Source organism: Schistocerca americana, chromosome 6, assembly GCF_021461395.2.
Source record: "Schistocerca americana isolate TAMUIC-IGC-003095 chromosome 6, iqSchAmer2.1, whole genome shotgun sequence".
Classification (NCBI taxonomy): domain Eukaryota; kingdom Metazoa; phylum Arthropoda; class Insecta; order Orthoptera; family Acrididae; genus Schistocerca; species Schistocerca americana.
In genome coordinates, this window is record NC_060124.1 from 574169545 (window position 1) to 574313723 (window position 144179).

A 144179-nucleotide genomic window follows, 5' to 3' on the forward strand; every position below is an offset into this window, starting at 1 on the left:
CGTTTGTGCAAGGATTTAGAGAAGGAACTGCAGTGCGGTCTTCCTCTGTGAAACAGTTTTGGAAAAAGGTGTTTAGTATTTCAGCTTTACGCGTGTCATCCTCTGTTTCAATGCCATCATCATCCCGGAGTGTCTGGATATGCTGTTTCTAGCCACTTACTGATTTAACGTAAGACCAGAACCTCCTAGGATTTTCTATCAAGTCGGTACATAGAATTTTACTTTCGAATTCACTGAACGCTTCACGCATAGCCCTCCTTACGCTAACTTTGACATGGTTTAGCTTCTGTTTGTCTGAGAGGTTTTGGCTGCATTTAAATTTGCAGTGAAGCTCTCTTTGCTTTCGCAGTAGTTTCCTGACTTTGTTGTTGAACCACGGTGGGTTTTTCCCGTCCCTCACAGTTTTACTCGGCACGTACCTGTTAAAACGCATTTTACGATTGCCTTGAACTTTTTCCATAAACACTCAACATTGTCAGTGTTGGAACAGAAATTTTCGTTTTGATCTGTTAGGTAGTCTGAAATCTGCCTTCTATTACTCTTGCTTAACAGATAAACCTTTCTACCTTTTTTTATATTCCTATTAACTTCCATATTCAGGGATTCAGCAACGGCCTTGTGATCACTGATTCCCTGTTCTGCACTTACAGAGTCGAAAAGTTCGAGTCTGTTTGTTATCAGTAGGTCCAAGATGTTATCTCCACGAGTCGGTTCTCTGTTTAATTGCCCGAGATAATTTTCGGATAGTGCACTCAGTATAATGTCACTCGATGCTCTGTCCCTACCACCCGCCCTAAACATTTGAGTGTCCCAGTCTATACCTGGTAAATTGAAATCTCCACTTAGGACTATAACATGCTGAGAAAATTTATGTGAAATGTATTCCAAATTTTCTCTCAGTTGTTCTGCCACTAATGCTGCTGAGTCGGGAGGTCGGTAAAAGGAGCCAACTATTAACCTAGCTCGGTTGTTGAGTGTAACCTCCACCCATAATAATTCTCAGGAACTATCCACTACTACTTCACTACAGGATAAACTACTACTAACAGCGACAAACACGCCACCACCAGTTGCATGCAATCTATCCTATCTAAACACCGTCTGTGCCTTTGTAAAAATTTCGGCAGAATTTATCTCTGGCTTCAGCCAGCTTTCTGTACCTATAACGATTTCAGCATTGGTGCTTTCTATCAGCGCTTGACGTTCCGGTACTTTACCAATGCAGCTTCGACAGTTCACAATTACAATACCGATTGCTGCTTGGTCCCCACATGTCCTGTCTTTGCCCCGCACCCTTTGAGGCTGCTGCCCTTTCTGTACTTGCCCGAGGCCATCTAACCTAAAAAACCGCCCAGTCCACGCCACACAACTCCTGCTACCCGTGTAGCCGCTTGCTGTGTGTAGTGGACTCCTGACCTATCCAGCGGAACCCGAAACCCCACCACCCTATGGCGCAAGTCGAGGAATCTGCAGCCCACACGGTCACAGAACCGTCTCAGCCTCTGATTCAGACCCTCCACTCAGCTCTGTACCAAAGGTCCGCAGTCAGTCCTGTCGACGATGCTACAGATGGTGAGCTCTGCTAGCGAGACTGGCAGTCTTCACCAAATCAGATAGCCGCCGGAAGCCAGAGAGGATTTCCTCCAATCCATAGTGACACGCATCATTGGTGCCGACATGAGCGACCATCTGCAGATGGGTGCACCCTGTACCCTTCATGGCATCCGGAAGGACCCTTTCCACATCTTGAATGACTCCCCTCGGTATGCACACGGAGTGCACATTCGTTTTCTTCCCCTCTCTTGCTGCCATATCCCTAAGGGGCCCCATTACGCGCCTGACGTTGGAGCTCCCAACTACCAGTAAGCCCACCCTCTGCGACCGCCCGGATCTTGCAGACTGAGGGGCAATCTCTGGAACAGGACAAGCAGCCATGTCCAGCTGAAGATCAGTATCAGCCTGAGACAGAGCCTGAAACCGGTTCGTCTGACAAACTGGAGAGGCCTTCCGTTCAGCCCTTCGGAATCCCTTTTGCCCCCTGCCACACCTCAAGACGACCTCCCACTCTACCACAAGTGAGGGATCAGCCGCAATGTGGGCAGTATCCCGGGCAGCCACAGTCGTAGTCCGATCGGGGAATGCGTGGGACGAGCTGGCCGTCCCCGACAAACCCCCATCCGGACCCCCACAGTGATGCCCATTGGCAACAGCCTCAAGCTGTGTGACCGAAGCCAACACTGCCTGAAGCTGGGAGCGAAGGGATGCCAACTCAGCCTGCATCCGAACACAGCAGTTGCAGTCCCTATCCATGCCAAAAACTGTTGTGCAAAGAACAACAGAGAGCACAAACAATTCGACACAAAATTTAAACGGTTATTAAAATACAAGATTGCCTAGTAAATGCAGTAATGCTGCTACTTGCGCACTGCTGACACACTGCTCGGCGGCGGAAGGAGACTACGCGATTTTACACTATTCAGGTACTAAAACGCGATGCTACAACTCTCAAAAACTACAATACGCCCGAAATTTATGAATTAAACAACACGAATACCAAAAACACGCAAAGAAATTAAGAATTAAACTATGTAACAAATAAGTCAGCTAAGAATATACGACTTGCTGCTGCAGCTGCTTATCCAATGGCGGCAGGGAGAACAGTGCCAGCGTTTTTTTCTTAGCCGCCTTTTTTAAAAATATTTTATTAGAGGGAGGAACAGGACTTAGCCGGCCGCGGTGACCGAGCGGTTCTAGGCGCTTCAGTCCGGAACCGCGCGACTGCTACGGTCGCAGGTTCGAATCCTGACTCGGGCATGGATGTGTGTGATGTCCTTAGGTTAGTTAGGTTTGAATAGTTCTAAGTTCTAAGGGACTGATGACCTCAGATGTCCCATAGTGCTCAGAGCCATTTGAACCATCTAAAAAGGACTTCCTTTTTTTCCTTTTTTTTGCAGGCAAGTGCTCTACACGAACTTGAGAAAAAAACTACCATTTTGTTGGTATTACAAAATGATATTAACAATTTCCTTATATATATAGAAGCTGAAAGGATAACTAGAAACCAGACTGACGTAAAATTAACATTGTGATACGTAGTAAGCTTTGGAAAGGTAATCATACATCAGAAATGAAAAACAATCAAATTACGTGAAAAAGAAATACTTTTCTAACCATGAATCAAATTTCAATAAGTATGTTTCACAAATTAAAGCAAATCCTGGTTCACATATTTAAGTGAACTTAAATGTCGGCAACAATCATTGCGTTGTCATACCACAAATAATATTTCTGTATTGCTTGAAAGCTATTATTCTCGCATTACATAAAGAAAGCAACACACATCACAACAAGGGCGAATCGTATTTCCACCAATCCCCCTCTCCCCCCTCCTCCCCCTCCCCCCGCTGTTCTGTCATCCGGGTTTGTCTTCTCGTAAGTATAATGTATCCACCGATTCTTATCTTCCGTTCATTCTTTCTTCTCTTCAATAATTTTACTTCTCCTACCCTGGATGTTCCAGCTATGCGGGGGCTCTTGAAACGCACTCCATAGAAAGTCAGAGAAATACTGTTGGTATTTCGGATTGTTCATGCTCTTGAGATGTCTTCCTGTAAAAAGGTGCAAAAGTCCATTACATTCTTTGGGCCATCTCTGAACAAATAGAGCACCTTCTGGTCTCGAAGCCATGTTACGGCATTCGTTTTGGTACGTGGGTAGTACGTCCAGTTCGGGGAGAATATAATACCTGGTTCAATGTTGTGTTGTCCCATTCGAAGAAAGAAAGCGATCATTTGTGTCGCCAAACGCCACACTACTGCCGAGGCGCTGCATATGAGGCGGTGTTCATTGCTGTCCAGAATTTGGCCCTGAGGGCACAATGGTTAATCTGTCATGTGAATCGCATGGTGTCTGGACCGGATGACATTTTTACCATCAACTGTTAGGTACCACGTTGCACGTGTCTCTCTGTCTAAGGAAACATGGTGAATCGATCGCCATACTACTTGCCAATTGATATGTGGATGCTTCTTCTCAATAGGATTGCTGTGTCTTCTGGTCATTAGTATCCGATATATGTGACGCGCCGTTGGAGGTCTGGTTTCTAGCAGAGCCGTCTGAACGTAGCTGTACTTTAGTGCGTGTATGTTGGAGTGACTGGGAAATGTGCTGGGCCGCCACCGCCGCCATTCGAGAAACTGGTGCTAGGTCTTCTATTAAGATTCATGTCAGACAAGTCTGATGTCGCCTCACAGTTTTAACATTGTGCTGATATATAGTGCCACCGCTCGAACACGAACGTGCGCTGGACCATTTCCACCCCTACTAAGAGGGAGGGTAAGGGCGTCGTATCTTACTTTAAACAGTAGAACTGCACTCACAAAGGAACCGAACGCCGCCAGTATTCGTCGTGCTATCGTCGCCGGCATTGGGAGTACTTGAGAGAAATGCAGAATTCGTGACGCGAGGTAGGTGTTACCACACGTTACTCGCTGGATCATGTCTAATGCCCGTGTGATGTTCCCTCTAACGCCCGTCTGGACTGACTGTAGTAGTGTCTTATAGTTGTACGCTGCTGTGCGACATATGTCGCTGGTAAAAACAATACCTATTTCAAGGTATCCATGAGCCATAAGGGTGCTGCACATTCTTCCGTTAGTCCAACACCAATATTCACCGCTACAGACTGGTCCATATTTATACGGCTGCCAGTGGCTGTTCCATATTTGTGTATCCAATCTAAAGCAACACTCATATCGTTTTCATTCTGTACTATCAGCACCAGGTCATTCACATATGACTTGCATGTAAATGTGTATCCTTACAAAGTCAGTCTTGTCAATCGGTGTCGTAGGCCGCAGAGTAACGGGTCGAGGGCCGGTGCATACAATGTCGTTGGTAAGGGACAGCCTTGTCTGACCAATCTCGCTACGACTAGAGATTTTTTCGTGCGTCCATTGACGATCACTTTGGAGGACGCATTGCTGAGTAGCCACATTACGACAGTGATAAATGGTCGTGGAAATCGCATGTGTGTAAGGACTTCTGCAAGATAGTTGTGGGTAACTCTATCAAAGGCTTGATCAAAATCTGTTGACGCTAGTGCCGGCGGCACGTCTTTGCTAGGGCGATCGAATCGCAATATTCAACAAGCGCCGTCTGGATGTTGTTATCTATTCCGAGGGAAGTTTGATCTAGTGAGATTACTTGGCGCAATACTCTTCGGACGCGTGCTGCTAATAATTTGGTGAATATTTTAAAGTCGCAGTTAAGAAGAAGCGTCAGTGGTCGGTAGTCCCTTTTCCGTGTACCACCCGAGGGTTTGTGTATCGGGACAATCAGCCGCTCCACAAAAGGGCACGTCAGGAGACATTAATTCGCAGCAGATAGTAGTCCATCGTGGTGCAATCACATAGCTTAAGGTCCTGTGGAATTCCAGAGGGAAGCCATCTGGTGCCGGCGATTTGTTCACCGCTCCCCTACCAATGGCTTCCATCACTTCCTCCTCTGTAATCTCCTTCACCAGATGTGTTTCCGCTTTTGGATCAACGGTGCCGAAAATCATATGCGTAACTTCGTTGACGGCCGCCATATCGGTATCTACTGCGGTGTAAAGTTGAGCGTAATATTCTACAAAGGCATTGCCTATTTGTTGTTGCGATGTTAGGTGTCTGCCATCATCCATTTTCGTTGATGATGTGATACATCGATGGGCGTTCTCCTGCAACCCGATCTAGTGTCTGCGCCTGACGACCGTGCCTTCGAGGTGGCGTCGCATGATGGATATAATTTTGGCCTTTGCTCGTTCTACCGCCTCTTGCCGCTCCGGAGAAGGCATTTGTTCGGGCATTCCCGTAGCACCGTGAAATGGAAGTCCATCATCTGACGTCACTACACTGCCTTCCCTCGACCATATGTCTTCATTGCACGGCGCAGCGCCGGTTTGGCGCAATCCATCCACCAGCTTAGGGGTTGGGATACGACCGAAGGCGTCGTTTGCAAGATCTCCAAACATCTTCAGTGACGTCTCGACAAGCTGGGTCACGCAAGTGGGCGACGTTCATTGACCAAGGACCGCGGCCACGCCACACTTGCTGCAGCGGGAGGGAGATTGTACATACTAATGCTATATTGTCAGTATAGGCTGTAGGCCACAGCTTTGCTTCCAGGACGTCAGCGTTAAGATTGCGTGTGACATATATTCGGTAGAGACGGCTAGCGGAATGAGTCGTTGTGTGGGTGTATCCGGGGCGGAAGCCATGGAGATACTCCCAGATGTCAACCAGAGGCATACTCTGCACCAACATTCGTGATTCTGGGCACGGGGTGTATCGAGGAAATTGGTCTTTTGGTGTAAGTACACAATTAAAATCGCCTCCTAGGATTAATCAGTCGTGTCGACCTTGGGAGAGCGGGGAAATTTCGTCTGTGAAGAAGCTGTAATGTCGTCAGTCATACGACAACACCGCCGCCTGAGAGACCGATCAGCCGGATGCGATTCTCTCGATAAACGGAACAGAGGAACGGCTGTGTTAGCCAGAGAGTACACAGCCAGCCGCAGTACTTATGCTCGCCGCGAGGCGCCGCTAGGCCACTTCATGTGCAGCAGGAGAGTTGTTGTTGTTTTTTGGGGGAAGAGACCAAACAGCGAGGTCATCGGTCTCATCGGCTGAGGGAAGAATGGGGAAGGAAGTCGGCCGTGCCCTTTCAAAGGAACCATCCCCGCATTTGCCTGGAGTGATTTAGGGAAATCACGGGAAACCTGAATCAGGATGGCCGGACGCGGGATTGAACCGTCGTCCTCCCGTATGCGAGTCCAGTGTGCTAACCACTGCGCCACCTCACTCGGTAGCAGGAGAGTAGTGCAGTTGTGCCAGTCTACACAGTTCGTAGCCGCGCTCAGTGGTCAGCCAGCGCCGATGTTAGTAGGTCATCGTCTGCAGCTCAGTCATTGCTGCCGTCAAGTCTTTGTAGCTCCGTTCCAAGTTAGTCTTCAAATTCACCGGATTCGACATTCAAGATTACGAGAGATTAACTCGTCACTGCAAGATTTGTGATTTGTAAATTATGTCATTCTACAGACGCTTAGTCTAGTCGCGTCTTCTATAATTGTCGACCAACTGATAATGGACTACAGCAAAGTTAAATAATAAATACTTTCTTATTTTGTACTCCTGCTAATTAATTGTGTTTTCCTGTTGTAGCTACCAAGCAGTCTTGGCATAGTAGAACCCACGTTTTCACCTCCCTGGCTACCTCATATTTGCCACCTCATTATGGTGGAAGATCGAGAGCCATCAGAAGCAGGAACGGTCTCGCCTCCTACCTGTACCGGACGGTGCATAGATGTTGATGAGTCGTACATCAAGTGCTGTCATCGCTAATCCCGGTAGCTACAGTACAACCTCTGCCGTGATGCTTCTTTAAGAAGTATTGCTATGCCGCTGACAGTTTCGGAGACCGTTGCTTACGTGTTTGCGTTTCTGTATCCGAATGTGGGCGAGCGTCTTTGTCACCACTGCAGTGGGACACGAAGGCAGCCATTGGCGGCATTCGACCCGTCCATGACCATTTGCTCCTCTGATCTCTGTACAGGTGGTATCAGTCAGTGCTCCTCGGCGGGGGCCGTCACCATGCTCGTGTCGTCATCCGCTGTCGTCAGCTTTTCGACTGGTCTGTCCAGCTGTTGGGTGCTGTCACTGTTCGGTGGGGAGTCCTTCCGGAACACATTTGCGTATGTGAGAGGGAGAGACGTCGCCACAGGTGTTGCTACAGGTTCACCTGTCGGTATTTGTGCAATTCTTCGTTATAGACACGCTGAGCGAACGTGGCCTTCCTGACCACAACCTGAGCAAGTTTTCGGCTGACCGACGTAAATGACTATCGCTCTGGAGCCTCCAGTCGTGAGATAAGACGCCACATGTTTTCACAGCTCAGTCTGTACTTGTCGCACACCATTAAGTACCAGGTACGTGGTAAATGTTCTCCATTTTTCTGCTATGTGAATAAGTACCAGACCGTAGGGTCGTAGCGCGTTAACCACAATCTGAGCTGGAACCTCAAATCGTAGCTGAAATACTCTTACAGTTCTCAATCCCACATGATCGATAGCTACCGTTCTGACATGGCCATCTGAATGGTTAAATTTAAATCAGTCTTTATGGTCACGTACGATCTTGGCACACTGTGTCGTTGATCTGTTTGGCGTAGACCACCCGGGTTCCCGGGTTCGATTCCCGGCGGGGTCAGGGATTTTCTCTGCCTCGTTATGGCTGGGTGTTGTGTAATGCCCTTAGGTTAGTTAGGTTTAAGTAGTTCTGAGTTCTAGGGGACTGATGACCATAGATGTTAAGTCCCATAGTGCTCAGAGCCATTTGGAGTAGACCACACTGCTTGTGATAGAGAAGTGGATGCCAATCATATCGTGTGATACAATTTTAATTTCTTCACGTATAAATCGTTGTACTTCAAATGCGTTCGGTCGTTCAAATTCGTTATTAAAGCTGATCTTGACAGTAGTTTCGGTACGAATGGGCCATCCTAGTTCGAAGTTGCAAGCACTAGCGAAGGTTAACACGAAGTAAACAACCACATACGCGCGAAGCTCCGCGGCACGGACGTAAACGATTGCGGAAAGCAGACTATCCCTAAGCCACTAAGGACACAGGGATTAGCGCGGCTGCGTGGACTTATCTCAAGCTCGCCCCCTTGCAGACCCACATTCTCAATTTACTCCACACACTATGAAAGTAGTGCTCCCTGCCCATTAATCTCAATGCTCATGGCAAGGCCTATTCCCGCATGAGTTCGAGCGTATGTGTGAATCTGCACAGAAATTATCCTTGGTCTGTGATCACTGTAATTATATGTATATGATGTCTGTTCTTTCAGACATGTCCGAAAGAACAGACCCATTGTGGATCACGACAGCTGTCAAGAATGAAATTTTAGTGAATTATAAATATCAGTTGTGTGTGGGACATTGATAGAAATCAACCTGGAGAGTTGAAATGTGTATCCGACCGGGATTCAAACCCGGGATCTCCTGCTTACTACACAGACTTGAAAGCATCCCTTGGACCAAGTAAAACCATTGGTGCAGTTGTTGTCCAATACGTTTCGTGGCACACGAGTGCTGCCTGTAGAGAACAGTGCCAGCGTTCTATCATACCGTTATGCACCAAATGGTAGCTTGTGGTTTTGTGGTGAACAGTGTTGCAGTGATTGCTAAGCTGGACAAACAGGTCTGATTCAAATTAGCAGCCGCAGTCCATTGTGACGTGTAGTAGGCAACCAAATCGAGAAATCCAGCTTGAAACGATAGCAGATGATAATGTTTCTGCAGAGATGTTATCAACATTCACTGCTTCCAGCCAGCGAGTAAAACGATCTATCCTAGCTACAATATAACACTGTCCATTTTACGGGGTTAACAGACCTACCGTGTCGGCTTGTACATGAGCAAATCACGTAGTTGTGTTAGGAAAGTGCACGTAGCAGGAGATTTTGGTTTGTTGACACTTGACACACTTATATTTTTGGCAATCGTTTTGAAATCTAGGCCAGACAAATGTTGGGCTGATGCTAGGATGACACAAGTTATGCTGACTGTCAACGACGCATTTTCGGAATGTAGTCGGCAAGAATGGACGAGGTTTTCTGGTTGAGAGGTCACAATACAGTTTGACATCTGCACCGGAAACGTCGACTAATCGAAATTTCAAATTCCATGAAATATCCTTGAGGAGGTTCTGGCGTCCTTCGTCAGGCGCTTGTGCCTTAGCAAGTTGAGCGAAATCGATGGCGCTTGAGATGCTGTTGACCACATTGGCCAAACTATGTTTCACGTCCATGCTGAACTGAGCAATAAATACCAGCTGGTTATTTTGGCGAGAAGAGCAATTGTTATTGTTTTGCGGGAATGCGTATGTTTGTGATCTGTAAAATTAGTAAACTCTCTGGCTTTCTATTGCGGGTGAAAGTACTGTTACACTAACAGATAGGAAGAAGTTGTCTGCCAAACACGCTCCTCTTTTGTTGTGAAGAGAGACAGCTTGTGAAAGTAAAAAGCTAGTGGCTGCTAAGTGGCATCATGGAACTATTGTAACACCACACCGATAGCTATTTAGCTTATGTCATTAGTGTGAGAGAGGGATCCAGTTCAGGGTAAGTGAGAAGGGCTCCATCTGTTACGCTTTCTTTTTACTGCTTTGAAGGCAGAGATCATTGCGTCTGTCCACTGAATCGGTGAGTTACCCTCGATTTCGGACCAGCAAATGCTGTGGTCAGTGGTATTTGCAGCTCAACCGAGAATGGCAGATGTCGACGATAGAAACTGAACATGCCAAGGAAGCAGCGCAATTCTCTAGCAGTATTTGGTCAAGCAATTTGTAAAATGGCTTCCACTCTTTCAAATGATAGTAGCAAGCCCTTAGATGAAATATGTTGCCTTAGGAAGTTGACTTGTGACTGACCAAACACGTACATAGTAGTGTTCAGCACTACACCGTATTGTTCTAAGGGCCTAAAAACTTCGATTAAATGGTGTTTGTGCTGCTCTACTGGGGACAAAAAGACAAGATTGTCATCCAAGTATGTGAAACAGAAAGGAAGACCTTTCAGTACCGAATCGATAAATCACTGTCATGATTGTGCAGCATTCCATAAGCCAAATGTAATGAAAAAATCTCTCAAATAATACAAAGGAGGCGACCATGGCTGTCTTTGGTGTATCATTGTCCACCGCTTGGATCTGAGTAAATGCTTTAGCACAACCCAGACACCGAACAGTATGGTTGTACGACCATGTTAATCACAGTGAAGAGCGAAAGAAACTGGTACACCTGCCTAATATCATTAGGGCCCTGGCGAACATACAGAAGTGCCACAATGCGGCGTGGCATGGACTCGACTAATGTCTGAAGTAATGCTGGAGGGAACTGACATCATGAATTCTTCAGAGCTGTCCATAAATCCCTAAGAGTATAAGGGAATGGAGATCTCTTATGAACAGCACGTTGCAAGGCATATGCTCAATAATGTTCATGTCTGGGGAGTCTGGTAGCCGGCGGAAGTGTTTAGACTCAGAAGGTGTTACTGGAGCCACTCTGTAGCAATTCTGGACATGTCGTGTTGTTCTGGAATTGCCCAAGTCCATCAGAATATACAATGGACACGAATGGATGCAGGCGATTAGACAGGATGTTTACGTATCTGTCACCTATCAGAGTCGTATCTAGACATATCAGGGATCCCACATCACTCCAATTGCACACGCCCCACACCATTACAGAGCTTCCACCAGCTTGAACAGTCCCCATCCACACATGCTCATCCGTTTGGTACAGTTTGAAATGAGAAAAATGGTTCCAATGGCTCTGAGCACTATGGGACTCAACTGCTGTGGTCATCAGTCCCCTAGAACTTAGAACTACTTAAACCTAACTAACCTAAGGACATCACACACATCCATGCCCTAGGCAGGATTCGAACCTGCGACCGTAGCAGTCGCACGGTTCCGGACTGCGCGCCTAGAACCGCGAGACCACCGCGGCCGGCTTGAAATGAGACTCGTCTGACCAGGCAACATGTTTCCAGTCATTAGGAGTCCAAAGTCGGTGTTGACGGGCCGATGCAAGGCGTAAAACTTTGTGTTGTGGAGTCATCAAGGGCACATGGGTCGGCCTTTGGCTTCGAAAGCCCATATCGATGATGTTTCGTTGAATGGTTCACATGCTGACACTTGTTGATGGCCCAGCATTGAAATCCGCAGAAATTTTCAGAAGGGTTGCACTTCTGTCACGTTGAACGATTCTCTTCAGTCGTCGTTGGTCCCATTGTTGCAGGATCTTCTTTCAGCCACAGCAATGTCGGAGATTTGATGTTTTACCAGATCCCTGGCATTCAGGGTACACTCATGGAAAGGTCATACAGGAAAATTCCTATTTCATTGCTGCATCGGCGGTGTTGTGTCCCATCGCTCGTGGGCTGACTATGACACCACGTTCAAACTCACTTAAATCTTGATAACCTGGCATTGTAGCAGCAGTAACTGATCTAACAACTGTTCCAGATACTAGTTGTCTTATATAGGCGTTGCCAACCAAAGTGCCGTATTCTGACTGTTTACATATCTCTGTATTTGAATACGCTTGCCTATACCAGTTTCTTTTGCACTTCAGTGTATAATCCTGTAATATAGGTTCTGGGTAAAGCTCTGCTACTGTTTGAGCATTGAATGCATGGTAGACTCCACATAGACGCCAAATGCAATACTTCTGTGGCACAGAGTGAGAGGGAGACGACCATGGGCTACTGGGTGGGTGAACAATTCCTTTCTTAAGCATGGCATTAAATTCTGCCTTCACAATAGCTAAACGGTTGGGAGCTAGACATCTAAGTCTAAGTGAGGCAGGCAGTTCATCAGTGGTTTTAATGTGGTGTACTGGGTTGTGACATTCCTATTTCTGTGAGCATACTGTGCTACATTGCAATGCTGAAGCTGTCAGACTTGTGATGGTATTTATGATGCATGTGTTCACCATGTCAAGCAGTAGGTGATAATACACTAAGAAATCGGCTCCAGTGATGGGCTGAGTCACATCCACAATAGTGAAATGCCATGCAGAGGCATGACCCAGTCCCAGATCTAATTCCATTTGCTGAGTATTGTATGTTTGTACATGAGAGTTGTAAGCTGCAGTAAAGCATCTGCTGGCTGCTGTGTAATAGTGTTCGAGGAAATGTACATAAGTCTGATCCAGTATCCACTAAATATTTCCGGCCTGAGTTCCTTTCACTTCTAAACAGGTGCTGCAATTGTGCTCAGTTATCAGATGATACACTTATGTCCAACTGAAACATTTGCCTGTCTTGGGAGGAGGATTTTTATAGTCTATGCATGTTAACATCATTGCTGATATGCTGGTACACGATGCTGTCAGTGCACTTCTTCAACCAGGCATCATCGCATCAGTTATCTTGTCAGCTAAGTAGGACACTGTATCTGAGGGCATCTCAGATCATGATACTATAATCACCTTTACTTGTGATGATAGGCAACTACGCCAGAATGCATGTAGCAAGTTCTCAGGTATAGTACTGGTGTCACTCCTGCTCCTCAAGTACCTTAGATATTGTGATGGCTTTCAGTCACCCATGTGATCCTGAGTTAAAACCTGCCTAATACACTCTCCTTCAGAGGTAGAGAGTCCATGAATTAATTCCTTCTTCAGCTTTTCATAGGAGTTTGTTGTAGGTGGCACAGCTGTCACAGCTTCAATCTCTGTGGCATACTGATGATCTAGGGGGGCCTCCACTTGTACAAACTACAATGTGGGGTTATTTGGCCAGAAGGGTGGTCTATACATGGTAAGCCTGGACACTGGCTGTTCTGTCAACTCTGGTGTACCAGTCATAGTAGGAAGCTTAGTTAGTTAGTAGCTTGAGTTCTTCCTGTACTGTAGTGGAGGCTTGATCATGACAGGGTCGCCAGTTTGTCAAGCTGTCTGCTTTTATGTGAGCTCTAGCCTGACTGTCATATAAGCTTAAACTCTTGAACAAGGAACAAACAGAAGTTTATGGTACTGTACGGAAACAGGAACTATTAAGTTTAGCAGCTCAGAGAAATTTTACAACTTGTAAAATCTTCTCAGGGGTATAAAAATGAATCTATATCTTATTTAGTCTGTAACCAAGTAACATGGTAGGAGTATATATCAGAAAGCAATGGATCACAAGACTAAGAATATGCATTTTATGAAGGAAAAAAAAATGTTTGATGGCTGTGATGTAAATAATCACATCTGAGGATACAAATTGCTACAGGTCCATCTAGCAGTTGATTTGATTTGATTGGCCGTATCATTAAGAGAGGGCTTCACAAAATAAGAAAAATGCTTGAGCTACTGCAAAAAAATGTCATTTGTCATCCAGCTTATTTCCTGGGCACTCCAGCAGTTCTAAAAGGAGCCCTGTCTGTTTCTTCTTTTTTTCCCTATTTTCTTGTGTAAATCAGCATTGATGGGACAAAGCCAGAGGGACTCATGCAGCACACTAAAGTGACATGACCACCTCTTTCTGTGCTGGTTAATGCACCTGCCTGCTTTCTTCCTGTCTGTGCAAACACTTTCAAAGTTTTCTTGATGCTACTCAAACCAGATTCATCAATACTATGAATGTTACCTGGTGAAATACTTTTACTGTCCATTACTTCTACAAAATTCGAAAATAATTTTTGCCCAACAGGTTGTTAAAACATGTTGCCTTAGCAATAGATGTTGCCTCAAGTTTATGTAGTTAATGTCTAGCTTTTGCTTTAAAACACCGGCAATCTTGTTCCACCTAGCCATCTTCTTTTCTTTATTGAATCTGTACTCAATACATTTTTTCTCAGCTGTGTGAAATGCAAGTTGCCTAACCTCATTCATAGTCATACCAAACATGCATGACTCCTACAGTTTCAGGTGTTATATCAGTTCATGTTCCAATGTGGTGTTGAGAGATGACTGGAATCTATCCAATCCTTTTTGAACACTGTTGAAGATTTTGTTCATATTCCTAGCTTGTTTTCTAAGTGTAGCCTGAGTCTGCAAATGTCGTCAATGCCCATAACCATCCCCTCTTACCTCAGGTTACAGCATCTACAGTCTGCTGCATCTGCACTGCATTCCAAGTCTGTCTTGGTGATTTCTGTCCTTTATTGCCTACCATGGGAGAGGGACTTTAAATACATATATTAGTCCTATATAAATCCATTGCGGTTTTTAACACATTTATCAATTCATTTTTAATGTCTGTTAATTTATTTTATTATAGAGGCATTTCCTGCTATTGTTATAAAATTTAAGAAATACATTAAATAAATATCCTAATTTATATCAAATATTACACAAAATCTGGAATCCACATCAGGGTAAAATGACATACTGAGACATGGTATGTAATTTTAGCCTTAAACACTATCTGTGATTCACTCAAAAAACTTTCCACTACTGCATGCTCTACTTGAATCTCCCACCTCTTAAAATATAGTTAAAAGTGCACTTTACAAGATAAATTTCCTCAGGCATGTAATTACCTACAATGATACTGAATGAATGGTGTTCTAATCAAGTAGTGGTGCTTAAAACATGACTTTAGGAAAGATAAAGTCAAATAGTCTCTTCTAGTCAATTGCATATCTCACCTCCAAGTTGGAGAACCACAGGAACCTGAGTACTTTGTGGAAGAATGAATACCCAACTGTGGTGGGTGACAGGGTCAGGTCAGACAAGAGCGGGAGAAATGATTCTTCAGAATAGGGGGTTAAGCACAGGACCAATTGCAATAAAAAATTATTGTTGCAAGTAATTTAACACAGAAAGCCAGACTGCCCTTATGAAGGCAAAATAAGGTAAGGAACAAGGGTAGAATTGGACTTCTAAATTTGGAACATGGAACATACATACCCTGCTGCAACCAGGAGCAATGAAAAGGGTAGCTGAAGAAGTGTTAAATTAGTTGCCCTCTAAGAAATCAGATGGAAGGGAAAGGAGAGATTTGGAAGCAAAATTTTACATTATCCTACTCTGAGAGGGATGATAAACATGGGATCATGGTGTTGGCTTCATTGTAGCACAAAATATGTGCAAATCTACCCTTTCCTTTACACTATTTAATGACAGAATATACACCTTCACAAGGGAAACTCCTCTTCACACCCCCTTCAGATCTAGTGATAAGAAAGTCCAGTGGACAGCCTGTCAAAAACTAAACACAGATCAAGTGTGAAAACACAAAGAAGGTGTACTGAACTGTGGAAAAAATGCAAAATAGAAGCAGTGAACAGTGCAACCACAAGAAGTGCAACATTAAGCATCAACAAACAACTACAGCAGCATGGTTAAGAGGTCATGGTGTTGGGCTGTAAAGCGGGCAAGTCATGTTTGAAGGTCCCTTATACCTCTGTATTCAAATTTTTGTGTCATGGTGTAAGGTCTGTCTGCAGCAGCAAAATGTAAGGAAGGGATATAATGAAAATTGATTCTGCAAAACTACCCTGTTAACAGCCAAAGGAAGTGGCTTTTGAATGGAAATTGCAAACGTTTGATGACAAGGCAACAAGTCAAGTAGATCTCCACTGGACAACCTGTCTGGTGTGTCATACATGGCATTAGGTACAGTACATGCATCATATGACAGGAATCTCTCATCGACACACCTAATTTGTATGCCTGGTGAGTGAGTGAGATATTCTTCATTGCCCGATTTAGGAATTCATATGAATGTGAAGGTGATCACTTCCAAGAAAATGATGAAAACATAATAGTCTGTCACATTAGCTGCAACAAATGATTTCAACAGTTTCGTAATAATGGTTTGCATTTTTATGTTTCAGAAGTTGTGTTCTGTTTTGGAAGTTTTGATTCTTGACTTTGTTGTAACATAGTTTACCCATTTATTTGTTGTTTTCATTTCTGTGAGACTTCTGTGTGGTATTCCACCTGCTCTCACTATTCATCATATTTTCTTGCAACAGTAATGTATTCTTACCACATGAGACATTTTCTATAACCAGTGTATACTGTAACAACTGCCAAGACTACAGAAACAAAACAAAACATTTCAGTAACTGGATGGACAGTTCATAATGTTATGAAAAAAAGTAAATGGAAAAGGTTTTTTTGAACATTGCTCGCCTGCTTTGTACGTAACACTGTAACCACTCAACCACAACACAATAACTCTTCAGCTTTGCTCAATGTTGTACTTGTTAAGCTTGGACCGTTCACTGTTTCTATTTTGCTTTTTTTCGTACTACATTTCACCTTCTTTCGATTTTCATGCTTGATCTGTGTTCAGTTTTTGACAGGCTGTCCACTGGGCCATCTTACCACTAAATCCAAGGGGCATGTGATGGGGAGTTTTCTTTGCCAGAATAAAAGGAAGATTCCATAATATGACTTTTGAAAATGTATACATTTCAATAGAAGGATCGATGAGGATCTGATGCATACCTTTTACAATAACTGCATGAAGTCCATGAAAGGATACCTGTACATGATGAAAGAATAGTCCTGGGAGATTATAGTGCAAAGCTTGGGAAAGAAGAATCTTACCACGCCATTTGTAAGGAAAGCTTGCATGAGAAAACAGGAAGTAAACACATATAACCCCCCCCCCCCCCCTCACTGCCCCCCCTTCACAAAAGAAGTTATTCGCAGATGGAACTGGAAAATTCCGTGAACAAATGATACAAATCTAATTGACCATATATTGGTATCCAAAAATGGGCATGTGACATTGAAAATATATGCTAATTTCAGGAAGTAATCTCAAATTTGGACCACTACCTTGTAACTGCAAAAATGAGGAAAAGGATTGCTATGGAATATGAAGGGAAAGCTAGGGGAATCCTGAAATGAAATGTAGACAAACTGGAAGATAGAGATAGAGCTTTTGAATATCAGAATAAATTGAAACAAAAACTCAGTGGAGTACAGTGATGAGATAGATAGGGAATGGTAATGTATTAAGAATACTATCATAAATATGGCAAAGGATGTAACAGGAGAATCCAGAAGATCTAGAAATGTGGAGTGGTATGATGATGAATATAGACAGGTGGTGTAGCAGAAGAAAAAAGCAAGACTAAAATGTCTCCAACAAAATACAGGAATTAACAAAGTCAGGACCTAAAAAGAAAGACAGAAGACCTGAAAGAGCATTGTTATGGAAGTGAGAGTAGGATATTTTATAAGTAGCTAAAAGAAGGAACACAACGGTATAGGCCTAAAATAATGGACTTCAAGGATAAAGATGGCAAACTGCTGAGAGAAAAGGGGAAAGTGATCAATAGATGCAAAGAATATTTTAAAGAAATCTTGGAGGGTGCTCACACCAATAGGGAGCAATGGATATACCATTCAGTAGAGCCAGAAATGAAAGAGCATACTCATGCAGAAGTACAGAAGGTGGTGAATTGTCAAAAAAAAAAAAAAAAAAAAAAATCACAGCTCCAGGAAATAAGGGAATAATTGCCAAGCTGTTAAAGAGAGGAGGCATTACTTTACACAAACAGATCTATTTAGTCTGGGGTCAAGCGAGAATTCCATAAGATTGGACTGTAAGTGTACTCCAGCCCATACATATGAAAGGTGACAAGGCATGGTGCTCTAATTACAGAAGGATCACTCTGTTGAATGTGGCATATCCAGAATCTTATACAACAGATTGGTACCATATGTGGAAGATATATGTTGCTTTAGGCCTAATAGATCGTCTCTGTACCAAATATTTGTACTGACACAACTACAGGAAAAAGCATATGAAAATAATACAGAACTTGGGAGTATCTACCTGGACTTCAATCAGGCTTTTGATATCTAGATAGGGAAGAGATATTAGAAGATATAAAACTGCTTGGCATGTCATCCAAATATACAGGGTGAGTCAGGCGAAAAGGTACATGCTTTGAGGCATGATGGTGTTAATGATTCTGAACAAAAAAAGTCATGCAGATGTATGCCCTATTCCGAATGGTTTCCTGGATAGAACTCATTTAATATCACTATTGTATGTTTTTCTTGAATAACTCGATAACTGCACTCTCCAGTGAAAACGTGTCTCAGTATAAAATTAAACTACAGTAAATTTCCTACAAAAAAGATCTTATTCATTTGTTTTTATAGAACTAATGGTTTGTGTGAAGACAGCATGAGAATGTTGAAAAACTTGCTCGACGTGCTGTAACTTACGTAGTTTTTGTAGACTTGATAGATGACAAGTGTCCCATATCAAACTGTTTATCTCAGCTTGCTCTACACTACTGTGGTACACTGTAAACAGTGACAATGTTTGATAGTACAGGAAATAAATAACAATATTAAATGTGTTCTATCTTGGGAACCATTCAGAGTAGGGCATAAGTCCATACGAAGGTTTTTATTCAGTATCACTAGTACTATCACCCTCAAAACATGTACCTTTCCTCCTGACTCATCCTGTATTTTGGTTTTTAAGGCAACCTTGGCAGGCTAAAAGGAAATGGTGAGAGTGAGACATGTCTGCTTGTGTCTGTGTGGATGGATATGTGTGTGTGTGTGAGTGTATACCTGTCCTTTTTTCCCCCTAAGGTAAGTCTTTCCACTCCCGGGATTGGAATGACTCCTTACCCTCTCCCTTAAAACCAACATCCTTTCGTCTTTCCCTCTCCTTCCCTCTTTCCTGACAAAGCAACAGTTTGTTGCGAAACCTTGAATTTCGTGTGTATGTTTGCGTTTGTTTGTGTGTCTATCGACCTGCCAGCACTTTCGTTCGGTAATTCACATCGTCTTTGTTTTTAGATATATTTTTCCCACGTGGAATGTTTCCCTCTATTATATTCGTGACCTTAGAAACAGTTATACAAAAACTGCAAATATCTGGACACATAGATATCAGAACCATACAGTTGGCTGCATATGCTGATTGTGTTACAATTATTATTAGATGCAGGATGTCATTGGAGAGATTAGTGGTGGAACTGAAAGAAGCCACACAGCATAGGGGAACAGAAATTAACAAATTTAAAACTAAATATATGGAATTCCATAAAACAGGGGACAATAACCTGGATAACTTGCCAGCAGGAGGTTTTAATTTTACAAAGAAGGTCTCCTAGTGGAAACTGACAGGAAGGAGATTAAAAGGAAGACCACTTAAATGATGGCTGGATGATTTGGAAGAAAACATCAGAGCACTAGGAATCAGAGGATGGCAAAGGAAAGCAAACAAAAGGGTTGAATGGAAGGAAACTGTAAAGAAGGCAAAGATCCACGCAGGCACAAGGTGCCACAAGAAGAAGACTACTGAATGAATATGTTTTCATTCACAACAAAAAGACAGAAGCCAGTAGTTTGTTGCCATGTATGTAGGAAAAGGATTGCCAGTCTATGTTTCTAAACAGTATGGTGTAAGTGGTACCACTAATTTAGTTTAGTCCAAAATCTTACTATGTCATTTTACCCAAGTATGTCATTATAACCTTACTTCCGCTAGTACTGGCACTAGGAGGATTGTTTCAACATGTATGACAACTGTTATTTGTTTTCATCAATTGACTGTTCTGTTGGTTCTTGGTAGAATATTTTATACATTATGAATTTAAGAATACATGGCACTGGTGTAATATTCTAAAATTATGGAGTATTACACCAGTGTTGTGTGTTTTTGATTCATGATATATTTGTCCACCATAATAACGGTACATTGTTTCTGTTGTAGTTTATGCAGATTAATGCAGCTAAATGACAGGTAACAACTACTTAAGGGAAGAAATAAACTTATGCTTTATTTGCACAACACATATTAATACATTTGGCTACCAAATTATATTACATTGCCTCATCAACAAACACTGAAAATGTAGAGTCTAATGCACTCTGCACATCATATCCTGTGCGCCACTATTCACTCTGGAAAATGCTTGTTCACATATCCCCAACACTCCCCCTTGAACAAATATTTTTCAGATACTCAACGCTATACATCCCAGGTTAAACCATAATGTTTCACCAGCTTCTGAAATTTGTCCTTACTGAGAGGCTTGGTTAGGAGATCAGATAACATTTCTTCCATGCATAGATAACTGAGGATTATATTCCCCTGTTCCACACGATGTCTTATAAAGTGATACCTTATGTCAATATGTTTGGATCTTACACTGGTGACATTATTTTTTGCAAGTTTAATAGCTCCCATGTTGTCACAAAATACCACAGTTGGCTTTAATGTTGGAGTAGATTCCTTTCATCAGTGTACGGATCCAAAGACCTTCTTGGATACTGGAGACGAGGCCATATATTCAGTTTCTACAGTACTCAAAGCAACAGTTCTTTGTCTCTTACAAGACCATGTTATCAATCCTCCCATTAGTCTAAAACAACTTCCAGTGATTGAATGTCTGCTTTCCAACTCATTTCCCCAGTCTGCATCACTGTATCCTTCCAAATTTACATTTCCAGTTTTAGAATATTTTAATTTATAACCAGCAGTTCCATTTAAATATCTGAATATTCTCTTGACTGCCATCCAGTACTTTTCTCTCGGATCACTGCAAAACTTGCCTACTGCATTTGTGGCAAATGCAATGTCTGATTTGGAAGTCTGTGCTAAGTACAGTAGACTTTGTACAGCTTCCAAATAGGGTACACTTTCCTTACATTTCCTGTCATCATCAGTTATTGTCAGTTTTGCGTTGCTTTCCATAGGAATAGAAACAGGTTTACAATTTTCCATATTGAACTTCTCTAAGATCTTCCTTGTGTACAGAGATTGATCAATCCATAATTCTTCTCTGTTGGCACTTCTTAGAATCTTCATGCCTAAATAGTGATTAATTTCCCCTAAATCATGCATGTTAAATTCTGACCATAACTGTTCTTTAAAAAAGTCCATCTGGCTTTCACTATTGGTTAAATATGGCCATGATTGCAATTTCTTCATTGCTCCTTTTATGATATATACTGGGAGCTGTCTTTGACTGTAAGTAACATGCCTAGTTTTATCAAACTTTTATGCAAACATTTATTCCAGTAATGCCACTTTGCTTTAATCCATGTATGCCTTTCTTCAAACGCCAAATCCTCTTTTCCCTTGATAAGGTCGCTTAACTTCATCAGGTGGAATCACGTATATTTCCTCTTCCAGTCTTCCATTCAGGTAGGCTGTTTTCACATGCATTTGATGAAATAATAAGTCTTCATTTACTGCCAGAGCTAAAAGCTATCTTAATGATGAATGCTTCACCACTGGTGAGAAAGTTTCATTGTAATCTATTCCTTCTTTCGGGGAATATCCTTTAACTACCAATCTGGCTTTGAATTTTGGTACTGCACACTCAGGATTTTTAATACTAAACACCCATCTTGTTCTTAGTGGCTTTTTATTTTCAGGCATGTCAACCCATTCATATGTATTATTATCCACAAAAGACTGCAGCTCCTTTTCAATAGCCTTTTTCCAATCTTGAGCATTTGAACTTGCTAAAGCTTCATCAACTGTGATTGGCTCATTGTTGATTGTTTGGGCAGCATACATTTCATAATCTGGATATTCTTTTGGTTTTGCTATATGTGAAGACCACCTTAAACTGACTTCCTCTGTTGAATCTTCTTCCTCAATTTGATTCTCGGGTAGCACATCAGCTTCCACTTTATTCTCGTCTTCTTCAATTTCAGTTTCCATCTCTGTTTCAGTACTATCACACATTGTGCTTGGTTGCATTACTGTATCATTTCGACTACTTTTCTTTATTTTAGGTATATAATCCTCCAAAAATACTACATCTCTACTACTTATTCACAGGATTATAAAATTTGAAGCCTTTTGAATCCTCACAGTAGCCAACAAAAATATATTTTTGAGATTTTGCATCCCACTTTCCTCTTAATGTTTTTGGAATCTGAACCATGGCTTCACATCCAAAGACTTTTAAGTGCTTTAGATCTGGTTTCTTCCCAGTCCATACTTCATAAGGTGTCTTGTGTCTCACAGCTTTGGTGGGTGATCTGCTAATTAAATACACTGCTGTTGACACAGCCTCTGCCCAAAAATACTTAGGTAGCTCAGCATCGGTTAACATACTTCTTGCCTTTTCTACAATGGTTCTGTTGGCTCGTTCTGCAATTCCATTCTGAGAAGGACTGTAGCGAATGGTAGTCTGATGCCTAATACCCATTTAATTCAACTCTTCCTCAAACAGTCTCTTTACATATTCAGATCCATTGTCTGATCTAATAATTTTAATTTTCTTCCCAGTCTGTCTTTCGACCATTTTGCAATAAACATTCACTTGAACCTTGCTGTTTATAAAATAAACGTGCATGTATCTAGAAAAATCATCTATGAATGTCAGGAAATAGAAGCTACCTCCTAAGGATTCATTCTCCATAGGTCCACAGGGATCTGAATGTATGAGCTGCAAGACTTTGGTAGATCTGTCATGACTCAATTTAAATGGCAATCTATCCTGCTTCCTTGCAAACACACCTCACATTGAACATTATTCATTCTATAATTTTCCATCCCAGTTGCCATATTCTTCAGTAAAGTCATACTTTTCCTATTCAAATGTCCAAGTCTCCTATGCCGCAAGACATATTTTGCAGCATAAACAGAGTGATTTCCTGTTTTGGCAGTATTTGGAACTGTATTCACTTTGTAAACACCTCTTATATTACTTGCAGTAGGTACAATATCACAAGAGTAGTTCACACCTTAACTTAGATCCGTCAGCTGTAGAAATTCCAATATCAGTCCTTGACTGAACATCATACAAACCTGACAGAGCTTTGGTAATGTGCACAAATGTTCCTGAATCTAGGAACCATTCTGCATGATCGTCACTCGCTTCATTAAAAGAGTAAAAAACAGAAAATGCCTTACCTTTATCGGTAGCCTTTCTCTCAGGACCACTAGAATTAACATGCTTCTTTTCTTTTATACTTAACTTTTCGTTACACTTTGAAGCAATACCATAACTTGGGGTGAATTGGTACAGAAAGTGAAATTTTTACTGAAAATTAATATCAAAATATTGTACTATAATTTTGAAATTTCGAATACAGCATCTCTAGTCCTTCCTACAGCAATGTGTTACATGAATGAAAATGCTGTACCATAGCCCTGCTTCAAATTTTGATCTGAATTGTGTTCCAAATCACCCCAAGCATTTCACTAAGAAAAATGCATTTATACTACCTCAACTTTGTATTAATTATCCCCAATTAATATTTTTTATATTAACCATTAAATCTCTAAGCTTACAAATACTTTCCTAAGACAATGATGTTACAAAAAACAAACCATATCATTCATTACTTAATACCACACTTTACATTACGTGATGTCATTGCCTTCAAGAGTTTTAAATATCATTCTACCTCGTCGGAAATCAGTTCCTTGCACCTTCATCACAACTTGTGCTTTTGACACCACACACATGCCTACAACTTCAGGAAAAAAAAGTATTCTTGTTTCTCACTAATTTTATTCCTCATGAAATTAACTTGAATGTCGTCTTGCAGCTGCAAAGCCTCAATCCTTCCTACATATAATTTTGAATGGCTAGCCTCTGTAACAGGAAACTTAACCAAGACAAAATCGTTTTTGGCCAGTGTCATTGGAGGTGCCTCAGAAGGTCCAGGTCCATGTTCCTCTTCAGTTGTTGTCTCAGATATTATAGTTTCTTGCTCCAAAACTATGGGATCATCAGCTTCCTTCTCCTTGCTGTCCTCTCCAATATCGTCTGAAATTTCTGTCTGTGACATGACACTTTTCGCAGGGAGAACTTCCAGTTTTCTACCATGAGCTTTTTTGGGTTGGGAATTAACAGATCCATAACGAACATCTTTCAAGTGTTCCACAAAGGCTTCAGACCATACCTGCATTGGGCCACCTGTTTCATTTTCCAAACTACTAACAGGTAAGAGAGAGAGAACTTTTCCTGGATTGAAAAGGTATGATACCAGAAGCACGAAATGTTGCAATAATATTCTCTCGAATTTTCTCACCCATGTAGTGAAATGTCGCCTTCAAAGTCTTAGGTAAGTCGCTTTTGGGAAGAACACCCCTGTTTCCTTTCTTCCACTCAGTCAAAGCTTTTCGGCAAGATATCTTTATTGGGCGAAAGAATGCTGCATCTAGAGGCTGGCAGATGTGTGTTGCATTTGGCGGGAGCAACACTAACTTAATATTCTCCTTCTCACATTGGGAGACTACAAACAAGGAAATGTGGCTTGAGAGATTTTCTCCTATCAGAACTTTGACCCCCTCAAGCCTTCTAAGTTACAGCAAAGCTATTGTCTGGAACCAATCTTCAAATATCCTGAGGTCAAACCATCCACTTTGGTTTCTTTTGCAGGCTGTACCATTCACTCCACCTTCAGTCCAGGTTGGATACAGATGAGTGGCCTTGTGAACTACATAAGGTGGCAGAAAATGTCCATCTCCTGCATCAGTTATCGTTACAGATGTGCTTATTTTGGATGAGTCTATGATTCTATGAGGATGTTTACATCCACTCTTGACCAACACTCTAATAGCACCAGGATCATCGGAGAAATTGGTCTCATCGTAGTTGAGTATGTGGCTAGGTGGAACACCTCTCACAGTCTCCTCCAAATTTTGAAAATAGCTTGCTATGACATCTCTGTTTACTTGAGATCTAGCTCTCTTTACATTTTCACTCAAACGGACAGTAAGATTGTGGTGACATGAAAGCAGATTTTTCACCCACTCATATCCAGGCCTGTTGTCTTCAAACTTCTTTTCCACTCTTCCCCTTCAGTTCAAGTAGCTCTTTACAATACCGTATCCCTTATCTCACTTGTCGTTAATGGCTGACCCCATTCTCCACATTTAAATAATCCATTGACTAATGTCTTCTGTTCTTCTAAACTCAAAACTATTTGTCCACCTATTTTCAAAGGATTTTTGTTATTTAATTTCCTTGAAAGCGTACTAGGTGGTATACCATATTTTTTGGATGCAGTCCTGAGTGATAATTTACATGCCTTGACATCACTGACAGCTTTCTGCAGGCTTTTCTCGCCGTATTTTTGATAGCCAGCTGGCCCAATCTTCCTTTTTTTATACCTGTGGCATGTTCCAATTCACCCTGAAAAAATATGATTTTCTACATTTATGCCTGCAGCTCATGAATAACATAACCAAACCTAACCTAACTTTTCAAACATCATCACTGATAGTTGTCCTCCACATTCCAGTCTCAGAGAACTGTAATACTATCACCAGAGTAGCTGTGCAACAGTTTGTTTCCAGAGTTTTAGAAAAAAGGTAAAGTTTACACTTAAATACATTATTTTTTTAAAAATCACATACCTCTTTGACACATACAATTTTTATATCACTGGAATAACTAATATCTGTGGTGACTCTAGAGCAGGGGTCTCCAAACTACGGCCCGCATTAGCTGGCCGGACATCCCCGGTATTCGGCCCTCCAAATATTTGAATTTCGAGGCCTATCGCGATCAATGCATGGTGACATTGCCGGAGCTCTATCTTTACAAAGCAGAAGGTCATGGTTAAACTTGTGGCTATTCACAATAAACAGACAGACCATTCTCCGTGCGATAGCAGAAAAAAAAAAGGAACGGTTAGCAGACTAGTTTGGTGAAAACATTTTAAGTAAAAAAATTCTTTGCATTTTATTCCACTCACGAGTCTGGTGCAAGTCTTTCAAATGGACGCCACTTCAGCGACTAGCCTTAGAAATCAATCATTATGAAAGATGCTTCTTAAGCAAGGTTTCACTTTCTTTTGATTACGTTGTAAAATACACACAGCAAGTAAATCATATAAGATATTTTTATTTAAAGGCAATTTAAAGAAAATACAATATCTGTTGTACGTAATGATATTGAATATTTTAGTTGTAACTGATGTATAAAAATAACTGTAATTAATTTATATCTTTAAAACTCACAGTGTTAGAGTATTCACGTAAAGAAATTTAACATCTTAGTGATAATTAATGACTTTTATGTAGCTGTAACTTTCCTCTCATAATTACCTCCAGTTGTGGATCAAATTTACTGGTAGAGATAATTATCAGCGACTTCAAATGCTCATCATTTAATTTTGATCTGTAAATACTTTTTGTATGTTTCATTTTGGAGAAAGTTTTTTCACACAAATAAGTAGTGCCAAAAGCGGAAAAAATGCCATGGGCAAATTTATGTAAATTTGGAAACTGTATGGATGGAAGACACTTATAAAATTCCAGTAATGTTGACTTCGAATGTTTTTCTTTAAAAAAGTCGTTACATTGCAAATCAATAATTTCAAACTGAAGTTCTGCGGGTAACACTTCTATATCGACGTCAAAGGGATTTTGAAATATCTTGAAATTGTTTGAATTTGCATCTGTATCTGAAAAATGTAATTCAAAATTAATTTTTAAAGCGCCCAAAGTTACAGGAAACGGAATCCCAGTTTGCTGACTGAATGTTTGGTACGTATTAAAATGCATGAAGCATACTTTGTTCAACTGAGATTGAAACAAAGCAATCTTTTGTCGGAAGGACTTAGCGTGCGTGTATAAATCAAGCAGAAGCTGGTTTTCACCTTGCAGTTTTAAATTAAGGCCGTTCATATGTTTAGTTAAGTCTGTATAAAATGCTAGCTTCCACAACCACTCACCGTTCCGTAACTCAGCCAGAGGGCGATTCCTTTCGTTCAAAAAAATTTCAATTACTGTTCGGAATTTAAAAAAAACGGATCAGAACTTAACCGCAGCTAAGCCAGCGCACTGCAGTATAATATGGCAAGTCACCTTTCCTCAATATCTTCAAGAAACTCGCGGAACTGGAGATGACTAAGTGCATGAGATCTGATACAATTAACAACTGAAATAACTGGCTTTAAAACTTCTGACATATCTAAATGTTTTCCACACAAAGACTGTTGGTGAATAATACAATCCCCTACTAACAGTTTTGAGCCACTGTCATTTTCTACGGCCTTAGAAAGGAGAGAAACAACACCTTTATTTTTCCCACACGTTTTTGCCACCATCAGTTGTAATACATTTTAATTTCTTCCACTGAAGATTATTTTTCTGAACTGCCCTTTCAACTCCTTTTAATAATATCTTCGCCAGTGGTCGTCCCGAGAATACTGTGAACATAAAGGAGCTCTTCATACACTTCATAATTTATGTCAATCCCTCGAATAAAAAGTAGTACTTGAGCAGTATCTGATACATCTGTTGACTCATCCACGGCCAAAGAGAACCAGTCTAAGTATTGATTTTTGTCACGCAGCTTTGCTGATATATTTTGTGCAAAGTCATCTATTCTTCGAGCCACAGTGTTTGCCGACAAACATACGTTTTTAAATAAATTAACTTTTTCTGGACACATTTCTTCTGCTGTTGCAGTAATGCAGTTCTTAATTAATTCACCGTCGGTAAATGGCTTACGCTGTTTCGCTACTAAATGAGCCACACGAAAGCTAGCACGAGTTGCTGCATGTTGTTCAGTAACAGCGACTGCTGAGTTTTTAGCTGGCGTTTCAGAGACTCATACATTTCTAATCGTCCGCTTCCTGTAAACTTGGAGTAATTCTGAGAGGCTTAGTCTCATTATGACGTTTTATATTGTATTCTTTGAAGACTGATATTGCTTCATTGCAAATAATACACATTGGTTTGTTGCTTGACTCCACCACGAAATATTGACATCCCCACTGCTCTTTAAATATTCTACATTCACTGTCAACCTTTCGTTTCTTTTCCATATTTGTACAGAACTTCACAGAAGATTGTAACATGAAAATAAAATTGTGCTATTTAATACTAATAAAACTAGGGAGTAGTCTGCCGAAACAAAATGTAATGAATTTATTTTTAAGGTACCTTAATTACTAAATTAAATACTCACAATTACACTGTAATTCCACTAAAAACTACTGTGATAAAATACTCAAGTCGTGCTATACGTATTTCGATTTTCAGATTTTCCCTGTCTCTTCGAATTCAAACTTTGAATTGTCCCACACTTCGTCGTCTCACCTACTAGTACAGCGCATAAAACACTAAAAAACTCGTGAGACACTCGCAACATAGACACAATCACGCAACAGAACTATCACATATATGCTCTGGCTCTGCTACTCGCTACAAGACTACATAGCTAAACTTATTGTTGCGCCGCTTGAAATAACAATGCGTTGACATACTCTACCACTGTTACGTCTTTCAGCAATAGTGATTTTGAGATTTCGTTAACTTGGCAGGACGCTTTCGTGAAGAATGTGCTACTTTTTTGTCGGTGAAATTCGCCAGGATAAAATAAGCCAGAATTTCGGTCAGGTACGTCCACCAATCAAAATTATGTAATTAAATAAAAATCGTAGTTAGTTTCAGTAGTAGTAGTAGTAGTAGAGGGGTTTTTTGGCGCACGACAGCAAGGTCTTCAGCGCCCGTTCAGTAACATAGGGAGACGGGTGTCAAGAAAAATCTCAGAACAGGAATATAAGTAGTAGTAGTAGAGGGGTTTTGTGGGCGCACGACAACAAGGTCTTCAGCGCCCGTTCAGTATCATAGTGAGACGGTTGTAAAGAAAAAGAAAAAAAACAAAAAAAAAAAAAAAATAAAACGGAACATAAAACACGGGTAACAATCGTTGAAAAATATGTGCTCATCCACACCGAAGCGTGGGATGAAGCAGGGTGTCAACAGTAAAACATGGACAACACAGGAAGAAAATGATAGAGGGAGCTAAAACAATGTAGCAGATGGAAGTGGCTGGCTGACCACAAGGAAAAAAGGGGAGGAGTCAGCCACTCTGCAATACACTAAATCCTCCAGCCTAAAAGTTTAGGCCAGAGTCCAGACACGTCACAAAACTTAAAAAGCCTAGACACACACGTCTCATCATTAGCTAAAACAGAAGGCAGATCCCCATCAACTTGTGCTTCTGCCCGTGCATCACGGTATAAAATGCAGTCTTTTAAAATGTGCCGGGCAGAGATGTGCACACCACAAGCATCACAAAACGGAGGATCCTCCCGCCGTAACAAAAAGCTATGTGTGAGAGGGCAGTGCCCGATCCGAAGAGGTGTGAGGGCCACTTCTTCCCGCCTGAGCAACCGGCAGGAGGAACACCACGGCCGAGTGGTTGACTTTACCAACCGCAGTTTATTGGCCGTCACCGCCAGCCATTCGTCCTCCCACAACTCCATGCACTTCCTGTGGAGTGCAGCAATGACCGACTGCAAGGGGATAGGACACTGGACCACATCCTGCTCTCTGCAGGCCTCCTTGGCAGCCCGATCGGCCTGTTCATTGCCCCATCTGCCGACATGGCCAGGCACCCAGCAGAAGGATACCTCTTTACCCCGCCGTTGGAGCAAGTACAGTTGATCATGTATCAGCTGGACCATCTCCTCAGTTGGGTATAGGTTCTGCAGTGATTGTAAGGCACTAAGAGAATCGGAGCAGAGAAGAAATCGATCGCCCCGAACACGGTGCATCAGCTCCAGTGCCTTCAGGATCGCGTGGAGCTCCGCTGCGAAAACGGTATATTCAACAGGGAGGCGAATCCAGGTAACATGATCGGGGAACACCACAGAACATCCAAGGAAATTCTCCTGTTTGGAGCCATCAGTGTAAACGACAGTGGAACCGTGATGCACATCTAAAATGTTAAAAAACAGTGACTGGAATGTAACATCTGGCGTGGAGTTAGTTTCAGTGCTAGCTAGTCCCACAACCTTAGATTTTTGCGATTTCATCTTTCCTTTAGCCGTACATTATGGTGATCGTGGAGTGCTAGGGTGCTTTAATCCCACTAGGTAGATCTTGGCCCTCATGACTTCGTGGAGGAGTCAATGTGGCCCACGAACTAAAAAGTTTGGAGACCCCTGCTCTAGAGGGTGGTTTCCATTAGTTACACCAAAGTATCGCTCCACCACAAAGATGATTTGTTGAAATGGATACCATGTTCCATTTCACGCCAGTAGTTCCAAATCACCTCAAGTGACGGTATGTCCAATTTTCTGGCATCTAAAACATCTTATTGGCTTCTTCTTCTTGTACTTAAGCGTATAAAGCCGAACCTGTTTCTTTTTCTGAAGCATTAGAATCTGGTTCATTTTTCACGTCCTGTAGAATCTTTACTTTAACACTATCCGCTGTAATGGATATTCCCGAACTTTTCAAACCCATAATCATTGGCGAATATTTCTCTGGCAGTCCAGCTAACAATAAAGTTCCAATCCATTCATCCGCAATTTCAAAACCAATATTACTCAGACGATTGGAGATTGAAATTATTTTATTCACATATTCATCCACGCTTTTACACTTATTCAATCTTGTGGTTATCAGCTCACGAAGTAATCCTGCTTTTCTGGTTAAACCACCATCTTCAAATGCGTTTTTCAGTTTGTCCCATACCTCCTTTGCTGATTTAGTCTTTTCTATGTGAACATAATTCGCTGGATCAATCAAAAGGATTAGTTTTGATTTCGCCTTCCAATTCTTAGTAGCAAAACTTGATTCTGTAGGTGCCAATTTACCGTTTACGACGTCCCATAAGTCATCCAAGTGCAAATACGCTCATCGGCAAATTTCCAGGTCGCGTAATTTTCGCGCCCTACAAGCCGCTCTGTTTGCGGTATCCCCCTGTGTTGTACTCATTTTACAATTTTCTTCTTCCTATAGCGTACACAATCCAAGTTTGTACGAACTTCCACGCACCTTTTGCGCAAATACACGTCACCTTAAAGCTTATCATGTCGCTCTAATCCAGTACCTGGGCCCATGACCTGTTGTAGTTTATGCAGATTAACGCAGCTAAATGACAGGTAACAACTATTTACGGGACAAAATAAACTTATGCTTTATTCGCACAACACATATTAATACATTTGACTACCAAATTATATTACGTTGCCCCATCAACAAACACGGAACATGTATATTCCATAGAGTCTAATGCACTGTGCACATCATATCTTGTGCGCCACCATGCACGCTGGAAAATGTTTGTGCACATATCCCCAACAGTTTCCATCACTACAGGTAATTACTGTGTGCACTTTTATGTCTTTGTAATTCAGCAGTATGCTGAAGCAAGTTGGTTTTCAAGTCAAGCTCATGAACTGTTGTATGAATTTCTGAGTACTGTGAACAGTCTTTTTATAGTCAAACAAGATTTAATTCATATTTTCTTCTTTATTGTCGAAGCAATGTTGCATATCTGTCACATCTCAGTGGGACAAATGTTTCTAACGTTAATATTTCAGACTCAAAATATTTGTAAAAAAAATTAATTATCATGTCTGCTATTGCTATTTTAGCAGGGTTTATATCAATAATGCTGTCATTTATCTGTATATTATTTTGCAACCCTTCTTTTGTTTTTCCTGTAAAGGTCTTTCTTAAGCATAACAAAACTCCTCACAAATCTCAGTACTTCATAGGCAAATGCTGTGATAATTCTTCTTTAGTGAGAATTCGACAGATCGAGAATCCGACATCACAAAATTACCTACTCAAGATTGCCGCCGAGTGAGATCACAGGCATTTTCTTCGTTCGCTGAAAGAACTTATTTGAGAGGAAATAGTGTCAAATTTAAAGTTTCTTTGTTTCGTATATTTGCTATAGTGTCCGTTCTTGTCATACAACTGAATATTAGCGTCTCAGCAGAGCTTGTTCTTGAAACTACTTCGTGTTATCTAAAGTCTCGACAATAGCGACAGAACCCGAAATTTTGCGTGGCATAAACACAAAAAATTCTATTCAAGAATTCTTCGTAGCCCAAAATTCGTTAAAAAAAAAGACAGCTACTAGTTTCATCAGTGTCTACTGTCGCAATAAAAGTGTAATTAAGCGTTTCTAAATCGTATTTAACTAACACATTTCGTACTGATTACTAGTTAGATAGACGCGATTTAGGCCTAAATTTTCCGAGGTATAAACGTTTAAAAACTTGACCATACACGCTTGATATCGTAAATTGTCTAGAAGCAAAGTAATTACTGATCCATTCTTCTGTCATTGTATCCCTAATCTATACAAAAACAACAACAACCGCACATAAGACTCCTGTGTCGTTTTTTGTTTAGGTCTATATATAGCCAATCTCGCGCCATCGGCAAATTAAAAACATTCTTCAAACTTAATTATTCTTTAGAAACTGACCATGAGTGAGAAATGTAGGAGGTGTTATAGGGTAGTGAGTAGAGGGATTTGTTGCCAATCTTATATGAAATATTTTCACTGGGGGGGATGCAGCAGGTAGAATGTTGGCAGAACAGAAGAGGCTCTCTCCTGGAACTGCAGAATATCCAGTAGGAAGATTTTGATTGGGGAACAGGAACAGAAAATCTTTGCTCTTCAGGCACAGTCCGAGGAAGCAAGGAAGGAACTGAGAAGCATCAAGGGAGACAGGGGGAGGACGGTGGCTGGGAAATGGCAGCTGGTAAGAGGATAGGAAGAATGTTTTATCATCAACACCAAAAACAGGTATCTGTGGGTGTCCACAGCCTCCAAACGCTTAATAAATGTGAACATGATCCATAGTAGGTAGTAATGACACGTTTATTTTATCGTGCAATTAGCTAATTTTGACTAAGCACCATTGTCAATTACATTTGAAAATACAGATGTTACAAATGTGCTGGACAATGATGCTTAGGCGAAATTAGCCAATCAGTCAATAAAATAAACATTGCATAACAGGCTACTGTGGACCTTGTTTACATTTATTAAACAAAATTATCTGCTGATGCATGTTTGTCCGTTTGAGTACCTCCGATATCATTATCTCTGTTGCTATTATTCTAGCAACCAAAGGAAATTTCGGAAATCAAAATCATATGTTTGGTAGCATACATATGTGAGTAAGCACTTCCAGTGGCATGATGAAATTTTAAACTGGCAGTATATGGTTGAATATGCAAGATATAAAATACACTCAGACTAATATCTTTGCTGTCAAACAAACTGGAAACTATACCAGTATATATACACTAGTAATAATTTGTTGTTAGCATATGTACAGAAGCAGCCTGAAGTGACTGCTTCTACTTATTAACATATAACAGTTATACTATAACTAAACTTGTTCCACATCCCCAAAGGTCCTCCTTCGTGATGGGGTTTATGAAACAAGTGCATGTATGGTTAAATTTCTAGTCTGCAGTGATTTATACCCTGACAGGAAACTCCCTGACATATTTAAACTATCTCTTGCAGCAGGACTCATAGGGCCTGACCTTCACCTTTATTAGGAAAATTTCTATCCACAGTGCTATTCGAGCACCTACCCAACTTGACTCAAAGCTACAATCCATCCATTCTAACTACTGTTCCATTACATTATAGTTTCTGACTTAATTTATTGGAAAAAGCACCTACACTATGTGCTTAAAACTGACTGCTTCATGAAGAATATAAAAGAGCCAATAACATGAATCAATACTAAACTGGATTGATAAGCTGGGTAAATTTCTACATAACAGCATAACTTTTTAGTTAGCAAATGGCTTGGTAAGAATACTTCTTGCAACAGTTTTGTTAAAACTCTTAAGCTATATGAAACATGCAGTTTTCTGGTCATTATCATAAAATATTGTTGAAAAACTGAATATATCGTGGAATGAAAAAAACATATTTTTACTGTAAGCTGTGAGTTATGGCTGAGATGCAAACACTTGACAGACACTCAGGATTCTATAGAAGCACTTGATCATTTGTTACTGGTTGAATGTATTTTACCTGGTGTTCCTCATTTCTTCAGTTCATTTCTTGAATGGACTATAGTCATAGACACATTGCTGCACCCTTCTTTGTATGAGGGGCATTCAATATGTAATGAAACATATTTTTTATTCTGAAAGCAGGTTGGTTTTATTCATGATTTCAATACACCATATTATTCCTCACTCTTCTGGCTACAAAAACATATTTTTAAACATAATCTCCATTTAGTGCAAAGACCTTATACCATCTTACTGGAAGTGCCTGTGTGACCGCGTGGTACCATACTACAGGTCAATTTCAGAGCCAGTGTCTTGCTGCTTCAATAACCCTCCATTATTCATGTATTGCTTCCCATGGAGTGCATCCTTCATTGGGCCACACAAATGGAAGTTGGAAGGTGCAAAATCTGGGCTGTAGGGTGGATGAGAACAGCAGCATAATGAAATTTTGTGAGCTCCTCTCAAGTGTGCAGACTTGCACGGGGTGCGAAGACTTGTCTGAGGCCTTGCATTGTCATAGAGAAAGAGAAGTTTGTTTGCATTTTTGTAGTGATGAACATGCTGAAGTTATTTCTTCAGCTTCCTGAAGGTAGCACGATACACTTCAGAGTTTATGGTTGCATCAAGAGTGAGGACATCGAACAGAATAACCCGTTCAGAGTACCAGGAGATGGTTGCCGTGACTGTATCGGCTGGAGGTGTGGCTTTGAACTTTTTCTTCAGAGGAGAAGTAATGTGGTGCCACACCATGGATTGTTGTTTTCTTTCTGATTTGAAGTGATGAACTCATGTTTTATCACCTTTGAGAATGTTTGACAAAACTTGTCACGGTCAGCCTCATAATGCACAAGCAATTCTGCACAGATGGTCCTTTGTTGCTCTTCCTGCCCTTCTTTTAGGCAGTGAGGAACCCAGCAGGTGTGCACCTTTGGGTACCACAGCTGATGCGAGAGTCGGCCCTACCAACACAGACATCAAGTTGGCCAGTAAGGTGTCTGATTGTGGTCCATCAGTTGCCTTGAATGAGAGTGTCTGCACTTTCCAACATGCAGGAGTCACAGCTGTATGTGGGAGACTGGGAAGCACCTCCGTTACAGATGCCATTTTGAAGGCTAAGTATAGTGCCACGACCAACCAGAACTTTGTAAAACTATAGGGGCTGAAGCGATAATATTCCACTGTGTCCCACAACAAATTCTGCATTTTTCAACCAAAACTGACTGGGAAAAACAATGTGTTGCATTACTTAGTGAACACTCTTTGCACATAGACTTGTACAAGAACTTTAAGGGGATCATTAGAATTCTCTTATTTTTCAAGAAAACTGTGCACTAAATTGGATGCAACATGTTTCTATACTGGTTGCCTATGTGATTTTATAAAAAACTGCATTGAACAATAGCAATCCATACAGTTCCTTGTGGAGTGGAAAGTTGTAACGTAATTAAAAAAAAAAAAAAAAAAATGTTGACTCAGTGCAGTAGAAATGAGGTTTTTGCACTTGACTTTAGGATGGACAAGATGTGATTGCATCTGAAATGAAGAAATAAAACTTAGAACAGATACTGAGTGTACTGAAATAAAATGAAGTATATCATATGAAATGGTTAAATTATGTTGAGCCAATAATAAGTACAAAAAATATATATATATAATTATAAAGCCATTGGGAAACAACGGAGGAAAACTTCAGAAAAGATTGAAAGACCAATTTGCAGATCTTAGAAGACTGAACAGTCATGACAACACTAATCCTTGAAGTTGGTGGATGATCATGACAATTTCTGCATAGTTGTCATTGAAATGAAAAACAACAAGGAGCAGATCAAAATCTCACTCTTAAAAATGAATTTGATGCTCTAAAACAACTTATCATTGCTTGACTGTTCAGCTGCATTATTGACTATTGTGCATAACTACTGTATTACATAGAGTCATAAATTCAAGCTCATGCTATTTATCTTCCAGAGTAAGTAGTATGTGAAAACCATTGCTTATGAAATCATCAGAAATTTGACTGTAAGGAAAGATTCACTTTGGTTACTGATTAATATCTACAGTGCACTTAGTGTAAAGATAGCATGATATAAGAGAAACAAACAATAATTTAATAAATGCCTTTTATCAGTTATTAAATGTGTAGAAACTTTTGCATCAAAGATATGAGGGTAGTTGTACATGAACACACATGTCTCTGACAGGACGCGTAGTATGGAAACCACTGAGATCTTTGTCAAGCATATAACTCTCAAAAACTTACTAGAGATGTACTTCTGTTCATCATTTTTACTAGTAATTTATTCCATAACAAATATTAGGTTTTCTCTGCAATTATCTGAGCTTAATCTGCTATCTACAAATAGGTCAAAAAATTACTGAAGTTGTTAAATTCATGTGTTATCAGGTCACGTTCATATAGTTCTTCTGCAATGTTATATCATTGTTTTAAACAGTAAAATCTAACATCAATAAAATGAGTAGAATGTACAAATGAGAAAAAATGGTTTTTATATAACTGAGTTTGTGCTAGTTTCACAGTTATCAATAAAAGTTTTGATTGACAAGATTGTTGGCATTGACTGGGTTTTGTTTAAAATCAGCCCTCACTATTTTGACCTTAATATAATTTGCAGATGATCTGGAGCAGAGCATCAGCATTTATGAACCCAACTAAAAACATTAAAGAAGTGTTGACTTAACAACACAGTCACAGCAACATATTTAGTGTGTACTAAATTCATAGTGACTAGAAATTTCTGTGACACATGAAAGACTCATCAAGGAGATGAAACATTTTAGCTTATTTATATGTAAGCACTTTTTGGTAATTATTGATGATACCAATGAAAACACGTGCAAGCATGCACACGCAGCCACACGTGTGTGTATGCACTCGCGCGCGCATGCCCACACACACACACACACACACACACACACACACACACACACACACACACACACACACACACATTCACATATACATACTCACCATCTGCAACATCATCGACAGGACTGACTGCGGTCCTTTGGTACAGAGCCGATGGAGGGTCTGAATCAGAGGCTGAGATGGTTCTGCGTTCCTCAACTTACACCTTGGGTGGTGGGGTTTCAGGTTCTGCTGGATAGGTCAGGAGTCCACTACATACAGCAGGTGGCTACACGGGTAGCAGGGGTTGTGTGGTGTGGACTGGGCGGTTTTTTAGGTTAGATGGCCTCAGGAAAGTACAGAAAGGGCAACAGCCTCAAAGCGTGCAGGGCAAGGTCAGGACATGCAGGGACCAAGCAACAATCGGTATTGTAATTGTAAACTGTCGAAGCTGCGTTGGTAAAGTACCGGAACTTCAGGCACTGATAGAAAGCACTGAAGCTGAAATTGTTATAGGTACGGAAAGCTGTCTGATGCCAGAGATAAATTCTGCCGAAATTTTTACAAAGGCACAGACGGTGTTTGTAAAGGATAGACTGCATGCAACTGGTGGTGGCGTGTTTGTCGCTGTTAGTAGTAGTTTATCCTGTAGTGAAATAGTAGTGGATAGTTCCTGTGAATCATTATGGGTGGAGGTTATGCTCAGCAACCGAGCTAGGTTAATAATTGGCTCCTTTTACCGACCTCTGACTAAGCAGCATTAGTGGCAGAACAACTGAGAGAAAATCTGGAATACATTTCATATAAATTTCCTCAGCATGTTATAGTCTTAGGTGGAGATTTCAATTTACCAGATATAGACTGGGAAACTCAGATGTTTAGGATGGGTGGTAGGGACAGAGCATCGAGTGACATTATACTGAGTGGACTATGCGAAAATTACCTTGGGCAATTAAACAGAGAACCGACTCGTGGAGATAACATCTTGGACCTACTGATAACAAACAGACCCGAACTTTTCGACTCTGTAAGCGCAGAACAGGGAATCAGTGATCATAAGACCATTGCAGCATCACTGAATATGGAAGTAAATATTAATATAAGAAAAGGGAGGAAGGTTTATCTGTTTAGCAAGAGTAATAGGAGGCAGATTTCAGACTACCTAACAGATCAAAACGAAAATTTCTGTTCTGACACTGACAATTTTGAGTGTTTATGGAAAAAGTTCAAGACAATTGTAAAATGCGTTTTAGACAGGTATGTGCCGAGTAAAACTGTGAGGGATGGGAAAAACCCACCGTGGTTCAACAACAAATTAGGGAACTACTACGAAAGCAAAGAGAGCTTCACTGCAAATTTAAATGCAGCCAAAACCTCTCAGACAAACAGAAGCTAAATGATGTCAAAGTAGCGTAAGGAGGGCTTTGCGTGAAGCGTTCAGTGAATTCGAAAGTAAAATTCTATGTACTGACTTGACAGAAAATCCTAGGAATTTCTGGTCTTACGTTAAATCAGTAAGTGGATCGAAACAACATATCCAGACACTCTGGGATGATAATGGCATTGAAACAGAGGATGACATGCGTAAAGCCGAAATACTAAACACCTTTTTCCAAAGCTGTTTCACAGAGGAAGACCGCACTGCAGTTCCTTCTCTAAATCCTCGCACAAACGAAAAAATGGCTGACATCGAAATAAGTGTTCAAAGAATAGAAAAGCAACTGAAATCACTCAACAGAGGAAAGTGCACTGGGCCTGATGGGATACCAATTTGATTCTACACAGAGTACGTGAAAGAACTTGCCCTCCTTCTAACAGCTGTTTACTGTAAGTCTCTAGTGGAACAGAAGGTTCCAATTGACTGGAAAAGAGCACAGGTAGTTCCAGTTTTCAAGAAGGGTCGTCAAGCAGATGCACAAAACTATAGGCCTGTATCTCTGACATTATTCTTGTTGTAACTGCGACCAGGACAGTCGTGGGGTAGCAATGACAGAAGACGCAGAAGGACCCGCAGAGAGGCCTGCGAACAACAACAAAACGTAAGAGGATGGACACGATCAACATAGGATGGAACAAATACAACAAGACTGAACAACAGAGTCACAAGGAAACAAACTAGTACACAAACCAGGAAGTAAGCAGTCTAGTGCAAAGCGAGGTGTAAACCGAAGTAAGCGAGATTAGACTGACTGGCTGAGCGAGTGGCCGGTGTTTAAGTATGCTATCGTGGGCGCCGCTATTGGCCGCTGGGACCACATGTTCCACTGTGGCGCCCCCACACTAAAAGCGGGCCAGGAGGCGCACGCTGCCACAGCTTAAGGCCCAATGGTGCAGAGACCTCTACGGGTCTTCGACGTCCATGACGTTTGGTGCGGATTCAAATTCCCCGGCGCACGGTACCAGAGATCTGTTGTAGAATTTTAGAACATGTTTTTTGCTTGCGTATCATGTCATTTCTGGAAATCCAGAATCTACTCTGTAGGAATCAACAGGGATTCTGGAAACAGCAATTGCGTGAAACCCAACTCACTTTATTTGTTCATGAGACCCAGAAACTATTAGATACAGGCTCCCAGGTAGATGCCATTTTCCTTGGCTTCCGGAAGGTGTTCAATACAGTTCTGCACTGTCGCCTGATAAAGTAAGAGCCTACAGAATATCAGACCAGCTGTGTGGCTGGATTGAAGAATTTTTAGCAAACAGAACACAGCATGTTGTTCTCAATGGAGAGACTTCTACAGATGTTAAAATAACCTCTGGTGTGCCACAGAGTAGTGTTATGGGACCATTGCTTTTCACAATATATATATAAATGACCTAGTAGATAGTGTCGGAAGTTCCATGCGGCTTTTTGTGGATGATGCTGTAGTATACAGAGAAGTTGCAGCAGTAGAAAATTGCAGCAAAATGCAGGAAGATCTGCAGCGGATAGGCACTTGGTGCAGGGAGTGGCAACTGACCCATAACATAGACAAATGTAATGTATTGCGAATACATAGAAAGAAGGATCCTTTATTGTATGATTATATGATGGCAGAACAAGCACTGGTAGCAGTTACTACTGTAAAATATCTGGGAGTATGCATACAGAACGATTTGAAGTAGAATGATCATATAAAATTAATTGTTGGTAAGGCGGGTGCCAGGTTGAGATTCATTGGGAGAGTCCTTAGAAAATGTAGTCCATCAACAAAGGAGGTGGCTTACAAAACACTTGTTCGACCTATACTTGAGTATTGCTCATCAGTGTGGGATCTTTACCAGGTCGGGTTGACAGAGGAGATAGAGAAGATCCAAAGAAGAGCGGCACATTTCATCGCAGGGTTATTTGGTAAGTGTGATAGTGTTACGGAGATGTTTAGCAAACTCAAGTGGCAAACTTTGCAAGAGAGGTACTCTGCAGTGCGGTGTAGCTTACTGTCCAGGTTTCGAGAGGGTGCGTTTCAGGATGAGGTATCAAATATATTGCTTCCCCCTACTTATACCTCCTGAGGACATCACGAATGTGAGATTCGAGTGCGCATGGAGGCTTTCTGGCAGTCATTCTTCCTGCGAACCATATGCAACTGGAACAGGAAAGGGAGGTAATGACAGTGGCATGTAAAGTGTCCTCCGCCACACACCGTTGGGTGGCTTGCAGAGTATAAATGTAGATGTAGATGTAGATGCCTGCAGCCATTACATACATTATGTCCTGAACTTCTTTAATGGCACCCAACTCATAAAATCTCGTAGCTATTGAGCACATTTTACAAGTAAAATCTAATGGCTGTATCCATATCGTTACTGAAAATGGATTGAAAACAGAGTGGAATGAGATGTTTTTCAGTTACTGCTGACTTATCACTAAAGAAATATCCTGTTATGTTGCTTCCTTCTGTATGAAGGATGAAAGTTGGATGCATCATAAAATCATAAACTTCATTTCTGTTTTGGTTGGTTATGTACCTCTTAATAAACAATTGCTGTGTGGCAGACTTTAATGTGAAAATATTTTACGGGGTGCACTCCACAGCTTGATACAAAACATTTTTATGTACACCATGAGCTGCATTTAAAAGTATTTAGTTGTCTGACTGGTATTTGGGCAATAGCCCACCATCAGTGGTATCAGGTACTGAGGACAAAGAAATAAATGTATACATATTAATGACTCTACATCTACATACATACTCCACAAGGCACCATTTGTTTCTTGTTGGAGGGTTCTTGTTCCAGTCACAAATAGAGCACAGGAGAAAATGACTGGAAGCCTCCACATGAACTCTGATTTCTTTCATCTTATTTTCATGGTCCTTATGCAAAATGTACATAAGACTGCAGTTGAATAATTGTGCAGTTAGCCTCAAAGACTGGTTCTCCAAATTTCCTCAATAGTGCCTCACAAAAAGAATGATAAGCTACAAAGTGCTCTGTAAAACTGAATTGAAATTCGATTGAGACCTGGCGACTTACTTGTTTTTGACTCTTTCAGTTGCTTCTCTTGGCTAGGGATTCCTATTTGTTTGTCCCCGTGTGGTAGTCTGTGTGACAGTCATGTGAAATTATGTTTGTACAGTCTGACGGTTTGAATAATTTCTTAAGCATTAAAGTTAAAACTTCAGCTTTGTTTTTGCTATCTTCTATTGCCACCCCCAGTCTGGTTGATGTGTGACTGGGTAGTAGTCTTTGACCACATAATATAACATTTTTTTATAAATTACAGTGAGAATACAAGTTTACTTATGTATTATCTACCTCTACATTAAAGGATGTGTGTGTCAAGTATGAAATCTTTAAGATGGTTTAATTGATATGGATATCAAAAAATGGAGAGCCCTGTGGATATTTAAAAGCTACTTATAATCATGTCTATGTGATCATGATAGCATTTACACTCCTGGAAATTGAAATAAGAACACCGTGAATTCATTGTCCCAGGAAGGGTAAACTTTATTGACACTTTCCTGGGGTCAGATACATCACATGATCACACTGACAGAACCACAGGCACATAGACACAGGCAACAGAGCATGCACAATGTCGGCACTAGTACAGTGTATATCCACCTTTCGCAGCAATGCAGGCTGCTATTCTTCCATGGAGACGATCGTAGAGATGCTGGATGTAGTCCTGTGGAACGGCTTGCCATGCCATTTCCACCTGGCGCCTCAGTTGGATCAGCGTTCGTGCTGGACGTGCAGACCGCGTGAGACGACGCTTCATCCAGTCCCAAACATGCTCAATGGGGGACAGATCCAGAGATCTTGCTGGCCAGGGTAGTTGACTTACACCTTCTAGAGCACGTTGGGTGGCACGGGATACATGCGGACGTGCATTGTCCTGTTGGAACAGCAAGTTCCCTTGCCGGTCTAGGAATGGTAGAACGATGGGTTCGATGACGGTTTGGATGTACCGTGCACTATTCAGTGTCCCCTCGACGATCACCAGTGGTGTACGGAAAGTGTAGGAGATCGCTCCCCACACCATGATGCCGGGTGTTGGCCCTGTGTGCCTCGGTCGTATGCAGTCCTGATTGTGGCGTTCACCTGCACGGCGCCAAACACGCATACGACCATCATTGGCACCAAGGCAGAAGCGACTCTCATCGCTGAAGATGACACATCTCCATTTGTCCCTCCATTCACGCCTGTCGCGACACCACTGGAGGCAGGCTGCACGATGTTGGGGCGTGAGCGGAAGACGGCCTAACGGTGTGCGGGACCGTAGCCCAGCTTCATGGAGACGGTTGCGAATGGTCCTCGCCGATACCCCAGGAGCAACAGTGTCCCTAATTTGCTGGGAAGTGGTGGTGCGGTCCCCTACGGCACTGCGTAGGATCCTACGGTCTTGGCGTGCATCCGTGCGTCGCTGCGGTCCGGTCCCAGGTCGACGGGCACGTGCACCTTCCGCCGACCACTGGCGACAACATTGATGTACTGTGGAGACCTCACGCCCCACGTGTTGAGCAATTCGGCGGTACGTCCACCCGGCCTCCCGCATGCCCACTATACGCCCTCGCTCAAAGTCCGTCGACTGCACATACAGTTCACATCCACGCTGTCGCGGCATGCTACCAGTGTTAAAGACTGCGATGGAGCTCCGTATGCCATGGCAAACTGGCTGACACTGACGGCGGCGGTGCACAAATGCTGCGCAGCTAGCGCCATTCGACGGCCAACACTGCGGTTCCTGGTGTGTCCGCTGTGCTGTGCGTGTGATCATTGCTTGTACAGCCCTCTCGCAGTGTCCGGAGCAAGTATGGTGGGTCTGACACACCGGTGTCAATGTGTTCTTTTTTCCATTTCCAGGAGTGTATTATCTGTCTTATGTCTGTGGTACACAGGTTGTCATGTGTACATCTTATTGTTATAAATCAGTAAACAGCCATATTTATTGGCCGTGCTGGAGACTACTGTTGTGGGATAAAAACATGGAATTGTTAGCACCCCTTGTTTCACATGATTTCTTGCCTGGATGGGTGCCGGAGTTCAGCAACCCATTTTTGAATGTTTTCTCCATCTATTAATTGTAGCTGGTGTTTTCCTGACTTGTTTTGCATCCTGTGGTTTGGGTAATTATGTTATTCAAAGTTCCTTTGCAGTTATTCTCTGTGAAGTTGGTGTGACCATCTGGTCATGGGATTGCAGTGGATTTTTCCACACAGTACCCTGATTGGACAATTCTTTGACCACCTCACTTTTCCATAGAATTTGGATGTGGTCTGGTGATACCTCTGGCGAAGTGATGGGACTCGAGCAACATCTCCTACCTCTCTTGACAGGAAGTCCTGGGGGAGATGGAAAGTGAGTGTCAGGGCCTGGTTTCAGACTCATTGCAGCTTCTTGATGTGGATGTCAGCTGTGTTTTTTTAACATACTGAAGCATATTCAAGTAGTGGTTCAACTAGTGTAAGATGCAATCTATTTGGGATGGCAGTGTGGGGCCTGGATGCAACAGTGGGGACAAAGTGCACAGTTGACCAATGGCTTTCCCACAGATGTTCTTAATGTTCTGATGCCGCGTTAGCCTTCTGTACATTGTGAGGCTGAGATATTTTGTTGTTACTGATCATATCATATCTAGACTATTGATTCTTAGCTGTGCCATGTTGGCTGAAAATATTTTTCTGGCAAAAACTGTGGCTTGACTCTTGGCAACACTGAACTGAAGACTCCACTTCATTACCAAGTATACAAGATAATCAAGAGTAGCTATAAGTAGACACTGAGCACACCATTGATTCGTCTTGTGAATAGGACCATGTCATCAGCATGGGGTGCTAGATGAACCCATTCATGCACTGGAGCATCAGCTGTATAGAGCAGTAGCCCATGAACAGATCCTTGGGGTACTCCTGTGAGGATGTGTCTTCTAGTAGAGACACTTTTGTGGGTCCTCTTGTGAAAGATCCTGCCAGCCAGATATAATCTGAGGAGTGATACATGAGATACTGGGATGTCATGATCAAGTATCTTAAACAGGATCCTGTTGTACCACATCAAGGAACACTGTGTCCAAGTATTCGTGACGTTCCAAGCTATCCATGAATCCCAGCAGTTGTTGAGCTGTAGCAGGGCCTCATCAAAATCCAGATTTGGCGTCTGATAGATGATGTTCTTCCTGGATCTGTTGCAATAGCCACACGCAGCATAACTGCTCAAAAGTATTTGAAGGTGTTGGCAGAGGACTGAGGGTCTGCAGCTGGATTCTTCCATTCCTTCAGGATAGATTCTGCCTCTGCATGTTTCCATGCTGTAGGATAGTGGACACTGGTGAAGAACCATTTGCAGATGTCAGCAATCACTTGTCTGCTTCTGGCAGCAGCTGCTTCTCCGTGTGTTCCATCACATGATCCACTCCACTAGCTGCCTCAGTGAATTGTTGTGGTTGGATGATTGTGGCCTGTTTGGGTTGACATCCAGTAAGTGCTGCATCATAGCTCACACCCTTCTGTAGTGTAGTGTGAATGATTTGGTCTGGATCTGTTATCCTTTCTGCTTGGGGACAACTCTCTTGAAGACTAAACATCCACATTAGCCAGCAACATACTTTTTGCCACAGCTGTGACAAGGACAGCTGAGTCTTTCTTCCATTATGGACCCACTTGGCACATTTTATGTCCATGCTGCAGTACTTGTCATTATGGTAAAAGCCCTGACATTCAAAGCATTGTGGAGGGCCTCTTTTTGCTCTGGCTTCTTCCACAGTGATCTTGACATTGCCAGCATATTGAAGCAGATACATATCCCTATTGAGTACATTATCTGTAAGAATTACATTCAACAAGTAGGGTCCTTCAGCACATCTTTGGTGACATCAACCTCTCCATGATTCTCATGCCAAAACTTTCTGATTTCAAGTATTCTTGTCTTCAGTGAGTTCAAGTAGCTCCTCTAGCATGATGTTATGTGAATACAAGGGATATCTCTTGCTATCCACACATTTCTTCATAGCAATGTTGCTGGGAACGTTTCAAGCACATAATGAGGAAACACCTTCTTCATCTAATCATATGAATACTTGATAACAATCATCGGCATTTGCAACTCATTGGAAGTTGGTGTCAGTTTTTGTGGCATCATTTCCTTGATGTCTTTATTTGATGTGATAGCAGCTTTGCTATTACAAGTGCTGACAGATGGTTCACACCCATCAGCTGTGCTCTTGCACCATGCTGACAAGAAGGTTGTAGAAATCTATCTTCAGTGGTAGTCATGCTTTGCCCTCCAGGTACAACCATTCTGATGACTATCATCCTCAGTGTCTTCCATGTCTTTGGTGCTGCTACTATTGCAGGAGTAGCTGACTCTTCATTGAAGCTTTCATCAGCACATTTAAGGCTAATAGCATCAATTTCCATACTGCTGCTGATAGCACAGGGCTCAGTTTACTTCCGTAAGCGGTGTGAGGCCACTATTGCTACCATTGGTGCCCTCCTATGCCCTGTTTGGTTCTGTAACCATGCTGACCACTTTCTGGTGTGAAGTGTGTTGTCACAACTGAGGCCAATGGGGCCACCGGTAGTGCAATCCCCACCAACTGGTGAGTGATTGACTCCAAAGTTGCTGTGCCTGTTGCCTCAGCCGTGAGCACTAACATATCCACATGCCAAGATGTTGCTAACTTGAATGATTCATAATGGAACTGTTGGTCAGGAAAAAGAACCTTATACTACAGGCCTCTTGTTATCTCTAAGATCATATCTACATATATTTGTTGCATGCATCAACTATGTATATTGAATACTGCATTTGGACAAATAATGAATAGGGGTAGAATACATAAAGAGATAAAACTGATGTTAATTGTTGTAATAAAATCTGGGTCTACAATATAACGATGTTGGCATTCAGACCTGCATCTAAGCATAAACTAACATATTTTGTCAAATGGAAAAAAATTCTGATCTGAACTTATTTGGTTAAATCATTTTTAAAGTTCTGTATACATCTCATTGTTCATTAAGAGCATTGTCTAGGTATTTTGTCACGTGAGTGTATACTGCAATTTCTTCCAGTTTATTGAATAATCCAACTTTTCTTGCCTTGTGGAGAATGGCATTGTTCTTAGTGAATTCTTTAAGAGAATACTTGCCCTCTATTAAATGAGCTCTAAAAGCTGATTGGCTAAAGTAACCTCATTTTGAAGTTTTCCTGGTTTGAACAACATAAAACTTATTATAGTCACTACCTCATACAGTGTTCTCTGTAGTGAAGCTAATTTGCAGCCTAGTTTTCCCAAAAAAATGATGTATTTTATTGGAAATGTGACCCTAGTGTGATAAAACTATACGTCTATCTTTTCCTTTTGTTCACTTTTTCTAATATGACTTGATCTTTATTCCTAGTGTCTTCCTTCTGTTTCTTAGTATAAAACCACATGACTAATTTTAGGCCAAAGCCATTGTTAGATGCTACATTTTTCAGTGCATGTAATTCAGTATTTAATTTTCATCTTAGTTGAAGGATATTTGATTATTTTATCTATTGCTCAGTGGAAACATATTTTTTTATGGGATCAGCGATGGCAAGGTTTCATACTTGACACACACATTTTTTGATTCAGATATACACAATACCTAAGTAACATAATATTTGTACTGTAATGTGTGGTAACCCATACATTACTGCATCTTAGCAGCTGCTACCATTGTGTGCAGCATGCAGTTCAAGTACCATGCCGTTTGGCTGCATGCTGTTTGGCTGCTCCAGGCCTCCACCAGTGGTTACTAATTGTGGTGGCAACTCAGTCACTTGCAACTGAGAACCAATGGCTCATGGTGGGTGAAATGTGCTTTATATGTACATGCACTGCCTCTGGCTGGCAGTCTGTACCTTTCGGTCTATACTTGTCACTGACTGTATGCATCAACATCTTTGTACTAGTCGTCTGCCTGCAGACATCTGTAGTCTGTACCTGTTCTGTATGGTGTTACTCCATGACCTATAACTGTTATACTGTCACCTTGTGACCTAATAAACTGTGGTTTTCTTATAATCATATTTCTCATTGTGAACCAACACAACTTAATTTGTCACTGAAACTGTTTCTTGTGCATGCTCCTTCCTGTGGTTGTTTTCATTGCCTTGTCCACTGCACAACATAATGTGGTGACAAGCCTGTTTTGTACTCTCTTTGGACAATTCATGTACTCCTACAGCATTTGATACTTCATCCAGCAGCCATCACCAACTTTGTGAATACATTGACAGTACAGGCTACACCGTTGTTTGCTACATCATTGCAGTGTTCCACCATCCAGCGATTTTTCTGCAGATTTGCAAGCCTCTAACACACTGCTGCAGTTCCATTTTGTTGTATTTCGACAATGGAAAGGCACTGACCTATGGCTGCACCCTGAGGTTGTCACCTTGCAAGAAACACTGTCATGTTTTTGTCATGCCCTCCTTTTGAGGAACAGCCTCCCTGTTTCTGTTGTCCTGTTAGTTTGGCCTTCTTTTCAGGCCCTGCTCCACTCTCTTTTGTTGTCATGTTTTCTTCTCATCCTATGCCAGCTCCAAGTGTAGGGATGCAATTCTCCACTTACTAAATTGACCATCTGTGAACGCTTCACTGTTAGGGTCTATTCTTGCATGCTATTTTCACACCATTCTATCAAAGTGGGGGGGGGGGGGGGAGGGGGGCAGAGGGGGACAGCACTTTTGCTGTTCATGGAACAAAGCAACAAACCTGCTGGGCAAAGAGAAAGCGGATGACTCCATTGACAACCACAATGCGGGCACCATGCAGCACTTCTGCCTTGCCTCTCTTGCTTCCTGTAAAGTGAGAGAGCTGCATATGGACAATGGAGCAGCTGATTTTGCTCCTCACTTCACAACTGTATGCGTAACTGGGCTAACCGTATGTGTAACTGGGCTCCCCAGTGTTAGCTCCCATCAAACATCATCTGGTCAGCAACAAAGCACTTTCATGATATTCATGTCGGGTCTCCAGCTGGAATATATTGTCATCTGGACACAATATTTTGGTAGTTCACCTGGTTGCCATCATGAGGTGAGAAAACCATTGCCCTAACTTGCTGGAACTTAAATCAAACACGCTGAAGCGGCTCCTTTGTACACTGATCGCAGGTCCACCACACGTGTGTGAACAAAACTGCCCTCTAGCACAAGGCACAACAGCACACTGGTGGAAAAGCTCTCAGAAATGATAAATCAATATCAGACACAGTTGATAGCTTCATGTCTCAGTGGCATGGATATGCTCATTAGTTCTGATGTTGTGTCTCTGTTTACCAGAGTTCCCCTTGAAGATTCTTTTCAGTTAATTGGTGAAAAATTGATTGAAGAAACAACTAAACTTTGTCACCATGTGTTGACATCAACATATTTTTTATTTAATGACAGATACTTTGAACAAACTGATGAAGTAGCTATGGTGAGTCCATTATCCTCCATGGTTGCCAATTTGTTTATGGAAGATTTTGAAGACATGTCACTAAAGAAGGCATTCTTAAAAGACAACTGGTTTCTGGAGATATATTGGTGATACATGTATGGCATCGACACATGGGTTGGATGCTCTGGATCGTTTCCTAGATTATTTTAACTGTCTGCATCCCAGTATTAAGTTCATGATGGAAGTTGAAAAGGATGGAAAACTTCCATTTTTAGTTATCTTGGTCTACGGGAGGGATAATGGGACATTAGGACACAGTGTTTATCGTAAGCCCGTGCATATGGACCAATCTCTTCATGTGACAAGTTGTCATCCCATCTCTGATTCAGATAGTTTGACACATGAACTGGATCATCTAAGAGCTGTGTTTAAGCAGAATAGTTATACTGACTGTCAGATCCATTGTGCTCTACAGATTGGACCTCTGCAGGAACCAGCAGAAGATACAAGCAAATTAGTGGCATTCCTACCTTTTGCAGGAAGCATATCTACAGAAATAGGAAGAATTTTGAAGAAATTTGATATTAAAAGTGCATTTCATCCACCAATTAAGACCAGAGACCTGCAGGGCTCAGTGAAGGATTATTTGGGTTTGAGAGAGTCTGGGGTCTACAAGTTTCCCTACCATTGTGGGAAAGCCTGTATTGGACAAATGATTCATATGGTCCAGTATCCACACATGTAGCTTCATTGCAACACGCTTTTCCTTCAGCCAGAAAAGTCTGCATTGGTGGAACATTGTCTTACTGAAGAAAATAATATAATATGATGAGACACAAGTGGTTGCCCCTGTGTCGCGGTATTGGGACTGTGTAGTGAAAGAAGGTATTGAAATATGGCTATATGACAATATTATAAACAGAGATAAGGGGTGTACTTTAAGTAAGAGTTTCAACCATGTTTTGTTAGACATCAATGTCTACATCTACATCTACATGGTTACTCTGCATTTCACACTTAAGTACCTGGCAGAGGGTTCATCAAACCATTTTCGTACTACTTCTCTACCATTCCACTCTCGAATGGCACATGGGAAAAAGGAACACCTAAATCTTTCTGTTCAAGCTCTCATTTCTCTTATTTTATTATGATGATCATCTCTCCCTACATAGGTGGGTGTCAACAAAATATTTTCGCATTTGGAAGAGAAAGTTGGTGATTGAAATTTCATAAATAGATCTTGCCGCAAAGAAAACCGCCTTTGTTTCAGTGATTGCCACCCCAACTTGCATATCATATCAGTGACACTCTCTCCCCTATTATGCAATAACACAAAACAAGCTGCCCTCCTCTGCACTTTTTCGATGTCCTCCATCAATCCTACCTGTAAGGATCCCACACCACGCAGCAATATTCCAGCAGAAGATGGACAAGTGTAATGTATGCTGTCTCTTTAGTGGGTTTGTTGCATCTTCTAAGTATTCTGCCAACAAAGCACAGTCTTTGTTTTGCCTTCCCCACAATGTAATCTATGTGGTCTTTCCAATTTACATTGCCCGTAATTGTAATTCCTAGGTATTTAGTTGAATTGACAGCTCTTAGATTTGTATGATTTATCGTATATCCAAAATTTATCAGATTTCTTTCAGTACCTACGTGGATGACCTCACACTTTTCTTTGTTTAGTGCCAATTGCCACTTTTCGCACTATACAGAAATACTCTCTAAATCATTTTGTAATTGGAACTGATCGTCTGATGATTTTACTAGATGGTAAATTACAGTGTCATCTGCAAACAGTCTAAGGGGGCTGCTCAGATTATCACCTAGATCATTTATTTAAATCAGGAACAGCAGAGGGCCTATGACACAAAATGGAACAATGGTCTTTGTTTTGGTCATCAAAGCTGTCAGTAGTGTTTGATATTGATATTTATTGTTTCTGTGAGCTTTCCCCACCAGTGCACTGTTGTGCCTTGTGTTAGAGGGTAGTTATATTCGCACATGCATGGTAGACCTATGGTCGATGTATAAAGAAGCTGCCACGGCATGTTTGATTTCAGTTCCAGCAAGTTAGTGTGATGGCTTTCTCACCTGAAGATGGTGACCTTGTGGACCGCTGAAATATTATGACCTGATGTTGATACATTCCTGCTGGAGACCCAACATGAATATCACAAATTAGTACTGTGGGAAAGTTTAGAGAGCAATGGTCTTTGTTTTGGTCATTAAAGCTGTCAGAGGTGTTGGCTATTGATTTATTGTTTCTGTGAGCTTTCCCCACCTGCAATGTTGTGCCTTGTGCTAGAGGGCAGTTATATTCGCGCATGCACAGTGGACCTATAGTCGGTGTATACAGAAGCTGCCATGGCGTGTTTGATTTCAGTTCCAGCGAGTTAGTGTGATGGCTTTCTAAACTGAAGATGGTGACCATGTGGACCGCTGAAATATTGTGACCTGATGATGATATGTTCCTGCTGGAGACCCAACATGAATATCACAAATTAATAAACTGGGAAAGTTTACAGGGCCTCAAAGCATTTTCATGTTCTCCGTTGCAGCAACCACAATACTTTGTCAGCGTCACACACTGTTTTTTCTTCCTTAGCTGCACCTGTGCTTGGGACAGGCCCTCCATGTGTCCTTATGTTGTCCATCAGCTGCTCTCGACGTGACCCTAATTGAACTGTAGTACATTATTTCTATCAGAGGCTTTTCTTGCACTGCATTTGTTTGGCTCATTTCTTTTTATGAATCTTGCTTTCCACTGGCATTCACCGGTATCACAGTTCGCTGTGGCAGCACTCCATCCCAGGCTGTGCTAGTGCATCTTTCCTGCCAGTGGACCACCCCCACACATGACCTGGTTCAGCCTCTCAACGTGTTTAGTACTGTTGTGAGTGCGTTCATGCACCTCCTGCACCTATGCGAGCCCCTCTAGGCATCTCCTGCATCTACACAGGCTCCTTCAGGGATCTCCATCACCAATACAGGCGCCACCTACCTTGCTCCATGTTCCTCCAGCACTTTTGCAGCTCCCTCCAGACATCTCCAGCACCAACACAGGTGCCTCTCAACCTGATGTACATGCTTCTTATGCCTCCTCCACCGACATGGGCGTCTACTTGATGTGCCTCCAATACTGATGTGGACATCTTCTACCAGACATAGGCACCTCCTGCATGTATGTGGGCACTGACATAAGGTGACTCCAGCACATACGTAGACACCTTCTACAAGGCACAGGTGCCTCCTGCACCTACATGGTCCCTTCTCCTCCTGATGCAGGTGCCTCCTGCAACTATGTGAGCACATCCAGCACCAATTTGGGTGTCTCCTTATCTGTCATAGATGCCTCCAGGTCCTATGTGGTCACCTTCCAAACACTGATGTGAGTGCCTCCTGCACCGATGTGAATGCCTGCCACCTCTAGCTGGTGCTGTCTACTTTCCCACTGGACATCACAGATTCCCAGTCATGGAACTGAGTGATGAATCCAATGTTGCACTGGTCTAGAGGTCTAGCCTCTGGGATACATTCCTTCCCCTTTCCAGAAAGGAAGAAAGACATGGGACCACCCTCCTTCCACTGCCAACCCCTTCATAGGCTTGTGCAGACCCGGAACTGTGCACACCCTGGGAAACTGCTTCCAACACTATGGGTGAGTCCCCTGTCAGCATGTCATGGGGGTATGGGCATCTAGTCACCCTTCCCCACCCACCACCTCCCAAGGAGGGAGGAGTGTAGTTACCCATTATTTACTATGCCTTTGCTGCTGCTACCGTGGCATGCATAATGCAGTTTGAGTGGGGCACCATTCAACTCTTCCAGGCCCCCACCAGAGGTTGTTGCTCATGGTCTGGCATATCAATCGCCTATAGCCAAGAACCAGTGACCCCTTGTGGGTGTAATGTGCTTTTTATGTCCATGCGGCTGCTTCAGCCAGTAGTTGGTGTCTGTACTAGCCATCTGATTGCATGCATATCTGATTACATGCATCTTTAGCCTGTACATCTCCTGTATGATGTCACTTTGTAACCTATAACTATGCTGTCACTCAGTGGCCTAACAAACTGTAGATTTCTTGTAACTGCATTTCTCATTGTGAATCCACACCACAACACAATGTATAAAAATGTTCATATGCTGTGAAATCAAACAATTGAAATGAAACTTCCTGGCAGATTAAAACTGTGTGCCCGACCGAGACTCGAACTCGGGACCTTTGCCTTTCGCGGGCAAGTGCTCTACCAACTGAGCTACCGAAGCACGACTCACACCCGGTACTCACAGCTTTACTTCTGCCAGTACCTCGTCTCCCACCTTCCAAACTTTACAGAAGCTCTCCTGCGAACCATGCAGAACTAGCACTCCTGAAAGAAAGGATATTGCGGAGACATGGCTTAGCCACAGCCTGGCGGATGTTTCCAGAATGAGATTTTCACTCTGCAGCGGAGTGTGCGCTGATATGAAACTTCCTGGCAGATTAAAACTGTGTGCCCGACCGAGACTCGAACTCGGGACCTTTGCCTTTCGCGGGCAAGTGCTCTACCAACTGAGCTACCGAAGCACGACTCACACCCGGTACTCACAGCTTTACTTCTGCCAGTACCTCGTCTCCTACCTTCCAAACTTTACAGAAGCTCTCCTGCGAACCATGCAGAACTAGCACTCCTGAAAGAAAGGATATTGCGGAGACATGGCTTAGCCACAGCCTGCGGGATGTTTCCAGAATGAGATTTTCACTCTGCAGCGGAGTGTGCGCTGATATGAAACTTCCTGGCAGATTAAAACTGTGTGCCCGACCGAGACTCGAACTCGGGACCTTTGCCTTTCGCGGGCAAGTGCTCTACCAACTGAGCTACCGAAGCACGACTCACACCCGGTACTCACAGCTTTACTTCTGCCAGTACCTCGTCTCCTACCTTCCAAACTTTACAGAAGCTCTCCTGCGAACCATGCAGAACTAGCACTCCTGAAAGAAAGGATATTGCGGAGACATGGCTTAGCCACAGCCTGGGGGATGTTTCCAGAATGAGATTTTCACTCTGCAGCGGAGTGTGCGCTGATATGAAACTTCCTGGCAGATTAAAACTGTGTGCCCGACCGAGACTCGAACTCGGGACCTTTGCCTTTCGCGGGCAAGTGCTCTACCAACTGAGCTACCGAAGCACGACTCACACCCGGTACTCACAGCTTTACTTCTGCCAGTACCTTGTCTCCTACCTTCCAAACTTTACAGAAGCTCTCCTGCGAACCATGCAGAACTAGCACTCCTGAAAGAAAGGATATTGCGGAGACATGGCTTAGCCACAGCCTGGGGGATGTTTCCAGAATGAGATTTTCACTCTGCAGCGGAGTGTGCGCTGATATGAAACTTCCTGGCAGATTAAAACTGTGTGCCCGAGCGAGACTCGAACTCGGGACCTTTGCCTTTTGCGGGCAAGTGCTCTACCAACTGAGCTACCGAAGCACGACTCACACCCGGTACTCACAGCTTTACTTCTGCCAGTACCTCGTCTCCTACCTTCCAAACTTTACAGAAGCTCTCCTGCGAACCATGCAGAACTAGCACTCCTGAAAGAAAGGATATTGCGGAGACATGGCTTAGCCACAGCCTGGGGGATGTTTCCAGAATGAGATTTTCACTCTGCAGCGGAGTGTGCGCTGATATGAAACTTCCTGGCAGATTAAAACTGTGTGCCCGACCGAGACTCAAACTCGGGACCTTTGCCTTTCGCGGGCAAGTGCTCTACCAACTGAGCTACCGAAGCACGACTCACACCCGGTACTCACAGCTTTACTTCTGCCAGTACCTTGTCTCCTACCTTCCAAACTTTACAGAAGCTCTCCTGCGAACCATGCAGAACTAGCACTCCTGAAAGAAAGGATATTGCGGAGACATGGCTTAGCCACAGCCTGGGGGATGTTTCCAGAATGAGATTTTCACTCTGCAGCGGAGTGTGCGCTGATATGAAACTTCCTGGCAGATTAAAACTGTGTGCCCGACCGAGACTCGAACTCGGGACCTTTGCCTTTCGCGGGCAAGTGCTCTACCAACTGAGCTACCGAAGCACGACTCACACCCGGTACTCACAGCTTTACTTCTGCCAGTACCTCGTCTCCTACCTTCCAAACTTTACAGAAGCTCTCCTGCGAACCATGCAGAACTAGCACTCCTGAAAGAAAGGATATTGCGGAGACATGGCTTAGCCACAGCCTGGGGGATGTTTCCAGAATGAGATTTTCACTCTGCAGCGGAGTGTGCGCTGATATGAAACTTCCTGGCAGATTAAAACTGTGTGCCCGACCGAGACTCGAACTCGGGACCTTTGCCTTTCGCGGGCAAGTGCTCTACCAACTGAGCTACCGAAGCACGACTCACACCCGGTACTCACAGCTTTACTTCTGCCAGTACCTCGTCTCCTACCTTCCAAACTTTACAGAAGCTCTCCTGCGAACCATGCAGAACTAGCACTCCTGAAAGAAAGGATATTGCGGAGACATGGCGTAGCCACAGCCTGGGGGATGTTTCCAGAATGAGATTTTCACTCTGCAGCGGAGTGTGCGCTGATATGAAACTTCCTGGCAGATTAAAACTGTGTGCCCGACCGAGACTCGAACTCGGGACCTTTGCCTTTCGCGGGCAAGTGCTCTACCAACTGAGCTACCGAAGCACGACTCACACCCGGTACTCACAGCTTTACTTCTGCCAGTACCTCGTCTCCTACCTTCCAAACTTTACAGAAGCTCTCCTGCGAACCATGCAGAACTAGCACTCCTGAAAGAAAGGATATTGCGGAGACATGGCTTAGCCACAGCCTGGGGGATGTTTCCAGAATGAGATTTTCACTCTGCATTGGAGTGTGCGCTGATATGAAACTTCCTGGCAGATTAAAACTGTGTGCCCGACCGAGACTCGAACTCGGGACCTTTGCCTTTCGCGGGCAAGTGCTCTACCAACTGAGCTACCGAAGCACGACTCACACCCGGTACTCACAGCTTTACTTCTGCCAGTACCTCGTCTCCTACCTTCCAAACTTTACAGAAGCTCTCCTGCGAACCATGCAGAACTAGCACTCCGCTGCAGAGTGAAAATCTCATTCTGGAAACATCCCCCAGGCTGTGGCTAAGCCATGTCTCCGCAATATCCTTTCTTTCAGGAGTGCTGGTTCTGCATGGTTCACAGGAGAGCTTCTGTAAAGTTTGGAAGGTAGGAGACGAGGTACTGGCAGAAGTAAAGCTGTGAGTACCGGGTGTGAGTCGTGCTTCGGTAGCTCAGTTGGTAGAGCACTTGCCCGCGAAAGGCAAAGGTCCCGAGTTCGAGTCTCGCTCGGGCACACAGTTTTAATCTGCCAGGAAGTTTCATATCAGCGCACACTCCGCTGCAGAGTGAAAATCTCATTCTGGAAACATCCCCCAGGCTGTGGCTAAGCCATGTCTCCGCAATATCCTTTCTTTCAGGAGTGCTAGTTCTGCATGGTTCGCAGGAGAGCTTCTGTAAAGTTTGGAAGGTAGGAGACGAGGTACTGGCAGAAGTAAAGCTGTGAGTACCGGGTGTGAGTCGTGCTTCGGTAGCTCAGTTGGTAGAGCACTTGCCCGCGAAAGGCAAAGGTCCCGAGTTCGAGTCTCGGTCGGGCACACAGTTTTAATCTGCCAGGAAGTTTCATATCAGCGCACACTCCGCTGCAGAGTGAAAATCTCATTCTGGAAACATCCCCCAGGCTGTGGCTAAGCCATGTCTCCGCAATATCCTTTCTTTCAGGAGTGCTAGTTCTGCATGGTTCGCAGGAGAGCTTCTGTAAAGTTTGGAAGGTAGGAGACGAGGTACTGGCAGAAGTAAAGCTGTGAGTACCGGGTGTGAGTCGTGCTTCGGTAGCTCAGTTGGTAGAGCACTTGCCTGCGAAAGGCAAAGGTCCCGAGTTCGAGTCTCGGTCGGGCACACAGTTTTAATCTGCCAGGAAGTTTCATATCAGCGCACACTCCGCTGCAGAGTGAAAATCTCATTCTGGGAACATCCCCCAGGCTGTGGCTAAGCCATGTCTCCGCAATATCCTTTCTTCCAGGAGTGCTAGTTCTGCATGGTTCGCAGGAGAGCTTCTGTAAAGTTTGGAAGGTAGGAGACGAGGTACTGGCAGAAGTAAAGCTGTGAGTACCGGGTGTGAGTCGTGCTTCGGTAGCTCAGTTGGTAGAGCACTTGCCTGCGAAAGGCAAAGGTCCCGAGTTCGAGTCTCGGTCGGGCACACAGTTTTAATCTGCCAGGAAGTTTCATATCAGCGCACACTCCGCTGCAGAGTGAAAATCTCATTCTGGAAACAATTGAAAATCCAGAATGGAACAATGACAATATTATGAATGGAGTAGATTGCTACACACCATATAGCAGAGATGTTGAGTTGCAGTCAGGCACAGCGAAAAGACTGCTAAACAGCTAAGCTTTTGGCCAGGAAATGTTCTTTTGAAATACACAACTTGCACACAAACATTCATGCAAATGCAGCTCATGCACAAAGGGCTACTGTTTCTGGCTGCTGAGGCTAGACTGTGAGCAACTGCACATGATGGGAGAAGCAATTTGGGTGGGGGGGTTAAGCAGGATGGGACGGGGTAGGAAGTGGGTAGAGAGCAGTTTATGGGAGCAGACAGGGATGAGTTGGACAGAGGGCAGAGGGTGGGTAAAACAAGGCTGTGTAGTGCTGGATAGGGAACAGGGAAGGAGAGAGGCGCATAAAGGACAGTCACTAACAAAGTTTGACGCCAGGAAGGTTACAGAAATGAAGGGAGAGTTCCCACCTGTGCAATTCAGAAAAGTTGGTTTTGGTAGGAAGGATCTAGATGGCACATGCTGTGAAGCAGTCATTTAAGAGAAGAGTGTTTTGTCAGGCAATGTGCTCAGCAACTGGGTGGTCCAGCTGTTTCTTGGCCACAGTTTGTCAGTGCACATTCATGCAAACAGACAGCTTGTTGGTTGTCACGCCCTTGTAGAATAAAGCGCAGTGATTGTAGCTTAGTTTGTAGATGACATGACTTGTTTCACAGGTAGTCATGCATTTCAGGGGATAGGTAATGCTTGTAACCAGGCTGGAGTAGCTGGTGGTGGGATGTTTTGCATCTAGATCTATGATGGGTATATGAGCCATGGTTCAAGGAGTTGGGAGCAGGTGTTGTGTAGTGATGGATAGGGATATAGTGTAGGTTTGGTTTGCATTGGAATACACTGTGGGAGGGGTGGGGAGGATAGTGGGTAGGACATTCCTCATTTCAGGAAACAATGAGAGGTAATTGAAACCCTGGTAGAGACTGTGATTCAGTTGCTCCAGTCCTGGGTTGTACTAGGTCATAGGGGGAATGCTCTTCTGTGGTCAGATGGAGGGAATTTGGGAGGTAGTTTGCGATGGAAGAGATTACGCAAGGGAGATCTGCTTCGGTACAAAGTTGGGAGGGTAATTACGGTCTGTGAAGGTGTCAGTGAGACCCTCGGTATATTTTGAGAAGAACTGCTCATCACTACAGATGTGGCAATGTTGCATACACTGGTAGTACAGATATATTTGTTTGTCCTCATTTGTCCTCTGTATCTGATGCCACTGATGATGGGCTATATGCCCAAATATGAATCTGGTAATTAAATACTTTCAAATGCAGCTTATGGTGTTCAGCCACATATCCTTTATCAAAGGTACTTATGCCTTATCACTGTATGAGACATCGGCTGTATTATGTATAGATCTACTACACAACAGTGACGTGTAAAAATTTGTGTTGGAATGGGACTTTAACCTGGATTTCCTGCTTACTGTGAGTGGTTGCTGTAAGCACACTGGCTATCTGTGCACATTGCCTGGACCTACCCAAACTTCTATATATAACACTATCTACATCTTTATAATGTAGTCCTCCAAAATATAATGTTGTGAGAAGTAGATGATAAATTTAGTGGACTATGATATAAGGATGTAGACAGTGTGACATATGTGAGTTTGGGTCAGTCTGTGGAATGTGGAAGGACAGACAAAGTGGTTAAGGTGACCACTCATGATAAGCAGGATATCTAGGTTCAAGTTCCAGTCTGGCACAAATTTTCATATGTCACTATTATGTAGTAGCTCTAGACCTAATTCAGCTGATGTCAAGAAATTCTTGGTTGGGAAATTAGCTTCAAATCACATCTGCTATAGCCCAGACTTTGATGTCTCATTTGCCTTATGTTGGCACAATGTTTGTGATGAGAAACAAATCAACAGATTAATGTGCCTAGATTGTCTCAAAACTTTTTATGCCCATAGCTACACAATGAACACTCTAATACATCCAACAAGATGCCTATACACATGCTGTGCCTCAACAAAATCTGGGATTTTCTCAGCTACTGATTTTGTGGTTCATGAATGGGTAGTAATTTGTACATTGGAATGCCATCTCTTTAAGCAAACATATCACTATTAATAAAATCTTCTTAGGTTTGCAGCAACATTATGTAGTTGAATTCCTACAAGCATTGTGGTTGACTATAGTCAAGTGGTAATTGACTGCTTTGTCATTGATAGCTTTCTCCTTATATAGCAATGCTGTTGTCTGTAGTATCTCTAGTGCTCATTCATTGCTGAATAAACCAGTATTTATATCTTGCATCCACTGTGTGTTCTTAAATTTTATGATGTCCTAATCCCATGCTATACTGAGTTGTCATCTGCCATCTTTATAGAATGTATGTTGTGAGGTTTTTAATTGTAATCAAAACATTCAGCCTCAAAATGACAGAGATGATGTCAAATGCAATATGAAAAAAAACCAACAATTCATGATGTTTCATAGTGTAATTTGCAAAAACAGCACAGCCACAGCCAGCCAAAGTTTATTCTTCTTCCACATACAAGTGAACAACATTTGAAAACATAGATACAAATATAAAAACAACCCAGGTACTGGTACAAGCAGTTGCTGACACTAAGTATGAATACAATATGAGAGCAAGTGGCTGCTGCACTGCACTTAGGAAGAGGAGGGCTCTAGTATACAGTGGGGCAGATGCTGTGCTGGGTGCAGAAGTCATGTGACCCACTGCAGGTGACCTCTGGCAGCTGGCCCATTCAGATGCTATTGGCAGAATATTCACAGTATTACATACCTGCAAATTAACTGTTGCTGTGGTGCTTATTGTTGTACTACTTACAGGGTTACAGTGCCTCTCCATTCCCTTGGGGAAAGGGTACTCTGCTGATGTGGGCACTAGGACAACTGTTGAAATGTCCATTGTCTCTGAGGCAGATGCCACAGGCAATGACAGCAGCAACAGGAGGAGATTCTGGGCCAGAACTGCTGAGTAGTAGTAGAAGTGGTGCAGCTGTGGAGACGTGTGGCAGCAGCTCCCCCAAGGAGTACCATAAGAAAGGATTGGGAACAAGGGTGTTGATCACATCTCGCCATCTGGTCTCTTGACTTGGTGGATCTATACCAAAAGTGAAGGTGTCAGCTGCTCAGTTGTGGCATTGGGGGTGCCAGGGATGCTGATATTGCAGGACTCAAAAGTTCCATCCCAGCCAGCAGTAGAATTGCCATTGACATTGGAGCACTGTAGGAAGGTCTGACAGCTGGTGCTGGGGGATTGGACTCTGGAGGAGAGGCAGGAAGTTGTGACATCTGCAAGAAGGACAGATCCACATGCACAGCAGGGATGCCTTGTGAGGCCTGAACAGGTTCTGAGGGAGGAGGTAGAAGCGGCAGAACTGGTGTACGTCATGGAGAGGTGGTGTCCCTCAGCATCTGTGGACCATACCCAGAATCCACTTTTGGTCAGTGGCCAAACTCCAAGATGCAGACTGCAGAGCCAAAAGTGAACCACAATGAGGTCTGCACTGACAGGCATTGCTGGGGGAGCACAACCAGATGAAACAGGGTGCGTGGCTAACAGCCATGGAGAGTCTGGTTCAGGCTCCAGTCCCCTACCAGCATAAACCTATAGGAACTCAAGAAGCATGTTAGGGAATTGTCAATGACAAGTCCACTTACAGCTATAGAGCACCTTGGTTGGACCCTCATCCCCCACCAGCATAAACCTGTAGGAACTCAAGAAGCATGCCAAAACATTGTTTGCGGAGAAGGCCACGATATATTTCTTCACTTGAACCTTGAATGTGTGGATGAGATGTCCCTCATCAATGTTAGATTTGGGGTGAAAAGGAGCAGCAGTAATGTGACTAATACCTTTATGGGTCCAGAAATCATGGACTGTCTCAGACAGATACTGTGGACCATTATCTGTCACAAGCATATAAGGTAATCCTTCAATAGGAAAAGTTCTGGAAAGGGCATGACTCATAGCTACAGCTGATGTCAAAGGACAGCTGATGACATATGGAAATTTAGAGAAAGCATTGATGACTGACAACCAGGAAGAATTTAGGAAAGGTCCTGTGAAATCAATGTGAATATGTTCCCATGGACACTGTGGGGTGGGCCACAGGGAGACTGTTATCTGTGGCACTGCCTGTTTAGTAGCACATTGACAGCAGGCTGCAACAATATGTACACTGTCACCATTGATGCCAGGCCAAAACATGTGCTGACAGACCAATAACTTGGTACATGAGAAACCCCCCCACCCAAGTGTCTTTTGTGTAGGAGCTGAAGTACACCTCACCAGAGGTTGGCTGGGATCCTAATAGGTGACAACACACACACACACAACTAAGAGAACAGCATTACCAAATCAGAACTGGATTGTCAGTGATAAGTGCTGTGATCCAGGAGCCTGTAACGGAAACCGTTCCTCTGTACATTGTGCCTCAACATCTAATTAAAAACAAAAGATTTTACCTGGATCAGAAGCAGGATCTGACCATATCAGTAGCCAGGACAGTGCATCAACTTTGGCATGCTGCACGGTAGGCCAAAAATGTATTTCATAGTTGCAGTGAGACAGAAACCATGCCCAGTGCTGGAGGTGATGTGTTACTTTGTCAGGCAACACAACAGGAGAAGTAAACAATGAAACCAAGGGCTTGTGGTCAGTAAAGAGAGGGGACTTGTGCAAGAACACATGAAACTTTTTGAGAGCTTAGTTGATAGCAATCAATTCCTTTTCAACTTGGTAATAGTGCTGCTGAGTGGAGTTGAGCATTTTTGATGCATAAGCTATCAGATATTGAGAACCATCCTCATACAAATGTCCATACTGAGAGACATCTGTAGCCAAAACCAGATGGTGGCCAAGATGGAAAGGAGCAAACCCAGGAGTTAAATGTAATTTAGATTTCAAAAGCATGTGAACACACCGTTGCAGGCCATTGTCACTGAAAAACAATGTTCTTGCAGAACAATTTGTGGAGGGAATGAGTCAACATTGCTGCACCTGGAATGAATTTGTGTTAGTAAGCAATTTTACCTAAATATGCTTAGAATTCTTTGACATTTGTAGGATGAGGCAGAGCCATGACTATGATGACATGATGATTTAAAAGCTTAACATCATCCTGAGGAACTTCAAACCACAAATACGAAATGGATGACTGAAAAAAGTGTTACTTGTTCACGGTCTTACATACTGCAGAGTTAAAATTCAACCTGACCAAGCTGCATAAATTAAGTGAATGTTCTTCTGCAGATGCACCTGTCACAATGATTTCATCAATGTAGTTACACGGACATCATCAGTTGTTCCAAAAATGCTGAAAAATTGCTGGGGTGCTAGCCACACCAAATGGGAAGCACCAATATTGGTGCAAACTGAAGGGCATATTAATTACAAGGAGCCATTTAAAATCCTCATCCAATGCAACTTGTAAATGGGCTTCAGATAAATCAGTTTTGGAGAAAAACTGGCTCCCTGCAAGATTAGCCAATAACTGTTCTGGGCAGGGCAAAGGATAGGTATCAGTGGTAGATTGAGAGTTAACTGAAACTTGCTGAAAGTTGCTGCAGAGGTGAAGCTGACCAGTTGGTTTTTTAACAATCATGAGGGAGGTAGACCACTCACTCAATGTAGTACACTATATGACCCCCAATGATGTTAACATGTCCAATTGGAATTTCACTTGATCACACAAAACTCACGGAGTAGGGTGTACATGGAAAAAGCACAGCTGGTGACATAGGTTTCAGGGTGATGTAGGTCACAAAATTAGTGGCACAATCCAACCTATCTGAGAAAAGAGACAGGAACATAGGAAATAGAGAATCTAACAGCTGGTAAGGCATCTGGTCTGAAACAAGGTGCACATATTTAAAACGGAAAAATATAAGGCATTGAAAGCATCCAGAGTGAGCCAATTTGCAATGACAGCATCATCCGCTACCAAAAAATCAAGGAATGAACCACAAATTTACACATAGTGGAAGCTGTAGATTGGTCCAAAATTGGAATATCCTGTTGTTGTAATGCTCCAAATGTTGTGTAACCAGAGACAACACTGGAGATCACAAATCCACATAAGTTTGTGGGTTCAGTAAAGTCACAACTGTACCTGTGTCTATTCGTTGTCTTATGGCATTGTCCATCACTCCCACTTTGATAAGCAGTTTGTTATGATTTGTAAACACTGGAGACATACAATTAACATCCACGTCCATGTCTGAAGGGGTGAGCTGGGAGTGACACAAAGCCACTGTATCTCCTGTTTTCATACAGTTGTTGCAAGTCACCCACTACTTAGCACACACGGCCCTGTCATGTCGCATGAAACAAGATAGAAGTGCAGGGCACTGACATTGCTGTGGAGGTTGTGGTTGTTGCTGTTATTTGGCACATTGCTGTCCAGTGTGACACAAATGCTGCATTTGTATGGCTACTTCATCCTCTCTCTGAGAACTGCCTGATGCCTGGTAACCAGGAATGGCAGTCACCACAGCTACATCACACCAAGCCTCAATCTGATCACCAGCACATGAGATACCTCAAAAGATGGATCAATATTTAACACTTTAGCTGAAGATGGATTCTCATACTTTAGTGTGCATTGATGCACCTCTTTGTTAGTAATCAAACAAATGATGGTGTCATGGCTCATAGAACCAGCATAGAAATCATGATAAGCATCATTAATGAACTGACATTTGTCACTGAGGCCATTGAGCTTAACCACCCAAGCCTGGTTGGACTGGAGAGGCTGTTCATGACAATGATAGAACTCTACAAGTGCTGTGATGAAATGCACACATTTACAGTGATAATTTGACAACTTACACATTTTGTAACTGAAGAAACAACCAGACAGACTGCATACACAGAAGTGAAAACCACACTCAACACAAATTGTTTTGTAGTGTAAGACACAAACAACAGCACAGCCAAAATGAAAAAAAAAAAATCTATTCTTCTTCCACGTACAAGTGAACAATAGTTGAGAAAATAGAAACAAGCAGTTGCTAACAGTAATTATGAATACAATATGAGAAATCTTGTAAAACATTCTCATGAAAGATTATGACATTTTGGTGAGAACAGGGTGGGAACCAGTCACTGCAAAGATGAAGGTGGCATGGTGGATGTGGTACATAAATATTGCTTTATTTTGCATTGGATTGAGCAACACTCACATCACAGCTGCATAAGTGTGAATCCATTGACAGTATACCCGTCAACAGGATTTGTCATTCGAGGAGGCATACACAACTAAAAGCTTGTGAGAATTTAACATTGTCATACAGTTTGAAGCTTGAGAAGAGTTTAGTAACCTATTAGTAGTTCCTAGATTTCTGCATGCTTGAAAAGAAATTAAATCTATGTTGGATGTTTTTTCAAATTACGAATAAATAACACACTCGACCATGAAAAAGTGAAAGGTTAAATCTTAATGTTTTATTCTTAAGAGCTAGATTGGTATTTTCTCAATAAATTCATGTACAATTGCAAAATTTTAAAATCTGTACCAAAATAATTAGTGTCCCCATAGCACTTGAACAGTAGTACCACCTCTGTAATTTTAAAGAAAGTTGGTAACAAGAGGCATGGAGTGAAAGTTTCTAATGCTCTGTAGTAGTATTTGGGAAGAAAGCATTAAAATTCCTGTGATTCTAATCTGAAACACAAATTTCTTATTTTTCCTTGCATAAATGTAAGTGAATGTTGGAAGGGCTCATTCAGGAAGGACATGGGTAGTTACTTTGACCCCCTTTTCAGCTAGGCTAATGCTTAATTTCCAAGGACTTCTGTGGTGGCAGAGTATTAAGCACTAGTAGACATGGGAAGGGAAGAGAGAAAAAAAGAGCTGATCTGGTTCAAGAATGTGTGTGAGTTAGAAGAAACAGTGTAAACATCAGAAAGGTTATTGATCATAATTATGTGAAAATGCTACAGTTTGTGGGTTGTGAATGGAAAACAATTTTGGAGGCATACTCAATGTTATGTTTTCTTCATTTCAACACAGGTGGACAGTATAAATTTGAACTAGTAGCGATCACCACTGCCTTTATCCAGATCCATTGCCTCAGGTTCCTCCTTAAATGAAAAGTGACTGAGGGCATAGTTCTTCCAACACTTTGGTAAGATTCCAGAAGAAGGCATAGCAAATGAACCTTCTACCATGGTTGCTCCTCTATGCTAAACCTAAGGCAGCCATCAAAATCTATAAAGTTTATGTCATATGTCTGGCGTTATACAGATAACTAATTTTCCAGAAATGAGACTCATCTGATTTCATTATTCCAGTGTGCTTGCTGTCATTGTTTCATTTTAACCTCATAAGAGGACAAAGATATTCAATGTATCAAACAACTATTAAATTTGTCCTGCTCTTCCAATTTCCTACTAACTGTGTTGGTAAGGAGTAAATTGTATGTTCCTCTGTTTTGCTGTAATGTAATACGCAAATTTTAAAGTTATCCAACTTTGTAGCTCCTTACCCTTCTTAATGGAAAATAAAGGGTGGACTGTAACAGTATTATGAAAAGGATAGTTGCTACTCACCATAAAGTGGAGATGCTGAGTCCCAGATAGGCACAATACAAAGAGACTGTCAGACATGAGCTTTCGGTCAACAAGGTCTTTGTAGGAGATAGATGACCGACATACACACACAAACTCACGAAAACACAACTCACACACACACATGACTGCAGTCTCTGGCTGCAGAGGCCACACAGACACACAATGTGTGTGTGTGTGTGTGTGTGTGTGTGTGTGTGTGTGTGTGTGTGTGTGTATATATATATATATATATATATATATATATATATATATATATATATATATATGTGTGTGTGTGTGTGTGTGTGTGTGTGTGTGTGTTTCTTGCCTATCTCCAACAAAGGCATTGTTGACCAATAGCTTATGTCTGACAGTCTTTTTGTTGTGCCTATCTCCAACTCAGCATCTCCACTTTATGGTGAGTACCAACTATCCCTTACATTTGTTAACATATTTTCATATACTTATTGTAATTTATGATTGTTGTACTTACTGATGGAATCATTTCTCTAGGTAATTAACTTACTGTGAACTTTCAAACATTAGACTGTGGTTCCAGTACCATGTTCTGATCCACCTTCACCCCAAAAAAACACACAAAAATCTGTTTTCACATGAGGTGGTTATCAAAGTACTGATAGCTTCAAATAAAGGTGCTGAAGTTCACATCATCATTTATAAGTTCAAATGTAATTATTCAGCTCTGTGAATTTGGGCAGAGTCATGTTGGATGAAGGCCTACTTGTTAGGAACATCAACTGTACTGTAGGATGCAATAAAGCAACTAAAGTCTTCCTGGGGAGCAATACTTGGACAAATTGTATACTTCCTTGACCATATACATTCCTATGACCATATACAGTATGTATGAAAGTGTGATTTTTTTGGAGATTTTGCATCAGTCTCCATCAACACTTATGTAACTTGCACAGATGTGAAGTTGAACAGTCAGCTGCTGACTTATCCTAAATGTTGCTCTGGTGCTTCTATTAAGAGAGTGAAGAATGATGATTGTGGGAAGCACTTGAATAAAATTAAGATGTTCTTTCCATCTGGATTGTAAAATAGAGTTGTTACTGTTCATTATTTGTTTGGGGTTGTGCCATCTTCTGATGACTGAATTTAAAACGTGGGTAGGAAATTCTGAGAGATGTTACAACTATAATAATGTAAGAACACACTGAAAAGTAAAATTGGTGTATTTGGTTGGAATCTTGAAGGACTGAGAAATAATCAGGAAAAATTCTTATTTGCTTGTAAGAGTTGCAGATGTTTCAAGAGAGTGACATTATTGATTGCCTCCAGATTACACAACTACATGGACAGATTGATTTAATATAGTCATATATACACTGATATATTGTTGATGCTTATCAACTGCTACTGAAATATGTTATACTTATAGTTGTAATGAAATGCAGATCTTCACTGGCAAACTTCTAATACATTTGTTAGACATTTTGGTTTTTGCTATCTTATACCAAGTAGCTTTTAAAAATATGAACAGGTGGTCGTGTTTTCATTGCACATGTGCTCAAATATTTTGACTGGAGTGATGGTCCACGAACCATGGACCTTGCCGTTGGTGGGGAGGCTTACGTGCCTCAGCGATACAGATGGCCATACTGTAGGTGCAACCACAACGGAGGGGTATCTGTTGAGAAGCCAGACAAACGTGTGGTTCCTGAAGAGGGGCAGCAGCCTTTTCAGTAGTTGCAGCGGCAACAGTCTGGATGACTGACTGACCTGGCCTTGCAACATTAACCAAAACGGCCTTGCTGTGCTGGTACTGCGAACGGCTGCAAGCAAGGGGAAACTATGGCCGTAATTTTTCCCGAGGGCATGCAGCTTTACTGTATGGATAAATGATGATGGCGTCCTCTTGGGTAAAATATTCAGATCTCCGGGTGAGGACTACTCAAGAGGACGTTGTTATCAGGAAAAAGAAAACTGGCGTTCTACGGATCGGAGCATGGAATGTCAGATCCCTTAAACGGGCAGGTAGCTTAGAAAATTTAAAAAGGGAAATGGATAGGTTAAAGTTAGATATAGTGGGAATTAGCGAAGTTTGGTGGCAGGAGGAACAAGACTTTTGGTCAGGTGAATACAGGGTTATAAACACAAAATAAAATAGGGGTAATGCAGGAGTAGGTTTAATAATGAATAAAAATTAGGAGTGCGGGTAAGCTACTACAAACAGCCTAGTGAACACATTATTGTGGCCAAGATAGACACGAAGCCCATGCATACTACAGTAGTACAAGTTTATACGCCAACTAGCTCTGCAGATGATGAAGAAATTGAAGAAATGTATGATGAGATAAAATAAATTATTCAGGTAGTGAAGGGAGACAAAAATTTAATAGTCATGGGTGACTGGAATTCGGGAGTAGGAAAAGGGAGAGAAGGAAACGTAGTGGGTGAATATGGATTGGGGCTAAGAAATGAAAGAGGAAGTCGCTTGGTAGAGTTTTGCACAGAGCACAACTTAATCATAGCTAACACTTGGTTCAAGAATCATGAAAGAAGGTTGTATACATGGAAGAATCCTGGAGATACTAGAAGGTATCAGATAGATTATATAATGGTAACACAGAGATTTAGGAACCAGGTTTTAAATTGTAAGACATTTCCAGGGGCAGATGTGGACTCTGACCACAATCTATTGGTTATGAACTGTAGATTAAAACTGAAGAAACTGCAAAAAAGGTGGGAATTTAAGGAGATGAGACCTGGATAAACTGAAAGAACCAGAGGTTGTACAGAGTTTCAGGGAGAGCATAAGGGAACAATTGACAGGAATGGGGGAAAGAAGTACAGTAGAAGAAGAATGGGTAGCTCTGAGGGATGAAGTAGTGAAGGCAGCAGACGATCAAGTAGGTAAAAAGATGAGGGTTAGTAGAACTCCTTGGGTAACAGGAGAAATATTGAACTTAATTGACGAAAGGAGAAAATATAAAAATGCAGTAAATGAAGCAGGCAAAAAGGAATACAAACGTCTCAAAAATGAGATCGACAGGAAGTGCAAAATGGCTAAGCAGGGATGGCTAGAGGACAAATGTAAGGATGTAGAGGCTTATCTCACTAGGGGTAAGAGAGATACTGCCTACAGGAAAATTAAAGAGACCTTTCGAGAAAAGAGAACCACTTGTATGAATATCAAGAGCTAAGATGGAAACCCAGTTCTAAGCAAAGAAGGGAAAGCAGAAAGGTGGAAGGAGTATCTCGAGGGTCTGTACAAGGGCAATGTACTTGAGGACAATATTATGGAATTGGAAGAGGATGTAGATGAGGATGAAATGGGAGATACGATACTGCGTGAAGAGTTTGACAGAGCACTGAAAGACCTGAGTCGAAACAAGGCCCCAAGAGCAGACAACATACCATTAGAACTACTGATGGCCTTGGGAGAGCCAGTCCTGACAAAACTCTACCATCTGGTGAGAGACAGGCCAAATACCCTCAGACTTCAAGAAGAATATAATAATTCCAATCCCAAAGAAAGCAGGTGTTGACAGATGTGAAAATTACCGAACTATCAGTTTAATAAGTCACAGCTGCAAAATAATAATGCGAATTCTTTACAGACGAATGGAAAAACTGGTAGAAGCTGACCTCGGGGAAGATCAGTTTGGATTGCGTAGAAATATTGGAACACTTGAGGCAATACTGACCTTACGACTTATCTTAGAAGAAAGATTAAAGAAAGGCAAACCTACGTTTCTAGCATTTGTAGACTTAGAGAAAGCTTTTGATAATGTTGACTGGAATACTCTCTTTCAAATTCTGAAGGTGGCAGGGGTAAAATACAGGGAGCGAAAGGCTATTTACAATTTGTACAGAAGCCTGATGGCAGTTATAAGAGTTGAGGGGCATGAAAGGGAAGCAGTGGTTGGGAAGGGAGTAAGATAGGGTTGTAGCCTCTCCCTGATGTTATTCAATCGGTATATTGAGCAAGCAGTAAAGGAAACAAAAGAAAAATTCTGAGTAGGTATTAAAATCCATGGAGAAGAAATAAAAACTTTGAGGTTCGCCGATGACGTTTTAATTCTATCAGAGACAGCAAAGGACTTGGAAGAGCAGTTGAACAGAATGGACAGTGTATTGAAAGAAGGATATAAGATGAACATCAACAAAAGCAAAATGAGGATAATGGAATGTAGTCGAATTAAGCCGGGCAATGCTGAGGGAATTAGATTAGGAAATAAAACACTTAAAGTAGTAAAGGAGTTTTGCTATTTGGGGAGCAAAATAACTGATGATGGTTGAAGTACAGAAGATATAAAATGGCAATGGCAAGGAAAGCGTTTCTGAAGAAGAGAAATTTGTTAACATCGAGTATAGATTTAAGTGTCAGGAAGTTGTTTCTGAAAGTATTTTTATGGAGTGTAGCCATGTATGGAAGTGAAACATGGACGATAAATAGTTTGTACAAGAAGAGAATAGAAGCTTTCGAAATGTGGTGCTACAGAAGAATGCTGAAGATTAGATGGGTAGATCACATAACTAATGATGAAGTGTTGAATAGAATTGGTGAGAAGAGGAGTATGTGGCACAACTTGACAAAAAGAAGGGACCAGTTAGTAGGACATGCTCTGAGGCATCAAGGGATCACAAACTTAGCATTGGAGGGCAGTGTGGAGGGTAAAAATTGTAGAGGGAGACGAAGAGATGAATACACTAAGCAGATTCAGAAGGATGTGGGTTGCAGTAAGTACTGGGAGATGAAGAAGCTTGCACAGGATAGGGTAGCATGGAGAGCTGCATCAAACCAGTCTCAAGACTGAAGACCACAACAACAACAACAATGATGGTCCAAGATATTATTTTATTTCTACTATTTTATTTTAACAGCAAATCTTTCAGTACACAAGGATCATGATATGTCCTTGTTAATTAATGACTCCAGAACAAATCTATCATAAATAATATGCCGTGACTTGTTCCAGATCCCTGAAGGATCTGTTATTGGTGGAATCTACAGAACATGTTGAATGAATGAATGAATGAATATGTCTTCTAAATTTTTCACCATATGTTCAGAGGAAAATACAAATCATAAAAATCATGTTCTATGGATGATAAAACATTAATTCAAAAATGTCCTAGATTTATGGCATGGGATGTTTCAAATTCAGGCATATCAATAAAATGTAAATCTGATCTTTCAAAATGATGCTGTGCAACAGAACCGTATTCTGAGACAACCATTTTTGTGAAAGGAGGAATAACTCCATAAATTAATGTGTGGTGATCAACAATAATCATCTTATAGATGCAATATTTGTTGTAAATATACTGTTTATTCAAGCAAACAATAAAAATATGAGATAAAAAGTTACCCATCAGGTTATTCAGTAAAGGTGGCATGAGCAACAAATGTGTGATGAACTGCACTGTGCCAACATTCTTTGACAGTTTACCATACATTGATGTAAAATGACAGACACTAACTGGCAGTCATCTTTTCTTGCTGCTTCTTCCACATTATAGACAAAAGTACATTTGAAACTCATAGTATAACTTTGTTTGAAAATTCATTGTATAATAAATAATGAGGCATAAAACACATATTGCTATTATTGAACGAATGTTCTTCAGTCTTTTAATACTTACCTATAAACAGGTAGCAAGTGTTTATGTATAAGAACGAAATAGTATTATGTAACTAAACCAATGAGAAATTCCTTATGTTTTGTCATTAATATTATCTGTGGAATGTGTAGTTATTTAATATGCCAAACCATTTGCTGGATAAAAAATGATGGATGCCTAATTACTCTTCTATGTACATCATTGGTTCATTTTGAATGTTCTTGTTATCACTAGCTCAGTGCTAATGAATTCTTTCTTGGTAATTATGAATGGAGAAATTTCCACCAACTGTCTAAAATGTTAATTTAGTTGTGTTACTACACAAGATGCAATAAGCATTTGTTTCATGGTGATGTATTTATTCTGGGAGCTAAGTCCCTGGACACAATTTTTCTGCTACTTGATGTATTAGCTTCAGGTTGTGTACATGATCATCAGGTTGCATAATGTTTCACCTTGACACACCTTTCATGTTTTACTATTGATTCCATCATGCTTTGTAAGAATCTTCCAAAGTGCTATATACAATTACTGATCAATGTGATCTCTCAGGTATCTCCTAGGTGTGACTGGTTAATTATGTGCTTTTGGGTGTATGGCCAAGTTATTTATTCCATTTTTGTGCATGATATATCAACGACTGACCAAGTCATCAACTTCAGGTGCTGAAAGCTGTGTTGTTATATGTTGTACCTGCCTAGATTCCAGTTAGAATTTGTTGGTCAGCAAAATAATATGCATAAACTGAATCAACAAGTTGGCTGAACACCTGAGAGCACACTGTTAACTTATTAATGATTTTACCATATGAGAAGCACAAACTATTTTGTGATAGGCCTACATGATAGAAGCCTCAAAACAAATTTTAAATGGATTTTTCCTTTGTAATTTCTTGTCATACCTCCAAAATAGTCATTACTGAATTTTTCATACTGAGAAATAACGTTTGGTAAGCATTAGCCATTTTATGCTGAGATCTCCACAGTTAATACAATTATAAAACCACATTCTTTTTGTGTTGTTAACTCATTGTGATTATTTGTGTAGGTAAATTTAGAGTATCAATATTTGTAATGTATCAAAACATCAAAATTTCTGGTGCCTCTCCATGTATATAACTTTGAGAGCAATCCACTATCAACTAATTCACAACAGTTCAGCTTCTACTGCAGTATTAAAATGCACTTTGCTTCTTCTGTCATAGGTGATGACTACTAACACCTCGGATTGTCTGCCCTCATGGCTGGACAATGGTTTTGCTGAAAAATCTCTTAAGGATTCCAACAATTATCAAGACTTCAGGGTCCTCTCCGTAGATGTACAACGAGCATCAGCTCTAGGAGAAAACTTCATGAGTGAAATCTATCGTATGACTGTGGAACTAGAGCATAAAGTCAAGCGGCATAAGGACACTGTGTCATTAATAGTAAAATTATTTCCAGGTGGAGAAGTTATGCAGAAAATAGCACAGGACATGCAAGCCTTTGAGAGAGAGATTCTCATGTTCAGTGAGACCATTCCTGCAATGACACAGATATTGCAGAAAGCAGCCCCTGGTAAATACACACAGTTATCTGCAATGTGTTTCACCTCTGGGACTCAGCCAGTTATCTATGTAGTCCTCGAGGACTTGAAGGCCAGAGGCTTTGCAATGGCAGAGAGGTGCAAGGGACTGGACTTGGCTCATGCAAAACTTGTTGTCAGGAAACTGGCTGAGTTCCATGCATCTTCCATTGTACTGTATGAGCAGAACCCTGCATCAATGGACAAATATAAGAGTTTTCAATTGTTTGAAGGAGAAACAGGTAAACACACAGAGTCCTTCTTGAAACTAGGCTGCAAAGGTCTCGCAGATCAGCTGGAGACATTAGAGAAATCATACTCACAGTATGCACCAAGAGTCCGAGCTCTCTCAGAAAACCTATACCCACGCCTAGCAGAGATGGCAAAACAGAAGGGAAAGTTTTGTGCCTTAGCTCATGCGGATACCTGGACCAACAACATTATGTTCAAATACTCTGGTAGTGCCGTCCAAGATGTGGTTCTACTCGACTTCCAGGTTTCTTGCTACTATTCACCTTCAATTGACTTACATCATTTTATACACACTAGTATTACAGAACAAGTGTATGCTGATCACTTAACAGACCTTTTGAAAGAGTACTATTATCATTTAATGGAAGTGATGGAAGATATTGGTATCATCAGAGACAAACAAATATCCTTTGAGGATGTGCTTGAAGACTTTGAGGCCCACATGCTGTATGGCTTGTACATAGCAATAACAGAGCTTCCAGTTGTACGCAGTGAAGGGGAATCTGGTTTTGATGTAGAGGCATCTATGAAAGGAACATACACTGATGATAATAGAAGTGCTTTTACAGGTGCTGCATATATGCAAGCTATAAAACGTATGCTGCCAGAATTTGAAAAGAGAAGTTTATTGTGAAGTTTTCAGTAGTTTATGTTCCTTCCACATTATAAATTAAAGTGAGGCAGACTGACTGAATTTTTTCCAAATATCATGACTGCAATTAGCTACTCACCTTAAGTGAAATTTGTGTATTTATAGTAACCCAGCTTTAATAGCATATCGAGTTCTGCTTTGAACCTGCAGTAACAACATTTGGTACAGAAATTTCATCAGTACATAATGATAAAGTTTTGTTTTGTACTAGCATTGCCAGAATGCATGTAAGATTTTGCACCCTTGTTAATAAACTACTATATATACATGACCTGTAGTATTAGACTTTACATAAAGTTAGTTCCTCCGATGCTAAGTAGCATACTGGGAAACAAGTTTCTGACAGTGAACTTGATCAGCTGCAGTTTTCAGCTTCATCTCAGTTCATGTACACATGTTGAACATCCTCTGAAAAAGTTCATTTCCAAGTGTTATGAGGTCTCCTCTACTTCTATTTCCATCTGTTGGTTTCCATAACAGTGCCAATATGAGGATTCTTCCCTCTTTCTATTTTTTTTTTTTTTTAATGTGTAGAACATATTTTGCATGTTTCTGTCTTCTTTCAGCGATGATTTTGTGTAGACCACTTCTCAGAATTTCATAATTTGAAACATAGTCACAGTAGGTGATCTTCAAAATTCATCTCAAGCATCACTGATGAAAAACATTGAGCTTGTATGCTGATTCTGCTGACATTTTCCAGGTCTCTCACATGTACATGGCCATTGGTAGCATGGTACAGGAGGACAGCTAAAGCTTTGTGAACATATTTATGAAGTCTAATTGCCATATGCATCACATCTTATAGTACCTTCTGTTGCACTACAATTTGGGTAGATACATTTCCACTTCTTATGGACATTATTTTTGTTGCATCACTATTTACTTTTACTCCTACAGAAGTGGGCATTTGATCCAGCTTGATAGACATTAGTTGTAAACTCTGTGGTGTTTCTGTCACATTAGAGCCTACATAATAATTATTTTTGATGAAAAACGCTTCTGAGACTGTGGAAAAAACACCCACTATGCTTCGTTATCAGTGTCAAAGGTACCAGTTTTACACAGACTAAATTATATATGTTTTTTATATTGATCAGTTCGTGAAAGAAAGTCACAAAACTGGAAGTGCTGCCAGCCTCTTTGGACACTGTACAGTCAGCCTTGTTTGATTATTATGACAGCAACCAGGAATCATTGACTCACATCAGGGACAGTATCAACCACATCATTAATGCATTCATCCAAAATTTTAAGGCCACCTATGGAGACCGACTACCCCCTTGCAGATTTCAGTGGGTCACTCTACAATTGGTCAGGGTACAGTTCTGAAACGATTCAAAATGTCAATCAACTGCAAGGGCCTCACCACTTTTCATGTAGGTAAGGCAGAACGTTGGCAAAATGTTAAGGAAAGAAGATGAGATAGTGGCCAGAATTCCTGAATAAAATCATTTGCACAACAGAAGGCCAGACACGTATAGAAGAGTATCAAGAGGGGTTCCAACTGTATGAGGAAGTGCCATGTTATAGGAAAAGTTGTTTGCAGATCAGACCAGGAGATGCGCAAATAATGGCAAAACATTTCATAGAAGTGCCCACTACTGCCATCCAAGAGCCAATGTTCTTCCATCACTGAAAAACTGTGCAGTGAATAATTCAGGTCTTTTAACTGCTCCTTCTCCAAGTGTGAGGTTGAATAATTATTGTCACATGGCACCTGTGTGTGATGAAAAGCTGCAGAAAAACAGTTCCCATTGCCGAGTTCACTTGCATTGTGGAGGCAGGACAACTCAGAAGGATTTCCCTAACTCATATTCATATGTTTGTTGTATGGTTCTATTTTTTAATTGCATGAACCTGGGAGAGGATAGTAAAACTCCAACTTGTCTGGATTGCCCTCTAATCTCTTCCAGTATGGGTTCAAGAGATGTTGATCTATTACTGATAACACACCACTGCTGGAAGCACCTGTGTAAATAATTTTCCTACACATGTAAAACCTAGTGGGTGTTTTTTCCAGCGTTGAGAAAGGTCCACATGCCACTCGAAGATGTAATTTTCTATGAAAGTTCCACTTATGGGGTTCCTGTGATTATGTTCCCATCTTATTGTGGTTCATCCTTTTGTGTGCAATTTATGGTACCAATTCAGGACAGTTCTGTGACTCCAGCTTGATCAGGAGAACAGTGTCTCTTAAGAAAGCTTGATGAGTGTTTCTGTCTTTTACTATTACCATCAGTAGCATAATGCTCATAATAATGAAACATATCCTGTATTTTTTATTTGGGAGTTTCTGCTGTCTTTTGCTGGCCCTCAAACCCTCCAACAACAATGTCCATATGTCGTTTGCAACTGCCATTAATGAGGTTGAAGGGGTAGATTGCAAAGAAGACCTTCAAGTTCTCAGAATATAAGGCAGTATGCATAAATTTACAGCAATCTCAACACATGTTCAACTAACAGTAGCTGACATGGATTCATATAACAAAATTATTCAACTTCTCAGGTGCTCCAGATGCACTACTGTGCATAGCATTCTTACTAGTTGATACAGGATACTCTGCTTCATCTACAATGTCAAGGGAAGGAGTTGATATTTTGTTGACTATGGATACAGCAAGCAGGTGGACACAGTAATCATGAAGTTTTCCCTTTTGTAGCTCTAATTTATGTGCTTTATCTTTTTCAGATAGTTTTATCATTTTATTACAATGATTTTTACTTACTTCTTTTAGTATATGATTTGTTTACTATTAAACTTTAGACATTACTCAGTAATCATTAATGGGTGCACTGTAAACTTGCTGTTGAGAAGTAGGATCATCTGTGGCTGGCAAAGCCAACTATGTGGACAAATATCAGTACATCCAAACATTGAAGACTGCAACCAATTTGCAACAACAGCAGCAAAAGCAGTAACAAAATTTTAGTACAACATTACACGATTCAGCAGTTATCATTTGGCAGTTGGCAGCTGGATAGCTCAGTTTGAGCCTAGAATGTCTGAAAATAAAATTATGTCTAAAAACAAAGATGATGTGACTTACCAAATGAAAGTGCTGGCAGGTCGACAGACACACAAACAAACACAAACATACATACAAAATTCAAGCTTTCGCAACAAACTGTTGCCTCATCAGGAAAGAGGGAAGGAGAGGGAAAGACGAAAGGATGTGGGTTTTAAGGGAGAGGGTAAGGAGTCATTCCAATCCCTGGAGCGGAAAGACTTACCTTAGGGGGAAAAAAGGACGGGTATACACTCGCACACACACACATATCCATCCACACATATACAGACACAAGCAGACATTGCTTGTTTCTGTATAAGTGTGGATGGATATGTGTGTGTGTGTGTGTGCGAGTGTATACCCGTCCTTTTTTCCCCCTAAGGTAAGTCTTTCCGCTCCCGGGATTGGAATGACTCCTTACCCTCTCCCTTAAAACCCACATCCTTTCATCTTTCCCTCTCCTTCCCTCTTTCCTGATGAGGCAACAGTTTGTTGCGAAAGCTTGAATTTTGTATGTATGTTTGTGTTTGTTTGTGTGTCTGTCGACCTGCCAGCACTTTCATTTGGTAAGTCACATCATCTTTGTTTTTAGATATATTTTTCCTACGTGGAATGTTTCCCTCTATTATAACCATATCATTAATTTGAAAATAAAATTATACATTCAGTTCATTATTTCTCTTGTGTCAAACAATGGTAAAACCAGGATGGAACATAACAATATTATGAAAAGGAAAGTTGCTACTTACCATATAGCAGAGATGCTGTGTCACAGATAGGCACAACAAAAAGACTGTCACAAATAAAGCTTTCACCAGTAAGGCCTTTGTCAAAGATGACACACACACACACACACACACACACACACACACTCACACACACACACACACACACACACACAAATACAACTCACCCTCACATGACTGCAGTCTCAGGCAACTGAGGCCACAATGCAAGCAGTAGCACCAATGCATGATGGGAGTGGTGAATGGGTTGGGGTAAGAAGGAGGCTGAGGCAAGGAGAGAGATGGGGGACCATGAAGTGCTGCTGGGGAGCTTACAAGGATGAGGTGAAGAGAGGGTAGGGCAACTACCGGTAGGTGCAGTCGAGAGGCTAGACGCTGGGTGGGGGAGAGGTGCGGAGGGGGCGGTAGTGAAAAAGGAGAGAAGTAAAAAGACTGGGTGCAATGATAAAATGAGGGCTGTGTAGTACTGGAATGGAAATAGGGAAGTGGCTGGATGGGTGAGGACAATGACTAACGAAGGTTGATGCCAGGAGGGTTACAGGAACGAAGGATGTATTGCAGGGAAAGTGCCCACCTATGCAGTTCAGAAAAGCTGATGCTGGTGGGAAGAATCCATATGGGACAGGCTGTGAAACAGTCTTTGAAATGAAGGATGTCATGTTTGGCAGTGTGCTTAGCAACAGGGTGGTCCACTTGTTACTGGTCACAGTTTGTCAGTGGCCATTCATGAGGACAGACAGCTTGTTGCTTATCATGCCCACATAGAATGCAGCACAGTGGTTGCAGCTTAGTTTGTAGATTATGTGACTGGTTTGTAGACCTGTCTTTGATGGGATAGATGATGTTTGTGACTGGAGTATGTGATGGTGGAAGGATGTATGGGATAGGTGTTGCATGTAGATCTATTACAGGGATATGAGCCACGAGATAAGGGATAGGGACCTGGGATTGTGTAGGAATGGACAAGTATACTGTGTAGGTTTGGTTGGGTGGTACTGAGTTATGAGGGGAATGCTCCTCTGTGGCTGGACAGTGAGACTTTGGGAGGTTGTGGGAGATGAGAAAGATTATGCACAGGAGATTTGTTTTTGTACAAGGTTGGGAGGATAATACAATTCTGGGTACACAAGAATACAATTTTTATATATATACATACAATAAAATCTAACATATAATTACCTCTTGCTCAAATTATCATTACCCCCTCCATGAATTCTTCTTTTGAATAGTAGCATTTCTCCCACAGAATCTGCTGTAGCCTTATTTTTAAAATTTTTAACTTCATATTAAATATGTTTTTGCCCATTAACTTGTTATATATTGTCATCCCCATATACTGTGGAGTCTGTGCATATAATATCAACTGGTGTGTGGGTAGCATAAAATTAATTTTATTTCTTGTATGATATGTGTGGTTAAAATGATTCTCTTCAAATAAATTTTGTCTGCTATGTAGGAAGATTATAATTTCATAAATGTATGTGGAGGGAACAGTTACAATTTGTAGTTTCTGAAATAATGTGTCATAAGGCTCTGGCTGTGAAGTACACATGTATCTAACAGTTTTCTTTTGCAGTTTTAGTAATTGATATACATTACTTGAACTTCCACAGAAATTTTTACTGTATCTGATAACTATGATAAGCAATTATTTGTGTAAACTATGTAAAGTACTCAGATCAGTGGAATTTGCTATTCTATTATTTGCATTGCAAATGCTAAACTGCATAGAGTATTTGATAGGAAGTCAATATGTGTATGCCAGCTTAAGTTCTTGTCCACATGTAGTTCCAGGAATTTGACCATGCCAACTTCTTTCATAGGTCGATTTTTATTTTTTTTTAAGTTTCACACATTTTGAATGTTTGGTTTTAAAATATACCGTATTGGTTTTTGCAATGTTCAGTTTCAACCCATTTAACTGGAACCAGGTTTCTAAGGTATACAATGTGCTTATGACAATGGAGCTCAGAATTTTTTCTGCATCATCATCTTCAATTAAACCAGAAGTATTGTCTGCAAACAGATATGATGGGGAATATTTATGAGTAATCATTGACAACCATCATATTCATGTACAAAAAGCTCGTCTTAGACCAACTGAGAAGGCAGTAGTGGCAAGAAGACATAATGTAGTCTGAGGTACTGATGACAGATAATTTGTTTGCTATGGGTGTCGTGAGAAAAAGTGCATAACTTGTGGTCCTTCTCTATGATTGGCTGCAACATTCAGAAGTTGTGCACCAAAATGTTGTTAATATTAGAAAAACTAAACAGCATATTCACTAGTATTTCATATTAAAGCATCTCTCAATAGCATGTTATCATTGTTATTTGAACATTTAGTTGATAATAATTATGGAAATGTGCAGTTCATTATTTTGTTGAAGAGTGGAAATTATTTGTGACTATAGAGTGGAGTGTAATTGTGCAGTTTCTCATATTCTGTTAATAAAAAGCAAGTGGCATCCCGTTTAAACAAACTAATTGGAAATTTAATTATTTCTAAAATATTTGTTCCTCACTAAGAGTTTATTACAGCCCCAAGATAATGGATTCATGACCTACATGCTGTTCTCTGTGATGGGTACAACTACTACAGAAGACTGCAGGTTGGTGAACAGTTATTAGAACTTATGCATTCCAGTTAGGGTAGTGGAAGCAAATAGGCACCTGTGTGTACTGCAATCTGAGTACAAATGAGATCAGTGACGCGTCATTAGTGGTAACACAGAGGAGGTATGAAGGAGAGAAGTTTTTGAGGGAAAGAGTTTATCATGGGCACTCTCTCTCTCTCTCTCTCTCTCTCTCTCTCTCTCTCTCTCTCTCTCTCACTCTCTTTCTCCTTTTAAACTTGCTGTACATGGCATCCCTGGTGGGAGTTATCATTGAAGTTTAAATGCTTTGGAATTTTGAGGCTAGATTTTTATTCCTGAGGACTGTGAACTGTAACTGATCACCGAACTGTGTAAAGACTGTGATTTGTGTGAACTGTGAATGACCAGAGAACTGCATGAGAACTGTGATAAGTAGGATTTGAACTGCGTTTGAACTGTTTTTGAACTTTAGTTGAACTATAATAATTGATGCCGCAAAATGTTACCATGAAAGGAGTATTGGTATAAAGCAGGACTGGGAAGTACGGAAGTGCAATGAGAATAAAAATTAACATTGTGTGTGCAGTCCATGGGTTTACCTTATTAATCATCACTTCAAGAATCTTCATGCTATGGGATGGCACATGTACAAAGCAGTGTGAGGCAGCCATAAGACAACAGGTGTGGTGGTGGCTAGCAGCAGCTGGCACAGTTAACACTAAATGGCATGTTTGAAGTTCAGTTTCATCACACGGTGTGGCTGACAGCTATGAGAATCAGTGCAGTACGTCGAGGTTGAAAAATAAAGTAAGTGTTGTGCTTACATATACAGTAGTCTAACATTTGTAACTGGAACATTAGCATTAGTATAATGTCTGGGGAAAAGGATGTAAGTCATGGTACAGCATCATCTGACACTTTGCCAACTCATGATGAGGATCAGGATCTAAGGTCCATACTAAAATTAATTTTGCAAAAACAAAAAGTAGCACAAAAAGAAAATAAGGAGGCACAACAAGAGTATATGGAGGAATTAAGAAAAGTACAAAAAGAAAATAAGGAGGAATTAATTAAAACTAAAAATAAAATAGAGAAAATTGATGAGGACTTAAAAGAAGTCGATGTATGAATAGCTCAGGTTAATGCTAAGTTTGATGCTTTGGAATGAAGTGTTACAAATGTTGAAGCTAAAGCTGAGGGATTGCAAGGAAGTGGATTATGAAACACAAGAATGGGTAGAAAATTAGAAGTTTGTGAGACAGAAATGAATAAAAAGATTGACCATGAAACCAAAAAGTTACGTAAGAATTTACAGGATCAAAATGGGGTAATACTAACAACAATTAATGACATTAGTAATGTAAGACAAGAGCAGAGCAAAGTTATCATGAATAATGTACAAATTATCAAAAACAACTATGAAATACTTAATTGTAATACAGTACTTCACATGTAGAATCCCCTTGTAAAGGCAACCAAGTGCAATTCAGGAAAAATTGAGAGAAATAGAACAAAAAGTTCTTCCTGAGATGCAAGACAAAATTGAAAATGAAGTTAAACAAAAGGTAGAAATATGGAGTGAAAATGAAAAAAAGAAAGGCATGATTTTGATGCAGATCATGCTAATGTGTATAAATTCCATCATTTCTCCAGTAAGGCAACTATACACCCAGTAGCCTTCATTAGAGTCTGAAGGCATCATTCCTGGAAACATGAATGAACAACAAAAAAACTGAATTTGTGGCCAGTATTAGGAAGAGGAGCAAAATAATGGGAAACAGGGGTCAGTAACACATGTAAAACAGTAAAGAGTTTGTTCAAACAGTATTGAATCAAGACTGGTTTTGAAGCACACAAAACAGAGGGAGTGGTGAAGTATTTGTCAAAAAAAGGAATGATGGTGAAAATGTTATTATACCACAAATGATAGGAGTAAGGTACTACAAAGTTCCACAGTGATGCTTGGTGGTGTCAGGATATCTACAAACACAGACTTGACAGCCGGCTTCTGTCAGAGGCCACTAGTAAGAAAAGGTCAAATGTATACTGCATTCATCTGTGGAAGACAAAGTTATAAGTTCCATTCTAAGATGCATCATATAGGGGTAGGTTACATGGACGAATTTGAGAAAGTTTTGAATGAAGTGCCTCATTCTACCATGAAAATGAAATCAAAAAAATTATTAAATGAAATGTCAATGAGTGACATGAAAAAATATTGTGAACATTAACCTCAATAGGCAATAACAGTCTTTGTATTGCTAGGCAATTGATGATTACCAGGTGCCTGAGATAACCAACAGTGTACTTCACTTTCTTTTCCTGCTTTTAGTTCTTCCCCTTTTTTCATTGAGACCTATATCTGTCTTCTTTAACATTCTTCACTATCAAAGTTAAGATGAGAAAATTTCCTTACAGTGAATGCAACAACAAAGATACAAGCACTCACAAAAGCAAAGTAACTCAGCAGTATTACTCAGTAGTAAATTGTAGGGATGGCAATGCACTGATAGCTATGGTATAGCAATTTAACTACTTACGAAGAAATACTTTGTTGAAATTAATGGATGGTGATGTGCTAATAGTAGTTTAAAATCAGAATAAAATTTTGTGATTGAAATTGGTTAGGAGATAGCTGACTGCTCTAGAGTATTCTAGCAGAAATGGTAGACTGTAAATTGAAAAAAGACTACCAACAACATAAAGGTGCAGAATAATACTACTTTGAAAATCTTTACTATCAAAACAATAATGTAGTTACTATAGAAAGTGTTACAAAAGATTGATGGTTTTGGGATGAATTAACTGAGGATAACAACCAGTTTTTTCTAATATCAAAATAATATAAGTCTATGAGTATAAAATTACTTTATAATGTGAGAATGAAAAAATGTAAAGTAGATTCAATATTTGAAAAAAGATAACAGATTACAAGTATTGTGGAATGGTATGGCTCTTGAGAGATGATAATCAAAAAAATTATAAATTTTTTTTCTAATTTTCAATGTTGATTGTTGTCTGCAAGAACCTCCCAATTTTTGGAAATCTCAGAAGGAAGATGATGTGTAATATTTCTGGCTTGACAACCATCATATTCATGTACAAAAATCTCTTCTTAGACCAACTGAGAAGGTAGTAGTGGCAAGAAGACATAATGTGGTGTGAGGTACTGATGGCAGATGATTTGTTTGGTATGGGTGTCATGAGAAAAAGTGCATAAATTGTGGTCCTTCTCTATGATTGGCAGCTACATTCAGAAGTTGTGCACCAAAATGTTGTTAATATTAGAAAAACTAAACAGCATATTCACTAGTATTTCATATTAAAGCATCTCTCAATAGCATGCTATCATTCCATGATTTCCCAATTATTAATAGCCAGCAGAATAAAAAAAATAACTGCTTAACAAAAAGACAGATGAAGCAGCACTTTGGTGATCTTCAGATCACACCTAAATTGGATAGCAGGCAAATTGGTTTGGCTGTAAGATCAGAGCTGGTTGGATAGCCTCAGACGACAGACATGTTGTTTGTCACAGTCAGTGTCAAGAGTTTATTAGCAATGTGTGGTTATTTGAACATTTAGTTGATAATAATTATGGAAATTTGCAGTTAATTATTTTGTTGAAGAATGGAAATTATTTGTGACTATAAAGTGGAATGTAATTTTGCAGTTTCTCATGTTCTGCTAATAAAAAGTGAGTGGCATCCCATATAAACAAACTAATTGGAAATTTAATTATTTCTAAAATATTTGGGCCTCACTAAGATTTTATTACAGCCTCAAGATAATGAATTCACAACCTACGTGCTGTTCTCTGTGCAGGGTACTACTACTATAGAAGGTTGGTGAACATTTGTCAGAACTTATGCATTCCATTCAGGGTGATGGAAGCAAATAGGCACCTGCATGTACTGCAATCTTAGTACAAATAAGATCAGTGAAATGATTTCACTTCCTCTCTCTCACTCTCTCTCGTTTTCAACTTGCCATACATAGATAGGAACAGGATTGGGCCAAAATGGAGCCTTGAGGCTCACCTTGTGATACTGTGCTCCATTTATAATGATAATTCACTGCATCTGCAAGTCATAGTTTGTGGAGTCAAATGCTTTTGTGAGATCAGAGATGATTCCTGCAACTTCACTTCTCTGATCCAATGATTTGCATATATTTTCAATAAAGTTATTCCGAAATAAGGGAGATGACTGACTGGAAGGCAGAAGCACTGTGTCATTGATAGGTACACAAACAAAAAGTATAGAGCTTTGCTAGCTTTCGGAATGAACTTTTTTGAGCTTGTAGGAAAAACATGCATACAAACAAACACACACACACACACACACACACACACACACACACACACACACACACACACACACACACTCATGAGCACATGCCTGTCTCCCTACATTGTGCTCAGTCGATTGCCAGCTCTTTTCAGGCCCACAGTGAGTATACTGGGGTGAGGTGGGGGTGCAGGGTGGGGTGGTGTGACAGATGGAAAGAGATGGGAGATATAGTGCATGAAAAATGCTATGGCTGCTAGATGTGGAGTTGGCTGGGGAAGAATGGGGAGAGTGGCAGTAGTAGGGGTCACTCAGAGCACTGTAGGCGAAATACAGAGCACTGGAGGGGAAGTGCCATTTTAAACTGAAGCCTACACTTGCATTTTTTTGGAAATATTAAGTGGGACCCCTCCACATCCACACTTGCATGGTGACCATTCAAAAAGATATATTGTCACCTCTGCTTTTGATAGTATCTAAAAAGAATTCCACCAAAAAAAGCAGAAATTTATTTTTGCTTGGTTTGTTAACCATTTGTAACTTTTACAGAAACATAATGAGTGGTGAACTGTGAGTAAACCCTACACATTTCTCTGATTGCCATATAAAAATTCTTTTGCCAAAAACATGGTGGAGTTTACACTGTCCCACCTCACTAACATGTTGTGCAGATACAACTGTGAGAGAATTCAGAAACATTGGTTTATTAAGTGGGGAACTAAGGAACAACAAAGTCAGTAACTTACGAAAACACATCCTCAATACAAAAAGCATGTAATTTCTTCACATATGTTGTTCCAAAACCCATAGCATTTCTTGTTTCACCAGCAATTGATGGCTCTTAAAAATTACATTCTGCCACTAAAAAGTCTGTAGTTGCTAGAATGACACAGTATATAATGAAGTTTTACATAAAGACAATATGGCAAAATGGTCTCCTCTTTGCATGCTATCATTTGTAAAAATCTCTTTTCGATATCTGAAACCATTAATGAAATATGAGGAATGTTGTGGATATTTCACTCTGGCTTTATCACTGGCATGGCGCAATCACAAATGAGTGTGCTTCTGCACATCAGTTTTCTCAAGATTGATGACAGATAGATACCTCTATCCAGATTTAAAGAAAAATTCAATAACACATATGCAATAACACATTATGTAATGTGCATCAAATGCAAAACCATACCAACCTCTGTTTATTATTGCACACTTTTTCGAATTTCATGCAGTGGCTTACTTTCATGTAAATATCACAACAGCTATGCCCATTAATGAAATTATGGGAACATCATCATGAACCTGACATATGAAACTACACTCCTGGAAATGGAGAAAAGAACACATTGACACCGGTGTGTCAGACCCACCATACTTGCTCCGGACACTGCGAGAGGGCTGTACAAGCAATGATCACACGCACGGCACAGCGGACACACCAGGAACCGCGGTGTTGGCCGTCGAATGGCGCAAGCTGCGCAGCATTTGTGCACCGCCACCGTCAGCGTCAGCCAGTTTGCCGTGGCATACGGAACTCCATCACAGTCTTTAACACTGGTAGCATGCCGCAACAGCGTGGACGTGAACCGTATGTGCAGTTGACGGACTTTGAGCGAGGGCGTATAGTGGGCATGCGGGAGGCCGGGTGGACGTACCACCGAATTGCTCAACACGTGGGGCGTGAGGTCTCCACAGTACATCGATGTTGTCGCCAGTGGTCGGCGGAAGGTGCACGTGCCCATCGACCTGGGACCGGACCGCAGTGACGCACGGATGCACGCCAAGACCGTAGGATCCTATGCAGTGCCGTAGGGGACCACACCGCCACTTCCCAGCAAATTAGGGACACTGTTGCTCCTGGGGTATCGGCGAGGACCATTCGGAACCATCTCCATGAAGCTGGGCTACGGTCCCACACACCGTTAGGCCGTCTTCCGCTCACGCCCCAACATTGTGCAGCCCGCCTCCAGTGGTGTCGCGACAGGCGTGAATGGAGGGACGAATGGAGACGTGTCATCTTCAGCGATGAGAGTCGCTTCTGCCTTGGTGCCAATGATGGTCGTATGCGTGTTTGGCGCCGTGCAGGAGAGCGCCACAATCAGGACTGCATACGACCGAGGCACACAGGGCCAACACCCGGCACCATGGTGTGGGGAGCCATCTCCTACACTGGCCGTACACCACTGGTGATCGTCGAGGGGACACTGAATAGTGCACGGTACATCCAAACCGTCATCGAACCCATCGTTCTACCATTCCTAGACCGGCAAGGGAACTTGCTGTTCCGACAGGACAATGCACGTCCGCATGTGTCCCGTGCCACCCAACGTGCTCTAGAAGGTGTAAGTCAACTACCCTGGCCAGCAAGATCTCTGGATCTGTCCCCCATTGAGCATGTTTGGGACTGGATGAAGCGTCGTCTCACGCGGTCTGCACGTCCAGCACGAACGCTGGTCCAACTGAGGCGCCAGGTGGAAATGGCATGGCAAGCCGTTCCACAGGACTACATCCAGCATCTCTACGATCGTCTCCATGGGAGAATAGCAGCCTGCATTGCTGCGAAATGTGGATATACACTGTACTAGTGCCGACATTGTGCATGCTCTGTTGCCTGTGTCTATGTGCCTGTGGTTCTGTCAGTGTGATCATGTGATGTATCTAACCCCAGGAATGTGTCAATAAAGTTTCCCCTTCCTGGGACAATGAATTCACGGTGTTCTTATTTCAATTTCCAGGAGTGTATAAGTAAAGCAAAAGTGATTTTTTTAATGATAGTTTCTGTACAATTGCAGGGTGTGCACCTAGATTCTGTCATAGTTGGCTGGCAGAATGGTGGAAAACTCTTATCAGCTTTCCCTCCTGAGCAAATGAGTGAACTTGCCCAGCACTTTGGTTGAAAACTGGTCATTGCGCATTGGCCACTATATTCTGTGCGAGCTGTAGGGAGGGGTTGGTGGGAAGCATCTAGTGGCTTATAGGAGAGTGGGGAGCCACTTGTGGGCTAGCTAGGCATGCAGGTAGAGGGGGAAGATGGAAAATGGCTGGGCACAAAATTTCATAGTTTCACAGACTAGGGCATGTGACAGCAGCACACAATTAGCTGTCACAAATTACACACACGCACACACACACACACACACACACACACACACACACACACACACACACAAACTACTGGGTGGGGGGTTGGGGACAACGAATTATCTTAGGTTTAGACCAGGGATTTTATGGGAGTGAAGGAAGTGCTGTAAGGACAGCTCCCATGTGCACAGCTCAGAAAAGCTGGTGGTGTTGGGGCAGATCCAGATGGCAAGGATTGTAAAGCAGCCAATGAAATCTTGCATGTTGTGCTCTGCTGCATGTTGTGCCACTGAGTGGTCCACTTTGTTTTTGGAAAGAGCTTGGCAGTAGACTTTCATTCTAGTTGACAGCTGGTTGGTTGTCATACCAATGTAAAATGTTGTGCAGTGGTTGCAGCAGAGTTATAACATGGCACCTTTCACAGGTGACACAGGCTCTGATGGGGTAGGATAAGCCTGTAAGCTTGTGATGGGACTTGGAGTAGGTTGTGCTGGATGGATGGATTGGGAAGATCTTGCATCTGGGTCTTCCACAAGGGTATGATCTATATTGGGAGAGGATGGAAGTACCTTGGTAGGCTGTCCCTCATTTCAGGACATGATGAGAGATGATCAAAGCCCTGACAAAAGACGTGGTACAGTTGTTCCAGCCCAGGGTGGTATTGGGTTACAAGGGGGAGACACTTCTTTGTGGTTGGTTGGTTCTAGGGATGGATGTGAGGATCAGTTGTGTGTAGGAATATGGTACAGGAGATCTGTTTGTGTGTTATGTCTGGAGGATATTGCCTGTCTGTGGAAACCTTTGTGAGGTGTTCAGCATATTGGGCAAGGGATGTGTTTGCCATGGATGGACAGCCTGTATGAGAGGAATTTTTTGGTGTGGAAGGGGTGACAGCTCTCAAAGTACAGGTACTGTTGGTGATTGGTGGACACAAACAATGTGGACTGAGGTGTGAATGGAGCCTTATAAGAGGAGAAGGTCTCCATCCAGGAAGGTGGCAGAATGGGTGGAGGAGAACCAAGTGAAGTGGATGGGAAAGATGGTGTTAAGATTGTGGAGGAGGATAAGGTGTCCTGGTCTTGGGTCCAGATTATAATGATGTCATCAATAAACCTGAAACAGACCAGGGATTTGGTGTTTGGGGAAGCTAGGAATGTTTCCTCTCGGTGCACCATGAAGAAGCTGGCATAAGAGGGTGTGCCATGAATTTGTTTGTATACCTTCCCTTCAAAATTGAAGTAGCTATGGGTTAGGATGTAGTTGGTTAGGTGTATGAGGAATCAAGTAGTGGGTCTGGAACCTGCAGGGTATTGGGAAAGGTAGTGTTCAATTGCTGCAAGGCCATGGGCATGAGGCATGTTCATGTACAAGGAAGTTGCATCAACAATGATGAGTAGGGACCCTGGAGGTAATGGTGTGGTGATGGTGGAGAGCTGGTGCAGGAAGTGGTTGGTATCTTTAATGTGGGAGGCTAGGTTTTGGACAATTGGTTGCAGCTGTTGGTCAACAAGGGCCAAGATTCTTTTCATGGAGACACTGTAACCAACCGCAATGGGATTCTCAGGAATGTTATGTTTGTAGATTTTGGGTAGCATGCAGAAGGTGGGTGTGTGGGTTGTTGTTGGGATTGCTGCAATTAAACACTACCTCTGCCAATGCCCTGTAGGTTCCAGACCCCCCCCCCCCCCCACTTCATACCTTGTACACCTAACTAACTGCACCCTAACCCATTACTACTTCACCTTTGAAGGGAAGGTATACAAACAAATTTGTGGCACATCCTTGGGCATCCACATGGCATCCTCCTATGCCAGCTTCTTCATGGGCCACATAGAGGAAACATTCCTGGCTTCCCAAAACCCCAAACCCCTGATCTGGTTCAGGTCTATTAATGGGTGTGGTTCAGGTTTATTAATGGCACCTTTATAACGTGGACTCAAGGCCAGGACACCTTATCTTCATTTCCCCACAATCTCAACACCTTCTCTCCCATCCACTTCACCTGGTCATCACCCATCCATTGTGCCAACTTCCTAGATGTCGGTGTCCTCCACTCAGATGGCTCCATCCACATCTCAGTCCACATCAAAGCCACCAGTCACCAACAGTACCTGCACTTTCACAGCTGCCACCCCTTCCACACCAAAAAATCATTCCTATACAGCGTGGCCACTCATGGCAGGTCCATCTGCAGAGATGAGGACTTCTCACAAAGGCCTCCGCAGACAGGCAGTTCTCTCCAGACCTAATATACAAAGAGATTTCCCATGCCAAATGCACATGCACACCTGATCCCCACATCCACCATAAGAATCAATCACAAAGAAGCACTGCCCTTGTCACCCAATACCACCCAGGACTGGAACAACTGAACTACGTCCTTTGTCAGGGCTATGATTATCTCTCATCATATCCTGAAATGAGGGGTATTCCACTCAAGATATTTCAGTCCCCTCCCAAAGTGGTTTTCCATCACCCAGCCAACCTCCACAACATCCTAGTCCATCTCCATGCCACTCTCACCCCCGGTCACCAGCCACAGGAATTATACTCTTGTGGAAGACCCAGATGCAAGACCTGTCCAGTCCACCCACCTGGCACCACCTACTCCAGTCCCGTCACAGGCTTATTCTACTGAATCTGAGACCAGACCATCTGTGAAAGCTGCTTTGGTGTATACCAACTATGCTGCAACCACTACTCAGCATTTTACATTGGTGTGATAACCAACCAGCTGTCAACTAGAATGAATGGCCGGTGTCAAACTATTACCAAAAACAAGGTGGACCACTCAGTGGCACAACATGCAGCAGAGCACAATATTCTAAATTTCAGTGACTGCTTCACAACCTGTGCCATCTGGGTCCTCCCCACCATGACCAGCTTTTCTGAGTTGTGCAGGTGGGCCTATCATTACAGCACATTCTTCACGCCTGTAACCTCCATTGCCCAATAGTTTGTGTGTGTGTGAGAGCCATCCACCTCCTACCCCTCTACCTTTGTGTGTGTGTGTGTGTGTGTGTGTGTGTGTGTGTGTGTGTGTGTGTGTGTGCCACCTGTCAACTGCCCCCTCTACCTGCACCCCTAGATAGCTCACAGGAGGCTTCCCACTCTCCCAGAGCCGCTAGATGCTTTCCCCTCAACCCGCTCCCTACCTCCCATCTCTCTCCATTCCTCACCCCACCCCACCACACCCAAGTACACTTACTGTGGGCCAGGAAAGAGCTTCCAGTCAAGTGAGCATAATGTTGGGAGAAAGGCATGTGCATGTGAATGAGTGTCTGTGTTTGTGTGCAAGTTTTTCCTACAAGCTTGAAAATGAGAGTTCATTTCAAAAGCTAGCAAAGCTTGTTTGTGTACCTATCATGGATGCAGTGTTTCTGCCTTTTGGCAGGTAGTATCCTTTACTCCTAAATAATAAGTAATTCTCAACCAGAACTTCCTATTCATTACAATAAAGTTATCACAGCATCTAGAGTGTTTTTCCTGGTTGAAATCCAAATTGGTTCCTTATAATAATATCATCTCTTAATGTAAAATTTTTGATCTGGTTTGCAGCTACTTTCTCTAACACTACTGATAGGACTGGAAGAATAGAAACAGGGTGATAGTTTCCCATTTCTTCCCTCGTCCATTCCTTGAACAGATGTCTAACTTTGGCATACTTCAAAACCCTGAGAAAGCATCCCAGTTCAAAAGATTGGTTGAATATTTTAATTTGTTTTAATCACTTTAGTGGGTATCCCATCCCAAGCTGCAGAGTTTTTGTTTTTTAATGATAATATACCATTTTTCACATCCTTTATTGTGACTTTTTTAAAATCCGTAAGATACTTAGCTTCTTGGTGGAGTCAAAGGAATTTGCTTTACTCTGATACTCTGCTACATCAATATGCGGCGTCTCTGAGATGAAGTGACATTCTTTGATTATTCTCTTCGGCTTTTCATTCTGTCTTTGTGCTCTCACACCATGTTTGACATCCATTTCTGTATTCGCTCTGTTAAGTGCCAAAATAAATGTTCATTTTGACTCTAAAAGTGTGTTATTGCCATTCGACACCACATAAAACCCACAGTGGTGACCCCGACTTCAATGTTTGCATTCAGGAATTATTTTGTGCTTACTATCATCATTAATGAACTTTGTGTGTTGGTCCACATTGTCTTGAGAGCAATGGATCTACAAGTGTCATTTTGTGCTAGTGTCACACACCCTTTTAACTGTGCTTGCATATATACAAGTTTTCCTAATGTACAGTTGGTTAAAAGTGAACAATTTATTGGCCACTGCCAAGCCAGCAGCCACTTAACCATTGTTGGTCCAACATCACCAGCATCAAATGCTACTACGCAGCAAGCCTGCCGCACAGACAATGCATGCCGCTCACTGACATTGTGAATGATAATTGTGTGAAGGACGTTGTGTTTTGCCCTCCGGTTAAGCAGTCGTGCTTTGTGATCGCCTTCCACCCACTGTTGCAGCAGCACTGGTCGTTACACCCATGCCGTGCCCACCTCTATGCCTGCAGTTGGAACATATTGTGCCAGCTCACTCCACATCATGTGCTGCTTGCGGCCGGCATCCCACACAGACCTCGGGCGATGCACCGTTCACTGCTACTGCACTCCTGGCGTCGGGGGCTTCCTCCACCACCGACACAGATCTTCATCTACCAGTGCTACAACAACATGTTACCCAGCAGATTTCCTAAGCTGCCTGTATTGCAAAAGGAGAACCCTAGGACTTGGTTCACACTGGTGGACCATCTACTGGATATCCATGGAATTTCGGTCAATGATACACGTTTTGTCTGCCTGGTGAGCCACTTCCACGCCCATCCAGACCTCATCAGTGATCTACTACACTCTCCGCCCACCTCACCCAATTATTTAATGGCAAGCACATTACTTATTGAACGCCTTTCTCGCTGTCTGGCAGAGGCTATCCACCACATCATCCTTGACGACCGCACACCTTTGCAGCTTTGGCAGCACATTCGTGCATTAATTGATGATCAAACACTACCAGACGTGGTGGTTTGGACTTTGTGGTTGGTCAAACTACTTTTGGACCTGCAACTTCACCTGTTATCTGACATCACCGACCGTCTCGCGGTTCGTCCATGCATGGCCGATCGAGCGTACGCAGTCATTCATCACCGACACCGACTTCACAGACGACATCCCCATCACCACGGTTCTGTGCTCTGCCAACAAAGACCAGCGCACTTGCCTTGGCACCTTAGCTGCCTGTCAGGAGCTGCCACCTAGTGGCCTACAGGAGGTACTGCCTACAGCCTCCACGACAGCTGCCGACCTTGTGTCAGCAACAACCGATCGGCTTCCTGCCCTGACGCAGTCAGATGCACCGTGTTGGTTCCACGCTACTTATGGGTTCCCTGCCACAAATTTCATGTGCCTTGCTCCTTTCCCAACCGAGACCAGCAGGCACACTTAGGCACCACATTCCACCACGATTCTTCACGGCACCTACTATCCGATGCTGCACCACTTGCCCTGGCTGCACGACACCTCTGCGTCACTGACTTGTCCTCAGGCACTCGCTTTCACATCAACACCAGCACTGACATCAGCATTATCCCAGCCAAGCACGCGGGCAACATGCTTTCTCCTGCTAACCTCGATTTGATCACTGTAAATCACTCTCCTATCGTGGTCCTGGGCTCCATCAAGATGTTGCTTCATCTATCACCACGCGTGACGTTTCCTTGGACCTTCCACATTGCTGATGTGGACGAAAATGTGCTTGGGTTAGACTTTCTACACCATTACGAACTTTCGCCAGACCTGCAGGCCACTACGTTCTGCCACGTATCTGGTTCTACCATTCTGTGCTCAAACAAACTCAGCACATCTCTGCTCTCTGCCTCCTTGGCTATGCTTTCCATATGTGCATTTCTGCTTGAAGGTATTATGGCATGTCTCTCCGATTTACCAGATGTCTACAAACAGATTGACAGGCTCCACACACATAACATAGAGTTACACTCCCACATTGCTACCACCTCCACTGAATTGGCTCACACACAGAGTACCTTAAGCAGCCTCTCTGCAGAGCCACTTCTTTCAATGCCGTCTCTCTCTCCTACTGTGTCTTCACTCTGGTTCGCTCCTGTGTTGAGCTGCACTTTCCCTGCTGCCGCTTCTGCACCAATGCAATTGGACCAGCAGGCTGCTCCTCTTCTCGCTTCGCAGGACCCTTTGCATAACACAGCTGCCATGCCATGCTCTCCTTAGTCATCTGCTGCTGTCACCCCATCCACTTCACTCTGGCCCGGCACTGACACTCATGTTCTCACTTCGTGGGATCCCTCACATTTTGTGGCGATCGCACCGCGTCCCCAGTGATCGCCTGCTGCTGACGCTCCGCACACACAATCCTGGCACGCCAAGGTCTCTCATCCGCCACTGCTCGTGCCCCCCCTCTCAACTCTCCACATATACCTCCCTTTGTGGGTCTCAGCAATCAGCAATGGCATGGGTCACTCAATCTACACCACGGACGGCCCACCCGTACGTCACATAGGTCAACGTCTTAATCCTTAGAAAGTGCTATGAGCAAGTATGGTTTTGGTGCAACATTTAAAGACTGCGTGGTCCCTCCCGGAACCATTCCTGCTGCTCCCTACCGACCTGCCTCCACTGATGTGTCACCCACCACCACCGCTTCCATGTCCCCCATCAACTTGCCACCTCCTACGCAGCTGTCCGCCACATGAGATCATGATGACAAAGTGCCTGAGCCGCACACTTCATGTGCTGGATGCTGCCTCTGTCTGCCTTCCTGGCACAAAGATTTTTTTGTGGACGTGTGTTAATTTTGCCCCCTGCCGTGCTCCACACTGCCTGGGAGGGGGGGGGGGTGTCTCTGTGGCATCTCTGATTAATTTCTTTGTCTTTTAGTTCTGTCTTTGTGCTCTCGCGGCATGTTCGATGTCCATTTCTGTATTTGCTCTGTTCAGTGCTGAAATAAATGTTTATTTTGACTCTAAAAGTGTGTTATTATGGTTCTATGCCACATAAAACCCTCAAATATTTGACTTTGCCACATTTATGAAGAATTCATTTAAATACTCTGATATTTGAGTTTGGTTTACAATAAAACTATGACCTACTTTAATCCTAGACATTTCATTACAACTAACTCCAACACCTAACTGTAATTTGACAATGGACTATGCTGCTTTTGTTTTACTTTTATGTTGTACAATAAACTTATTGTTTGACATTTGTTTGGCTGCCTTCACAGCTTCTTTAAACACAGCTTTATAATGACAAACATACTCAGTAAAATGTCTGTTTTTATTGGATTTCAATTAACTGTGGACTTTCCTCTTTCTGGCACTAGAAATTTTTATACCATGAGTTATCCATCTAAGTTTATTAGTCATTTTGCTACACATGGTTCTAAGTGGAAAAGTTTCATTAAACATTTCAAGGAAGCTACTTAAAAAATTTTAAACTTACTATTACTCGAAATACAGCTGTTGAAAGATCATTCAATCTCTCTTAACTCATTACTAAATGTAACTGAATTTTTTTCATTGAAATTTCTTTCCAAATTTCTTACTTTGCATGAAATTTAATTGTTAATATTTCGTGGTTCAATGAATAATGCAGAGAGGTCAGAGATTCCTAAATCTATGCAAAATTTATAGACATCTTCAAATACATAATTTGTTACAATAATATCAATGTGTTTACTCTAGTGGTTTACAAGAAGTTTGTTTTGAAGCCAAAGTTTTTTTTTATTATGTCAGTGAATCTGGACACGTCATTGCTTTCAACTATGATATTAAAATTGAAGTCAGCCGCTGTTACTATTTTTTTTTTTCCTTTTTTCTTTACTGAGCTTTTCAAGCAGGCAATGAAATTTCACCAGAAAGGCTTCAATTCTAGCTTTCTCTGGTACTCAGTAAATGGAAACTACTATAACATTTAGGTCCCTCAGCTCAATACAGCAGCTTTCATATATACAGCCTTTATTCAAATGATCAAAATAATTTCTTATTGATATTTTATATCAGAATGAGTAAGTACATAAGAGCCTCCATGAGATTTCTCTTGCCTACAGAAGCTGTTGGCTAATTAGAAATTTTCAACTTTATTAAGAATTCACTGTACATCTTAAGCTCTTGCGAATGTCCTATAATTTGTGTGTGTGGTGCTCAAATAAAATTTTGAATGACAGATCATTTTGTTCCAGAAGTAGTAAAGAATTTTATGGAGTGGAAAACTTATTACAGAAATCCCCTGCAAATGTTACGTGACTAGCGCCTCCTGTCAGGTAGAACATTCGCCGAGTGCAAGTCTTTCGATTTGACACCACTTCGGCAACTTGCACGTCAATGGGGATGAAATGATGATGATTAGGACAACACAACCTGAGTGGAGATAATCTCTGACCCAGCTGGGAATCGAACCTGGGCCCTTAGGACTGACATTCTGTCATGCCAACCACTGAGCTACCGGGGGCAGACAGAAATCTCCTAATGGAAAATAGGACAGAATTCACAACCAGTTATGAAAGCTGTCCTGCTGACTCAATGCAGACCAAACAACAAATACCAGTAGACCCCCCAGACATAGGTAAAACTAAAAAAAGTGGAAAATTGTAAAGCTACTGCACTGGGAAATGTGTCTACCACTCTCCTAAATGTGGTCCCCCTCAGCAGTTTGATGGCAACAGTATAGTTAATTTAGGAAACAAAATTTCCCAAGATTTCTCTGAGGTTCTAAGACAAGGATGCTCATTACCACTGACTTTATTTAACTGTACTTAGAAGATGTTTTGATTGGAAAAGGAAATGTTGTGGTATGGGAATCCCTTTGCCATTGACCAGGTCCTGATAGTGGGAGACAAAGATGACCCTACTTACATGTTCAGAAAACTGCATGAAGAATACTAAAAGTGGGGCCTGGCAATAAACACAAAAAGGACAGAGGACATGGCAGTGGCTGAAGATGACTGAAGATTTGGATGTAGGATTCTGCAAAGATAAAAATGTCTGTGCATTTAAATAGTTGGGCATCACTTTTGTTGTACAAGTCAGTGCAGACATTATCACAACACGTGGTGCTGAAATATCGGAGGTCACCAAAAAGAAGAAAAATAAACTGATGTCTCTTAAGATGAATTTTTGGCAAAGAAGTTGTCACATCTACAGACTGGAACCATCATAAGTGACAGAATATGTGAAATTATAAGGTACAAGACATTAGTCTCAATACCATAAACAGCAAAATATTAACTTGGTATGACCATCACCAATGAATGATTAAAAAGAATCTGTGATTTGACCCCAGGTGAGTTAGAGTGTATACCACATCTCTTCAGTATCTGACACTGTGTTGCAACTGTAGTCAATGAAAAAACAACAACACAGTAAAATGGCGCCTGAAAGCAGTTGTTGTGACTGGTTTGAAGAACATTGTAATTACTTTCCAAATATAAAGGAATGAGCCCACAAATCATGTACACCCAACAGCACAAGAAGCGGGCCATCCCTGAATTCCAATGTGTGGGCCACAGCAACTCAGCATATCTATGTCGCTGGTCCTCTAAACCCTCTGCGGTACAGCTGTTTGACTATACACAATGGTTAGCACAGGAGTTCACTAATGAACACTGCTTTTCATGGTAGTCAATCCAGAAGTAAACCAATACCATCATACAAAAGATATGAATTATTAGAGACGTGCCATACATTAATGCTTGCAACTTAAAACTTCATTACAATAAGTGACACATCAGAAACCTTATCACACTCATTAAATGACATGATGAGTGTTGTTTGTGATCTGAAATTGAACCCACTGTTAACCAAACAAAGCTTGCATGTCTGATCAAGAGATGACTAGGCATAAAGAGATGTAAAATGCTAAAGTGTTCACTAGTATCAATTGACAAGGTGGAATGTTTGAACATGGAAATAAAAGACAATATGTTTAGCACTGCACCAGGAATTCCATGAAGCTTATACTGCCCCTGAGAAGTAACCACAAAAGGTATGTAATAAAGTGCAATATACAAGTGTGAAATGCCATCAAATAAAGATGTGTTGATGAACAGGGAGTTGAAACCAGTAGCTATATGATTGTTAACTAAGCACAGTCAGATGTCAGCTATTAAATACATTCACCAATAGTGTGATATTGGAACCTGAAATGATGATACAAATTATTTTTGCCTGGTTGGGATTTGAACTTGGCACCTTTCGCTGTTGTCTCATAGCTATGAATAGACAACAAATTTTAATTGTGACTCTTCAAACTTTCCTAGCAGATATGTTGTAAATAGTCTTCACAGGTCTGCCGCTGTATGCAAATTCCACAATATTTCCTAGGAGCAACTGCCCGACTCCTGTTTCAACCTTACTGGTGACTATGTATGACTGACGGTATCCATATGTTGATGCCCTGCATATAGAACACAGACACAAAGAATGTGCAGGTGTGGAAATCATCCACGCACAATGATTTGCAGATAGATGTCACCATACTAAAATGCCCTCCTCCAAAAATCGCAGAGTGGACCTCCTACACGTGCGCTGTACGCTATGTTTACTGACAGTGTGGCCAGATGTCATTCACTAAAAAACTATACTAGAAAAATGTTATGACAGGTCTGTTATTGAAAAATCTTGTTTCTCATTGTGATTTAATAGCAGCCAATGCAGTGTTACAGGCTGTGCTCAGTTGAAATTCCACATCCCTGTTCATAGCAAAACATCACGTAAAGGTCAAGTACCATCTCTCCATCCCATTGTAAGTAACATAGGAGCACCCACATATTTTGTTGCCAAATATCTGACATCACTACTGGGATCTCTTGTAGGCAAGTGTGACCATCATATTCAAAACCCTGAAGATTTAATAGGTCACCTGAAACACTTAGATTGAAATCATCAGATCTCTTAGTGAGTTATGATGTTATGTCGTTATTTACAAATGTGCACTTGCAGGACTCTTTAGACCTCATTAGCAACAAGTTTGAGGAGGACATAGTGGCATTATTTAGACAGTTGTTTACTTCAAGATACTTCTTATTTCATGACCAATATTTTGAACAAGTGGATGATGTCGCCATGGGAAGTGCTCCATCTCCTGTGGTGGCCAATTATTTTCTGGAGGACTTTGAAGAAAAAGCACCACAGTCAGCCACTCTCAAACCCTCTTTTTTTCTGCAGTATGTGGATGATACATTTGTGGTGTGGCTACATGGATTTGATACTCAACCTACATCTCTTCTGTGTTTAAACTCACTCCATCCAAATATAAACTTCACAATGGAAGTGGAAAAAGATGGTACTTTACCTTTTATTGATGTTTTGGTGCAAAGGGAAGCAGATGAAACCTTGGGACACAGCATCTACTGCAAGCCAACGTGTACAGTTCTGTATTTCCAGGCGACAAGCTGCCATCATCCTGCACAATACGGTAGTGCATTACATATGTTAATTCACAGAGTGCATGTGGTATCTGATCTTGAAAGCGTGTCGAGTGAAATAGAACATTTGTGAACAGTGTTCTGACAAAACAGTTATTCTGAGAGACAAATATGTAATGCATTCAGGCCCAGGTGAGTTAAATCTATGGAGCAGAATGAAGATATGAAGACACCCACCACGTTAGCCTTTTTGCCATATTTTGGTGCCACGTCATCATGAATCGGAAGACATGACGTGACGTTAAGTGTGTTTTTCGACCATCTATAAAACTGAAGAACCTTTTGGGTTCAGTTAAGGATGATCTTGGCCTGAGGGAACATGGTGTGTACAAGATTTCTTGTCAGTGTAGGGCAAGACGTGTCACACACTACAGGAATACAGCGATGAACATCATAATCATACAAGCCTATGTCAGCTGGAAAAGTCAGCAATTGCAGAACACTGTCTGAATACAGGACATGACATGATTTATGAAAAAATGGAAGTTTTATTCCTGGCATCAGCTTTCTGGGATTTCATCATTAAGGAAGCAGTACATATTCATACAGCAGATAATCTCATCAAGAGGGATGCAGGATTTCAACTGAATACAGCCTGGAAGCCTGCATTGGCTGCAATTAAATCATGATGAGAAAATTAAATTTTTTTCATTAACAGACACATTGTAACATTTGTCTAGTATACTTTTTAGTGAGCGATGCCTGGCTGCACTCTTAGTAAACATAGCGTACAGCCTGCTCTCCCCATTGGCACACTGATCAGCACCTTTTGGTGCTGTTTCACAGCACTGTGCTTGTCAGGGTATAGCTGATGTATTAGGACTGCATACTTATTTTGCTCAAGTTTTTAGTATAACTTGTGCCATCACAGCTTGAACATTTCCCATTTTGATGAGGAGAGTTGTTTATGCATTATAAAATGGAATCTGAAAAGAAGTAAAGTCTAACATTTGTGACATTGTGTTTTGTTTGTGCTTAATAAAATGGTGAAAGCAGTGGAGGCCATTTGAAACACCTGTGTCCTGTATGGAGTGAGTGCCATTGAGGAAGTCAAGTTGTATCATTTCAAGTGTGGTCATTTTGAGATAAATGACTCACCACTTTCATGAAGACAATCAGATGTTAATGAAGGATATTTCTGTGATTGACTACTGTGGTTAATAATAGATCATCTGATAACTGGCAAGTGTGATGACCAGTTAGCCTTCTTGCCACACTTGTCTTTAGTAGTCATACGGAGGTTAAAAGGAAGGGGGATTATGTTACAACATCTTGTCTAAAACAATATTAGATAGGAAGCAGAATCTTGAACTGTGAAGGATGGGGAAGGAAGTTGTCTGTGGCCTTTGAGGATTGATCCTGGCATTAGCTGTAATGGATTTAAAGAGGTCACCAACAACCTAAATCATTGCAGCCTGATGGCAATTTGAAGTACTGTATGGTAACTTCATAAGGAGAAAATAGTGGGTAATCCATAAGAAAAATTGTCTCAAATGAAAGCCTGTATACATCCACAAAATATATTGTTATTGATAAACATCTTGTGGTACAAAGAAGGTGTTTTGTGTTAAGAACTGCTTCATAGGGACGTGGCCTTCACAGTTGACATATTTTGTCAACAAATGAGATGCCTTGCAGTTACAGAGTAACAAATGCTACCTGGAAGACAGCACCAAGGATTTTGGTTGACAAACACACCTGCCACATGGCTAATCTGTCACCTGCATGTGTTAACCTTTCTCATCCCTTATTGATCAACCACCAAGAAAGTTGGTTTTTGTTTTACTTTGTTTTGGTGGTTGCACTTTAAATGTGGCTTAACTCAGAATCAGCAAGTTGCTACTTGCATGGGATTGGAAAACTACCTGCCTGTTACTACATGGTTTTTAATAACTAGGTGGAATATATTGTTGACAATTTCTCTGATTTTTGTGTCTTTCCTGTTCAATAACCAAATGGAAAATGCTATTAACATGTACTACACTAATACAACTGGTATATCATCATAATACTGTACAACAAAAGACTATCTAGGTTAAATGTCAAGTCTTCTTGTCTTACTCAAGTTGCCTTAGCAGACTACAACATAAATACGACAACGTGGTTGTGAGAGTAGTTGCTAGATGAAATACAGTTAATGGAATAGTCAGTGATACAATTTCATTAACAGATTTATGTATTTTCAATAGTAGTTCTGCAGTACTTTATGTTTCTTACCTCCAGATCTACTGGTTACTGAACATAGCAAGGTGTGTTATGATGAAAAAGTTTCTAAAGACATCATTCTGAGTTTGATATAGATGTTTGTAGCTCTGTCGCGGTAAAATGTTACTCTCATGACATTTTGTAACTGAAAGCTACTGCCTCTTACTATTTACAGTGCATCAACATTTTCATGGAGCAAGTCACCAACTGCAGCATTCATTGCCTCCTCATTGTCCTTGTGATGGCTGATACAGATAATTTGCAATGTAGGCAACAAGATTAGTTGTAGTTACTGTGTGAAACTAATCTCCCCTGTCTGTAAACATATATTTGATATTTTAATTTTATCTGTATTTTGCAGCTTAAAATGTCACTGTATTCAAAACACTGGAGGTATGAATTAAACAATGCCTTCAGTCACAACTTTTCATGTTTTATTAACTACACAATGCATTTTGGACCCTGTGGGTCCATCATCAGGTGTACTTTGTCTTAATAAATGTTTTATTTCTTCTCCTGAATGAGGTGAAATGTATATTCCTGTCATGAAAAGGTTTAATGTTAGGTTATGAATTTCGAAATTAAAAGTAACAAAACTGTCACCATCTCACCAGACATGTGGTCATGACCCTATCATAGTCATAGCAGGAAGATTATTTTCCTACAGGCAATGGCTTTCTTTAGGAGTGCATCTTATGCTTCAACAATGCAGTTACTCAATTACTTTTCCTATGATGACACAAGGAGTATTCTAGTATTTATGGTGAGGGAGAAGAATGGAATGTTGCACAGCCCACCGCAATACATACAAAAGCAAATATATGTAATCCACTGAGTTGCAGATCCATTTAATTAACATTGACATGTAGCAGTATGTGTGAACAAGTACTTTGTTCCAACATTATGAAATACCCTGAAATATATTACCATTGACATCAAATCATCATGGATTTGGAAAGCATCATTCTTTATTTTCATTACACTCTGTGTACAGTGGCTTTCAAATTGATTCCATATTTAGAGAGTTCGAAAGTTTCTTTTTGATATGATTGCTCATAAGTGACTTTTCCACATGAATACCAAGACAAGTCCATTACACTGGACAGGACAATTGTTCAAACCCCTGTCTGGCCACCCTGATTTAGGTTTTCCATGATTTCCCTAAATTGATTCAGGCAAATGCCAGGATGGTTCCTTTGAAAGGGCATGACCGACTTCCTTCCCCATCCTTCACTAATCCAATGGGACCGATGACCTTGCTTTTTGGTCCCCTCCCCAAATCAACCAACCAATCAACAAGTCCATTAAACATCACTTACATGATAAATCAGTCACATTTAAAGATTGTTGATTCAGCAAAGTATCTAGAAGCTATGATCATGAACAACTGAAATTGGAACTATCATGTGGAAAGAATTGTGGGGAAGGAAACCCAAAGACCACATTTTACTGTAGAAGATGCAACAAATCAATTAAAGTGATCACCTACAACACACTTATCTGTCTTCTTCATGAATATTCCTGCATGGTAAGGGGTCCCTATGAAGCAGGGCTAACAAAAGACATTGAAAAAGTTCAAAGAACAGGAAGATTGTGTCACGGGTATGATATACAAGTTAGGATGGAAATCACTGAAATGTAGACGTCTTACATTTCACTACATTCCAATTGCCAACCTCCTCTGGTGAATGCTGCAATATTTTGTTTACCCCAATATACATAGAAGACATGAACATTGTGATAAAAGACAATAGTGCTTGCACAGTAAGGTGTAGTTGTTCATTTTTTCCATGTGCTTTTTGAGTGTGGAATGGTAGAGAAATAATGTGACAGTGGTTCTAACAACCCCCTGCTAAGCACTTAATTCTGAATTGGAGAGTTTTCATGTACATGTTGATGCAGATGTCCAGAGAGGGGTAGCAGGTATGGTTAGGAGTGCAGAAGTGCCAAATAAAAACAGTTAAGAGCTTGCAAAGTATTCCTTACTTAGATGTATGCCACAATTTGTTTTATCTTAGGACAGAGAGAAAAGGAAAGAATGTTTTCAGAATGAAGAATGGATTATAGGTAAGGGGAGCTTCATAGCCTGTGAGAGGAACAACAGATGTCAGTAAAGAAAGCTGAAATTAAATGAGAACATATAATTTCAATGGAAACCAGTAGATTTGTTTATGTTTTGGGAGAACGGAGTAGAAGGGCAGCTGAGGTGACAATGTAAGAGAGGTGAGAGAGAGTGAGAGGTGAATGGAAGAGAAACTAACAATGAATAAATGTAAGAAAAAATTGTTTGCATAATTTTTGGAGGACATGGGTGTATCAATGGATGGAGGGGAAGAGAGAGATGTGTTTGAAATAAACTGATTACTTTGTAAGTATCTGGACAGCATATAAATGAAACAAAAATATAATATTTAGCAAGCTGTGTATTCAAAAGAAACTCACTTCACTTTAACAGGCACTTTAAAAGACAACTCAAAGGAAAACTAACTCAAATTTTATATTGTCTGTTGTCAAGTGATCTTCAATTGTCCCTCAATGAGGAACTGAAGAAAAAGCCCACATAACAGAACGTTTTAAGGACTGTAATATTCTATCCAGAACTGCACATTATTTTGTACTTTTATCATGTGTCTTGGCATAGAATCTATAAGCCATTGGACATAATAGTGTGAAGAAGCAACTTCCTTCCGGGCTTCAAGAATGTAGTTCCAGAGAGCCTCAGCTGTAGCTGGTTGGTGTCAGGTGAAGTTCTCTGTTAAGTTTCTGGTGACCTCAGCTTACCAGTTTTCCATAGGGTTCATATCAGCAGTGTGTGGCCAGTCCACAATTTTGACACCAGTTGTAGAGAGCTGCTTATGAATGAAAGCAGACTTCTGAACAGTAGAATGTCATCTTGCTTTGTGAAATCCGCTTCTCTCTACGTCATTCACACTGATGGAAGCATCACATTTTTTAATATGTGGGCATTCCGCTCACTGTCAAGAGTTCCTTCTATCCTTTGAAGAATTCCTGCTCCTCTCACAGAAATCCATCCACTATAGGAAACAGATACCCACCCACTTCCTCTCATCATGGTTACCTATTCACATTGATGGTGAATCCCTTGCAGCCTGTATGTAAATGACTCTTGAACCATCAATACTGGTGGAAACACCCTTTTGTCACTGAAAATTGGCATTTGCCCCAATGCACTCAGATGGAGCTCCATAAATGTCAGCTGATATAAAACTTTATCTTCACTTAGCTCTCGTTTCATGGCAGATTGTTGTTTGTGTAGTCCAGCATCCCTCAACATCCAGTGTATCATGTCACTGGAGCCAGGAAGCTGGTCTCCTAGCGCAACTGATTTGTGTTCAGAAAGGAATTTTCTCTGCTCTAGGCACTAGCTCCCTGTCCTCCTGCAGTGAGCTCACTCTCTTCCTACCTGAGCCAGGAGCTCTGTTGGTAGTACCTCTTTCAAGGTAGATCCTCCACCATCTCATTGCAGTGCTATGTGGCATGCCATACCTTCCGCCAGCTTCTATGAAAGAACATCCACCTTCCTCAATAAGAGCAATTACTCCATCTCAAGTTGATCTCTCCCAGTGGGTCATTGCAACAGAAAGTCTGATGTGTATTTATGCTGGCTGCCCCTATGCTAAAATCAGGAGAGGAAGCAGACATATTTGTGTCAAAAGGAGTGGTAGAGACAGAGCCATGCAGTTTGGCCATGTTGGTGCATCCTGGGCAAGGGCTGTTGGTCCGCCAGTGCCATCTCACTCACTTTGGTCTTGACTCAGCACCAGGCTGTTTGTCACAGAGACTTGTGCCTGGCACATGTAGCCGATGTGGTGTGGCACAAGTTGCAAGTTACTGCAACATATACCTGCAACATCAAAGCTAGAATTCTGAGAAATACTCTTTTCTGTCACACATGCCTATATTCATTCACTCATTGGAAACACAGCACAAATCCCAGATACATTACCTACTGCACATGCACAGTTCACAGGCTGACACATGCTGCATCTTGGGAGCAAGTGAGCAGTTGTGTACAAGGAGGTTAGACTGGTTGTGTACATTTGGTAACAGGCTAGCAGTCCTTGTAGTAATAGTTTGTGAATAACAACATTAAATTAATTGAAGAATTTCATTAAAGGCTTTCGTCTGTGGGATCTCACATTCCCTGATTACAAAAACCAGTATGCGAAATGCAATAGATTTCAACAGCTAACATGTTTTTGTAGCATTTCTGATAAAGAATTGGATGGCAAACTTCATAACCTGAGGTCATAATTCCTCTGTGAATTCAATAAATGTGCTTCATCAAAGACATAAGGATCAGGAAGAGAAGAGGTGTATATTTCTAAATGGTATACCTACAAATTTTTGCTCTTTCTGATGGGTGTAAGCAAACCAAGACTGAATTTATCTGCATTTTAAGTAAGTTACAGATATTCATTTTACATGATTTTTAACAGAAATATTTATTTAAAAAACAATGAAGAATGTAAATGTGTTGTTTACAGCTATGCATGAAAAAGAAAAAGAAAGCATTTTCTATGAACTTGATAATTATTATTGACCTATCTTGGCACTAAACGAACAAATATGGCCTCTCCACTTGTCCTTTGGCAGTGAAAAAATATGCTGCAAATTTGTTTCCCACTTCCTTAGTGTCTCCAGCACCATTTCTGCCGATTCTTCATAGTGATGGAAGTGGTAGGTGGCTCTTCATCTCCCAGGTTCTAGCATCCTTCTTTCTATGTTTTTGGAGCAAAACTACCTGGTGGTGAATAAAGTAGCTGAGCTTCTTGATTCCTTCTTAGGAAATCGTGAAGTTAATGCAGCACAAAGACAAAATAGTTCTATATGCAGATCAAGGAGAGTAGGTATTCATAGAACACGAGAAACAGACAACAGTATGCCAAAGGCATTTTCAACAATTTGTTGGGCTCTACTGAGCCTGTATTTAAATATTCTTTCCTTGCTGCCTTTGTTATGATAACCTGCAAAAGGTAGGGGGTGGGCACCTCTCTTCCAGACAAAGGTTTTGGTTCTGGTATGTACAGCTCACCCACTTGAAGGGCTTTGTTGAAGGCTGTACTATTAAATACACCTCCATCTGAAATACGTCCTTGCACACCCACATTTGTGTATAGAAACTGGTAATTGGCATCTGCTAACGCAATGCTGAAAGTGTCTTTATAGCTGTAATAAGCACTTCCAGCATGAGCAGGATTAGCAATTTGCAGGTGTTTTCCATGTAAAGTCCTTATGCAATGGGGAGAGTTCCAGTGAATCTCAAATTCTCATGCAGTTTCCTCCCATTGTGCTTCAGAATTCAGAAGCTGAAAAAAGATAAACAAAAAATCTGAAGAATGCTTTTTCCCTTTATTTAGTGTACATCAGAAGAGAGATGAAAAGAGCCATATACACCACTGGAAGATGAACAAAGAACTTCAAATACTAATTCGGAGCCTTCTACCACTCCACCACAGAAGAAGGCCAAAGTTACAAACTGAAACTCAGATGATGCATTCAAAGTTTTTAAACATACTAGTGAACACATTCTTGGGAAAAAGGAGGATAAGTTCATATCATTTTTGAAGCATGTAGAATGTAAACTTTGAGAAATTTCCAACAGAAAATGTCTTGCTATTCTACAAAAGAGGATACAAGAACTAATTTTGCAGCTAAAATTGGGGAGCTTGATGAATTTCAAACTGAATCTTCAAGAACAATCACTGAATTGAACTTTGATGAGGAGCAGACACAAATATCAGAGAAATTGTCAACAATGTATTCCACCTCATTATCGAAAACCATATGATGATGGGCAGAGAGCTTTTTGACCCCTTGCAAGTAGCAACTTGCAGATTCTGAGTTAAGCCATGTTTAAAGTGCAATCACCAAAACAAAACAAACAAACAAACAAAATAAAACAAAAACTATCTTTCTTGGTGGCTGAACAATAAAGGGTAAGAAAGGTAACCATATGCAGGTGACAGATTAGGAGACATGTGGTAGGCATGTTTGCCAAACAAGCTCCTTAGTGCTGTCTTCCATGTTGCATTTGTTACTCTGTGACTGCAAGACATCTCATTTGTTGATAACAAATGTCAGTTGTGAAGGACACAATCCTGTGAAACAGTTTGTAACTCAAAATATGTTCTTTGTGCCACCAGATGTATATCAGTTACAAAACATTTTGTGGACATATACAAGCCATTGTTTGAGATAATGTTTGTTACAGCTTAGCCCCTATTTACTCCTTATGAAGTTACCATACAGTACTTCAAATTGCCATCAGGCTGCACTGATTTAGGTTTACAATGATCTCCTTAAGTATATTACAGCTAATGTCAGGATCAGTCCTTTGAAAGCATAAAGACAACTTCCATCCCCATTCTTCCCAGTTCAAGATTTCGCTTTGTGTCTAATCTTGTTTTGGACAAAATGTTGTACCATAATCCTAGTTTCTGTCTTTTAACCTCAATATGACCACTGAAGACAAGTGCTGCACAAAGGTTAATTAGTTGTCAACTATTGGAAACACTGTCATTGACCATAGTAGTAAATTGCAGAAATGTCCTTCATCAATGCCTCCTTGTCTGAATTTGGGGACTATTTTATCTCAGAATGATCATACTTGAAAGAATACAACTTGACTTTCACATTAGCATTCACTCCATACAGGACACAGGTGTTTCAAATTATCTCCACCTTTTTTACCTTTCTATTAAACATTAACAGAACACAATGTCACAAACGTTTGACTTTACTTCATTTCAGACTCCATTTTCAAATGCATAAATTATGCTTCCCATAACAACATAAATGTGAAATATTCAAGTTGTCATGCCATGAGCTATACTACAAACATGAACAAAATAGGACCATAGTTAAATATCCTTATAGCAACATGCCATACAAAATCACCAAGGAGAATGTTGAAACATAGTATTATACCATATGCAACATTATGCAATGTTATGTTTGATAATTTGCCACAAAAAAGTCTGCTAGAGATCATAGCCTCTATGCTTAATGTATTATGGTCACTTGGGCAGATGCTGCTCTGTATCAAAGCAGCTGCTGGATGATAGCACTGAAATTGGTCTTACCATGATGGACATCCATGAGCCCTTTCACAACCATGTTTTTCCAAGATTTTTCTATTACCGTCTGGTTAGAAAATGAGTAAAACTACCTCTGATCTTCTGTCAGAGTGATGCTCTTAGCAGACATGGTATACAGCTTAAAAAGGAAAGGAAAAGAATGAGTTTGATATCACAGCTTTGCGTTTGCACTGAATGACATTGACTACTAGACTATAAATAGGTTATTCACAACAGCTCAGCTGGAAGTCAACACTTCTCATACCATGTGCTGCATACCTCATTAGACAGAAACCTGATCCTAATACAAGCAAAATTCAGTGGTTGGTTAGGCCGAGTCTAACTTCTAATGGCTAAGGTGTGGGTTCAATTCCCTCTGGGGTACCAGTTTTTAACAGCCACAAATATACACTCTTCTCCTCCAGTAAAAACAAGTAAAGAACTCAGAAATGTTCTATGGTTCCAAATCAAGATTAGACATGTCTGTTTGCTACTGAATGGAATGGAGTTTGATTAGTTTTGGATGTCAGAGTCAGAAACTGCTGCTTGCAGAAACTCTGTCTCTAGCAAGCTTTCTTACACTAGTAATGTTATTTTACTTCATGAACCAGAAGCAAAATTCAGTGGTTGGTTAGGCTGAGTCTAACTTCTAATGGCTAAGGTGTGGTTTCAATTCCCTCTGGGGTACCAGTTGTTAACAGCCACAAACATGCCCTCTTCTCCTCCAGTAAAGACACGTAAAGAACTCAGAAATGTTCTATGGTTCCAAATCAAGATTAGACATGTCTGTTTGCTACTGAATGGAATGGAGTTTGATTAGTTTTGGATGTCAGAGGCAGAAACTGCTGCTTGCAGAAACTCTGTCTCTAGCAAGCTTTCTTACACTAGTAATATTATTTTAGTTCATGAACCAATTATCATGTAAGTCATATAGCATTGGACTGGGATTCAAGCTCTGACTTGAATTCTCTCTATATTTCAACCCTTCAAGATGATACTGTCCCATCATTTCATTCTTTCCTCATGATGCTAAACTCCTCCAGGTCTCTATGAATGGTGTGACCCTAAGTTCTAGTAAGAGGGAGTTTCATAATTCACACCTCTTCATGTGGGTTCAACAATGATGTGCATGGGGTTGGAGTCCTGGGCAACACAGAACTATTTGTTGCATTACCTCTAGCAAAACACTTGCACACCTCATTAGATGTGAAAAAACAATAAATATTTAAATATTTCTTGTCTATTCATAGCTATAAGACAATAATGAAAAGGGCTGGGATAGCATCCCTGCCAGGCAAAAATCATTTTTATTGTCATTTCAGGTTCCAGTAGCATGCTATTGGTTAATATATTCAATATCTAAAATCTGATTGTGCTTAGCTAACTATTCATATAAGTACTGGGTTCTGCTCCCCAACCATCACCACAACTTTACTTCATGGCATTTCACACTTGTGCATTGCACTTTATTACCTACCTTTCATGGTTACTTCTCAGGGGCAATATAAGCTTCGTGTGGTTCCCAGAGCAGTGCTTAACATATCATCATTTATTTCCAGATTCATACATTCAGCCTTGTTAACTGATACTGGCAAACATTTCAGTATTATATGTCTCTTTATACCTAATAGAGTCTAGATCAAATGTGTAAGCTTTGTTTGGTTAACTGTTTGATTCAAATTCAGAGCTTGACAAAAACTCATCATGTCATTTAATGGCCACAATAAGACTTCTGAAATGTCTCTTATTGTAATGAAGTTTAATTTACAAGTGTTAGTGACTGCCTCATCTCTAATAATGTGTTTTCTAATATTTGTTGTATCATATTATTAGTTTACATTGGATTGACTGCCACAATGAGTGGTGTTCTCTTGTGGTCTCTTGTGATAACCATTGCGTGTGGTCAGACAACTGTACCCCAAAGGGTTTTGGCATTTAGAGGACCTGCGACATGACTGTTTTATGTTCATTGCCTTCAGTAGTGGCCCACTTTTTTTTGCTGTCAAGTGTACCTTTAAGATTTATTATTAACTGAGATTATTCTTTTTAGAGTTAATTAAAGGTAATAAGAAAATAGGTGACATAATTTGGATTATAAAACCAGAACTAAATAATTATGGCAGCAGAATTCAAGACAGCCACGGTATTTTGTAATGTTAATCAACATTTGCAGGTGTAGGTCATGTTCTCCTCCACAGTAAAAAATTGGCTGATGTGAAAGTATTTTAGAGTCTTTACTCTCCTGATGTGTTGAGGCTACTTGATCATGCAGCAAAGTGGCAATAATAATGAAAATCTAACCCACTAAAAATAAAAATTAACATTTTTTTCTAATTATTACATAGTCTGCAATGCCTGTATCTGTTACTCTGGTGTCTGAGTTTACCATATTTGTATGATTGTATGAGCTCAATGCATCAATAAGTTTCATATTTATTATGCTATCTGTATTTGCATTTATATTAAAATCACCAAGTATAGGAAGTTCATTAGGACCTGGCTGACCAACTACTGTGCTATTTTTACCCATAACGCACATTATGATAGCATTGCTGAGTGATACACATCTATCACTTTATGTTAAATTAACTTTAATATTCATCCATTACTGTGGAATAGAACACTCACTACTTCAGTTGTTTTGTCTTTGGAGTGGTGTTAAAGGAATGAGATTTTATCAACTGCAAAATATTCTAAATAAAAACTTGCGGAGGGCCATAGGTATCAGTCCTGGATACAGGTTTTTTTTTTTTTTTTTTTTTTTTTTTTTTTTTTTTTTTTTTTTTTTTTTTTAATTGTTGACCTTCCTCTTTGTACAAAATATTGTGCATGTAACATCTTTGCTGATGATGCAGGTATACTTGTTAATTTAGTGAACAATCTTGGAGCATCAGTAAATAAGGCTTTCAGGAATATTATGAATTGGTTTATGTAATAGATTCCATAATCTGTATGTGTTAAAATGCCAAGAATAATTGTTAGTGTGCTCGCTACAGAATGTATCATAAGTTCTGCTTCAAGAGTAAAAAGGTGATAAGGGGCTTTTGTAAAAGAGACATTTGTTTGTACCAAATCCCTCCAAAGCTGGTTCGATGTTTTTTTTCCCCTTGGTGTTCAAGGAATTATAGATAGGCATAGAGTATGCTGTTAGGCAGCAATAAGTCAGGTATAAGCAGCCATGTAATACTGGAGCACAACATGATGAAATGTATTACAATGGCAGCAATAAATCTTTGGACTTTGCTTTAAGAGTTATTCAGAAAAGACTCAAAATCTATTGGGAATTATAATTCATTTCTTTGTGGAAATACACATTAGCCATTCAGTTAGTCAGGTGAGGTGGTCACCTTTTATTTGTTTTATGATTCATTAATAAAATTTTTATTTACAACAAAATATGAAAGTATATATAACTTTGCACATGGAAATCTAGAATGTTCAAAGAATACTTTGTTAGTTACACACATTCTCACAATTGATTTTTATTGTTTATGTCTTTCATCTGTTATAGTCATGAGGTGGTGGTAAGAAGTGGATTTCCTTTGCTTATGATATGCCAAGAAATGTTCTATTTTCTGTGGTGGAGGATGTCAGGATCAGACACCTTTTATTGAGAGTGATAATTACAAGGGAGGATGCCAAAGGAATGGTATAAGCAATGTTGTTTGGCTGTGTTAAGGCCCATCTTGGTAGCTAGTCTCTGGATTAAATGTCATTGGCCAGAACAGTGTGGAGGTACCATGAATTTAATTTGTGTGACACCTCTTGTTCAACCCAGTCAGCTCAGCAGTTTGGTATCTAAGAAGCAGATATTCCACATAATTACTAACATGTAAGGCATGACCTGGGCAAGTTACAGTAACAAACACTTCACACTTTACACAATTGGAGTGAAAACATATTTACATATACTTTTATTGTATATGTGATGGGTCTATATTTAATGTGGGCGGTACTAAAGTTTATTATGATTGGAACGTGACATTTTGTTTTTCTGTCTTGTGTTGTTACATAGGTTACAAAGGATGTTATTCTTGTTAGACCTGAATTCTGTGAATAACTGAGCACATGCAGTTTGAGCATCCGTGCTAAGCTTTTCACAAGGTTTGATTCAAAATTTAAGTCAATAATGAAGGTGTGCTGAGTAAAGACATCAACAACCAGAGCTGATGTCACAGTTGGGCATGTGGTTGGTGTTGTGGCTGTGACCTCTTGTAAGGTTTTGTGGTTCCCAGCTGGATGAGGAGAGAGTGGTATGATAGGTGGGTGGTTGGTTTCCTCTCGCTACAACACCAAATACACACTTGGTTAAAATACACTTTTACAGGAACCAATCGAGTACTTAACTTCAATGCTGTCCAATCTGAAGTTCTGTGGTTAACATCAATCGTATAACATGTACTAATTCTTGAATCTTGTCTGTGTCTGTATTACAACTATACGCAATGACTAATGTTCCGTCACAGCTAGCTAAGGTATGAGGTGACATATATCACTGTGGAAGATTAGAGCACAGTGCAATGTAAACTGAGTCCAGATGTGACATACTGAGGTACTGACATTGAGTGGTTGAGACAGCTCAGTCAGCGGCGGCCATATGTACGTTGTCCAGGTGTGTTATCAGCTGTACCCTGGGGGCATGTCAGTCTTCTGGTCTTCTCTCGTCATAGGTGTGCTTAGTTCAGTGCCTGCTATACAATTTTTCCTAGTGCTGACTGGTGCGCTGGCAAAGGCATACACAAGTGCAGTTGCCTCACTCCACCGACCAAAACACAATTACCTGATGCTTGACTCAGCACAGCACAGTGCAGTTAGTTGAGGTGCAATGCAGACTGAGTCCTGATGCAATGATTGAGAGATTGAGACAGCTTGGTGGGTGGCAGCTTATATGCACACTGCCTGGAGGGCATTATCGATGCTTCCCCTGGGAGTGTGTATTGGTCGTCTCTTGTCATGTTGTTGTTGTTGTGGTCTTCAGTCCTGAGACTGGTTTGATGCAGCTCTCCATGCTACTCTATCCTGTGCAAGCTTCTTCATCTCCCAGTACCTACTGCAACCTACATCCTTCTGAATCTGCTTAGTGTATTCATCTCTTGGTCTCCCTTTACGATTTTTACCCTCCACGCTGCCCGCCAATGCTAAATTTGTGATCCCTTGATGCCTCAAAACATGTCCTACCAACCGATCCCTTCTTCTAGTCATGTGCCACAAACTTCTCTTCTCCCCAATCCTATTCAATACCTCCTCATTAGTTACGTAATCTACCCACCTTATCTTCAGCATTCTTCTGTAGCACCACATTTCGAAAGCTTCTATTCTCTTCTTGTCCAAACTATTTATCGTCCATGTTTCACTTCCATACATGGCTGCACTCCATACAAATACTTTCAGAAACGACTTCCTGATGCTTAAATCTATACTCGATGTTAACAAATTTCTCTTCTTCAGAAACGATTTCCTTGCCATTGCCAGTCTACATTTTATTTCCTCTCTACTTCAACCATCATCAGTTATTTTACTCCCTAAATAGCAAAACTCCTTTACTACTTTAAGTGTCTCATTTCCTAATCTAATTCCCTCAGCATCACCCGATTTAATTTGAATACATTCCATTATCCTTGTTTTGCTTTTGTTGATGTTCATCTTATATCCTCCTTTCAAGACACTGTTCATTCCATTCAACTGCTCTTCCAAGTCCTTTGCTGTCTCTGACAGAATTACAATGTCATCGGCGAACCTCAAAGTTTTTACTTCTTCTCCATGAATTTTAATACCTACTCCGAATTTTTCTTTTGTTTCCTTTACTGCTTGCTCAATATACAGATTGAATAACATCGGGGACAGGCTACAACCCTGTGTCACTCCTTTCCCAACCAATGCTTCCCTTTCATGTCCCTTGACTCTTATAACTGCCATCAGGTTTCTGTACAAATTATAAATAGCCTTTCGCTCCCTGTATTTTACCCCTGCCACCTTCAGAATTTGAAAGAGAGTATTCCAGTTAACATTGTCAAAAGCTTTCTCTAAGTCTACAAATGCTAGAAATGTAGGTTTGCCTTTTCTTAATCTTTCTTCTAAGATAAGTCGTAAGGTTAGTATTGCCTCATGTGTTCCAACATTTCTACGGAATCCAAACTGATGTTCCCCGAGGTCCGCTTCTACCAGTTTTTCCATTCGTCTGTAAAGAATTCGCATTAGTATTTTGAAGCTGTGACTTATTAAACTGATAGTTCGGTAATTTTCACATCTGTCAACACCTGCTTTCTTTGGGATTGGAATTATTATATTCTTCTTGAAGTCTGAGGGTATTTTGCCTGTCTCATACATCTTGCTCACCAGATGGTAGAGTTTTGTCACGACTGGCTCTCCCAAGGCCATCAGTAGTTCTAATGGAATGTTGTCTATTCCCGGGGCCTTGTTTAGACTCAGGTCTTTCAGTGCTCTGTCAAACTCTTCACGCAGTATCTTATCTCCCATTTTGTCTTCATCTACATCCTCTTCCATTTCCATGTCCTCAAGTACATCGCCCTTGTATAAACCCTCTATATACTCCTTCCACCTTTCTGCTTTCCCTTCTTTGCTTACAACTGGGTTGCCATCTGAGCTCTTGATATTCATACAAGTGGTTCTCTTCTTTCCAAAGGTCTCTTTAATTTTCCTGTAGGCAGTATCTATCTTACCCCTAGTGAGACAAGCCTCTACATCCTTACATTTGTCCTCTAGCCATCCCTGCTTAGCCATTTTGCACTTCCTGTCAATCTCATTTTTGAGACGTTTGTATTCCTTTTTGCCTGCTTCATTTACTGCATTTTTATATTTTCTCCTTTCATCAATTAAATTCAATATTTCTTCTGTTACCCAAGGATTTGTACTAGCCCTCGTCTTTTTACCTAGTTGATCCTCTGCTGCCATCACTACTTCATCCCTCAGAGCTACCCATTCTTCTTCTACTGTATTTCTTTCCCCCATTCCTGTCAATTGTTCCCTTATGCTCTCCCTCAAACTCTCTACAACCTCTGGTTCTTTCAGTTTATCCAGGTCCCATCTCCTTACATTCCCACCTTTTTGCAGTTTCTTCAGTTTCAATCTGCAGTTCATAACCAATAGATTGTGGTCAGAATCCACATCTGCCCCTGGAAATGTCTTACAATTTAAAACCTGGTTCCTAAATCTCTGTCTTACCATTATATAATCTATCTGATACCTTTTAGTATCTCCAGGATTCTTCCAGGTATACAACCTTCTTTTATGATTCTTGAACCAAGTGTTAGCTATGATTAAGTTATGCTCTGTGCAAAATTCTACAAGGCGGCTTCCTCTTTCATTTCTTCCCCCCAATCCATATTCACCTACTATGTTTCCTTCTCTCCCTTTTCCTACTGATGAATTCCAGTCACCCATGACTATTAAATTTGTCATAGGCAAGCTTAATACAGCATCTGCATCTGCTATACAATGTTTCCTAGTGAGAACCAGTGTGCTGGCGAAGGTGTATGCCAGGACATTCCCCCTCCCTCCCCAAATGTTACACTGTTGTTGTGTACTGCAGATATCAATGACAATTGGGGGGGGGGGGGAATCTGGATATAGAAATGAGCTGCTGGGAGCCAATGCTGTGGTGCAGTCCCAGCCATACTCCACCATCTGCGTCCTCCAGAAAACACTGCACAGATACACGTCTAATCCTGAGAACATCTCCTGGGGCAATGACGATGATGGTGATGTCAATGGCTGGTCTAGGTTCATTGGGTCAGAGTGCAGGGATGGCGGACATCCATTGGCTTGTCCTGGGGTGCCGTGGCAGCACCAGCAGGTAGCTGCAAAGGCTGCATGGTCTCATGAGGCCACGAATCTGGGGGAAGAAGAGCAGCAGAATCATGGGGCAAATGGCAAATGTGAATTTGATTCTGGTGACGCCACTGCAAACCATCAGGACCTGCAATTACATACATTTATGTGTGAAGGGGATAATGAATCTTTCCTTGCTACCAGTGCTAATGTCGGCCAAAAATACTATAAAGAACAAGATCACGCAGTGCAAAGTGATACTTGCGGACCATCAGCAGCACTGGGTGCTGCAGTGGGTGGAACAAGTGAAGCAGCATCCGATGGTGGCCAGAAGGCTTGAGCCTCAAAACCAATGGACTTGCCCACTGACTAGCTTGTATTGGAGCAATCACAACATTGTCTTGTAGTTCTTTTAATTCACTGGCTACTTTGTTTTGTAAAGCAATGGGAACGGGCCAAGCCCAGAAAAACTGGGGCTGTGCATTGTCTTTCAGTGTAATGAGCACTACAAAATTATTCCAGAATGAGATTTTCACTCTGCAGCAGAGTGTGTGCTGATATGAAACTTCCTGGCAGATTAAAACTGTGTGCTGGACCAAGACTCGAACTCGGGACCTTTGCCTTTCGCGGGCAAGTACTCAACCAACTGAGCCACCAATGCACGACTCACACCGCATCCTCACAGCTTTACTTCTGCCAGTACCTCGTCTCCTACCTTCCAAACTTAACAGAAGCTCTCCTACGAACCTTGCAGAACTAGCACTCCTGAAAGAAAGGATATTGCAGAGACATGGCTTAGCCACAGCCTGGGGGATGTTTCCAGAATGAGATTTTCACTCTGCAGCAGAGTGTGCGCTGATAAGAAACTTCCTGGCAGATTAAAACTGTGTGCCGGACTGAGACTCGAACTCGGGACCTTTGCCTTTCACGGGCAAGTACTCTATCACTGAGCTACCCAAACACGACTCACACCCCGTCCTCATAGCTTTACTTCTGCTAGTACCTTATCTCCTACCTTCCAAACTTAACAGAAGCTCTCCTGCAGAACTTGCAGAACTAGCACTCCTAAAAGAAAGGATATTGCGGAGACATGGCTTAGCCACAGCCCAGGCGATGTTTCCAGAATGAGATTTTCACTCTGCAGTGGAATGTGCACTGATAGTTCTGCAAGGTTCGCAGGAGAGCTGTTAAGTTTGAAAGGTAGGAGACGAGGTACTGGCAGAAGTAAAGCTGTGAGGACGGGGCGTGAGTCGTGCTTGGGTAGCTCAGTTGGTAGAGTACTTGCCCGCAAAAGGCAAAGGTCCCGAGTTCGAGACTCAGTCCGGCATACAGTTTTAATCTGCCAGGAAGTTTCAGTTACAAAATTATTATTTGAAATGGCTCTGAGCACTATGGGACTTAACATCTATGGTCATCAGTCCCCTAGAACTTAGAACTACTTAAACCTAACTAACCTAAGGACAGCACACAACACCCAGTCATCATGAGGCAGAGAAAGTCCCTGACCCCGCTGTGAATCGAACCCGGGAACCCGGGCGTGGGAAGCGAGAATGCTACCGCACGACCACGAGTTGCGGACAATTATTATTTGAAGTCCATCAGAAGAGAGTTCAGGAGATCCCTTAAGCATACTAGCTACACTGTCTCTTGGATTAAAAGCAGTCACTGAAAGTACATTGTTGCTGTGCTAAGGCCAAACAAGAGAAACAAATCTAAGCCAAAATTGTTTTCACTGTCTCTTGACTGCGACACAGTAAATTTCACTGTCCTAATGTGAGATTTGTAAGTGGCAGGCAAACTTCTCTGTCCAATTACTAGGATTTCCTGTCTGTTGTATGCAGTGAGGCTAGATTTTGACAGGCGTGTTGAGCCTGACTGTTCTTACATGCACAATTAAGCAAAGTTACAGAAGCCCCTGTGTCCAATTGAAAATCAACATGATAGCCAGCAATTTGTAGTGTTACAAATAGTTTGTTGGAATGGTGTTGCGCTGCACTGGGGTGAGATGAGGTCACAACCTTACTCGACTTACTACTAGAACCTGTAGTCAGTTTTGAAAGCTCTGCATTCACAGAATGTGCATGATACCTGCTGCTGCAAGAGCAGACAGAATTGGCATTCTTTTGCCATTGCAAGCAAACTGCCTAGTGGCCTTTCTTTCCACATGAGTAATATGTTGCATGGTATGATGGGCAATCTTGCTGCTTATGGTGAGCAAAACAGGAGGGCTTTATTAGATTTACAGGCCTGGCTACTCGTTTACTAGGCTGTCTGTGGTTCTGTGTACACTCTCGGTCTGGTGGCTAAGCGGAGTGCCATGTGTTAGAGGTGATTCAACCCAACAGATTGGGACCTGATCAAATTTATCAGCAGCTATGGCACCAGAATCGAATGGTCTAGTGTTTGCAACACTTAATGGAGTGAAGGATCTGAGTACTTGAGAATCTGTTCTCTAGTTCTCCAATCAAGGACATTGTATGAAATTGCTTCACGGATCATCATGTCACTATAATAGCTGCCACAACTACACTTGAATTCACACTTCCTAGTGAGACACTGTAAGTCAGTATACCATTGACTGTATGTCTGTTCTGGCTTTTTCTTAAGGTGAAAGAACTGAAATCTGGCTGCCATGACCTGAATCTGCCACTCGGTAATACTGACTTCATGCAGCCACTACTTCATCATAGGAGGGTGCTTCAGAAGCTGATCTAGGAAAGAGTTTTTGAATTAAGTGAAACATAGGGGTTCCCATGACAGACAGGAAGTAATGAGATTTCACAGTACCTTGAATTTGATGGACTTGACAGTGGGCCTGGAACTAGGTGAGATATACAAGCCATTGCTCTTCTTTTTCATCAAAGTGCTGAAATGGTGGAATGTTATTTGGTGGCACTTTTTGGATCGGTTGGTTGGTCAGGTGGGCAGTCGATGCAGCATCAGACAGCAATGTGGCAATTTGCTGGTTCTGAAACTGAAAAATCTGAAAATCTGATTTAGTTCCAGAGCAGGAGCAGTCTGTGATTAAGGCACAGGGGCAGGGGGTGGAGCCATTCTAACGCTAACAAATTACAGGAAAATATAAAAAGACAAATAGAAAAGCACTGTGCAAAGCCTCTGGAAAGAGAAATAGATTAGTTCTGCAGTTCCCCTCCTGTAATACATGCAGCAACAACAACAAATTAGCAAATAGAATCACTGTAACAACAGGTCCCCTGCAACAACCAGGAACAAAACTTGTTGGTCAGCCTCAGCACCACTTATTGTGGCTGTGCCCTCTTGTAATGTTTTGTGGTTTCTGGCTGGATGAGGAGAGGGTCGTATGATAGGTGGGTAGCCTGTTTCCTTTCACTACAAAACTAAATGCAGACTTGGTTAAAATACACTTTATTACAGCTCCCAATTAAGTACTTAACTTCAATGATGTCCAATCTGAAGTTCTGTGGTTAACAGCAATCAGATAACATGTACTAATTCTTGAATCTTGTCTGTGTCTGTATTACAACTATACGCAATGACTAATGTTCCGTCACAGCTAGCTAAGGTATGAGGTGACATATATCACTGTGGAAGATTAGAGCACAGTGCAATGTGAACTGAATCCAGATGTGACATACTGAGGTACTGACATTGAGTGGTTGAGACAGCTCAGTCAGCGGCAGCTGATGTTCATGTTGCCCAGGGTTGTTATCAGCTTGTGCCCTGGGGGCATGTCTTAGTCTTCTGGTCTTCTCTTGTCATAGGTGTGCTTAGTTCAGTGCCTGCTGTACAATTTTTCCTAGTGCCGACTGGTGTGCTGGCAAAGGCATACACAAGCACACTTGCCTCACTCCACCGACCAAAACTCAATTACCTGATGCTTGCCTACTGCATAGAAGTCTGTAGTGAGCGTTCATGACTTGTTTGAAATGGGCTGCAGCTCACATGGAGTTCAGCATTCATCATTCTACATGATACTAGAAGCAAAACACAAGTCCCTGAGTATATAACAACATAAGTGCAGTGCAATCACAGTGCATATACAAAAGCCACAATTTGTCATCCATAATACAATGTCCCCCCCCCCCCCCCCCCCCATGAACCAGGGACCTTGCCGTTGGTGGGGAGGCTTGCGTGCCTCAGCGATACAGATAGCCGAACCGTAGGTGCAACCACAACGGAGGGGTATCTGTTGAGAGGCCAGACAAATGTGTGGTTCCTGAACAGGGGCAGCAGCCTTTTCAGTAGTTGCAAGGGCAACAGTCTGGATGATTGACTGATCTGGCCTTGTAACAATAACCAAAACGGCCTTGCTGTGCTGCTACTGTGAACGGCTGAAAGCAAGGGGAAACTACAGCCATAATTTTTCCCGAGGGCATGCAGCTTTACTGTGTGATTAAATGATGATGGCATCCTTTTGGGTAAAATATTCCGGAGGTAAAATAGTCCCCCATTCGGATCTCCAGGTGGGGACTACTCAAGAGGATGTCGTTATCAGGAGAAAGAAAACTGGCGTTCTATGGATCAGAGCGTGGAATGTCAGATCCCTTAATCGAGCAGGTAGGTTAGTAAATTTAAAAAGGGAAATGGATAGGTTGAAGTTAGATATAGTGGGAATTAGTGAAGTTCGGTGGCAGGAGGAACAAGACTTCTGGTCAGGTGAATACAGGGTTATAAACACAAAATAAAATAGGGGTAATGCAGGAGTAGGTTTAATAATGAATAGGAAAATAGGAATGCGGGCAAGCTACTACAAACAGCATAGTGAACGCATTATTGTGGCCAAGATAGATACGAAGCCCACACCTACTACAGTAGTACAAGTTTATATGCAAACTAGCTCTGCAGATGACAAAGAAATTGAAGAAATGTATGATGAGATAAAAGAAATTATTCAGATTGTGAAGGGAGACAAAAATTTAATAGTCATGGGTGACTGGAATTCGAGTGTAGGAAAAGGGAGAGAAGGAATTATAGTAGGTGAATATGGATTGGGGCTAAGAAATGAAAGAGGAAGCCGCCTGGTAGAATTTTGCACAGAGCTCAACATAATCATAGCTAACACTTGGTTTAAGAATCATGAAAGAAGGTTGTATACATGGAAGAACCTTGGAGATACTAAAAGGTATCAGATAGATTATATAATGGTAAGACAGAGATTTAGGAACCAGGTTTTAAATTGTAAGACATTTCCAGGGGCAGATGTGGACTCTGACCACAATCTATTGGTTATGACCTGTAGATTAAAACTGAAGAAACTGCAAAAAGGTGGGAATTTAAGGAGATGGAACCTGGATAAACTGAAAGAACCAGAGGTTGTCCAGAGTTTCAGGGGAGCATAAGGGAACAATTGACAGGAATGGGGGAAAGAAATACAGCAGAAGAAGAATGGGTAGCTTTGAGGGATGAAGTGGCAAAGGCAGCAGAGGATCAAGTAGGTAAAAAGATGAGGGCTATTAGAAATCCTTGGGTAACAGAAGAAATATTGAATTTAATTGATGAAAGGAGAAAATATAAAAATGCAGTAAATGAAGCAGGCAAAAAGGAATACAAACGTCTCAAAAATGAGATCGACAGGAAGTACAAAATGGCTAAGCAGGGATGGCTAGAGGACAAATGTAAGGATGTAGAGGCCTATCTCACTAGGGGTAAGATAGATACTGCCTACAGGAAAATTAAAGAGACCTTTGGAGATAAGAGAACGACTTGTATGAATATCAAGAGCTCAGATGGAAACCCAGTTCTAAGCAAAGAAGGGAAAGCAGAAAGGTGGAAGGAGTATATAGAGGGTCTATACAAGGGCGATGTACTTGAGGACAATATTATGGAAATGGAAGAGGATGTAGAGGAAGATGAAATGGGAGATATGATACTGCGTGAAGAGTTTGACAGAGCACTGAAAGACCTGAGTCTAAACAAGGCCCCCGGAGTATACAACAATCCATTGGAACTACTGACGGCCTTGGGAGAGCCAGTCCTGACAAAACTCTACCATTTGGTGAGCAAGATATATGAAACAGGCGAAATACCCTCAGACTTCAAGAAGAATATAATAATTCCAATCCCAAAGAAAGCAGGTGTTGACAGATGTGAAAATTACCGAACTATCAGTTTAATAAGTCACAGCTTCAAAATACTAATGCGAATTCTTTACAGACGAATGGAAAAACTGGTAGAAGCGGACCTCGGGGAAGATCAGTTTGGATTCCGTAGAAATGTTGGAACACATGATGCAATACTAACCTTACGACTTATCTTACAAGAAAGATTAAGAAAAGGCAAACCTACATTTCTAGCATTTGTAGACTTAGAGAAAGCTTTTGACAATGTTAACTGGAATACCCTCTTTCAAATTCTGAAGGTGGCAGGGGTAAAATACAGGGAGCGAAAGGCTATTTATAATTTGTACAGAAACCTGATGGCAGTTATAAGAGTCAAGGGACATGAAAGGGAAGCATTGGTTGGGAAAGGAGTGACACAGGGTTAGCCTGTCCCCGATGTTATTCAATCTGTATATTGAGCAAGCAGTAAAGGAAACAAAAGAAAAATTCGGAGTAGGTATTAAAATTCATGGAGAAGAAGTAAAAACTTTGAGGTTCGCCGATGACATTGTAATTCTGTCAGAGACAGCAAAGGACTTGGAAGAGCAGTTGAATGGAATGAACATTGTCTTGAAAGGAGGATATAAGATGAACATCAACAAAAGCAAAACAAGGATAATGGAATGTATTCAAATTAAATCGGGTGATGCTGAGGGAATTAGATTAGGAAATGAGACACTTAAAGTAGTAAAGGAGTTTTGCTATTTAGGGAGTAAAATAACTGATGATGGTTGAAGTAGAGAGGAAATAAAATGTAGACTGGCAATGGCAAGGAAATCGTTTCTGAAGAAGAGAAATTTGTTAACATCGAGTATAGATTTAAGCATCAGGAAGTCGTTTCTGAAAGTATTTGTATGGAGTGCAGCCATGTATGGAAGTGAAACATGGACGATAAATAGTTTGGACAAGAAGAGAATAGAAGCTTTTGAAATGTGGTGCTACAGAAGAATACTGAAGATTAGATGGGTAGATCACATAACTAATGAGGAGGTATTGAATAGGATTGAGGAGAAGAGAAGTTTGTAGCACAACTTGACCAGAAGATGGGATCGGATGGTAGGACATGTTCTGAGGCATCAAGGGATCACCAATTTAGTATTGGAGGGCAGCGTGGAGGGTAAAAATCGTAGAGGGAGACCAAGGGATGAATACACTAACCAGATTCAGAAGGATGTAGGTTGCAGCAGGTACTGGGAGATGAAAAAGCTTGCACAGGATAGAGTAGCATGGAGAGCTGCATCAAACCAGTCTCAGGACTGAAGACCACAACAACAAACAAATACAATGTTCAAAACCTGTACTACTGCAGCTGTATCCATGAACTTTACATAACATGTGGCCATCACATTTCCTTCGCTTATCATATCCACTAAAACAGTAACTCTTTGATGTTGCATTTTAATACAACACAATTTATCAGTATACTTTTCATTGATCATGTTCTGGCAAAATTTCCCACACAGATTCCAAGGCTTTCTATTCCATTATTTCTAAGCAACGTATTTACAAATTGATTAATCTTCAAATAAGAATATTTTCTTATGATTAATTTCCATATTTACATTCATATCTTAAATTCCTCTAGTGAACCTGACCTGCTTATCAAATCTTACTTCGGAAATTTGTCATGTTTACTCAAGACAGGGAAACATCATTCATCACAGGTTGAAATTCAATGTTTGTTCAGTGTGTCACATCCCCCCCCCCCCCCCCAAAAAAAAAAAAAAAAGAAAAAAAAAAACCAGAAATGTAATAAAACAAATACTAAAAAGCTGAGTAGAAGTCTTACTCGTATATTTACAAGAAATTAAAGCACAATACCCATTCAAATATTGCTTAATGTCTTATCCTAATATGTACAAAGCTTTGAGATGTGTGGTGCTGATAATGTTATGCACACATACCAATTAGTGGGTTCAATCCATCTCTCTATTTGTCTTAGGTTTGAAGTAGTGACCATTCATGTGATTATTCTACTATTTACATACTTGTATACAAATAGTAAATATTTCCATAACCTAGGCGTCCTTATGCTCCGTCCTAGTTTGAAGTTAACATACCTGTGTCAGGTTTAACTATATAAATGTCTGTTGCTTCAGGCCTCCTTTTGCCTTAAGTACTTAATGATAACTTTCATCCATGTAATAGTGTCCTTCCTTCTGAAGCATAATTCCTATAAATATCATGACTTAACTGTTAATAAACTACTTTCAAAATCATATTCAGATATGATTTCCTAAAAAAGATTTAAGACTCATTGCTTATAAAAATATTTCTTTAAATCTTGATGAGAATAAGTTAGATGATATCTCACTGGATGTACTATTCATATATTCATGAAGGTCCAGTATATAGTAGTTGACACTTGCAATTCTTCTTGTGCATAAGTGATGACTTATGGAGTGTTCTTAAAAGAATAATCTCCTATTTGATAAGTTTGTATTTGATGTGATTTCCTGTCATAGTGTAACTTACGTCAGCATGCCTGTTGTGTGATTGCATTTAATAGTTTCCTTACCTTTTTGTCCCAGAGACATTCTTCTTTTCAACTCTGGGCAGCAGATCTATCCACTCCTTCTTTTCCCTGGATTTAGTTATCTGATCAGAATGAGTAAGCTGTGTGTTATACAAAGGAAGATTGTTTATGACGTGTTTGAAAAATTCACTACATGACACTCAAACATCTATTTTATTTCATTACTGACTGCTGCTTTCTTTGATCATGGGATGAAATACATGTTGTAGCAGTAACTATCATGGGGACAGACATTAATATGATATTGATAATTGTTTATACAATACCAAGTTCTCTTACTGATGGCGTGTACATATTTCAACAACAATCTTTGTGAGCCGTCATGTTGTGATGAGTCAGTAGTGGTTGACTTCTCTATAATATCAACTAGATTATTTTGTGCAGATGTGTCACTGATAGACACAGTTTTTAAATGCTTTAATGAACACAGCAGGATGCAAATCATTCTCTCTGGAATGTACATTTGAAATTGCTTGTGGTTAATAGACCTTCGTCCAGTAGAACAGATGAAGTTGTGGTGTTGCCTTCATACCATACAACACAGACAACATGCCACTATAATTTTGCTTGTTCTCCAATCTTGCCTACAAGGTATATGACTAACCATCTTCATCTGCTGTAGTTATAGTAGGTGATGAACTATATACATATTAATTGACGTCAGCTAAACCCTGTTGCATTTCTTTGGCTTGTAATGTGATATTGTCCCTCCACTGTGGAAATTTTCAATCTGCAATAGTCTTTAACTGCTTAACTTACAAATTTACTATCTCCCCCAAACCAGTCCCTTGTGACAATAGCTAATTTATAGATTGCTGAACTGTACAAGGCAGTTAAGAATTTAAATCTTCATTTACAAACTTATTCTTGCTGGAAATCTACTGAGAATAATCTTTATCTACATTGCCTAAGTATGCATCTAATTGTAGTTGAACATTAGCCTGTTGTCTGGTTATAATTTTTTCTACTTTAAAATTTAATTTACATGCAGTCTCTTCAGTATTTTTATGGTCCTGAGACAATCATCTCGTTTCATGAGCCAAATATTTGCTTGTATCTTTCAACATACCTACTTCAGAACTCATTACATTTTGTCAGACTTATATCTCATTTTGTTGTAGTGTCAGTTTTCTTACATGAGTCAGAAGTACATTGTACGGTATTGTTAATTTTCATTTGTCTGTATACAGGCCAGCTATTTGTGCAGAAATTCCATTACAAACTTCATCATATTTTGTGGAAATTCCACCTAGTAACTTAGTGGACAATTCCAGAATGAGATTTTCACTCTGCAACGGAGTGTGTACTGATATGAAACTTCTTGGCAGATTAAAACTGTGTGCCATACCGAGACTCGAACTCGGAACCTTTGCCTTTCGCGGGAAGTGCTCTACCAACTGAGCTACCCAAGCACGACTCACGCACCATCCTCACAGCTTTGCTTCTGCCAGTATCTCGTCTCCTATCTTCCAAACTTTACAGAAGCTCTCCTGTGAACCCTGCAGAACTACCACTCCTGAAAGGAAGGATATTGCGGAGATATGGCTTAGCCACAGCCTGGGGGATGTTTCCAGAATGAGATTTTCACGCTGCAATGGAGTGTGCGCTGATATGAAACTTCCTGGCAGATTAAAACTGTGTGCTGGACCGAGACTCATCTGGACTGGTCCTGAGTGTGAGTCTCAGTCCGGCACACAGTTTTAATCTGTCAGGAAGTTTCATATCAGTGCACACTCCGCTGAAGAGTGAATATCTCATTCTGGAAACATCCCCCAGACTGTGGCTAAGCCATGTCTCCGCAATATCCTTTCTTTCAGGAGTGCTAGTTCTGCAGGGTTCACAGGAGAGCTTCTGTAAAGTTTGGAAGGTAGGAGACGAGATACTGGCAGAAGTAAAGCTGTGAGGACGGGGCGTGAGTCGTGCTTGGGTAGCCCAGTTGGTAGAGCACTTGCCCACGAAAGGCAAAGGTCCCGAGTTCAAGTCTCATTCCGGCACACAGTTTTAATCTGCCATGAAGTTTCATATCAGCACACACTCTGCTGCAGAGTGAAAATCTCATTCTGGAAACATCCCCCCGGCTGTGGCTAAGCCATGTCTCCGCAATATCTTTTCTTTCAGGAGTGGTAGTTCTGCAGGGTTCGCAGGAGAGCTTCTGTAAAGTTTGGAAGGTAGGAGATGAGATACTGGCAGAAGTAAAGTTGTGAGGACTGGGCATGAGTCGTGCTTGGGTAGCTCAGTTGGTAGAGCACTTGCCTGCGAAAGGCAAAGGTCGCGAGTTCGAGTCTCGGTCCGGAACACAGTTTTAATCTGCCAGGAAGTTAGTGGACAATTCATCAATTTTGGAGGACAAATTAGTGGAACAAGAAATTTCTGTGGGCATTTCTGTAAGTAAAGTGGACATTTCACTATGTAACAACAATGGAAAATCCAGGTAGGAATATCAACAATGTCAGAAAAGACAAATTGCTACTTACCGTAAAGAAGTCACATCAAGTTGCAGACAGACACAATTAAAAGACACTCACATATAGATTTCAGCCACAGCCTTCACCAGTAAAAGACACACACACACACACACACACACACACACACACACACACACCAAAAAAAAAAAAAAAAAACCAGCAACATCATGTGTGATGCAAGCAGCAATCTGGAGAGGGTGGGGAAGTGAAGGGGAAGAGATAGTAGTTTATGAGTGGAGAGAGAGACAAATGCTGCCTGGTGGAGTGCACAGGGACTAGACTGCCAACAGGCACAGTGTCAGGAAGTTGTGGGGCAGGGAGCTGGGGGAAAAAACAAGCAAATAACAGAGAGGAGTGGGGGAAAGATGGGTGAATGCATCAGTGAGGGCTGCAAATAAATGGGGTGGGAGATGAGAATGGCAAGGAGATGACAGAAGAGAGGGGGTTGAAATTGTTGGGTGGAGGGTATCGGGACAGTATGTTATTGTAGGGTAGGGCTGGGATCATTATTGGAGTGTAGAATGTGTTGTAAGGATAACTCCCATCTGCACAGTTCAGAAAAGCTGGTGGTGGAGGAAAGGATCCAGATGGCACAGACAGTGAAGCAGCCACTGAAATCAAGTGTGTTACATTCAACTGCGTGGTGGGCCACAGGGTAGTCTGCTATGTCCTTGACCACAGTTGGACAGTGGTTGTTCATCATGGTGGACAGCTGGTTTGTAGCACCAATTTTAAAATGCTATGCAATGATTGCAGCAGAGCTGGTAAATGACATGGCTGCTTGCATAGGTGGGCCAGCCCTTGATGGTGTAGGATAAACATATGACAGGACAGCAATAGGAAGTGCTTGGTGGGTGGATTAGGCAAGTTTTCCACCTGTGTCTTCCACTGGGATATGATCCTTGTGGCAAGCGGTTGATATTGGGAGTGGCATAGGGATGTATTAGGATGCCGTGGAGTCTGGGTTGGTGATGGAGCACCACTTTAGGAGGGGTAGGAAGTATTATGGGTAGGATGTCCCTCATTTCAGGGCATGATGATAGGTAACCAAAACCCTGGGAAAGAATGTGATTCAGTTGTTCCAGTCTGGGGTGGTATTGGGTGATGAAGGGGACACCGTTTTGTGGCTGGTTCTCAGCAGTGGTGGGAGGATTAGGGATGTGAGGGGAAATGGCATGGGAGATCTGTTTGTGGACTAGATCTGGGGGATAGTGCCTATCTGTGAGGACCTTGGTGAGACCGTCAGCATATTGAGCACCGGAGTTTTTGTCAGAGCAGATATGCTGTCCCCAGGTAGCCAGGCTTTGTTGGAGGCATTTTTTGGTGTGAAAGGGATGACAGCTGTCAAAATGCAAGTACTGTTGGTTGTTGGTGAGTTTAATGAGGACAGAGGTGCAGATGGAGCCAAGGAGAAGGTCAGCATCTAGGAGGGTCCCAGGCTGGGTTGAGGAGAACCATGTGAAGTGGATGGGAGAGAAGGTGTTGAGGTTGTGAAGGAATGATGATAGGGTGTCTTGGCCCTGAGTCCAAATCATGGAGATATCATCAATGAACCTGAAACAGACTTGTGGTTTGGTGGGTTTGGAGGCTAGGAACGTCTCCTCTACATGGCTCATAAAAAGGTTGGCATAGGAGAGTGCAATGCGGGTGCCCATTGCTGTGCCACAGATTTGTTTACATACCTTCCCTTCTAATGAGAAGCAGTTGTGGGTTACAATAAAGGAATGAGGTAGTGGGTTTGGAGTCTGAGGGATATTGGGAAAAGTAGTGTTCAGCAGTGGTAAGGCCACGTGCACGTGGGGTGTTGGTGTATAGGGAGGTGGTGTCAACAGAGACGAGTGGGGATCCAGGAGGTAAAGGGGTGGAGATGGTGGATAGTTGGTGAAGGAACTGGTTGGTGTCTTTGACATGGGAGGCTAGATAATGGGCAATTAGCTGGAGGAGTTGCTGAGTGAGGGTTGAAATGCTTTCAGTGGGGGCACAATAACAAGCCACAGTGAGGAATCTGGGATTATTGCATTTTGGATTTTGGGGGATGTGTAGAAGTTGGGTGTGCAGGGTGTCATAGGGGTGAGGAGGGAAATGGATTCAGGGGAGGTGTTCCAGGAAGGGCCTTAGGCTTTAAGCAAGTTTGTGTTGTTCATCTGGGATGGGATCACTTTGGCAGACTTCATAGATGGAGGAGTCAGACAATTGGCAGAGGCTAAAATGCCACCCTTAAATGTGTGAGAAGAGGGAAGCATTTTAATTACCACTGATGCTGAGTGAGAAGAAAATATATTTTCTGCAGTTCTATTTATAATTGGAGAGTGGTAATAGCTAATTCTCACTCATACCACCAGAGCAACTTAAGAGTCTGGGCCTTCACCATTCACAAGTATGAGGATGAGTTAAAACAAGAAAAATTCAATCACAGTTAATAAAAGTTCTCATGATAACTTAGCTGCTCCATATGATGAGATACTCAACTTTGATATCCTCTAGGGTTGTAGCATCAGAAAGTCTCAGCATTCAACTTGCTGATGCACTAATTTTTAAATAAAATACAGATGATATCACTTTTCTTGTCTTGTATTGTGAACAATTGATGATATACACATTTCTTGTCTGACAGCCCCTGAAAGAGTCTCACACATACAGCTTCCAAAAGGCAATAATGCAGACTCACTCACTGCCTCTGACTGTCTCTCTTTTACACGCTTCTTCCTTACTGACTGACTGTCATGGCTCATGCACCACTTCCTTTTATATAAAACTAAACAACTGAATACTCACCATATAGTGGAGATACTGCGTCGTGATAGGCACAATAGAAAGATTCACACAATCATAGCTTTCGGCCATTAAGGCCTTTGTCAACAATAGACACACACACACACACACACACACACACACACACACACACACACACACACACACACACATGCAAGCACAAGTTGTGCTTGCGTGAGTGTGTGTGTGTGCATGTTTGTATGTGTGTCCAATGCTGACAAAGGCCTTAAAGGCTGAAAGCTATGATTGTGTGAATCTACCTATTGTGCCTATCGCAACTCAGCATCTCAGCTATATGGTGAGTAGCAACTTTCCTTCTCTCGTATTGTTACATTTCATCCTGGATTTTCATTTGTTTAAACAATTGAATACATTGTTAAATAAAAGATTTACAAAATAACAATTAAAAGTCTTTAGATGATTTCAGTTACTTACAACAAAAAATAGGCCACATATTGCCCTACATGTTCTGATATGCAATTTGGAAGAGTCTACTTAATTTCACATACAATTTCAATGAATTTTACAGTACAACAACTTAAGTTAAATTTTAGTTAATTGTAAGCAAATCACTCTGAATAAAATATTGTTAAGGGTATTTTTGATAGCTCTGAAGTAGAGCTATCATTTTAAATAATGATAATGAATGAATGTCCTAGCTTTTCAAAAACTGGGGAGAAATAAATTTTCAAGAGTATATGGTGCAATATGACTGCACAGTTCATATCATTAACAAATGGTTTACTCCCCTTAGTTGCTAATATAAATCCTGTAACATATTAATGTGAAAGTTAATCTGAGACAGTAAACTCATTTGCACTAATTTTTAAGGGGCAGTTTACTACTGGAATTGGGTATAAACATAACGGTATAAAGTCCAGAAAGTCAAAAATTCACGCTAAAATGATCTCGTCAGAGAACATTGACATGAGAAAGGAATTTCAGATAGGGATGGCAAGGTTGTCTCATTTCAAGGCCTTTTGTCAAGTAGTCCATGTGACTGATAACAACAGTGATAGGATCTTTGTCTGCAGGTAGGGTGATTAGGACAGGATGTGTTTTGAGGTTGCACATGGCTGTTCATTCCTGTACTGAAAGGTTGGTGTTCTGAGGAAGGGACCTAGGGAAGGATGGCAAGGCTAAGTTGGAGGTAAGGAATTCCTGAAAGGTGACCAGTGGGTGGTTAGGTAGAGAGGGGGAGGATCACTGTTGGATGGTGGTAAGAACTGGAAGAGACACGGTTCATTGTTGGACTTAGGATGTTTTTAGTTTGAGGGATTGATGGCAAGGAAAAGCTTCCATTGCAGGGACTGGGAGAAGGAGAGTGAGTTTTTGACAAGTCCAGATTGTTCATAATACTTATATTCTGATAACAACACATTACATGTAGCACACTTAAGAGAGTGAACATCAAGAGCAAAGACAGTCTACTCATCATACTCGATGTGTATGTACAAAAGAGCCAAGGAGCCAGATTACCAACATAACACTACCACTTAATCCGATGACAATTTCAATTTATGATCAAGATCCATGTGTTGCTCTCTGGCAAGTGGTTTAGTTAATACATCAGCAGGCTTTTCCTTTGACTGCAAATACTTAACAACAATCTCATTTCTTTTAACACATTGTCTAATAAAATGTCCTTTAGCACAAGCATGTTTTAGTCTAGAATGCAACATAGAATGAAACACAAAATTTTGTGACAGTCTAATAGAACTCTGGTTGTCATGGATAATGATTACAGGATTTTGGTGCTTATTATTTAACAATTCAGCCTTCTCAAATAAAGTGCCTTTTTGGCTTCAGAATTCAAAGCTGCATATTCAGCTTCAGTAGCTGAGGTTGCTACATCTTTCAGTTTCTTGCTCTCCCATGAAATTATGTTTTTCCCAAAAAGAAAAACACTTCCATATTGTGACAACCCTGTAGTTAAATCATCTACAAAATTCGAATCAACAAAACCAGTTATATTCAGATCCTTGAAATCTCCTTTGTGAAACACAATACCACAATCTATAGTACCCTTGAGATAACAAAGCACCATTTTTGCTGCCTTCCAGTGAACACTAGTAAACTTACAATTATACTGGCTTAAAACACTTGCTACATAAGATATGTCAGGTCTTGTATTAGTGCTGATATACAGTCAACAACCTATAAGTTCTTGATATGGCACTTGAACTTTAAAACCCTGCATTTCCCAAAGCTTTAATCCAGCTTCCATTGGTGTTCTAACAGGAACACAATCGACCAAAAGCAATTCAGCACATCTGCAATATAACCCTTCTGGTCGAGTTTTAAACTACCTTCCTCCCAGTTTCTGGTTATACACATACCCAGATAGGACTTTGTTTTTCCTAGGTCTTTAACTTCAAAATTCTCAGAAAATCCCTGATACAACTTGTCTTTCATCACACTGTTATTACACAAGACATAAAAATCACCTGCATACAAAGCAATAATTGCAACATTTTTACCTGACCGTTAAATGAACATACAATCTTCATTGGTATTTGCAACATAACCTAGGTCTAAAAGCGTACATTTTGCCTTTTCATTCCACTGTCTGGCCAATTGTTTCAAACCATAAATTGCCTAAGTTAGTTTATAGACTTTACCTTCACTCCCTTTTGAAACAAAATCATCTGGTTGCTTCATGAGAATATTTTCCTCCAAGTCCTCATACAGAAAAGCAGTCTTAATAACAAAATGATATATCTTAAGATCAAGATTTACAGCTAAACTAATGAGAGCTCTAAGAGTACTACATCTCACAACAGGTGAAAGAGTCTCACAATAATCAATACCAAATTTTTGTGTAAGCCCTTTAGCAACAAGTCTAGCATGGTGGAGTGCTGTGCCATTCACATTCCTTTTCAGCTTAAATACCAACTTGCTACCTACCATACTTTTATTACTCTTTGGTGGATCCACAAGTTCCCTAACACCATTGTGTTCCTCTTTCATGACCTTTATCCAGTCTTCTTTGTCACTCCTTGACATGGTATCCTCCAAATTCACAGGATCTTCTCCCAAACTAGAAAAATCACTTGCCAAATAGGTAACACAATCCAGATACTCCTGGGGTTTGGATACACGGGCTGACTCTCTGACTGGTTGGTCCTCTTCTGAAGCATCAGGGTCCATCAGCTGCACATCAGTCTCTTCTGTGTCTGCCACAGACTGAGCATCTGGGATATAGTGTCTGTCTTGATCTCTGTCACTTCCAGGAACATCATCCTAGAAGCCAGCTGCAAACTTGAGTTCCATGCCACACACCACCTGAAAAAACTATCCACAGTGCTAGTGCAACACCTAAGAAGTGGGGTCCCTCTCCCTATCCCTCACAAACACCAACCACAACAGAACCTTCAACAAACCCTCCTCATAGCCATCAAACCTAGCCTAGCCACCCTACTCAATCTCCCCATCCCAGCACATACCCCACACAGACCAAATCTCAACTATAACCACAGTCAAATGCCACATATCACCAGTCCCAATTCAGTTCTAAACCTCTCATCCAGATCTCTCTCTCCTCCAGAGACATCTGTTCTATCAAAAGGCTTAACCTTTAGCCCCACACCTAAATCAACCACACTGCCCTGGTTAAAGACCTCCTCTCATTCACCCGGAACCTCAACTGGAAATATCACTTCACTACCCAAACACAGCCCCCAATTACTACACCCAGTGTTGAACCTTGTCTAGAACAGTTCCGACCGCCTTCTCAAAGGGATCCTCCTCCCCTCCCTCAAAACCATCCCTTGCAGACATTTCAGGAATTCCTCACATCCAGTGTTGCCTCCCAGTCCTTCTTGAAGAACATCCCAACAACCCCCAACATCACCCCAGCTGGATCCCGTGCCATTAAGGAGCTGTAAAATAAAATTTCGGTTCTGTTTTTTGTGTATCTATCGGCTGTACTGAGCTGAGGTAAGTACTGGCCAGCCCCTCTATCTCTTTGTTAAACAAAATACTTTTCCAGTCCATAATTCTTATGGAATTTGACCATTAAGTGCTTTGTGTGGAATACAGTTCTCTCTGTAAACAGCTGTATTGCATACTTCTGCCCAATACTGCTTAGGCAGACCAGATTCAAATAGCATGCACCATGCCATCTCACAAATTGATCTGTTGGTCCTCTCCACAACCCCATTCTGTTCTGGGCTATAGGGCACACTAATCTGATGCTCTGTTCTATTCTCTCTAAACAATAAATCAAAATTTGAGTTTGTAAATTCACTGCCATTGTCAGATCTAATTGATTTTATCTTTGCACCAATTCTATTTTCCACCCAAGTTTTAAACTCACAGAAAAATTCAAATGTTTGATCTTTACTCTTGAGAAAGTTACAGAATGTCCTTCTGGAATAATCATCCACTAGTACATACATGTACTTAGCCATACCATGTGACATTTGCTCCATGGGGCCACATAAATCCATATGCACAAGGCCGAGCAACTCAGATGCACATTGTTCTCCAGTCGTAGAACATGGGAATTTCAACATCTTACCTAGTACACACGATTTGGACTTGTAAAAAGTTTCAGAGTCACAACACTCCAACTTTATGCCACCACTCTGTAAACATAGCTTAAGTCCAGAGTCAACTCTAACATGACCAAGTCTAGGGTGCCATAAGTCTTCCAGATTACTAAAATTATTAACAGCGAGAGCATGCTCATCTGACAACACAGGTTCAAAATTGTTTTTGTTCATAGATGCCATTTGACTCTGATCCAGAACAAAGTATCTCACCACTTTTGAGCATCCCATTTTTGCCTAAAATAACATTTATGCCTTTCTTGACTAAAGCAGAAACTGACAACAAATTAGTCATAAGCCAGGGACAAGAATAACATTCTTTATTGAGGATATATCTGGTGAATTGACAATAACATCAACTTTCCCCTCGCTCACTAATTCAACATTATGAGCACACTTCACAATTTTTGATTGCTATTTTCTGTTTCATAATCTTTAAGCCATTCCTTTCTTAATGTCATGTGTGACGATGCTCTGGAATCAATGATCCACTCATTCTGGTTGAAATCTGACATACCACGTGCACAAAACAATGACTTTTCTGTTCCTTTGATTCTTTCTTTGACGATTCTTGTTTCTGAGGAGATTTGGACTTGAAGTGACCATACTTCCAGCAACTGAAACATTTCACTTTCTTCTTTTCTTGCTTGTCTTTTGAAAACCCTCTTGTGATTTCTTATAATTATTTGTAACTAAGGCACTATCACTTCCATCTTTGTCCAACTTGAGGTATTCTTCCACACTACTATTCAGCAACTTTGCTTTGATATTTTCTGATGTGAAATTTTCCTCCATTTTACTGGACTCTATAACCATCCGGTATGGTAATCAATGCAATTAGCACATCATCAACTGGTTTGCCCACGCTCTGCAGTTTGTTGTGTACATCCAAAATGTGAATAACATAATTTTGAATATTTACTTCGCATTTGGATAATGTAGAATCCAGCAGAACATCCCAAAGATTCATCCATCTTTTTTTATTCTTACCAGCAAGCAGGTTTTCCAAAGTATCCCAAGCTTCCTTTGCTTTTGTTGTTTTTTCCACATGTGCATACAGAGATTTATCCACATACAAAAGAATGTGTCCATGCATCTATATCCTTCTCTGCATTTGTAGCAGTACTTGCACCTATTGTATAACCCAATGATTTCTTGTGCATTAGAATGAGTCTCATTCCGAACTTCCATATGTTATAATAATCCTTGTTTCTCAGTTTGTCTACCACTGGAGTAGTGGTTTTCATCAAACTTACATTTGAAGCCGTTTTCAGACACTCGAATTCAAAGCACTAGAATATGTGACTGATTTCTTCTGAAAAATGAGAGTTCAGATGCTGATGAAGTTGACAAAACACAAATCAAAACAAGTATCACACATAATGTGAGTACATAACCTAACATGCTTCTTCAGTTATTTATCTTCCTACCCACACAACAAACATAGTTCACTGCACAGATTGACTGTTCTGGGCCCATAACCTGTTAGCAGAGTAAGGTTAGGCATTTAAAAGATAAGTAACAGATTGTTCATAATACTTATATTCTGATAACAACACATTACATGTAGCACACTTAAGAGAGTGAGCATCAAGAACATAGATAGTCTACTCATCATACTTGACAAAAGAACAAAGGAATCAGATTACCAACATAACAGGTGTAGGGGGAGATACAATTGCAGAGTCTGACATTGTGGTTGTGGTTGATGTCAGGAAGGTGTACTGAAATTGTCAGTGGTGACTGAAGGCAAACTAAGCAGTTGAAAGTGTATTAGGTATCAACCCTTGTGGGAACACCCATATTAGTACATGGTTCTGCCTTCATGGGCAGCAATGCATGTGCTGACTGGCATGCAGTCAGTCATACAGATGGCGAACACTGTCCTGCAATATGTTATTCCATGCCTGTTCTACCGGTACATGTAGTTCTGTAAGGTTTGTTGGCTGACGAGTCGCATGACTCACTTCTCGTCCATTATATCCCAAATGCTTGACTGGAGACTAATCTGGAGACAGTGCTGGTCAGGGAAGTTGCTACATGTGTTGCAGAGCTCATTGAGTTTCATGGGCAATACATGGATGACTACTATCCTGTTGGAATAACACAACCCTCCTATTTGAAGAACAGCAAAAGAATAGGTCTAACAACATCCTGCACATACCAAGCTCTGGTTAGCATCCCTTCCAGAAACACTAAAGGTGAATGAGGGTTGTAGTTTATGATACACCAGACCATAAGGCCTGTGATGGAGCCAGTGTGTCTTGGACAAAAGCACTCTACAAGACAATACTCACCAGGTATAAGCTATATGCACAAACAACCATCACTTACATGCAGGCAGAATCTGCTTTCATTGCCGAAGGCCATGGTGCACCATTTCATCTTCCAAGTGATCCTTTGATGGCACCAGTTGAGCCATGCTTGTCAGTGCTATGGAGTGACTGGAAGACAGGTTAGGTGAGTGTCCCATTGCTAGTAACCACTTCACAACAGTTTGTGTTGATGTATGGGCTGACAAACCATTTTATCTCTGCTGTCATAGCTGTATGATATGCTACTGTTGTCTTTACAATATCCTGATGGGCATCTGTGCTGTGTGGACATCAATGTCTAATGTCTATTGGTGTATACCAGCATTGTTGCACAACTGACACAACACAACCATGTGTGGAAATTCTCTGAAAGGACCATCCTGCCACTCAGAAGACCACAATTTGACTCCTTTCCAACTTGTTCAGTTGGCTGTTGGAAGTACGAGTGCAACTCCATGGAATGGTTGCTTGCCTGCTTTTCACATCTGTACCACACTGAGCTTTCTGGCTGTGAGTATTTCGTATTAAATAATAGACACTGATGACACTAGTACCTATACTAATTTGCTATCTGTTGGTGTACAACATAGAAACTATTAGCAGTACATCTACTACCTCACAAGCAGCATATGCTGTCCTCAGATCAAAGTCTTATCTTCTTCTTCGTATTATGATGACAAATCCTACAGTTTTGTCAATTGATCCCTAGATGAATAAATAAAGAAACAAAATGTGTTTAAGAATATAGCCAACACCAGCATATCATTACATAACTCCACTGCGAGTGTGTTAACTGCCTCTTTTTTTGTTTTTTATAATGACCTTCAGAGAGTAAACTAGAACCTATATACTCTCATGTTATGTATGGTGCCAATGAATGAAGGAACACTCACCAATAAATGCATCAATGCAAGGTCATCATGAAATGTAAATAATCCAAAGAGTAAAGGTAACAATTCATTGAATAATGGAGGCCCTGAGTTGTTGAACAGCACGTAAACTAGACTAAGAACTTCGCTGGCTTTTGTAGTCAGCCATTACAAAGTAGTCATACAGGGAAGCAATTGTATCTCCATTTATACTGATGGCTTTAAGTGAGTTGATCTCTTAGGGTTTTCTGTGACCACATCTTGGCTGCTAGACAAGTGTACAGTTTATGGTGCAGACCTGCATGATGTCATCATGAAGAAATTGGGCGAGATACAGGTGATTAAGGGTAGAATTTTCTTATCAGCTCCATTTCCCTCGCTGCGATTTAGATAATTCAACAATGTCAGTGACAACTACTTTGGCCAATGAAACCAACCATATGGCCAATTGTTTGTCCTCCCTGAATGGCAATGACCAGTCTCCATATAGTATATCATTTTCCAGTTCATGGCTGTCTGATCTGGTGAGCTGACAAACATTTTGTGAAGTTATGGCATAGATATTCAGTACAATGTTCTAAGAAGAGAACAGCAGCAAATTTAAGTGGGAACCTGCCCTCTATTTTCTCTGAGGATCTCATGAAGGTCACAAACATTTTAGAATTTTATAAATTAAACAGACTGCAGCTTACATTATGTATCTGGAGATTTTTGTGTGTAACAAAATGCTTGGTTCACTCTGTTTATGTTTTGAGATTATTTGTTGAGTTATATTAGGCTCTTTACTTGCATTAATGTCACCAAAGAGAAGAAATGGTTGTGGTGATTTACAAAAGAGCATTTTCAAGGCAGCTCAATCAAATGGATCATATGATGGAAGATACAAAGACCTCACTGTGCATTTAGACTTACAAAGTTATGCTGCTACTGTGTCAAGGTTAGTAAAGGATTTTAGCAGTTGCTCCAGAAGAGTTCTCCATTCTTCTGCAGTCCTGTGTAAGTGAAGGACTTCTGAAAGGAGGCAAATATGTCAGCTATTCTGAATAACTATGAAGATCAATGAGAGAATGATCCCAAAGAGATAATACTAGTTTGTGTCAATGTAATTGTATTACTGCTGCAATTTTTGTCTGTGGCACATTTCTTCTGGGGTATTTTGTTTTGATGCAGTGATTGGATTAGGGAAAGGGGAGCCATTCCACTATGTTTGTTTGAGGATACTTTATATAATTTATTTGACAGCTCTCATGGCTCTTATTTGAGAGAAGCACTACATTTACTGTCATGCACACTATTGCAAGCATGCTTAGCCCTCTTATACATTGTCCACAGATTTCTAGCAACTAAGTTGATAACCATAAGAAGTGAGTATCTGAAGACCAGATATGTACACAAAGAGCTATTTGTTCAGACCAGGAGCACTAAATGTAATCCAGTTTACTGAAAATTCATATAATCCTGAAATATTTTACCAAATGAAAAATCTCTAATATGTACAATATTGAACATGTCTTATATTCTGGTACTAACAAGAAATATTTTTTGACACAAACTCTATAGTTACTGTAATCTACTGAAGTTTGTTACTGTATTTACTGAAATAGTAAGATTCTTTTATTTCAGTTTTGCAAGACATTTGAGGGCAGCATAATGCTATAGGTATTTCACTAATATTAATTCCTCTGGAGTTGTTTCTGGTTGATGTTCTAGGTAAATCATTAGTTTTTCCAAGTGTGCTTTTGCCTCAGCATGAGTCACTATTTCTTCCACTGAAACACCCTACATTCATTGTCCACTTCACCATCCCTGTTGTTCTCTGTAGTACAACCTGTGGCAATACAAATTTTGTCATTGCACATTATGGTGTAATGAGCATCATTGACATTCTGCAATCAGTCTCCTACATTATACATCCGTACAGCTGAGAATGTTTGCTACCATTTCAAGGATTTGAGAGCTGTTGTCAACTTCAGAAAATGAGCAGTGGAATGACTTCAGAATAAATAGTCAGTACCACTTGATCTCAAGAAGATAGAGTCATAAAAATCAAATCTTTTATAATTACTGATTTCATTACAAAAATCACATCAACTTCTCACTCTTCTTCACTCAATTTAACCAGTAGATGTCTTCTGTATGTTGATGTTCTCCAGTACACTGTGATACAACAGTGTAGAAGATCCATTAGGTTAGGAGGTTTGAACTTCACTTTGATATCACCACTGTCAAAGTGCTCCTCCCTTGGATGTGATAGTGTATTGTCAATAAACAATACAGACTTTGACAGAAGACCCTCTCCTTTCAAATGTCTTCCAACATTTGGCACAAAATCAGCATAAAACTAGTTTTTAAAAATGTCACTTCCATCCAAGCATTTTCTGTTTTATGGATAATGGCAAATAGGACTGATTAGCATGTTTCAGTGCATGCATATGTTCTGATTTTACTAACAAGAAAGGGAATTTATGTCTTCTGGGTGCATTATTACAAGCCACAATTGTAACTTGACATTTACATCTCTTACAACCCTTTGTCAAGTCATCTGATTTGGAAGCCAGTGTCTTAACGGGTAACATCTGATAAAAAGTCCAGATTAATTTGCAATATAAATCTGGTGTGTGGTTAAGTTTTTGGAGGAAATATTTTCTTCACATTATTTTTAGAAATTTTCTGCAGCCATTGTATCCTCTGAAAAACTTTTGCCCATCAATGAAAGCTAGCATACACCAAGGCTAGCTTTCCATCTTTCAAACAGACCTTGAATGGCTGCGAATCTAGGATCACCTTTGGGTAGCTTGCTGTTTAAATTTAATGCTCTTTCCTGCAGTATTGGACCAGATACTGAACATCAATCTCTTTTTTTCTCACCGAACCAAACAAATAAAGCTTCAGCCATTATTTATAGATGGCAGTCAAATGAATACAAGGCAGTTGGGGAAAAAATAAACTTATCATATTTCAAAAGGAATTGTTGGTAACTGTTAATGTATTTACCTCACTGTGAGACAAGATGGTCAATGCTTTCATGGAAAAATGTTTGTGGTGGAATATGAAACTGTGACTGTACCCAGGTGTGCACCTCTTAGTTTGAAGCACATTGGTGGACAAAAATATCTTTCTTCAGGGCTCCAGAAATATGAAAATCACACAGTACAAATCAGGGCTGTATGAAGAATGTTTCTTAAGGGCTTCCCAGCAAATCTACTGGAGTATATCAAAAAAATCTTGGTATTAGGTGGGTGGCCATCATTCTGCAACAAGATGATGCTGTCTGTTAACATTTGTGGGGGTTTCATATTTAGCAGAAACTGGAGTGGATCATGAAGTCCAGATGTCCAGGAATGTTGACAGATGGCATCATTCTGTTGCAGGATAATGCCCTCCCTCATATTGCCAAGGTGTGAAGCTGTGTTTGGAGGGAGTACATGGCTGACCTTGGCTGTAGTACGGGGGAACCATGCAGACTTTAGAAATTTTCAACACATCACTAAAGGTGGGGTCGGTGCCTCTAAAAGTTTTTGCACTAATGTTTGAATCCGGAGCCAGGCGGACAACAACATCAGAAATTAAGGAGGCCGGATACGCTGCACCACACAGTTTACAGGAAAAGTCACACTTGTGTGCCGAGACTTGTAAGTCAGCAGCACATGCTGTGTAGGATTCAGAATGAAATTTTCAGTTTGCAAGGGGTGTGCGCTGATATCATGCTTCCTGGCAGGTTAAACTGTGTGCAGGATCGAGACTTGAACTCGGGACCTTTGCCTACCACAGGCAAGTGCTCTACCGACTGAGCTAACCGAGTACGATTCATCGAGTGTCCTCACAGCTTTACTTTCGCCAGTACGTCATCTCCTACATTTCAAATCTCACAGAAGTTTTCCTCGCTATCTGTGTTGCTGTTGCTGCAGATACTGTTGTGGTTGTTGTTGCAGCTGCTGCTGTTACAGCTGCAAGCGCTGCTTCTACAGCTTTAAAAACTCAGGATTCATGCCCCACTGGCATAGTTGCACGGTGAGAAAGTTCTCATCATCGGTTTCTTATTCTACTCGGTGTATGTAGAAATACACTTTACAGCTCTCACTGGTGGTAATGTAGAGACCGCCAGAATGAAACAGACAGTTACGGAGATGAATGATAGAGGAGATCACGAGGTGAATTAATGACCGACCCAAGTCTAGACCTGAGCCAAGTAGTCTAAGGCATATACGAGGTGTGATCAAAAAATAAAGGGAACTTTAGTTTTTCTAAAAGAGTCTTTATTTATTCATCAGTATCAAATTTATCCGCTTCATAGTTATCCCGCTCAGATATAATACACGGTTTTTTCAGTCTTGGACGCACTTCTGGAACTTACTTTTCGTTGTGGTGTTCTACTCGTTCAACGATTCTATTTTTAATTCATCAACGATGGCCAAACGACGTTCTTTCGTGATTCTCTTTCGCCTCGGGAGTAGAAAGAAGTCGCAGAGGGTTATGTCTTGCGATTACGGTGGCTGAGGCAACGCAACGGTTTGGTTTTATGCCAAAAATTCACGAACATGCATTGAGGTCTTAGTGGGCGCATTACTGTGATGTAGTTTCCACGAGCGATTTATTCCTTATTGACCGTACGACCATACGGCAGAAACTCATGATGCTATATCTCATTTTGGTCGAAGAAAACAATGAGAAGAGCCTTCACATGTTATCGAACTTGTCGAATTTTTTTCGGTCTTGGCCATTCAGGCGGTTTCCAGTGGGACAATTCGGCCTTGGTTTCGACATCATACCCGTTTACCCGTGTTTCGTCACCTTTTCTAACGTTCTTTAGAAGTTTTGGATCGTTCTCGACTTCATTCAGCAAATTCTCAGTGATGTCTTTGTGACGTCGTTTTCGGTCGAAATTCAACAATTTAGGAACAAAATTTGCTGCTACATGTTTCATGTGCAAAAGATCCGAAAAAACATGCTTGGCATGAGCCAAAGGACATGCCGATATCATCAGAAACGTCTCGGATGGTAATTCGGCGATTTCCCAGAATCATTTTCTTCACTTTCTCCACATTGTCGTCAGTAATCTAGTACGTCCAGGACGGTCGTCTTCGTCAACGTCTTCTCGACCCTCTTTTGAAACGTTTATATCTCTTGAAAACTCTTGTCTTACTCATAGTAGATTTGCCAAAAACCACGCTCAACATTTTGAATCCGGTGCTGCACTTTACTGCATTCCATTTTTCAAGCAAAATTTAATGCCAATTCTTTGTTCCATCTTTTTCGAAACTAAAAATTCGCCAAGCACTCGAAAACACACACAAGTTTTTAGACTGTCAGCAATAAAATAAATACTCAATACAGCGAAAAATGCAAACATACATCAGGAACACGTGTACCAAGACAAAAAAAAAATTGGAAAATCGGATGTATAAAGCCCGCGAAATTAAAAAATTCCAGTTACAACCATCTAGGGAGAAAATCCAATCACAACCTTAAATCAGGCAAGTTCGAAAACTCTACTATTCAACGGCACGTAGTGAACGTTCAGCGACTCTTGAAATACTGGATGCGGTTGCCCAGCTGTAATGTGTCGGTAAACACCAGTCAGGGGGTGGCGGCACCTCATACGCTTGCTGAGGCTGCCGCCTGGAGCCCGACTATCTCGGACGCATTCTCTCTGTCGCTACTCGGGCTAGGCGGATATTAAAGCCAGAGCTTTTATTGTTTCTTTTATCCACCTGTCCTCAAGATATTAATTACCGAAAACACTGTCGACAGGCGTGTTAGGATATGGAATGGCTAGCGAAAATTCAAATATGTTTCTAACATTTTTTTGACACTCAGTCGTCGTGAAGAAAAGTAAAAATTTCCTGCCATTTTTCACTAACAAAAGCATTTGATTTTATATTCCAGTTCAGTGATTTACGTCCACAGTCTTTACTTAGAAACAGTACTCATTAAAGAGTTCTCCCTCATTCACAGAGAAGTTCATCACACTAGATTTTGCAAAGATACACAATTCTTGAACATTGATCTAGGTGACGGTTTTATCTTCGGTGACTCTTTCCATTGCTTTAAGAGGTGCTCACCATTCAGAAATATATCTAATGCAAGTATCATAGAAAGCTGTGGTGACATAGTTAATCAAGTGTCACTAGCTCACGACTTTCCAACTAATCTAACTGCTGCTTTATTGCACAAGCCAAGGATTTGTCTTATTGTCTGGCTTCTGATTTGTCGAGTAACAAGTTTGTTTTGTCTGCAAATTTAACTATGGTTTAGGGGTTACTAAATATATCCTTTAATGCACAAGCTTGTTAACACAGAACACCTTATTATATCTTTTCGACACTATACAGGAAACTCAGGTCCAGAACACACTGGACAAGAACAGAGTGAGTG

At 41.2% G+C, this 144179-nt stretch overlaps 1 protein-coding gene across 1 annotated transcript; it reads left to right on the plus strand.

The window, feature by feature from the left end:
* The first annotated feature begins 7853 nt into the window (after window positions 1-7853).
* On the plus strand, window positions 7854-74404 carry LOC124619628. Its single transcript, XM_047146138.1, has 2 exons — window positions 7854-7966; window positions 72665-74404. The coding sequence occupies exons 1-2, from the start codon at window positions 7919-7921 to the stop codon at window positions 73907-73909; spliced, it is 1293 nt and encodes a 430-aa protein (XP_047002094.1). The 5' UTR covers window positions 7854-7918; the 3' UTR covers window positions 73910-74404.
* The last annotated feature ends 69775 nt before the right edge of the window (window positions 74405-144179 follow it).

What these genes read in the sequence shown, in the direction of transcription:
- LOC124619628 (XM_047146138.1), top strand. Translation starts at nt 7,919, where the DNA reads ATGTTTTCACAGCTCAGTCTGTACTTGTCGCACACCATTAAGTACCAG. An exon ending in CGCACACCATTAAGTACCAG is followed by an intron (nt 7,967 to 72,664) that starts GTACGTGGTAAA and finishes CTTCTGTCATAG; the next exon opens with GTGATGACTACTAACACCTC.